The sequence below is a fragment of the Heptranchias perlo genome, chromosome 40, assembly GCF_035084215.1.
Source record: "Heptranchias perlo isolate sHepPer1 chromosome 40, sHepPer1.hap1, whole genome shotgun sequence".
Classification (NCBI taxonomy): domain Eukaryota; kingdom Metazoa; phylum Chordata; class Chondrichthyes; order Hexanchiformes; family Hexanchidae; genus Heptranchias; species Heptranchias perlo.
In genome coordinates, this window is record NC_090364.1 from 12868386 (window position 1) to 13012564 (window position 144179).

Below are 144179 nucleotides of genomic sequence, written 5' to 3' on the forward strand. Positions count from 1 at the left end.
CAAGTGTCGGGGATGCGACCATGTCCACTATTGCGCCAATTCTCTGGCCCCTTGCTCATCGCGAGCAAAACTCCGCAGCGCGTAACATAGGAACAGGAGGAGGCCATTCAGCCCTTCGAGCCTGTTCTGCCATTCAATTAGATCATGGCTGATCTGTATCCGAACTCCATCTACCCGCCTTGGTTCCGTAACCCTTAATACCTTCACCTAACAAAAATCGATCAATCTCAGTTTTGAAAGTTTCAATTGACCCCCAGCCTCAATAACTTTTTGAGGGAGAGAGTTCCAGATTCCCACTCCCCTTTGTGTGAAGAAGTGCTTCCTGACATCACCCCTGAACGGCCTAGCTCTAATTTTAAGGTTATGCCCCCTTGTTCTGGACTCTCCCCCCACCAGAGGAAATAGTTTCTCTCTATCTGCCCTATCAAATCCTTTAATCATCTTAAACACCTTATTATCCCTTAATCTTTGCTACCCAAGGGAATACAAGCCTAGTCTATGCAGCCTGGCCTCATAATTTAATCCTTTTAGCCCCGGTATCATTCTGGTGAATCTTTGCTGCACCCCCTCCAAGGCCAATATATCCTTTCTGAAGTGCAGTGCCCAGAACTGAACACAGTATCTCCACATAGGGTCTAACCAGAGCTAACGATTATAGTTTTAACGTCCAATTGACCCACCAGAGCGGGCAGACGTCCCATTTGAAGGCTTGATCTCCACTCCCTCGTACCACCCTGCAATGTTAGCCTGGATTATCTGCTCGATTCCAAGGGCACGGCTCAAACCCACGACCTTCTGATTCAGACGTGACTCTGCTACCAACTGGACCAAGATGGCATAGAACGTGGGACCTGAGGTGTGATCCTACTCAGACTGATAAGACGAGAGTCTCCTTGGTAAAGGTCTGACACGAAATGAGTTCAGGCCCAATCTGACCCCAGAACACTCCAGATTCTGCCTCCTGTTCATTTAATTCACCATAATGTTTGCCCTTAAAGCATCCCAGCCCTGGAATGACCTACAGTTTCAACAATAAATGTGCGTTAAGTATCAGTTTGGTAGCGGTCCGAAAGTCATGGGTTCAAGCCCCACTCCAGAGACTTGAACATATAATCCAGACCGACACCAGCTCAGTACTGACGGTGTGTTGCATTGTCAGAGGATGAGATGTTAAACCAAGGCCCCGTCTGCCCTCTCAGGTGGACGTAAAAGATCCCATGGCCACTATTCGAAGAAGAGCGGGGAGTTCTCTCATAGACTGAGTAGAATGGCCCTATATTCTCTGGAGTTTAGAAGAATGAGAGGTGATCTTGTTGAAACATATACATTTTTTATAGGGCTTGACAGGGTAGATGCTGAGAGGATGTTTCCCCTGGCTGGAGAGTCTAGAACTAGGGGGCTTAGTCTCAGGATTTAGGACTGAGATGAGGAGGGATTTCTTCACTTAGAGGGTTGTGAATCTTTGGAATTCTCTACCCCAGAGGGCTGTGGATGCTCAGTCGTTGAGTATATTCAAGACTGAGATTGATAGATTTTTGGACACTAAGGGAATCAAGGGATATGGGGATCGGTCGAGAAAGTGGAGTTGAGGGCGAAGATCAGCCATGATCTTATTGAATGGCGGAGCAGGCTCGAGGGGCCGTTTGGCCTACTGCTGTTCCTATTTCTTATGTTCTTCTGTCCCCGGTGCCCTGGCCAACATTCACCCCTCAACCAACATCGCCAGAAGCAGATTATCTAGTCGGTGATCTGCTTTACTATTTGTGGGATCTTGCTGTGTGCAAATTGGCTGTCGGGTTTGCCTATGTAACAACAGTGACTGCACTTCATTGGGACATCCTGAGGATGTGAAAGGTGCTACATAAACACAAGCTCCCTCTTTCTTAGTATTGTGAAGTTTCTGAACCCTCGCTAGACTGGCAGTCGTTCCCAGTGGCAGGTATTCCGCTGCAGCCTCTACAGGTGAATGTCAAAAGGGCTCATCATCAACAACAACATTTATATCATGCCTTTAATGCAGTGAAAATGTCCCAAGTGAACTACACAGGAGTTAGGATCGCACAACGTGGATAGACTGGAGTAGTTATGTGGATAGACTGGAGAAGCTGGGGTTGTTCTCCTGACAGCAGAGAGGAGATTTGAAAGAAGTGTTCAAAATCATGAAGGGTTTAGATAAAGTAAATACAGAGAAACTGTTCCCATTGGTGGAAGGGTCGAGAACCAGAGGACACAGATTTAAGGTGATTGGCAAAAGAACCAAAGGCGACACGAGGAAAAACTTTTTTACGCAGCGAGTGGTTATGATCTGGAATGTGCTGACTGAAAGGGCGGTGAAAGCAGATTCAATCATGGCTTTCAAAAAGGAATTAGATAAATATTCGAAGGGGAAAAATTTGCAGGGCGACGGGGAAAGAGCGGGGGACTAACTGGATTGCTCTTACAAAGAGCCAGCACAGGCACGATGGGCTGAATGGCCTCCGTCTGTGCTGTAACGATGCTACGATTCTACAACGCACAGGCAAAGAGCAACTGCAGATCTGACAAAATATTTCCCCGGTAATTCTCCAGTCTGGCACATTTTATGTCAACTGTAGCGACATTTGCTGCTTCCGATGGGTTATTAAAAGGTAGCTGCATCTTTCTTGCTGTTTTAATCTGAACTGAGGGCAGCCCTTTTGCGAACGGGCTGTAGGTGAAATTTCAGAGCCATCCAACCAAGTGAAGCACGCTCCCTGAGCAATCCTGCAGCCCCTGCTTGTGAAACGATCCTTCCCTCCTTCCCTCCGCTGCCACGGTCTGGCCGCAAAAAATCGCCAGCAGCTCAAGTGCCCAATAATAACATGTCAGCCTGGACAGTAGCCGAACGAGGCCGGGGGGCAGTGCCCGCGAGAAATCGCACCGCGCTCTCATTTGTTTGTTACCGGCAAGCTGCGGGCACCAGTCGCAGCCCCAGGGCAACATAGGAACAGGCCATTCAGCCCCTCGAGCCTGTTCTGCCATTCAATTAGTTCTTAACTCCATCTACCCGTAACCCTTAATACCTTCGCCTGACAAAGCTCGGTTTTGACATTTTCAATTGACCCCCAGCCTCAACAGCTTTTTGGGGGCGAGAGTTCCAGATTTCCACTATCCTTTGCGTGAAGAAGCACTTCCTGACATCGGCCCCTGAGCCGGCACAGGCACGATGGGCCGAATGGCCTGCTTCTGTGCTGTACGATTCTACCCAGGGAACCGGCTGTGAGTACAGGAGCGACAGCTGAATTAACACTGCACAGGGGCACTGTCCTGACTGCTAAAGGCCCCCTGGATTAATGGTTGCATTTCTACTGATGTTAATTCAGCTCCAAGGCACAGTTCATTAACCCCTCCCTCTCTCTGTAACCCCCTCCAGCCCGACAAACCCTCCGAGATCTCTGAGCTCCTCCAATTCTGGCCTCTTGCGCATCCCCGATTTTCTTCGCTCCACCACTGGTGGCCGTGCCTTCAGCTGCCTAGAACAACAGACTTGTTTTAATATAGTGCTTTTACATGACCTCAGGACATCCCAAAGCGCTTTACAGCCAATGAAGTATTTTTGAAGTGTAGTCACTGTTGTAATGTAGGAAATGTGGCAGCCAATTTGCGCACAGCAAGATCCCACAAACAGGAATGTGATAATGACCAGATCATCTGTTTTAGTGATGTTGGTTGAGGGATAAATATTGGCCAGGACACCGGGAGAACTCCCCTGTTCTTCTTCGAAATAGTGCCATGGGATCATTTACGTCCACCTGAGAGGGCCTCGGTTTAACGTCTCATCTAAAAGATGGCACCTTTGACAATGCAGCACTCCCTCAGTACTGCACTGAAGTGTCAGTCTAGATTTTGGTCAAATGGATTTTCTGCTCAAATCTCTAGAGTGGGGCTTAAACCCATGACCTTCTGACTCAGAGGCAAGAGTGCTACCCACTGAGCCACACCTGACACAGGCCCTAGGCCCTAAGCTCTGGAATTCCCTCCTTAAACCTCTCCGCCTCTCTACCTCTCTCTCTCCTCCTTTAAGACGCTCCTTAAAACCTACCTCTTTGACCAAGGTTTGGCTCACTGCCTAATGTCTCGTTCTTTGGCTCAGTGTCAAACTATTGTATGATCATGCTCCTGGGACGTTTAAAGGTGCTAAATAAATTCAATTGGTTGTTGAGAAGATCCAACAAAGTCTCCCAGCTCCTTTGCTGATATTGTGAGTTCTGCCAATTCACATCAAAATATTCGAGAATAAAACCAGTGCCACTGGACAAAACCAATGTGAAAGCTTGTCAAAGATTCTGGTAACGTTTGAAATTTTAAATGGGGTGACAGGCGGGGAGTCCCTGTCAAAGGGAGACCAGCTTCCATCGCAGCTCTCTGTGCAGGGCAGCTGCATCAGCTCCGACTATTGCACTGTTCAGGGCAACTTGTAGTGCAAAAATAATCCATCTGCATGGGGACTTCACCTATTCCACACACAGAGCATTCCTTCCCCTCAAGTCACACTGACAGCAACTGTGGAGAACACAGCAGACCAGAATGACCTCACCCAGCACTGAAAGTAGCGACGCAGGTTAATAAGGCCATTAAAAGAGCAAAGCAAGCACTGGGGTTCACTTCTAGCGGGATAGAGTTAAAAAGCAGAGAAGTTATGTTAAACTAGTATCGAACCTTATTTAGACCGCACTTGGAGTACTGTGAACAGTCCTGGTCTTCATATTATAAAAAGGATATAGAGGCACTGGAGAGGGTGCAAAAAAAAGTTTATTTGGATGAGAACTGAGAGATTATACCTATCAGGAAAGACTGAACAGGCTGGGGCTCTTTTCTCTAGAAAATAGAAGACTGAAGGGTGACCTGATAGAGGTCTTTAAGATTATGAAAGGGTTTGATAGGGGAGAGGTAGAGAAGATGGGGGAAAAATTGGATAGGGCCTGTTTTTGGGCGGGGGTAGCACGATCCGCTATTACCCCGCGCTCAATGGTCCCTGTGCAGGCAGGACGAGACTTTGGTCAGGCCTGAGGACTCACCTGCAATCTGCGTTGGAAATCAGCGTTGAACAAGGATTCCATGCAATTCGCACTTTCCATCAGCAGGGGGAGCTCCAATCTCTTAAAGGCAGGCTGTCTGTTCGATCTCTTAAAGGTAGCTGATACCTGTTATTTGCTGAAAATAACAGTCTGCTGTCTGCACGGAGTCTGAACGGAGATCAGACATCACACATGTAAAACACAGATGCAGGTCCCATCCCTATATTTACAAACTGATGAGTTATGTTAAAACATTGAATAAAGGTTGTGCACTACTAAATCCCACATCCTCCAATCTGAATGCCAGACCTCACCAATCTGTCGATCTGAGTTTGTACCAGGCCTGCGAGAGTGCGTGCACAAAGGTTCTCTGCTGATGCACTAGAGGCCTTGGTGCAAGAGGTGGACAGAAGGAGGGACATCCTAAATCTGCGGGGAGGAGGGGGGCAAGAGGTCCTCCAGACATATACCCAAAGGGCAGTGGGAGGCAGCGGGGGACGAAGTCAATGCCAGGCGCACAGCATCACGAACATGGATGCAGTGCAGGAAGAAGTTTAATGCTTTGACATGAGTGGTCAAGGTGAGTGAGGTCAACTGTCAAGTGGCGTCTCCTACCAACTACACCACTAGCCACATCCACTGCTCCACGCACTACACCCACTGTCACCAAGATACCAACAAACTCTTTCCCTCAGTACTCAACTCTTCCAATCAGATGCTTCCTCTCACCCTTACACATTACCACTGTTGCAAGCCACCCACCCACAACTCACAGGCCACACACACTGGCAGCTATTCAACCATGACTGGCACATCACCCAGACACACGTCCCGCTTTCTTGCAGAAGGTGGCGCATATCAGGAGGCAGCAAGTGGCAGTGGCATTTAGCCCCTCGAGCCTGTTCCGCCATTCAGTGAGATCATGGTGGACCTGTGACCTAACTCCATATACCTGCCTTAACCTCATATCCCTTGGTTCACAGAAACCTATCAATCTCAGATTTAGAATTCACAATTGAGCTAGCATCAACTGTCTTTTGCAGTAGAGCATTCTAAATTTCTCCCACCCTTTGCGTGTAGAAGCATTTCCTAACGTCACTCCTGCACGTCCTGGCTCTAAATGTTAGGCTATGTCCCCGCGCCCTAGTATTCAAGTAAAGGAGACCTCCAAAAACAGTTACAAATGTCTCGGTAGCCAGAAGCAATAATCCACCCACTAAGCTGTAAATCCTGCATGGTCCCTTTAAATAGTGCTAGTGGGATCCTCCAGGCACTCTAAGACACATTCAGATGGTCGGGGTTAAGACTGTGCGTTGAGTTGAGCGTTAAGTCCCAAAATGGTGTCTATCACTTTAAATCAGCATTGCACACTGATTGTATCCATTTTCTCCTTACTTTACATGCTTCCGGCGTTTGTTATCTCCGCCTGCGCTAACCCCTATACCAAGATGGCGTCCGGCGCACGTCATGCTGGAACAACGGGCGCTACACGGCCCAATTTAGCACACTAAGTTTCCAACTTGCAGCGGCCATAAATATAAGATAGTCACTAATAAATCCAATAGGGAACTCAGGAGAAACTTCTTTACCCAGAGAGTGGTGAGAATGTGGAACTCACTACCACAGGGAGTAGTTGAGGCGAATAACATAGATGCATTTAAGGGGAAGCTAGATAAACACATGAGGGAGAAAGGAATAGAAGGATATGCTGATAGGGTTAGATGATGAGGGGAGGGAAGAGGCTTGTGTGGAGCATTAACACCGCCATAGACCAGTTGGGCCGAATGGCCTGCTTCGGTGCTGTACATTCTATGTAACTTGTAGTGCAAAAATAATCCACCTCAAGGAGAAAGGGAGAGGGAGAAGAGGAACCTCGATGGGGACCTCACCCAGTCCACTCACAGAGCATTCCTTCCCCTCAACTTATATAAAGTCACACTGACAGTGACTGTGGAGATCACAGCGGACCAGAATGACCTCACCCAGCGCTCCCTGAAGGGAGCCAGCATGTGGATGAGCTGAGGAGGAGGTGAAAATATCTAATATGCTAATCACATCAAGATAACAATCTGATATATGGTACAATAGGAATAGTTTCTAACTCAATATTGGATCGGGGTTGAACGGTCCAAAGAAAATCCCAATCAAAATGCTCCAGTGATGTTTGCCATGAATAATCCTGAGTTAATCACTTTGTTTATTGACTACGACGGTGAGTTTTTGTGTCTGTCCTGATTCCTACAGGGTGCGGTCAATGATGTGATTTACTGTCTCTCCCTCCAGCTCATCGCAACAGCAGATAGGAGCAGCGCAGGTCGGCATCTGTTCAAGCTTCCTCTGGCACACAAAAGTAAAAGGGCTTCTGGGAGGCTGGCTTGAATGTTGGGCTGTTTCTTGGAGTCACATGTTGCTAACTCTGTCGTCATCTTCGAGCTTGCCCGAGAGTTTTGAGTTCCATCTCCAGAGTGTTGAAGGTTCAGCCTTCAAGAGGAGGGGGCTGTATCGCTGACTGTCCGACATTGCCAACCATTTCATCGAAACAACTTCAGAGGCTTGCTTCGGATGCAAGTCTCAATGGAGTTCTGCTTAATGGTCGGGCTTTGGCGTTACTTCCTGATGGGACAGGTGCTGATCTGGGCCAGTGTGCACAGTGGCAAGGTGGAGCAGTCAGAAGGGGTTTTCATGCAGCCCAACAATGGCACCAAGATCTCCCCGACAGAGGTCGCCCCGAGGTCAACGAGGAGCCCCATTAACTCAGATAGGTGTCGAGGCTACTATGACGTGATGGGGCAGTGGGACCCCCCATTCAACTGCAATGCCGGCTCCTACCTTTACTGCTGTGGGACTTGTGGCTACCGCTTCTGCTGTGAGTTTAAAAATGACCTCTTGGACCAGAGCACCTGCACCAACTACGACACGCCAAACTGGGCAAACACCGGAAAGCCCCCTGTGAAGGTAGATGACACCATCGAAGACCCAACGAAGGATAAAACCAATATGATCGTCTACATCATCTGCGGTGTGGTGGCCATTATGGTGCTGGTGGGGATTTTCACCAAACTCGGCTTAGAGAAAACCCGGGGACCCCAAACAGAGATGAACATGTCCAGGTAAAAGCGCAGCACGGCCTACCTAAATCTGATATGTCGGGTCTTTAAATGTACTAATCGATCTCCCGTGATATTGTATTCGGGGAGCCACCACCCAGTGTCATCTTCAAGTGAAGTAGGATTTGATTGTACGAGGGTTCGCAGGCGTAATTCAGTCCCCATGTCACAGTCAGGGACCCTGTTACTATTTTTATCTTTTTCCATTATTAATATCTATGCCCAGATCAATAATGGAAACTGCCTATGTAAACGTGTCACGCTGTAATTACACTTCTTGCCAGTGGTGGCGCTGCAGTGCCTTCAACAGGTGCGCTCATAGCATGATACGTTCACATAGGTAATTTCAAGTAGAAATAGGAACGTAGGAATTTATAATGGGAAATGTTGACAGGAGGCGTGTGTAGACGTAAGATTTTTGTAATATATTCTAGGTGTAAGAAGATGGATTAAAACTTCTCCCCAATCCTTTGCCTTCGAAATCTGTAGTCTTTGATATTTAAGAAGGGTGATTTGGATTAAATCTGGAGTTATTTTTAGTTGGATTTAAGCAACAGAATTATAGGAGGTGAGTTTCTGCTGGGGGTTCTGCCACTTATCAGCTGTAACTTCAGTGGAAGAGTCGCAGAAACTCCCGGGATATGGGGCCGTCTTCCTAGTGTTTCCACGGCTCTTCCACCGAAGGGCCAAGCCATCAGGGAGAGGACCCCCTGGGGAATTTCACCGCCGTAGTCTCGGCTTCTGCCTTCTCAACAATTTTGGTGTTGAACTGGGTGTTCTGGTGCTTTGCTGCTCAAGTATCACCTGATACTGTACATCAGGACGGGAGCCAACATCTTAGAGCAGGACAAGAGTAAGGATGTAGGTGCCACATTGGAACAGGAGTAGGCCATTCAGCCCCTCGAGCCTGTTTTAGAATCATACAGCACAGAAGGAGGCCATTTGGCCCATTGTGGTTCTATGGTGCCTGTGCTGGCTCTTTGAAAGAGCTGTCCAATTAATCCCATTCCTCCTGCTCTTTCCCCATAGCCCTGCAAATTTTTCATTTTCAAGTATTTATCCAATTCCCTTTGGAAAGTTACTATTGAATCTGCTTCCACCGCCCTTTCAGGCAGCACAGTGCAGTGTTCCGCCATTCAGTTAGATCATGTTTGATCTGTTCCTCAACTCCAGATCCCTTGATACCCTTAGCGAATGAAAATCTATCGAAATCAGTTTTGGAAATTTTAATTGACCTAGGATCCACAGTCTTTTGGGGGAGAGAATTCCTCACTTTCACTACCCTTTGTGTGAAAAGTGTTTTGTGATTTCACTCCTAAATGGCCTAGCTCTAATTTTAAGATTGTGCCCCCTTGTTCTGGATTCGCCCACCAGAGGAAATAGCTTCTCTGTATCTACCTTATTGAATCCTTTAATCGTTTTAAATACCTTGATTAGATCACTCCTCAACATTATAATCTCAAGGGAATACAATCCAAGACTATGCAATATATCCTCTTAATTTAACCCTTTAAGTCATGGTATCACATTGGTACATCTGCACTGCACCCCCTCCAAGACCAATATATCCTTCCTGAGGTTCGGTGGCCAGAACTGAACGCAATACTCCAGACAAGGTCTGACCAAGGTTCCGTGCAACTGAAGCATAACTTCCTCCCCTTTGCAATCCAGTCCCCTTGAGATAAAGGTCAACATCCCATTAACCTTTTTGATTACTTTTTATACCTGTGCGCTAGTGATTTGTGTACCTGGACAACCAAATCCCTTTGCTGCTCCACAGTTTCTAGTCTCTCGCCATTTAGGAAATATTCCGATTTGTCTTTCTTGCGTCCAAAATGGATGACCTCACCCTTTCCCACATTGAGCTCCATCTGCCGCAGTTTTTCCCACTCACTTGATCTGTCTATGCCTAATTTTAGTAGAAAAGCACTCACAACAATCAAAAAACACTGGCACTCTCTGCTTTTCCTTTTACCATTTTACCAACAAACGCACAAAAACATTAATGCATACACCATGCGAAAATGAGTATTTAGTTCACACGCCCACCAATGCTGTCTATTGTTCATTTTTTATTTACTAATCAGAAATGCAATTAGTCATATTTGGACTTTTTTTTTACGCAGCGAGTTGTTATGATCTGGAACGCACTGCCTGAAAAGGCGGTGGAAGCAGATTCAATAGTAACTTTCAAAAGGGAATTGGGCATATATTTATTTGCAGGGCTATGGGGGAAGAACAGGTGAGTGGGACTAATTGGATAGCTCTTTCAAAGAGCTGGCACAGGCACGATGGGCCGAATGGCCTCCTTCTGTGCTGGATGAGTCTACAATTCCCAACTAGCCACATGTGGGATGTGCTGAACCACACTCTCCTTTACAGATGTTACTGGTTTCTTGTACGGATGATGTATAGCTTCTTACTACAAGCTTTTACGCCGTGACCCAGTTACACTAACCTGCTGGTTGCCCTGTTAAGATCCAGGCATCATTGTTCACTCAGTACTAAGACTGTGTGAATGCTGGACACCTACACCCTGCCCTTTAAGCAGTCTGCAACCAGTGTAAATATTACACAGCAATTATCGAAATCAATTCCTTTTCGCCATGTCCATTTATATTTGAATATCTGCTAAGTGCAAAGAACCTGAAACCAAGAACTCCTTCAGTGGGTCCAAGTGTTACCTTATTCTGCCCGTATCCTAACTCGCATCAAGGCCGGTTCTCCCATCACCCCTGTGCACGTTGACCTACGTTGGCTCCCGGACCAGCAACACCTCGATTTTAATTTTAAATCCTTGTTTCCAAATCCCTTTGTGCCCTCACCCCCTCCCTATCTTTGTAACCTCCTCCAGCCCCACAACCCTCCGAGATCTCTGCGCTCCTCTAATTCTGGCCTCTTGCGCATCCCCGATTTTAATTGCTCCACCATTGGCGGCCGTGCCTTCACCTGCCTAGGCCCTAAATTTTGGAATTCCCTCCCTAAATCTCCCTACTTCTCTCTCCTCCTTCGAGAAGCTCCTTAAAACCTATCTCATTGACCGTCACCTGTCCTAATATCCTCTTATGCGGCTCAGTGTCAATTTTTGTTTCTTAACGCTCCTGTGAAGAGCCTTGGGACGTTTTACTACTTTAAAGGCGCTATATAAATGCAAGCTGTTGCTATTGTTGCTTCTCAAAGCCGCACCAGGCCGGGAGATCAACATCATTTAGTACCGAGTAACCTAAACTCACCAGAGCAGGGCTTGGGGTGCTGCAGTTGGACTTAAGTCCCTGGGTAAGATAGGGTGGACATCAGGTGAACTTGCGATTGGACTCCTATGTGATGCTGCCCACAGTTGAATATCCTGATGGCACTTGGACTCTTGGGTAGGGGAGTGGAGAAAAAAATGATGGTCGGTTGGGTGAGGAGGAAGCAGGGTGGGGGGCACTGTAATGTTTTTCCTAACTGGATGAGCTAAGATGGACCCATGCCTGTACCTTAAATGTGTTCTCCAGAGAGTGCCCCTGTGTACGTACAGGTAAGAATAGCCATAGTAAGCTAATGCATAGGATTTACAGCACACAGAATTTACCGCAGGGCTCGGTACTAGGTCCTTTGCTTTTTGTGGTATACATTAACAATTTGGACTTAAACGTAGGGGGCATGATTAAGAAATTTGAGGATGACACAAAGATAGGCCGTGTGGTTGATAGTGAGGAGGAAAGCTGTAGACTGCAGGAAGATATCAATGGGCTGGTCAGATGGGCAGAAAAGTGGCAAATGGAGTTCAATCCAGAGAAGTATGAGGTAATGCATTTGGGGAGGGCAAACAAGGCAAGGGAGTACACAATAAATGGGAGGATACTGAGAGGTGTAGAGGAAGTGAGGGACCTTGGAGTGCATGTCCACAGATCCCGGAAGGTAGCAGGACAGGTAGATAAGGTGGTTAAGAAGGCAATGGGGATACTTTCCTTTATTAGCCGAGGCATAGAATATAAGAGCAGGGAGGTTATGCTGGGACTGTATAAAACATTAGTTAGGCCACAGCTTGAGTACTGTGTACAGTTCTGGTCACCACATTACAGGAAGGATGTGATTGCACTAGAGAGGATGCAGAGGAGATTTACGAGGATGTTGCCAGGACTGGAGAAATTTAGCTATGAGAAAAGACTGGACAGGCTGGGGTTGTTTTCCTTGGAACAGAGGAGGCTGAGGGGAGATTTAATTGAGGTGTACAAAATTATGAGGGGCCGAGATAGAGTGGATAGGAAGGATCTATTTCCCTAAGCGGAGGGGTCAATAACCAGGGGGCATAGATTTAAAGTGATTGGTGGAAGGATTAGAGCGGAAATGAGGAAAAAGTTTTTCACCCAGACGGTAGTGGGGGTCTGGAACTCACTGCCTGAGAGGGTGGGAGAGACAGAAACCCTCAACTCACTTAAAAAATACTTGGATGTGCACCTGAAGAGCCGTGACCTGCAGGGCTACGGACCAAATGCGGGAAAGTGGGATTAGGCTGGGTGGTTCGTTTCTCAGTCGGTGTGGACACGATGGGCCGAATGGCCTCCTTCTGTGCCGTAAATTTTCTATGATTCTATGAGAAACAGGCCATTCGGCCCACAGGTCTATGCCGGTGTTTATGCTACACACAATCTGCATATCCTTCTATTCCTTTCTCCCTCATGTACTTATCTAGCTTCCCCTTAAATGCATCTATGCTATTCAGCTTTTAAAATATATATCCATATATTAAAGATTCATTCTGCATTGACTATACAAGGTCAGACCTGGAGCCTGGGAGACATTACCTCATTAACCATCCATAAGAAGAGATAAGAAATATAGTAGACATATAGCAAATCAGTCAAGGAGACTGTCGGGAAGTAATCTGCTATGAATAAGGGATTGTGTTATGGATGTAATGGGAAGAGATGAGGCTTTGAACGCTACAGAGAACTAATGAGCGCTCGTGTGTGGAATGTCCGGAGTGTATTAAACAACCTAAGACATCAAGGGCCTGCACAACTCTCCAACAGGGTTCAAACAGAGAGTAGTGGTGAACGGTTGTTTTTCAGACTGGAGGGAGATATACAGTGGTGTTCCGCAGGGGTCGGTACTGGGACCACTGCTTTTCTTGATATATATTAATGACTTGGACTTTGGTGTACAGTGCACAATTTCCAAATTTGCAGATGATTCTACAACAAATGGTAACAGCCAACCTCACCTCTAAACCAATTTAAATATCAACAACACGCACAGTCCGAAAAGTCCGAAAAATAATCGTTCACCACCACTCTCTGTTTCCTGTCACTTAGCCAATTCTGTATCCATGTTGCTGCTGCCCCCTTTATTCCATGGGCCGCAATCTTGATGACAAGCCTACCATGCGGTACTTTATCAAACGCCTTTTGAAAGTCCATATACACCACATCAACCCCATTGCCCTCATCTACCCTCTCTGTTACCTCATCAAAAAACTCTATCAAGTTAGTTAGTCAGTTAAAAAGGATGACTTGTGGTACCCACATTTGTCCTACATAATTAAACCGATAAAAATATACAACACACCAGGGCTTCTGCGCAACTTCCATCTAGTCTTGCTCAGGCTAATATAAGCAGTCAAGGCCACTCGCTTGCGACCTCCTGAGGAGTCCTTGGTATGTGAATAGAATTGCAGCCTATCTCTCATATGCACTGCATGTAAGCAGTTGTGTTTTATTATCTCATTGACTTGATTTAATCAAGGGTATTAACCAACCTTTTCAGTGTTTCCTCATCCTCGAACTTATATTAGAGGTAACGGATGTATGATAATATCTTATAATACCTCCACATAAGGGCAATAGGGATATATGATAATATACTATATGAAGCCAACACTCTGCTCATGGAAACAGTCAGCGTCTTTGGGGAGGGCAGGGAGGGGAGAAAACCTAAAACCAATTTCCATTTCTACCCAGTGTACTGGAAACCCCCCCACTCCCCTCCTGATTCCTCATTGTTTAAGCTGCGTGATTTCTGTCAATCTAGGTTTATCCTGCGTCTCCCAAGGTGAAGTGTCTCAGTGCCCGAAATTTGTGTTAGTACCTAGCAGTCTCAGACACTCTCAGGTACAGCACGGGTCAGATATAGCACCACTCTGCTCCATATAAGGTCAGTGACCACCTCGCACCAGTCCAGCTCTCTCCCCTCCTCCACTGACCCCTGCTAACATACCGCACTACAGAGACTGGCCAGCCTGCAGCACGGCTCCCGATTGGCTATTGTGAGGCTCGACGTTGAATGCCTATTCGACCATGAACGGCATCGCAGCTGAGAAGAGTCATCTCCTGACCCCTTTACAGAGGGGTCTCCGGACCCCGATCAGAGGCAGGAATCCTCAATGATTGGGTTACTATCCCTAACTCTAGCCCAGTGACGCTGAGGCTAACTTTAGCTCCCCGCCTCTCCCCGTCCTGGATGAGATCAGCCAGCTCAACGCAGACGAGGGAATCGAGCCAAACTGATCCCTATAATCTGACAAAATACATTAAAAAAATAATATTTTAGGAATTATCACACCACATTATAAATGCACACAGCCCCAAGCATTTATGAACAGATTGCTTTTAGTTCTTGCCCTGTAAATAACACTGAGCAGTGTTATTTTAGCTTAATCAGGCGGTTTAGCCTTGCAGTATAGTATGTGAATGTTTCTGGACACAGATACTGGAATTAAATAGAGCAACATCAGTTATGTGTTGACAAGAGTGACTCTTTACAGCTTTAACTCGACAGCCCAGAAGTGTCTCTGTGTTTCATAGTCACCATCACTAGTAATACAAGTGAATGCCAATCATCAAAAAAAGAAAGATTTGCATTTATATAGCGCCTTTCATGATCTCAGGCCATCCCAAAGCGCTTTACAGGCAATCAAGTACTTTTGAAGTGTAGTCACAGTTGTAATGTAGGAAACGAGGCAGCCAATTTGCGCACAGCAAGATCCCACAAACAGCAATGAGATAATGACCAGATAATCTGTTTTTAGTGATGTTGTTTGAGGGATAAGTATTAGCCAGGACACCGGGGAGAACTCCCCTGTGCTTCTTCAAATAAGAACATAAGAACATAAGAAATAGGAGCAGGAGTAGGCCAATCGGCCCCTCGAGCCTGCTCCGCCATTCAATAAGATCATGGCTGATCTGATCCTAACCTCAAATCTAAATTCATGTCCAATTTCCTGCCCACTCCCCATAACCCCTAATTCCCTTTACTTCTAGGAAACTGTCGATTTCTGTTTTAAATTTATTTAATGATGTAGCTTCCACAGCTTCCTGGGGCAGCAAATTCCACAGACCTACCACCCTCTGAGTGAAGGAGTTTCTCCTCATCTCAGTTTTGAAAGAGCAGCCCCTTATTCTAAGATTATGCCCCCTAGTTCTAGTTTCACCCATCCTTGGGAACATCCTTACCGCATCCACCCGATCAAGACCCTTCATAATCTTATATGTTTCAATAAGATCGCCTCTCATTCTTCTGAACTCCAATGAGTAGAGTCCCAGTCTACTCAACCTCTCCTCATATATCCACCCCCTCATCCCCGGGATTAACCGAGTGAACCTTTTTTGTACTGCCTCGAGAGCAAGTATGTCTTTTCTTAAGTATGGACACCAAAACTGTATGCAGTATTCCAGGTGCGGTCTCACCAATACCTTATATAACTGCAGCAATACCTCCCTGTTTTTATATTCTATCTCCCGAGCAATAAAAGCCAACATTCCATTGGCCTTCTTGATCACCTGCTGCACCTGCATACTAACTTTTTGATCTTCTTGCACTAGGACCCCCAGATCCCTTTGTACTGCAGTACTTTCCAGTTTCTCGCCATTAAGATAATAACTTGCTCTCTGATTTTTCCTGCCAAAGTGCATAACCTCACATTTTCCAATATTATATTGGATCTGCCAAATCTCCGCCCACTCATCCAGCCTGTCTATATCCCCTTGTAGGTTTTTTATGTCCTCCTCACTCTCCACTTTCCCTCCCATCTTTGTATCATCTGCAAACTTTGATATGTTACACTCGGTCCCCTCCTCCAAATCGTTAATATAGATTCTAAAGAGTTGGGGACCCAGCAACGACCCCTGCGGAACACCAATTAGTGGCCATGAGATCTTTTACATCCTTCCGAGAGGGGAGACGGTTTAACATCTCATCCAAAAGACGGCACCTCTGACAGTGCAGCACTCCCTCAGTACTGCACTGGAGTGTCAGCCTAGATTTTGTGCCTCAAAGGTGGGAGTGCTACTGACTGAGTCATGGCTGATACTAACTCGGATAGGATTGTTTGTTCAGGGGGAGAGCGCACAATGTAAAAGGTAGCATCAATGGTCTGTGTGGTACTGGGCCATACAGAGCAGGGGACTCCAGGCTTGAAAACTGGCTGGTTCCGAAATCAACAAAAACCACTTGCATTTAGATAGCGGCTTTAATGTAGAAAACATCCCAAGATGCTTCACAAAGGCGTAATCAAAAAAAAAATTGCCGCCAAGCCAAAGAAGGAGATATTTGGAGGGGTGAAGGTCAAACAGCTGAATTTTAAGGCGAGAAGTAGAGAGGCAGAGAGGTTTAGAGAGGGAATAGACAGGCTTAGAGCCTAGACAGATGAAGACATGGCCGCCAATGGTGAAGTGATGAAAATCAGGGATGCGCAAGAGGCCAGAATTGGAGGAGGGCAGAGATCTCGGAGGGTTGTAGGGCTGGAGGAGGTTACAGAGATCGGGAGGGGATGAGGCCATGGAGGGATTTGAACACAAGGATGGGAGTTTTAAAATCGAGGCATTGCCGGACCAGGAGCCAATGTAGGTCAGCGAGTGGAGGGGTGGATGGGACTTGGTCAGGATACAGGTAGCAAAGTTTTGGATGAGCTGAAGTTAATGGAGGATGGAAGATGGGAGGCCGGCCAGGAGAGCATTGAAATAGTCGTGTCTGGAGGTAACAAAGGCACGGATAAGGGTTTCAGCAGATGAGCTGAGGCAGGGGCGGAGACGGTCGATGTTATGGAGTTGGAAGTCGGAGGCCTCAGCTGGAGCTGGATTAACCGGGCCAGCAATTTACCTCAGTGCCCCTGGGTTAAGGGGAGGAAAATAATTCGGATGAAGCGCCCGCTCGTGATCTTTAGCCAGTGACCCCTTCCTGTGCCAGCATCGGACCAGGGCACAATTGGGCTTGGCGGTGACATTCTCAGTCAGATAGCACGTTGGCATTGCTCGGCAGGACTCTCTGATGAAGGCTGGCCAGGGGCTGCAGGCAGTGCTCAACTGAACCATTTCAGGACTCAAGACATCGCCTCCAGGGGAGGAAGGGAAAAAATTGGAGAAAGTCACCTCAAAACACGTGGAGAAGATGTTTCCATTTGTGGGGGAGTCCAAAACTAGGAGTTATAAATATAAGATAGTCACTAATAAATCCAATAGGGAATTCAGGAGAAACTTCTTCACCCAGAGAGTGGTGAGAATGTGGAATTTGCTACCACAAGGAGTAGTTGAGGTGAATAACATGGATGCATTTAAGGGGAAGCTAGATAAACACATGAGGGAGAAAGGAATAAAAGGATATGATGATAGGATGAGATGAAGTAGGGCGGGAGGAGGCTCGTGTGGAGCATAAACACCAGGATAGACCAGTTGGGCCGAATGGCCTATTTCTGTGCTGTAAATTCTCTGTAAAATAAAGGTAGCGCCAGTGAGGGGAGTTTCTAGAGGAGGCTCGTGCCAGTTACCAGGAGGATATAGCCCATGAGAGGTGCTAAGCAAAGAACATTCCTCCCTCCGTTCGATGACGTGACTTGCTTGGCTCTCTGCATGAGAGTTTCACCGAGCTGACGTACTCAAGTACCTGCCAGAGCCCCGGGTATCGAATGGGAACGAACCGTTACCTTTTAGCCTGTGAACACCGATTTGGCCCATACAGGTGTCAGGTGTTATCGTTCTGTGCTGTTCCGTGTCATTTTATTTATGTGTATCAGGAGTTTGAAGGGAAAGAAAGCTCGGTCTGATGGTTTGCTCCTTTACTTGAGCTGCTGATATAAGATGGAGCCTGGTTCCAGGCACCGACCTGTCCTCTAGTACTTTGCCCAAGGTACCCGGACAATAAGAACATAAGAAATAGGAGCAGGAGTAGGCCATACGGCCCCTCGAGCCTGCTCCGCCATTCAATAAGATCATGGCTGATTTTTTACCTCAACTCCACTTTCCCGCCCGATCCCCATATCCCTTGATTCCCTTAGAGTCCAAAAATCTATCGATCTCATTCTTGAATATATTCAATGACTGAGCATCCACAGCCCTCTGGGGTAGAGAATTCCAAAGATTCACAACCCTCTGAGTGAAGAAATTCCTCCTCATCTCAGTCTCAAATGGCCGACCCTTTTTCCTGAGATTATGCCCCCTAGTTCTAGACTCTTCAGCCAGAGGAAACAGCCTCTCAGCATCTACCCTGTCGAGCCCTCTCAGAATCTTATATGTTTCAAAGAGGTCACCTCTCATTCTTCTAAACTCCAGAGAGTATAGGCCCATTCTACTCAATCACTCCTCAAAGGACAACCCTCTCATCCTAGGAATCAATCTAGTGAACCTTCGTTGTGCCAATGAATGGTACCAGGCTATCCCACTGTGTGTGGCATCACTCCTGAGCCCAATCCCGTCCTCACCTGACACCCACACGTGTGCACTGCCATCGGGGATCACTGAATAGTAACCAGGAGCAACAGATCCTCCCTCGCCAAAGCCCACCTTGCCTGAGTTCAGCTGCTTCAGCACAGGCCAGGAATCAAGCCTGGCGCCCCTCTGGTCTATAAGGCTCAGTTCCACACTGTGTGGTGAATTTTCCGAGACACTAGGGTTGCTGGCACGGTTTGTCTCTCACATCATTCGGTGTTCACCTCTCACACCCCTCTCGCTATTCCGCCATCCAGCGGGCAGACCGATGACCCGCTCCTCGGACTGCGCCCAACGGTACTCCCGAAGGTGTGTGAAAGCCGCCCAGAGTGACTCGCCCCCATGCCCCTTCCCCTCCTTCCATGGGACGGCCCGGCCTCCGCTGGTTGTCTCCCTCTGGGCAGCACGAGTCGGATTAGGAATTCACCACACGTGGGGGATTTAAGGGCCTAAATGCAAAGTCCAACACCATGATACTGGGACCAAAACCACCCAGAGAATCTCACTGGAGGTCAGCGAGGTTTGATACTGTGCTTTGCAGACATTAATGGAGCATTGACGAAGAGTGTATGACTTTGAGGTTTTGCTTGTGGAATTACCTTTTGGACAAAGGTCAATAGCTGATTTGACCCTGTCTTTTTGACTCATTCACATTAAAGAGACACCATCTTCATGAGAAAATGTAGGGCAAACTGCAATTGTTTGGCATCGCCCCGCCCTCACCCCCGTACGGCACTACTTGGCATGGCAACCAAACCGTACAGAGCCAGAGGGTCTCTGGTTTGACCCTTGGTCTGTGCTCAGTTAGTGAGGGCAGCAGAGGGGAGTTGCTACAATTGACTTAGCACAAAAATCAACCGGGAATCTCACTTCTGATCGCTGTCCATTGACGCCTGCGGGAAAATGCGCATGGACATGGAGTGAGGGCAACACCAGGCTTGGTTGTGATGCTCCCCCTGGTCAAAGAGCTTGCCAATGCTCACTGTGTTCACCTGAAAACAAAGGCCGTATTGGTGTCTGTGGAATGATACCTCAACCCTGTTGGGGGGGGGGGGGGGGTGGGGGGGGAAATTGTCCGTTCTTGGTAAAGGAGGGAGAAGAGTTACTTTATATTCTGGTCACCTGACGATAACTTTCAACACGACTTGTGTTTTTGCATCACTCGACTGATTGGCCAAAGTTCGACCTCCTACTCCATTGATTGGATGGTGCAGGATGTTGGCATGGCAATCACCCGTGCTACCAACTGTTTTAAAAAAGATAGATATACTTTTACATCGCACATCGTCAGGCCTCTCAAAAATGTCTCAGAGCCCTTCACTTACCAAGGATTACTTTGAAGTGGCGTCTATTGTTACGTGGCCAAACATGGCAGCCATCTTGTGCGCAGCAAGATCCCGCAAACAGCGAGGAGATGAACAATCAGTTCTTTGGCGGTGTTGGCCGGGGGAGGACCTTTGGCCAGGACACCGGGAGAACTCCCCTGTAATTCTTTGAACAGTGCCGCAGGCCCTTTGCCGTCCGCCTGGACAGACAGACGGGTCTTCAGTTTGACATCCCACCATGTAGCGATCCCGCAGCACCGTGCCAGAGTGCCGGCCCAGGTTATGTGCTCGGGCCCCTGGCAGGGGGAAGTGAGCTCACCCCTGCGGTAACTTCACGGGGCACGTTTCCAGCCTTGACGTTTCCACTGAGGAAGGCGCCAAGTCATAACACGCCAACCATTAGCGCTTCAGGCTGACTCTCGGCGGGGGGGTGGGGTGGGGGGAGCGGGGGGGGCTTTGGCTCAGCTGTCCGCTGGTCAGGGATCGCTGACAAAAAATCAGCACAGGACGTAACCACCCTGCCCTCACCCCAGGTCGCCCAGAATGCTGCAAGGCACAGCTGTCCCGCCGATGGAGTGATTTTTGGCAGATTTGCGGCCTTGTTATCAGGTGGCTCCCTCACTCGGGAGTATATTTGAAACACCCCAGTCTGTAAGCGTGTGTTGAATCTCAACAGCTCAGTGTTACTAAAGTGAGGCATAATGAAGGGTTTTGATAGAGTAAATAGGGAGAAACTGTTCTCACTGGCAGGAGGGTTGTTAACCAGAGGACACAGGTTTAAGGTCATTGGCAAAAGAACCAGAGGGGAGGTGAGGAGAATTTTTATTTTTACGCAGTGAGTTGTTACGATCTGGACCGCGGTGGTAGTAGATTCAATAGTAACTTTCAAAAGTGAATTGGGACTAATTGGGTAGCTCTTTCAAAGAGCCAGCACAGGCATGATGGGCCGAATGGCCTCCTTCTGTGTTGTATCATTCTATGATTCGATGAATAAGTGTTGCCAAGGACTCCGGGAAGCCTCCCTGCTCGTCTTCAGAGGTTGGGGGTTTGTTTTACATACAGCTGAGAGGGCAGACGGGGCCTTTGGCTTAACGTTTAACGTCTCATCCCCATCGGTGCAGCCCTCCCTCGAAACCGCACTGAAGTGTCAGCCTGGCTTGTGCTCCATTGAGGCAAGGAGACTTCCACGGTGCACTTATAAACAAACTGAGAACAGTTTGCGAAGTCACAGAATGTAAGTAGGTGCTGCGGCTCACCCCGCAACTTTATCGGGGACGTCCTGTGGAGGTGTAAGGCGCTATATAAATGCAAGTTCATTCTATCTTTTCTTTCTTAATGTGGAGTGACTGCAGACAGAGTCTGTTCCATCCATCTAAGAGCAGTCAACATCTATGGGGAAATGTGAGGAGCGACTTGAATAATTAGTGGAACTTTAATAGGCTGCAAACACCGGAGCCTGAGACAGTCATTAAGGTCCATTTGAAAGCATTACATTCCACTCAGTGTGCCCGTTCCTGAAAACCATGCATGCCTTTTCTTTCAGTGATTGCGGTGTGAGATGATTCTTATTTTCAATAAAAGAAAATAAACTTTTCTGACAGGTTCAAAAGAGCAAAAGGGGCTAGAAATGACTGTTGGCGTAAATAATGGACGAACACTGACGAGTTCACTTCACATTCCTGTATCCTGCCCCTCCAACTTTTTTAGTTGAACTGTATTCTTATTTTCGTATGTAGAAAATAACCCTTGAAGACCAGAATCAGCCTTTAGTAATTTCTGAGTCCACCACAGCCGCAAACTGTGTATTTTTATACTTTAAGATTTTTCTCAGCCGTAAAATAACGTCACTTGGAAGACGCAATGTCAGGTCCCTCATGTACACTGACTTCACCCACAACCCCCCTCGACCCCTCCACTGCCTCTGATTTGTCACACTGCTTGTCTGACACCCAGTACTGGATGAGCAAAAATTCCCTCCAACTAAATATTGGGAAGACCAAAGCCACTGTCTTTGGTCTCCGCCACAATCTCCGTTCCCGAGCCACCGACTCCATCCCTCTCCCTGGCCATTGTCTGAGGCTGAACCAGACCATTCACAACCTTGGCGTCCTATTTGACCCTGAGATGTGCTTCTGACCCCATGTCCGCTCCATCATCAAGACCGCCTACTTCCACCTCCGTAACATCGTGCACCTTCGCCCCTGCCTCAGCTCATCTGCTGCTGAAGCCCTCATCCGTGCCTTTGTTACCTCTAGACTTGACTATTCCAATGCTCTTCTGGCCGGCCTGCCATCTTCCACCCTCCATAAACCTGAGCTCATCCAAAACACTGCTGCCCGTATCCTAACTCGCACCAAGTCTCGTTCACCCATCATCCCTGTGCCCGTTGACCTACGTTGGTTCCTGGTCTGGGAACGCCTCAATTTTAAAATTCTCATCCTTGTTTTCAAATCCCTCCATGGCCTCACTCCTCCCTATCTCTTCAACCTCCTCCAGCCCTACAACCCTCCGAGATCTCTGCGCTCCTCCAATTCTGGCCTCTTGTGCATCCCCGATTTTAATCGCTCCACCATTGGCGGCCGTGCCTCCAGCTGCCTCAGCCCTAAGCTCTGGAATCCCCTCCGTAAACCTCTCCGCCTCTCTCTCCTCCTTTAAGACGCTCCCTAAAACCTACCTCTTTGACCAAGCTTTGTCCTAATATCTCCATATGTGGCTTGGTGTCAAATTCTGTTTGAAAATCGTTCCTGTGAAGCGCCTTGGGACGTTTTACCACGTTAAAGGCGCTATATAAATGCAAGTTGTTGTTGTTGTAAACCTGCAGTTTAATTTATGACAAGCTTGTGTCCCACTGCACTTTCAGACTAATTCCTTGTCTTCACGTGTCAGAGGCCAATATTCAGGACTATTTTGCACTGTCATCTTTTCTAGAGCTGTGTCAGCTTTTCGTGTCAGCTGTTGATCAGTCTTACCTCGGTTGGCATGGATACCAAGGGGAAGCCAAGCGCTTTCCCAAAAGGTTTTCTTGCATGTTTTCTTGTGGAACATAGGAACAGGAGGAGGCCATTCAGCCCCTCGAGCCTGTTCCGCCATTCAATTAGATCATGACTGATCTGTATCTTAACTCCATCTCCCTGCCTTGGTTTCGTAACCCTTAATACCCGAATTGTGTAATAAAAATCGATCAATCTCAGTTTTGAAATTTTCAATTGACCCCCAGCCTCAACAGCTTTTTGGGGGAGAGAGTTCCAGATTTCCACTCCCCTTTGTGTGAAGAAGTGCTTCCTGACATCACTCCTGGACGGCCTAGCTCTAATTTTAAGGTTATGCCCCCTTGTTCTGGACTCCCCCCACCAGAGGAAATAGTTTCTCTCAATCTAACCTATCAAATCCTTTAATCATTTTAAAACACCTCAATTAGATCACAATTGGACAGCTCAAGAGAAGCCAGAAGAACTTGGGCTTTGCCAGGAGCTCGAAACGGGCTCATCGCAAATCGGCCGCCCGTTTTATACTGCGCCCAATCGAGGGTAATGTATATGAGGCTGTTTTGTGCTACTGAAAAAGACCCATTTCACCCCTCTAATTCCAGAGGCCGAGGAGCAGGTTGCCTGCCAACTGCCCAGGCCAGAACCAGGGTTGAGGGGCCTTGTGTGCTTCCATGCTTTCTGTAGGAGCCAAGCCAATGGCAGCATGGATAGCAGCCTGGAATCTTTAGGCCTGTCCTGTCGCTGCATTGTCACATGGGAAAGGGAGAACTGCCCGGGTGGGAAAATGATAAAAAATATTTTAAATCATTTTTCTCCACTGCTCACTGAACATACACTCTGAATAACTGCATCAGAAATTAGTTAGATCCCTAATTATCGTTGCCATGCTTCCATAATGTAAACATCTGGTTTTAAGAGTATCAGTCCATTTTCCCCACGGTGCCTTGTGATGAAAAGGCTTTATTTATTACGGTCTGAGGTTTTCAGTGAATTTTCTACGGCAGCAAAGCGAAGTCCAGAACTCGAGGTGTGGTGTCACCCTCTGCCCCGTTCTGGTTTTGGACTTGACGTTTCATAGAATTTACAGCACAGAAACAGGCCATTCGGCCCAACTGGTCCATGCCGGTGATTATGCTCCTCACGAGCCTCCTCCCACCCTGCTTCATCTCACCCTATCAGCAAATTTTTTTTTTATATTGGTTCGTGGGATGTGGGCGTCGCTGGCGAGGCCGGCATTTATTGCCCATCCCTAATTGCCCTTGAGAAGGTGGTGGTGAGCCGCCTTCTTGAGCCGCTGCAGTCCTTCTATTCCTTTCTCCTTCATGTGTTTATCTAACTTCCCCTTAAATGCATCTCTGTTGTTCGCCTCAATGACTCCTGCGGTAGCCAGTTCCACATTCTCACCAGTCTCTGAGTAAGGCAGTCTTTAAGTGGCACTCCTACTGTCAAGATGACTGAACTGTAATAAACTCCCAGGCAATAAAGAAACGGTGTTGTTGAGACTAAAAGGGACAACCTTCAAATGACAGTGCTCGATTCCAGTTGGAACTGGTCTTGGCGGGGGTGGGGTGGGGGGAGAGAGATGAGAATAAAGTCACATTTCATCTTGGCTGCGGACATCGCTCGTCACTGTAGGAGACGGAGTTGATTTATTGGTGGAATCCAGCGACCGAGCTTGGAGACAATCTCTGACAATAACAAGCCTGGAAAATTACCACAGCGGTTTCCAACGACCAGCTTCCTGAAACTCCCAGCTGGCAATTCCCACTTCCCAGTAATCACCGGCCGACAGTTGCTAATAGCAGGATTCCCCCATGGGATAGCTTGAAAAATAAAAATGCTTTAGAAGTAAGTGGAAGGCTGTTCTTTGATTCAGTTTTTCTTTAGTGGCTTGTTTTTACGTCCTCCCACGTCGATCGTCCAGGACGAAGCAGACCCAGCCCCCGCGCCTCCCTCCACCATCCACCAGTTTAAACATCCACTCTCTCCACCACCGGCGCACCATGGCTGCAGTGTGGACTGTGCATAGGATGCACTGCAGCAACTCGCCAAAGCTTCTGTGACGGCACCTCCCGAACCCGGGACATCGTAGAAGGACAAGGGGAGTAGGTGCATGGAATCACCATCGCCTCCAAGTTCCCCTCCAAGTCACACACCGCCATTCTGACTTGGACATATAGGAACATAGGAACAGGAGAAGGCCATTCAGCCCCTCATGCCTGCTCCGCCATTTGATAAGATCATGGCTGATCTGTGATCTAACTCCATATACCTGCCTTTGGCCCATATCCCTTAATACCTTTAATTGCCAAAAAGCTATCTATCTCAGATTTAAATTTAGCAATTGAGCTAGTATCATTTGCCGTTTGCGGAAGAGAGTTCCAAACTTCTACCACCCTTTGTGTGTAGAAATGTTTTCTAATCTCGCTCCTGAAAGGTCTGGCTCTAATTTTTAGACTGTGCCCCCTACTCCTAGAATCCCCAACCAGCGGAAATAGTTTCTCTCTATCCACCCTATCCGTTCCCCTTAATATCTTATAAACTTCGATCAGATCACCCCTTAACCTTCGAAACTCTAGAGAATACAACCCCGATTTGTGTAATCTCTCCTCGTAACTTAACCCTTGAAGTCCGGGTATCATTCTAGTTATATATCGGCCGTTCCTTCAACGTCGCTGGGTCGAAGTCCTGGAACTCCCTACTGTGGGAGAACCTTCACCACACGGACTGCAGCGGTTCAAGGAGAGGGCCCACCACCACCATCTCAAGGAACAACTAGGGATGGGCAATAAATGCCAGCCTTGGCAGCGATGCCCATATACCCAGAATTAATTTTTAAAAACTTGCCCCCAAGATGCCAACTCCCCAGGTTTAAATACAGAGACTTGGTATCTTCACTAAGCTCTGGCTATCCAAATCTTCTCATAGCTTCTCCAGCCCTGAAATTCCTTGGTTGGTGGAGGGTAGGTCTGATTTCCATCTGGGAGGGGTCAGTCGGGAGAAGGCACTTTTGCTGATTATACCACACCACCCTGCCCCCCACTCCACTACGTCAAGGGAATGTGGTCAGGGGGAGCTGCCAGGCCTCGGTGTGGGAATTCCTCCCTTTAGACCCTTGAAAGGCCTCAGTGGAAGTCAGGCCATTTGAGACCTGGCCTGGCGTGAGTCCTTTCAAGGGTATTCAGGATCCAGCCCAATTCGGCCTCTGGGGACTACAGGGGGCATTGCTCATCCACCCTTACAGGTGCTGCCGGCCTGGCCCGGGTATACAAGTGACACCATCCCAGGCTCTCTGGCCTGGGGCTAAGGTTGGCAGGAATTCTGCCTCTCCGCGGTTACGCCGACTGGATGAGACCCCAGGAATTTCGGGACCACTGAATTTTGGAAACTCTGAGAAACTTTGGGAAAATTCGTCCGATTTCACTGAAAAACTCGGAGTCCCGTTTTAACCCGCCCACCCCCACCCCCTGGATGGGCGAGAGAGGGTCAGTAGAGCGGCGGGGTGGGTGGGGGGGCTAAAATATCGGGATGAAACAATCCGACCCCAACCAGACCCCATTCCCAGTTGTTTAAATTTTTACAAATCCAAATCAGGCCATCACCCAGCCTCCCGCACAAGGCAGGCATGGCCCTAATTAACATTCAAAAGTGGCTGCCCAGAGTATGTGCCCATGGGTCCTCGGCCTCCTGCCGCTACTCACCGCTCCTGCCCCCTGGCCCGGCACTCAGTCTGGTCGGCTGTCAGACGTGAGTCGGCCCAAATTTGTTCAAACGAGGCCTTGCGGTTAAGATGGGCAGGGCCTCCGGATTCCTGGCCTTGCCGGGTTCTTCACGCACTACTGGGCTACCCCCCCTCCCCACACCCTCCCCGTCTCCCCGTTAAAATCAGGGCCTCAGGGTCTCCGTATGAATCACAGCGAGCTGGTACGTCTGCCAATGTTCTGGTGGGTGATCCAGCCACAAGCCAGAAGGACCAAGATAGTTTGAGGGTCCAGTGCTGATCTGTGCTGAGTCGGCCAATCTCACCAGGGGAAAATAGTTTGTGTGTAATGATTGGCCTTGGTGCCCCAGAGACAAGGAAAGAATTACATAGAATTACATCGCGTCTACAGCACAGAAACAGGCCATTCGGCCCAACTGGTCAATGCCGGTGTTTATGCTCCACACAAGCCTCCTCCCACCCCTCTTCATCCAACCCTATCAAAATATCCTTCTATTCTTTTCTCCCTCATGTGTTTATCCAGCTTCCCCTTAAATGCATCTATTCTATTTGCCTCAACTACTCCATGTGGGAGCGAGTTCCACGTTCTCACCACTCTCTGGGTAAAGAAGTTTCCCCTGAATTGGATTTATTAGTCACTATCTTATATTTATGGCCCCTAGTTTTGGTCTCCCCCACAAGTGGATCTACCAGTACCCTATCGAACCCCTTCATAATTTTAAAGACCTCTATCACCTCTCAGCCTTCTCTTTTCCAGAGAAAAGAGCCCCAGTCTGTTCAGCCTTTCCTGATAGTTACAACCCATCAGTTCTGGTATCATCCTTGTCAATCTTTTTTGCACCTTCTCCAATGCCTCTACGTCCTTTTTAAGGTCAGCCAGGCTGCCTTGCTCCTGATTCCTATCCAAGGCTCCTGCAGGGCCGAGCAAGCGTGTGGTTGTTGGATAAGGTCAGGATTGGATGTGACGCACTCCCTGTCAAGTAGCCTCATGGCACTGGCTGTCTGGTCCCACAAATGACGATTGACCCCCTCGGGAGTGGTGCTGGAAGCCTGTCAGCAGCGGCCTAGGTTTCAAATCCCCCAGCAAGATTTAGCAGCGTCAGGGGAGGAGAAGAGAAAGGGGAAGAGTGGATGGAGGAGAATCTCTGTTTATTTTGAGAGCTGTGCTCCGTGTCGTTGAGCTAATTGCTGCCATTCTGCTTTAGTTCCTCTAAGGAAAGAAAGAACTTTCATTGATATAGCGCCTTTCGTGACCTCAGGTCATCCCAAAGCGCTTTACAGCCAATGAAGGGCAGGCACTGTAGTTATGCAGGGAAATGCAGCAGCCATTTTGTGCACAGCAAGGTCTCACATACAGCAATGAGGTGACGACCACATAATCTGTTTTAGGTATTGGTTGAGAGTTAAATATTGGCCAGGGCACCAGGGAGAACTCCCCTGCTCTTTCTCGAAATAGTGCCATGGGATCTTTTTAGGTCCACCTAAGAGAGGGCAGATGGGGCCTTGCTGTAACATCTCATCAGAAAGATGGCACCCCCAACAATGCTGCACCCCCTCAGAACTGTCAGCCTAGATAATGTGCTCAAGTGAGGCTTTGAACCTTCGACCTTCTGCCTCGGAGGCGAGAGTGCGACCCACTGAGCCTCGGCTCACGCCTTGTACGCTTGCTCAGTGTGGGTCAGTTCCACACTAGGCAATCGTTTACCAACTGAGCAATTGGTGGAGGTGTCAAATTACCTTTACATGTGCCCTAGAACACATTGCCTTGAAACCAAAGCTAAGATTTAACGATAATCAATGGGAGGACTCTCCCACCGAGCGCAGGAGACAGCGATTGACTGATACAGGTGCAAAGTACACAAACAACGCTAAAATCCAGCCTCCAGGATATCGCTGACTGGGCCTGTTCTGAGTCATTGAGCCCAGCTCACTGATCATGTGCACACTTCACATTTTATTTTTCATGGGATGTTGCTGTGCTCTTAAGTATCCAAAAGCAATGTTCATAGGCCTGCGCTGGAGGTCGGAGGGGGGGGGCGGGGGGGAGGCAGGGAGGAAATTGAGGGAGGATGAGTTCGGGTAATGGGTTTCAATGACAGCTGTGACTCAGTGGGTAACGCTCTCGCCTCTGAGTCAGAAGGTCATGGGTTCAAGGCACACTCCAAAGACTTGAGCACATAATCCTGGCTGACACTCCCAGTGCAGTACTGAGGGAGTGCTGCACTGTCGGAGGTGCCGTCTTTTGGATGAGACTTTAAATCAAGGCCTCGTCTGCCCTCTCAGGTGGATGTAAAAGATCCCATGGCACTATTTCACAGTCGAGCAGGGGAGTTCCCCCTGGTGTCCTGGCCAATATTTATCCCTCAACTAACATCACTGATGTAAGGAATCTTACAACACCAGGTTATAGTCCAACAGTGTTGTAAGATTCCTTACATTTGTCCACCCCAGTCCATCACCGGCATCTCCACATCATGGCTAACATCACTGAAACAGATGATCTGGTCATTATCACATTGCTGTTTGTGGGAGCTTGCTGTGTGCAAATTGGCTGCTGCGTTTCCTACATTACAACAGTGACTACACTTCAAAAGTACTTCATTGGCTGTGAAGCGCTTTGGGAGGTCCTAAGGTCGTGAAAGGCGCTATATAAATGCAAGTCTTTCTTTCGTAGGTACTCTGGCCGAGCACGGCTCTACGCTGGTACGTGCGGTGCTGGCTTATTGGCATTCACTCACCATCCAGCTACGGTTAAAGGCACAGTATGGTCCTGCAGGCCATCTTAGACTATAGTGTTAGGAACACCCAAGGCAGTTTCCAATAGCAACGGTGTGTTTCTGATATATGGGCAGCATTGTAGGGACAGCGGATATGCCCCGTGAGTGATGTGACGGCGAAAGAAACACTGACAAGGATAAGCTCAGCTCCAGCTGTGCGTTGCCACGGTGATTGTAAACAGCACACCGCTTTCTACTTTCTCCCTGGTTGCAAGCAGGAAAGTGAGGCGGACGTGTAAACAACCTGAAATGACAGTGTTTCCAGAGAGCGTGGACACCTTCCTGCTGGCTCACTGACAGAAGAAGGTGGGTAGGATTGGCCTACTGTATGCTGATCTCCTCCCCACCTCCGCTGATGTTACACGGGTCGCTCCAAGTGAGTTATGAAAAAGAAAGATCTTGCATTTATATAGCGCCTTTCACGACCTCAGGACGTCCCAAAGCGCTTTACAGCCAATTAATTATTTTTGAAGTGTAGTCACTGTTGTAATGTAGGAAACGCAGCAGCCAATTTGCACACAGCAAGCTCCCACAAACAGCAATGTGATAATGACCAGATCATCTGTTTTAGTGATGTTGGTTTAGGGATAAATATCGGCCAGGACACCGGGGAGAACTTCTCTGCTCGTCTTCGAAATAGTGCCATGGGATATTTCACGTCCACCTGAGGGGCCTCGGTTTAACATCTCATCCGAAAGACGGCACCTCCGACAGTGCAGCACTCCCTCAGTACTGCACTGGGAGTGCTGGCCTAGATTATGTGCTCAAGTCTCCTGAGTTGCATGCGTGGGGGAGGAATATGTACTTTTCAAGATCCCACTAGCTCGACACATTTGGGCAACGATGGTGAGTGTATAATACTGGAATATGATGCAATGGGAGTGAATGGGAATGGGCTTGATCCTTTGGAATTCTATACGATGGGAAGAATCTGGTCGAATTCTGTCTTTGGATCAGGCACCTGGAATCACCAAGGATTTTCTTACTCATACATTCAACTTACCAGCAACGGAGCAACCGTCTCTGGACACTCGGACAATTCGGGATATTCCAATGTCCCAGTGCCCAAGCCTGTTGCCACCTGTAAGATCCATAGTTCTCATACTACATGTTTTCCCAGTGTCAAACACGTCCATTACCAGAATCTTATAAACGATCATTTAAACAGGAACTTCTCACTCACCCATTAATATTGTATTTCAATTAATGTTAACGGTTTATGGCAGTTACGAAACCTATTATTAACGTGTCATTGTCTGGTGCTTAGATCAATCCTGGCTTTAAATACATCTTCCAAGTTTAATGAGGGACGGGTTGGGTGGTCTGGAGGACTCCTAGCAAATACTGACACACTCCAGGGGCCCCCTATAATCATTGACAAATTCTCGGAGAACCCTTATACATATTGATACACTGTCTGGGATCCCCATGTAAATATCAACACACTTCCGTGAACCTCCTATAAATATGGATACAATACCATGTACCCCCTGTAAACATTGACACACTCCTGGGAATCCCATATAAATCTTGACACACTCCCGGGAATCCCCCATAAATATTGACACACTCCCGGGAATCCCCCATAAATATTGACACACTCCCGTGAACCCCTTGTAAATATCGACACTCTTCTGGGGGCCTCCCTTCCTAGTGCCCCAGCGTCAGTGCCCCAAATGAAATCTGGTGCGATCGTTGTATATAATGTACTATTAAGTGCGACTGATGTTGTGTATATGGACTTTCAATAGGCATTTGATGAAGTACCACATAATAGACTTGTAAGCAAAATTAAAGCCCATGGGATTAAAGGGACAGTGGCAGGGTGGATACAAAATTAGCTAAGAAAGCAGAGAATAGTGGTGAACAGTTGTTTTTCAGACCGGAGTGAAGTATACAGTGGTGCTCCCCATTGGTCTGTATTAGGACCAGTGCTCTTTTTGATATATATTAATGACCTGGACGTAGGTATACAGGGTATAATTTCAAAAGTTTGCAGATGACACGAAACTCAGACAGGTAGTGAATAATGTGGAGGACAGTAACAGACTTCAGGAGGACATAGACAGACTGGTGAAACGGGCAGACACACGGCAGATGAAATTTAACGCAGAGAAGTGCGAATTGATACATTTTGGTAGGAAGAATGAGGAGAGGCAATATAAACTAAATGGTACAATTCTAAAGGGGGGTACAGGAACAGAGAGACCTGGGGGTGTATGTACACAAATCTTTGAAGGTGGCAGGACAAGTTGAGAAAGCTGTTAAAAAAGCATATGGGATCCTGGGCTTTATTAATAGAGGCATAGAATACAAAAACAAGGAAGTTATACTAAATCTTTATAAAACACTGGTTAGACCTCAGCTGGAGTATTGTGTTCAATTCTGGGCACCACACTTTAGGAAGGATGTCAAGGCCTTAGAGAGGGTGCAGAAGAGATTTACTAGAATGGTACCAGGGATGAGGGACTTCAATTATGTGGCAAGACTGGAGAAGCTGGGGTTGTTCTCCTTAGAACAGAGAAGGTTAAGAGGAGATTTGATAGAGGTGTTCAAAATCATGAAGGGTTTTGATAGAGTAAATAAGGAGAAACTGTTCCCATTGGCAGAAGGGTCGGTAACCAGAGGACACAGATTTAAGGTAATTGGCAAAAGTACCAGAGGCGACATGAGGAAGCATTTTTTTTACACAGAGTTGTTATGATCTGGAATGCACTGCTTGAAAGGGTGGAGGAAGCAGATTCAATAATAACTTTCTAAAGGGAATTGGATGAATACTTGAAGGGAACAAATTTACAGGGCCATGGGGAAAGAGCAGGGGATTGGGACGAATTGGATAGCTCTTTCAAAGAGCTGGCATGGGCACATTGGGCCGAATGGCCTCCTTCTGTGCTGTAACATACTATGATACTATGAAGTCAACAGAAGCAGACAAAAATCTGATGACCCTATTGACCCCTGGCCTCATCTTGCGGACTCCTCGGGTCTGGCCACCCATGTTTGAAAACCTATGTTTCACTTCCTTTTCTCCTCTGGAATCTGGGTCTGAATCCAGCCCACACTGATGGGATGAAATCTGTTTTCTTTCGGCTGCTCTGAGCTCTGAGACGGCTCGTGAGTAGACTCAACCCCAATCCCAGCGGCCCTGGGCCCCTCAACACAAAACATTGGCTCTAAAGTGAGTGTATTACTCAAGGAGCTTTTACTCCTCGAGTTTGGAGTTAAGGGATGTTGTGGGGCATCAGGCACCTTAATAAGCAAAGACAGTAAAAATGTTATGGCTACTCATACTTCCTGTTTACAGAACCTTACTTATGTTATGCTAAACTTGTATAGCGCCTTGGTTAGACCACACTTGGAGTACTGCGCACAGTTCTGGTCTCCATAGTATGAAATGGACATACAGGCACTGGAGAAGGTGCAAAAAAAGATGAACTAGGGTGATACCCAGAACTGAGAGGTTATACCTATCAGGGAAAGGCTGTACAGGCTGGGCCTCTTTTCTCTAGAAAAGAGAAGGCTGAGGGGTGACCTGATAGAGGTCTTCAAGATTATGAAAGGGTTTGATAGGGTAGATGTAGAGAAGGTGTTTCCACTTGAGGGGGAGACCAAAACTAGAGGTCATAAATATAAGATAGTCACTAATAAATCCAATAGGGAATTCAGGAGAAACTTCTTTACCCAGAGAGTGGTGAGAATGTGGAACTCGCTCCCACAAGGAGTAGTTGAGGCGAACAGCACAGATGCATTTAAGGGGAAGTTAGATAAACACATGAGGGAGAAAGGAATAGAAGGGTGTGTTGATAGGGTTAGATGAAGTAGGGTGGGAGGAGGCTCATGTGGAGCATAAACACCAGCATGGACCAGTTGGGCCGAATGGCCTATTTCTGTGCTGTAAATACAATGTAATTTTATGTAATGTGGTGCTCACAGAATTTTGGAGCCACTGTGATCAACACCATATGTATATATATATAGCAGCTTGGGGGAAAGTTTGTTTAACGATTAACATAATTGACAAGATTAATTTATACATTCTCCCTAATGCTATAGTAATTATCCTCTCCATGGTTTGGAACGATCAGGCTTTCAATGGATGGTTTATTTAAACAATGTAGCTCAGAGCTGCCGCACACACACAAGGCCCTCATTGCCCCTTCAGGGGCCCAATAAATTCTGGGCTGCAGGGGCCGAGTCTGCTGCAGAGACCCCTTCATCCAGGTTCACTCAGTAACTTCCGGAGCCGTGGGCTTTATCCTTCTCCCGCTGGCTGATGCTTCTCGAGCTGGAAAATAAGAGATGGCTCGTCCGGCGTTGCAAGATGGCGCTTCATTGCATCTTTTTGAAAAGGACAGAGTTTCTTTCCCATCCCCGCCCCCTCTCCCCCCTCCCCCGTCACGCAGGAGCCAACCGGCCTCCGGCAACCTCACTCAAGTGGCCGTTGCTCGGTGTGTGCGTGGCTATTCCGCTATGAAGGCATCACGGCTCAGCCAAATCCTGGCCCCGCCTGATGTCCACATGTCCGCGCTTTCCAGCAGGTGTCATTGGATAGGAATCGGGAGCAGGAACCATGGCTGATTTTTTAATCCCCCCTCCCTAGTCTATAACACTAATTTAGCACAGGCTGGCAATCAAACATTAGGCCTCTTAATCCCTATGGCTCAGTGCTATAACCCACTAGGCACTTACAGGACCCAAGGCCGATGTTTAGATTTAAAACATCAGTGCCTTGAAGGTGTGACAGAGATTAAAATTAGTTCACATTTTTTTAAAGCCAGAATGAGTGAGTCTCACTCTGAGTATGTGAAAGAGAACAGTTGTCGTCTGGTGTTTTGCAGGTTGGAGGTAGGTGATTATTTGATTCGTTTAGTGTTGCAGGGATCAAGGATATTATTCATTTGGATGTAAGAATAGCCGTGGTTTAAGGTGTGGATTTAAGATTCAGTGCACTCTCATCTCTGAGTCAGAAGGTTCAAACCCCACTCCAGGGACTCAGGCACATAATCTCGGCTGACACTGCAGTGCTGAGGGAGTGCTGCACTGTCAGAAATGAGATGAGACCTTAAACCAAGGTCCCCTCTGCCTGTTCATGTGCACACAAAAGACCCTATGACTGTATTCAAAGAAGAGCAGAGGAGTTCTCCCCTGGCCAATATTTATTCCTCAACCAACACCTACAAAAACAGATTAACTGGCCATTCGACTTCTGTTTGTGCGTAAATTGGTTGCCATTGACCGCACTTCAAGAAGTATTTCATTGGCTGTGAAGCCTTTGGGGTGACCTGGGGTCGTGAAAGGTGTTATATAAATGCAAGTTCTTTCATTGTACCTTCACAAATCAAATCTAATGTGAACATAAGGCTGATTTCCTGATGTGGAAATATTAGCCAAATCCTGGCCCCTTAGTTCCCCTTTCTTAGTCATCCTTCTATGGTCATCTTGAAAACATCGGAACAGGAGGAGGCCATTCAGCCCCTCGAGCCTGCTCCACCATTTCATTAGATCACGGCTGAACTGTCCCTCAACTCCATTTACCAGCCTTCGATCGGTATCCCTTGATACCCTCACCCAACAAAAATCGATCTCAGTCTTGGAAAATTTCAATTGACCCCCAGCATCCACAGCCTTTTGGGGGAAGAGATGTCCAGATCTCCACTGCCCATTGTGTGAAAAAGTACTTCCTGATTTCACTCCTAAACGGCCTAGCTCTAATTTTAAGATTGTGCCCTCTTGTTCTGGATTCCCCCACCAGAGGAAATAGCTTCTCTGTATCGACCCTATCGATTCCCTGTACCATCGTAAACACCTCGATTAGATCACTCCTCAACCTTCTAAACTCAAGGGAATACAAGTCCTCATAATCTAACCCTTTAACCTCTGGTATAATTCTGGTGAATCTGGTATCCCATCTAAAGCCAATACATCCTTCCTGAGGTGCGGTGCCCAGAACTGAACGCAGTATTCCAGATGGGGGCCTCACCAAGGCTCTGTGCAACAGAAGCGTCACTTCCTGGTGTTTGAATTCCCACCGGGCAGGGTTTCCAGGCAGCAGAGCACGCTTAGCACTTCCTGCCTCGAAATCAGCAGAGTAGAACTCTGAGGGAACCTCGCTGAATCACTTGAGTACTCTGGTCAGACTGTACTGTGTCCGTTTTTTGGTCAATGGGACACAACAGCAACATTCAAACCCTGGAGGGAACACAGAGAAGAACCACGGGACTGATCCCTAGAGACAGAGGAGGTGAAAATCGACACGGGCAGCACTGCAAAACGGGCAATGGCGGATTGGCACTCCGCCAAATCTTATTTCCAACAAAAATCGGGCGGGGTGTAAAACGGGATCCTTGTGCGCGAGTGCCCAAGGCTAATTTCACCCCCGGGGAATTGAGTTATGAGGAAAGATTGCGGAGAGCTGAGCCGTTCAGTTTTGAAAGCAGAAGACAGCGTAGGGTAGATTTTCAACTTGACGCCCAGGGGTTAGACTGGCGATGTGGACCGGCTGCCCGTTATAGAAACTGCCCGGTTTTCATTTCCACTGATTTCATTGAAGTGAAAATTGAGCAGATTCTATAACTGGCGGCCGATCCACAATACCAGTCTAACCCCTGGGCGGCAAGTTGAAAATCTACCCCAGAGTGAGGGCCTTACGCAAGTACCCAAGATAGTAAATGGCACAGAAAAGGTCATTCTGGAACATTACTCCCTCCCTAAACTTGAACTCATCCAAAACTCTGTTGCCCGTATCCTAACTCGCAACAAGTCCCCTTCACCAATCATCCCTGTGCTCGCTGACCTACATTGGTTCCCGGTCTGGCAACACCTCGATTTTAAAATTTTCATCCTTGTTTTCAAATCCCTCCATGGCCTCGCCCCTCCCTATCTCCGTAACCTCCTCCAGCCCCACAACCCTCCGAGATCTCTGCGCTCCTCCAATTCTGGCCTGTTGCACATCCCCGATTTTCATCGTTCCACCATTGGCGGCCGTGCCTTCAGCTGCCTAGGCCCTAAGCTCTGGAATTACCTCCCTAAACCTCTCTGCCTCTCTCTCCTCCTTCAAGACGCTCCTTAAAACCTACCTCTTTGACCAAGCTTTTGGTCACCTGTCCTAATATCTCCTTATGTGGCTCGGTGTTAAATTTTGTCTGATAACACTCCTGCCTTGGGTCATTTTACTAAATTAAAGGTGCTATATAAATGCAACTTATTGTTGTTGTGTGATAAGGGGACGCAGGTTCAAAAGCAAATTTAGGACTGATGCCAGGACATTCCCCCATACCCTTCTGGGTAGGGTAATGGAGACAAAAGCCTCAAAGTCGCATATGGGACTGTTTAATGCTGTGATGAGGGGACTATCTGTTTTTCTAGGTGGATGTGTTAAGATGGGCTGAATGGCCTTCCTTGTTAGTGCTTAGCTTGTAATCTTGAAGGAGGTTAAATTCAAAACTAATTTCAAAACAATATTTCAGTGGGCAAGTGGTCAATCTATGGACTAGGCTCCCTGGAGAGACGAAGGAAGCAGTTATTCATTCAAACGCAAATTAGATAGATTTCTTTCTGAAAATAGTGTTTTGGGCTACAGTGTGAGTCATTTGAGACATGACATGTGCTAAGTGTAACATGCTTGGGAGGAACAGGTGACTTTGGACTGATGGTTCTCAAAGCTTTCCACTACTGGGGGTTTTCCCCCACATCCTGAGGTGGCTCAGTGGGTAGCACTCTCGCCTCTGAGTTAGAAGGTTGTGGGTTGAAGCCTTACTCCAAGAGACTGACACTCCCAGTACTGCACTGAGGGAGTGCTGCACTGTCAGAGGTGCCATTTTTCAGATGAGAGGTTAAACTGAGCCCCATCTGTCCTCTCAGGTGGATGTAAAAGATCCCATGGTACTATTTGAAGAAAGAGCAGGGGAGTGTCCTGCTCAATATTTATCCCTCAAACGCCATCACTAAAAACTGATTATCTGGTCATTGTCTCATTGCCGTTTGTGGACCAAGGGAAGCAGCAGCTCAGATTATCTTTGTGGGACCTGGAGGAAGACTCCGTATCAATCCTGCTCCTCCGGCCCCCACACAAATAATTCCAAACTTACCTCTTCCGCACCATCGCCCGTGGAACTGGTCGGTGTGCACACGGAGCAGGTTCTGATCTAAAATGGCAATTGGGTTCCTGGGTGTTCCCATGCACCTGCTGCCCTTGTCCTTGTAGGAGGTGGGGGTTACAGATTTGGGAGGTGCTGTTGAAGAATCCTTGGCGAGTTGCTGCAGTGCATCCTAAAGGTAGTATACGGTTTGCCAGTGATGGAGGGAGTGGATGTTTAGGGTGGTGTGATGGGATGCCAATCAAGCGGGCTGTTTTGTCTTGGATGGTGTCAAGCTTCTTGAATGTTGTTGCAGTTTCACCCATCCAGGCAAGTGGAGAGTATTCCATCACACTCCTGACTTGAGCCTTGTAGGTGGTGGAGAGGCTTTGGGAAGTCAGGTGAGCCACTCACAGTAGAATACCCAGCCTCTGACCTGCTCTAGTAACCACGGCATTTATGTGGCTGGTCCAGTTGAGTTTCTGGTCAACGGTGACCCCCCAGGATATTGGTGGTAGGGGATTCGGCAATGGTTATGCCGTTGAATATCAAGGGGAAGTGGATAGATTCTCTCTTGTCGAAGACGGTCATTGTGTGGTGCGATTGTTACTTGCCACTTATCAGCCCAAGCCTGAATGTTGTCCAGGTCTTGCTGCATGCGGGCACGGACTGCTTCATTATCTGAGGAACTGCAAATGGAACTGAACACTGCAAACTTCAACGAACATCCCCACGTCTGACCTTATGATGGAGAGAAGGTCATTAATGAAGCATCTGAAGATGGTTAGGCCTAGGACACTGCGCCGAGGAACTCCTGCAACGATGTCCTGGGGCTGAGATGATTGTCCTCCAACAACTACTACCATCTTCCTTTGTTCCTATTTGACCCTGAGTTAAGCTTCCGACTCCATATCCACTCCATCACCAAGAACGCCTACTTCCACCTCTGTATCATCGCCCGTCTCCGCCCCTGCCTCGGGTCATCTGCTGCTGAAACCCTCATCCATGCCTCCCACCTTCCGGAAACTTGATCTTATCCATAACTCTGCTGCCCGTATCCTAACTCGCACCAAGTCCTGTTCACCCGTCACCCCTGTGCTCGTTGACCTACGTTGGCTCCCAGTCATTCTCATCCTTGTTTTCAAATCCCTCCATGGCCTCGCCCCTCCCTATCTCTGTAACCTCCTCCAGCCCTACAACCCTCCGAGATCTCAACGCTCCTCCAATTCTTGCCTCTTGCCTGATTTTAATCGCTCCACCATTGGCGGCCGTGCCTTCAGCTACCTAGGCCCTAAACTCTGGTATTCCCTCCTAAACCTCTCTGCCTCTCTACCTCTCTCTCCTCCTTTAAGACGCTCCTTAAAACCTACCTCTTTGACCAAGCTTTTGGTCACCTGTCCAAATATCTCCTTATGTGGCTTGGTGTCAAATTTTGTTTGATAATCGCTCCTGTGAAGCATCTTGGGACATTTTACTACGTTAAAGTCGCTATATAAATACAAGTTGTTGTTGTTGTTATGGAGTTATGACTCCAGCCACTGGAGAGTATTCCCCCGATCCCCATTGACTTCAGTTTTACTAGGGCTCCTTGGTGCCACACTCGGTCAAATGCTGCCTTGATGTTAAGGGCATTCACTCTCACCTCACCACTGGAATTCAGCTCTTTTGTCCATGTTTGGACCAATGCTGTAATGTGGATCTCTGAAAGTTAAGTACCTTATAGCACACCAGCATTCATTGTCTCTCATGAAGAATGGCTCCTTGAGTGTAGTACTGCAGGTACAGCTTCGAACCATAGCAGTTTACAGCATAGAAGAAATGCCATTCGACCTATCGTGCCTGTACTGGCTCTTTGCTAGAGGAATCACACTGCCCCACTCTCACCCCATAGTTTATATCAATCCAAATCTGATCCCACTGACCTATTCTCTCCCCGTAGCACTGTATCAATCCAAAACTAATGCAACTGCCCTACTCTCTCTCCACAGCCCTGTATCAATCCAAAACTAATCCCAATGCCCCACTCTCTCTCCACAGCCCTGTATCAATCCCAAAACTAATCCCACTGCCCCATTCTCTCCCAATAGCCCTGTAGACATCCAAAACTAATGCAACTGCCCTACACTCTCTCCACAGCCCTGTATCAATCCAAAACTAATCCCAATGCCCCACTCTCCCCATAGCCCTGTATCAACCCAAAACTATTCCTAATGCCCCACTCCCTCCCCATAGCCCTGAATCAACTCAAAACTAATCCCACTGCCCCACTCTCCCCCATTAGCCCTGTATCAACTCAAAACTATTCCTAATGCCCCACTCCCTCCCATTAGCCCTGTATCAACTCAAAACTAATCCCACTGCCCCACTCCCTCCCCATAGCCCTGTATCAACTCAAAACTAATCCCACTGCCCCACTCCCTCCCCATAGCCCTGTATCAACTCAAAACTAATCCCACTGCCCCACCCTCTCCCCATAGCCCTGTATCTTCATCTGCTCCCAGGATTTTACCACTTTTCCATGCTGCAACTAGTCTCTGCTTAAAGGAACTTTCCCTAACTCACTCCTCACTCTCTGAGGTCAGCATTTGAGATTGACGAGGTCTCATCACTAACTCACCAACCAGAGGAAAAAGACTTTCACCTGATCAAAACCCCTCCTAATTCATAAACCGCTATTAAATCTCCTCTTGTCCGTCTCTGCTCTGGTTGAAATAGTGCCAAGGCCCTCACACCTGTTCTTATAACCATAGATTCTCTGCCCTGATATCATTCAGCTGAATCTACACTGCACGCTCTCCATGGCTTTGATGTCCAAATATTAAATATTTGACATTTTGGGGAAGAAAAAGGCTGAAGGTAGCAATCTGCCTGAGGACCTGGACCACTTACCTCAATCAGTAAAGTTTTCCTAATTCATCCTGTGCTAGTTTAGTGAGTGACTTTGCTTTCGGTGAATTCCTTTTGATTGAACTAGCTGTGTAATTTGTCAGGTGTTGGACTGTGGCGGTGACTTTGCGTTCTCTTTGAGTGAGCGAAGCATTGTTTTAGACTGTTATCCTTTGAATCACTGTGACCCGGCTGTCAGCACGGTCTAGACAAATTAGGTGACAGTCTCTTCCCTGTAAAGGTTCTGTACAAATTAAGTCTTTGTGTAGAGATGCAGAGCAGAAAAGTCTGCTATTACCTGGAATGAATGACATTAATTCTTCAGTTTCACCCAACCTAAGCCAAGAAACTCTTATCTAAGGCCTGTCCGTACAGATGCTTTGTTGTAAGGATAAAGTTGACCTCTCTTGGAGTAAATGAGCTCCTCAGGACTGACGAGGACGATAATTAGGAACGCAGGAACAGAAGCAGGCCATTCAGCCCCTCGAGCCTGTTCCGCCGTTCAATGAGATCATGGCTGATCTGTATCCTAACTGCATTCACCCACCTTGGCTCCATATCCCTTAATACCCTTGTCTAGCAAAAATCTATCAATCTCAGATTTTAAATGATTAATTGAGCTAGCATCTACTGCTTTTTGTGGGAGAGAGTTCCAAACTTCTACCACCCTTTGCATGAAGAAGTGTTTCCTAACTTCTCTCCTGGATGGCCTGGCTCTGATTTTAAGGTTAGCATCACCTACCTTTTGAGCGTGCTCCTTGGGACCTCTTACCTGAGACACTCAGTATCATTTCTCATGTAATCTTGTGGTTTGGTTGGGTTCAATAAATGCAGCAAGGCATCTGACGGTTCCAAGGCTAATTGGGAAAAATAAAGAGAGAAGTTGCATTTATGTAGCACCTTTCACAACCTCAGGACGTCCCAAAGCGTTTACAGTCAATGAAATGTAGTCACTGTTGTAATATAGGGAACGCGGCAGCCAATTTGCTCACAGCAAGGTCCCGGAAACAGCAATGCAATAATGATCAGATAATCCTTTTCTTTAGGTGTTGGTTGAGGGATAAATATTGGCCAGGGCACTGGGGAGAACTCCCCTGCTCTGCATGGGATCTTTTACAACCAATTGCTAAGGGCAGACTGGGCCTCAGTTTAACATCTCACCTGAAAGACAGTACCTCTGACAATGCAGCACTCCCTCAGTACTGCACTGTCAGCCAGGATTAATGTGGGACTATGAACCCACAACCTTCTGACTCAGAGGTAAGGGTGCTACCCACTGAGCCACGGCTGACACAAATTGGACCGCAGCCGTCCTGAGCCACACAAACCAGAAAGGTCCCCTGGTTGGAGCAGGTCTCAATTTATTGGAGTGGGAACGTCAGTGCTACACTTCTCAGATGTTCTCTGCCCAAGGAACTCTCTTCTAAAGTTCAGGTCCATCGCCAGAACTCATTAAGCTCGCAAAGCTGTGAACGTATACTTGGCTAGGATTACGTCTCTCCGAGGGGAGGCTGGGGAACCATGAAGAGCCGGTTTACATTAGCATATTTTCTGATTAGCAGAATTTACATATGTAATTTGTATGTAATTAGCCTAAACATTAATGCTATTACTAATAGGATAATGATCATCTTCTGAATTTCATGAGGGTAAGATTCTATTCTAAGTTATTGGGGAAAGTAGAGTTTCCAAGTAAACCACATTTTCATATGTATGTGGACCTAATTTACATAATTAGATAGGTATTTTTAAGTCCTAATAAGACACTGATTATACTCCCTTCATGTCACAAAGCTGAGGCCTTTTGAATTCCTTTCAGATATTAACAAATTTTGGAAAATATTTACATCAACCATACTTATATCAGTACTTTGTCCTCCTTCACTTAGAATCATACAGCACAAAAGGAGGCCATTCAGCCCATCATGCCTGTGCCGGCTCTTTGAAAGAGCTATCCAATTAGTCCCACTCCCCCTGCTCTTTCCCCATTGTCCTGCAATTTTCTCCCCTTCAAGTATTTATCCAATTCCCTTTTGAAAGTTGCTATTGAATCTGCTTCCACCGCCCTTTCAGGCAGCGCGTTCCAGATCATAACAACTCGCTGCGTTAAAAAAAAATTCTCCTCATCTCCCCTCTGGTTCTTTTGCCAATTACCTTAAATCTGTGTCCTCTGGTCACCAACCCTCCTGCCAGTGGAAACAATTTCTCCTTATTTACTCTATTAACTTTGCCCGGTTAATTGAGCGAAGGTAAAATGGTTCCGAGAGTTTAACCAGTGAGTTGCGGCCACACAGACCAGGAAGGCCGCAGCCCTGGTCTGTCCTGAGTTAGCTCACCTCAGAAGGGCTGTAGTCGGGGTGCTGCAATTGGCCTCAAAGACCCAGATTAGGGCGGGGAGAGCCAGCCAGGGTCCCTGATCCTGATCATTCTCCAGTGACCCCCGCCGGAAAGCTGCTGCATTTGGACATCGGGTGAGCAGCACATCTGGCCCCAGCAGTGAGGAATCCCACAGTCAAAGACACTCGCTGTCAGGATTAGCATATGAATAATGCCCAATTTCGTGAGGTGCCACAGGCCCCCTCCCCCTCCTCTATGGCGGTGTCAGCCGTGGCTCAGTGGGCAGCACTTTCGCCTCTGAGTCAGAAGGTTGTGGGTTCAAGTCCCACTCCAGAAACTTGAGCACAAAATCTAGGCTGACACTCCCAGTGCAGTACCGAGGGAGTGCTGCACTGTTGGAGGTGACATGTTAAACTGAGGCCCTGTCTGCCCTCTCAGGTGGACGTAAAAGATCCCATGGTGCTATTCGAAGAAGAGCAGGGGTGTTCTCCCCGGTGTCCTGGCCAATATTTATCCTTCAACCAACGTCACTAAAACAGATTATCTGGTCATTATCACATTGCTGTTTGTGGGAGCTTGCTGTGTGCAAATTGGCTGCTGCGTTTCCTACATTACAACAGTGACTACACTTCAAAACGTACTTCATTGGCTGTAAAGTGCTTTGGTACGTCCTGAGGTGGTGAATGGTGCGATATAATTGCAAGTCTATCTATCTTTCTCTATCCATTCATCATAAAACACACCTCTTTCATCCACTGGTTTATTTCTACATGCTTTGGCCTCTATGATGGGACGGGCCCTCCCTCTCCCTCCCTCCCTCTCTCCAATACCTTCACGGATAAAATAAATGACGAAACGCATCGCAAGCTTGTGAACCTGAATTCTCGGGTTCCGGCGGGCTCTGACAAAACCAATACCACCTTGCTGATCAGGACCACAGGATGTCCACCCAAACCCAACAGTGAGCCGAGCCCTCAGGTGTACCCCCATCGTACAACCTCTTTATCTAGGTGCCTGATGACTCAGGTCACCTTATTCTCAAGGGTCTGAGTGTACGATGCAGGATCACAACAAAAAAAATAAACTGAATTAGTGTTAATTCCACAACCCAGGGGATGTGATAATTAACTGCAGTAAAAAGAAGGGGAGATTGTGCCAGTTAGTAGTGAGGTTGTCGCTGGTGAGCTCATTTATTTTGTCTGTCTCTGCACTGAAAATGTTTTATTAATATCCAGTTCTTTTTCTTTTTCATTTTCATTTTATTTCTTCTCAGCCATTTATTTCTCTCCTTCTTTTCTCCCCTATTCTCACTCGTTCCCTTTCTCCGTCATGGACATCTCATTACTCCCCCCCTCCCGCACCCCCCTCTCTCCAGCTTCGCTATTTCCCTTTTTAGTTGTTGTTTTACTGCTTGTGTTCCTTTAGATTTTACTCTTTCTTGCTTTGTCCTTCTCCCATTCCTACTTCTAACCCTCTTATCTCTTGGCAATGTCCTTCTGTAAGTCTCAGTAATATCTCTGCCATCTCCTAACTCTATCCTCTCGCTCTTAGTTCTATCCCTCTGATCTTTTGGCTTTCTCCTTCTTTGTGTCCCAGCTAAATCCCTTAATCTCCCATTCCTTTTCTATCTGCCAACTATATCCCTTTGATCTCGTGGCTGGCTGTCTACCTCCTAACGTCCCACTGATCTCCTGCCTCAGTCCATCTCTATCTTCTGACAATATCACTCTGATTCCCCAGCACTGTACGTCTCTGCCTCTTAGCTCCGTTCCTTTACTTACAGGCCTGGGTCGGGTTGCCAACTCTGGTTGGACGTATTCCTGGAGGTTGCATCACATGACCTAATGCCTCCAATCATCCCGCCCAGTCAAACTGCCTTTATCTCACCTCCAGTGTTTTTCGTAACAAATAAACAGAAGTCTACAAAGAAAATGGGGACAAAACACAATTTTTAATGCCCGATGATTTTCCTCCTGGTTGTTACCCGCAGCAGTGTGGTGGAGATTAATTTTTAATTCCTGGAGGCTCCAGGGCAATCCTGGACAGTTGGCAACGTTACCTCTATCTTTTATCTGAACTACATTAGAAATGGTGTAAAGCTGAGATGGGGGTTCAGTTCCTTTATGCATTAGAGTCAACGCAGGTGCTAAGTGTGTGTAAAGGTGCAGCCATTTTGTGTGCCAGTGCTAATGGAGCAGGTTCTAACTTTTACCGTCTTTCGGACGAGGCGTTAAACCCCAAACTACCTTAATAGTAAAATCATCCACATGCACCAGAAACCCCTTTGGGCCCTGTCTGCCCTCTGATATGGGGGGAGTGGTGCTGCATTGTAGGAGGCGATGCCTTTCAGAATCAATGGGCATGATCTTAGCCTGGAGAAACAGGTGGGTTGGGGGCCGGGGGCAGGAACGATTGCAAAAATCTAAATCCCGCCCCAACCCGCCCATTTCTGGTTTCCATGGGGGGGCGGGATGAGGAGCAGGCGACCAACCCGCTCTCAGGAGGCGGGTCGGGCATTAAAAGTTTTTAAGGAGGCTGGGAGCCTCCATCGCCAAAGCCTTTTAGATTTTAACCCCAGGGGGGCCGGGATTCCCGGGCCTTCCCCTTCAGGCCACGTGAGTGTAGGCGAGAAGGCCCGAAACTGCAGGTAAGTGCCTTTACAGCATATGTTGTGGGCCCGGAGGAGCAGGAGTGCTTCCCCCAGGCCCAACAAGCCTACATGCCGCCAACCCCTCCCCCCCCACGATCTCCGACCCCCTACGATCTCTGACCCTGCGATGACTCCCGACCCTGACCCCCCCCCCGATGATAGGCCCCCCCCCGATGACTGACCCCCCCAATGACTGACCCCCCACCCGATGACTGACAACACCCTGATGACTGAACCTCCGGTGACCCCCGACACCCCCGTGACCCCCGCCTCTTTCCCCCCCCCCCCCGCCCACTACAATCTAACACTTACCCGATCACGTCCTCTTTCTGGCTCTTCTCCCGTCCGACTGACAGCCAGTTTGTCAATAGGCCGGCCTGTCAGGCGAGAAACAGGCAAAAAAGAAAAAAATGACGTCCTTACGTCAAAATCGTAAGGACATCTGGGAAACTTGTCCTTCCGGATTTCCAGTCAGGAATTCCAACCCCACCCCCGCCCACTCCTGGGCTAAAATCATACCCAACGTTATGAGATGAGAGGGTTGTCCTATGAGGAAAGATTGAGTAGAATGGGCCTATATTCTCCGGCATTTAGAAGAATGAGAGATGATCTCATTGAAACATATAAAATTCTTAGAGGGCTTGACAGGGTAGATGCTGAGAGGCTGCTTCCCCTGGCTGGAGAGTCTAGAACTAGGGGGCATTTAGGACTGAGATGAGGAAAAATTTCTTCACTCGGAGGGTTGTGAATCTTTGGAATTCTCTACCCCAGAGGGCTGTGGATGCTCAGACGTTGAGATCGATAGATTTTTAGACGCTAAGGGAATCGAGGGATACAGGGATCGGGCATGAAAGTGGAGTTGAGGTAAAAGATCAGCCATGATCTTATTGAATGGCGGAGCAGGCTCTAGGGGCCGTATGGCCTACTCCTGCTCCTATTTCTTATGTTCTTATGTTCTTAAAGCCCTCTCAGGTGGACTTAAAAGATCCCACAGCACTATTTAAAGAAGTGCACAGGACGTCTCCTGGTGTCCTGGCCAATATTTATCCTTCAACGAGTACCATGAGAAACAGATTATCTGGTCATTATCTCATTGCTGTTTGTGGGATCTTGCTGTGCGCAAATAGGCTGCTGCGTTTCCTACATTACAACAGTGACTACACTTCTAAAGAACTTCATTGGTTGTAAAGTGCTTTGGGACGTCCTGAGGTCATGAAAGGCGCCATAGAAATACAAGTTGTTAATGGTAATAAAAGCGGAAAATGTATAGCAGGTCCATCAGCATCTATAGAATGATACAGCACAGAAGGAAACCATTCGGCCCATCCTGCCTGTGGCGGCTCTTTGAAAGAGCTATCCAATTAGTCCCACTCCCCCTGCTCTTTCCCCACATCCCTGCATATTTTTCCTTTTCGAGTATTTATCCAATTCTCTTTTGAAAGTTACTATTGAATCTGCTTCCACCGCCCTTTCAGGCAGCGCATTCCAGATCATAACAACTCGCTGCGTAAAAAAAAATTCTCCTCATCTCCCCTCTGGTTCTTTTGCCAATTACCTTCAATCTGTGTCCTCTGGTTACTGACCCTCCTGCCAGTGGAAACAGTTTCTCCTTATTTACTCTATCAAAACTCGTCATAATTTTGAACACCTCCATTAGATCTCCCCTTAACCTTCTCTGCTCTAAGGAGAACAACCCCAGCTTCTCCAGTCTCTCCACATAACCGAAGTCCCTCGTTCCTCAATAATTATAGCTACCTCTCACCTACCTTCTGCAGCTCGTGGTGCCTTTCTTCCTGGCCTGTTCCATCGGTCGATGCTGATGCATTTTACGCTGGTGATGAAGGGGCACTTCCACAGATAATTATTTCAACACGGCCTTTGATTCTGTTACAAGCGAAAAATAGAATGGGGCCTCTATGGGGCATGAGCTAATGCAGGGACTTCTGGGAACCGCAGGTTTCACCTGTGCCAATCAGGACTGATGGAGCAGACGTTCCATGAGGGGATTAACTGTGCTTACAGACACACGCTCATTAAGTGCAGGGTTTGCAGTTGAAGTGACTCCACAACGTTCCTGCAGATTCTGGCTCGTTCCTTAGGCCCGTTAGATTGTATCTGACCTCACAGCGCACGTGGACTGGCCACCATTGGTAAGACAAGGAGTAAACACTAATTCTCATTTAACGCGTAGTCAGTGGGTGGGGGGGTTTCACTACCTCTGTGCAGCACACCAGTTCACACAAGATCACAAGAGAATTACGGACGGGGAAGGCCATTCGGTCCATCTTAGTTCATCCATCCACAACGACCCTCAAACCCCCAACAAGTGCAGCATCCAGTTGTTTCTTAAATAATTCCAGGGTGTTCACCTCACCTCTCTGTCTGAGAATCCACTCTGTGTGTTGATCACTCAATGTAAAGAAGAATCTCCTGGCACCAGTCCTAAATTTGCAATTTACTACTTTGAACCTATGTCCCCTCGTCCTCCTCTTACAACTTGGATTTGTAAAGGGTGAGTCATTTCTAACAAACCTGGTTGAATTTTTTGAAGAGGTCGCTAACGTGGTAGATAATGGAGGGTCTATGGATGTTATTTATATGGACTTCCAGAAGCCGTTCGATAAGGTTCCACACAAGCAATTGTTAGCAAAAAAGCGGATGGAATTGGAGGCAACCTATTGACATGGGTAGGGAATTGGTTAGGAGGTAGGAGACGGAGAATAGGGATAATGGGCATGTACTTCAATTGGCAGGATGTGACTAGTGGTGCCCCCCAGGGATCTATACTGGGGTTTCAGCTTTTTACTACATTTATCAATGACTTAGATGAAGGAATGGATGGCCGTATATCCAAGTTTGCTGATGGCACTAAGTTAGGTGACACAGTAAGTAGTGTAGATGGGAGCAGAAAGTTGCAAAGGGACATTGAGAGATTAATTGAATGGGCAAAACTGTGGTAGATAGAGAGAAACTGTTTCCTCTGGTGGGGGAGTCCAGAACAAGGGGAAATAACCTTAAAATTAGAACTAGGCCGTTCAGGGGTGATGTCAGGAAATAGTTCTTCACACAAAGGGGAGTGGAAATCTGGAACTCTCTTCCCCCAAAAAGCTGTTGAGGCTGGGGGTCAATTGAAAATTTCAAAACTAAGATTGATCGATTTTTGTTAGCTAAGGTTATTAAGGGTTACGGAACCAAGGCGGGTAGATGGAGTTGAGGTACAGATCAGCCATGATCTAATTGAATGGTGGAATAGGCTCGAGAGGCTGAACTGCCTGCACTTGTTGCTATATTCCTGACTTAGAGTAATATTCCAGACTATGGCTGTCCATGTCATACCCTTGTAAGATCACCTTTCAGACACAACCTTTCAAGACTGAAAAGCCCAATCACTCCTCATAGCTCAGGACCCTCACACGAGGGATCGGTGCCATGGCTCCTCTCTGCATGTCTCCAGTAACTGAATGTCCCCCTTGTATCTCAGTTAGCAGAACTGCACACCATTGTCCAGGTGGGGTCTGAGCACAGTACAGTCTGACCAGAACTTTCTCTGGCAGTCTTCTGCTCTGGTCAATATTCCACTGGCTCTGTACGTGCCTCCATTTTTCTAATGCAGTTGCTAACCTAGAAATTAGTGATTACATTGAAAAGCGCAAAGAGGGATGAAAAGTGAATACATTATTCCGTGCGCTAAAAATAGCGCAGACAGAGAATTAAACCCCCCCCGTGCTGAAATAGAATTTAACCCGATAGAATGGGGCAATTCCTACACGGAGATAATTCAAACTGGTTCTCCTTAGTAAGTACAAACGGCACAGATTGTCACGCACACACAGATGGGACGGCAGTGTATTAAAAATGAAACCTATTTGCAGTTAATTATCACTTAAAAGTCACAGCCAAAAAAAAGCATTTGTTCATTAATGGAGCATGTAGATTAGCATGGCACTTCTGAGCTCTGCTGATATTTGAGGGTGGTATAAAAGAGCTTTATTAAAATTCATTCTCGGGATGTTGACAGCGCTGGCAAGGCTGGTATTTACTGTCCATCCCTAGTTGCCCACGAGAAGGTGGTGACGGGACTTTTTCTTGAACCGCTGCAGTCCGTGTGGTGAAGGTTCTCCCACAGTGCTGTTCGGAAGGGAGTTCCAGGACTTCGACCCAGCGACGATGAAGGGACGGCTGATATATTTCCAAGTCGGGACGATGTGTGGCTTGGAGGGGAACTCGGAGGCGGTGGTGTTCCCATGCACCTGCCCCCCTTGTCCTTCTAGGTGGTGGAGGTGGCGGATTTGGGAGGTGCTGTCGAAGAGTTGAGTTGTTGCAATGCATCCTGTAGATGGTATACACTGCGGCCACGGTGCGCCGGTGGTGGAAGGGCTGTCGATCAAGCAAAGTGCTTTGCCCTGGATGGTGTCGAGCTTCTTGAGTGTTGTTGGAGCTTCACCCATCCAGGCAAGTGGAGAGTATTCCATCACACTCCTGACTTGTGCCTTGTAGGTGGTGGAGAGGCTTTGGGGAATAGAAACATAGAAACATAGAAAATAGAAGCAGGAGTAGGCCATTCAGCCCTTCAACCTGCTCCGCCATTCAATATGATCATGGCTGATTCTCTATCTCAATACCATATTCCCGCTCCCACCCCATACTCCTTGATGCCTTTTGTGTCTAGAAATCTATCCAGCTCCTTCTTAAATCAGGAGGTGAGCCACTCGCCACACAATACCCAGCCTCTGACCTGCTCTAGTAGCCGTGGCATTTATGTGGCTGGTCCAGTTGAGTTTATGGTCAATGGTGACCTCCAGGGTGTTGATGGTGGGGGATTTGGCGATGGTAATGCCGTTGAATGTCAAGGGAGGTGGTTAGACTCTCTCTAGTTGGAGATGGACATTGCCTGGCACTTGTGTGGCGTGAATGTTACTTGCCACTTATTAGCCCAAGCTTGGATGTTGTCCATGTCTTGCTGCATGCTGGCATGGACTGCTTCTACAGCACAGAAACAGGCCATTCAGCCCAACAGATCTATGCCAGGTTTTATGCTCCACACCAGCCTCTTCCCTCTGTACTTCATCTAACCCTATCAGCATATCCTTCTATTCCTTTCTCCCTCATGTACTTATCTAGCTTCCCCTTAAATGCATCTATGCTATTCGCCTCAATACACCTTGTGGTAGCGAGTTCCACATTCTCACCTCTCTCCAGGTAAAGAAGTTTCTTCTGAATTCCTTATTGGATTTATTAGTAACTATCTTATATTTATGGCCCCTAGTTTTGGTCTCCCCCATAAGTGAAAACACCTTCTCTACGTCTACCCTATCAAACCCTTTTATAATATTAAAGACCTCTATCAGGTCACCCTTCAGCCTTCTCTTTTCTAGAGAAAAGAGCCCCAGCCTGTTCAATCTCTCCTGATAGTTATAATCTCTCAGTTCTGGTATCATCCTTGAAAATCTTTTCTTGCACTTTTTCCAATGTCTCTATATCCTTTTTTATAATATGGAGACCGGAACTGTGCTCAATACTCCAAGTGTGGTCTAACCAAGGCTCAATACAAGTCAATGCATAACCTCTCTGCTTTTCAATTCTATTCCTGTAGAAATGAGCCCCAGTGCTTGGATTGCAATTTTATGCCTTTGTTAACGTGCATTGCCACTTTATTGATTTGTGAATCTGTACCCCGAGATCCCTCTCTTCCTCTACCCCGTTCAGACTCTTATTTTCCAAGGAGTAAGTGTCCTCCTTATTCCTCCTACCAAAATGCACCACCTCACACTTATGCAATCAACAGCGAACAGCCTCACGTCTGACCTTCGGATGAAGGGTAGGGCCCCGATTTTAACCCTGGCCAACCACCAGGAACAGACAGGTGAGCGGTTAAAACCAGAGGGAGCCACTTACTGTTCCCATCCTGAAGTGGCCGTTCCCGATTTTAATGGAGTTACTGACTGGGTTCCAACACTCACCCGCTGGAAACTGGTGGGTGCCCAATGAATGTATTAAAATCAGTGCCCCAAAAACGAAACTGGGACCATTTTCCCCAGGACAGGACAGAAATCCCACCCAAAGGTCAACTCGCTCAGTAACACTTCACAGGGTTTGGCCTGAGGAACTGACAGACATGATCCAGAGTCTGCACGGCAACCGTCTGAAGCTTCCACCAAAGCTACAAATCATGCAAACACGGACTCTTGGTGTGTGGACCCGACTGCAGCGTCTCTGGAGGCGGGCCACACCCTCCGGGGTAGGCCGCAGGCTGCGAGATGATCCCACTCAGGCCGGAAGCAGACTCCTTCACACTCTTGGCGATGGAAGGACTTCCAAGTAGCTCGTCTCACTGCTTGTGTGAGGCCCTGAAGTCCACATCTCTGTCCTCCTCAGCATAGCCGGGAGACGACCCGCTTTCCTCTCAGCTCTCTCCTGGTACCACTACCTGCTCCTGCGTACTAGGGCTAGGTGCATCGTCACGTGTAGACTCCACTACCGCACTCTCTAACATGCTGGTGCTTGGCAGTGATGAAGTGGGTGACGGTGCCCCCTCAGAAGGATTCCCCTCCTCTGGAGTGTCTTCTTTGTGGGGGGGGGGGGGGCTCTGACAGAAGACATGAATCACAGTAATTTAAAGTCGCACGCAGCTCTGGCAGGCCCACAGATTTCCATGGCTTCATGCTCCGGCCTTCTAAGGATCATGAGGGTAGATGGTCTCCCCCGGTCTTGCTGCTCTCACCATTACTGCGGTCCAGAACCACTCGGCTCCAGACCCCATTACAGCCTTGGTGCAATCAAGGAAAAAGAGCTGAATTCCAGAGGCGAGGTGAGAGTGACTGCCCTTGGCACCAAGGCAGAATGTGGCACCAAGGAGCCCCAGTAAAACTGAAGTCAATTAGGGCGTCAGCTATGGCTCAGGGGGTAGCACTCTTACCTCTGAGTCAAGAAGGTTATCGGTTCAAAATCCCACTCCCCAGACTTGAGTACAAAAATTTATGGCTGACAGTGTAGTACTGAGGGAGCGTTGCACTATCGGAGGTGTCATCTTTTGGAAGAGATGTTAAACCGAGGCTCCATCTGCCCTCTTGGCTGAACGTAAAAGATCACATGGCACTATTTTGAAGAAGAGCAGGGGAGTTCTCCCCGGTGTCCTGGCCAATATTTATCCCTCAACCAACTTCAGTAAAAAGAGACGATCTGGTCATTACCACAATGCTGTTTGTGGGATCTTGCTGTGCGCAAATTGGCTGCCGCGTTTCCTACATTGCAACAGTGACTACACTTCAAAAGTACTTCAATGGCTGTAAAGCGCTTTGGGACGTCCTGAGGTTGTGAAAGGCGCTATGTAAATGCAAGTTCTTTCTTTCTTTCTTTCAATTGAGATCAGGGGGAAAACTCTCCAGTGGCTGGAGTCAAGCCTGGCACAAAGGAAGATGGCGCTGGTGGTTGTTGGAGGCCAATCATTCCAGCCCCAAGACATTGTTGCAGGAGTTCCTTAGGGCAGCGTCCTAGGCCCAACCATCTTCATTCACCTGCTTCATCAATGACCTTGCTACAATTGTACCGCAGTTTCAACACACAGGTGCGACATGGGGTTGGACTGTTGACCCAGGGTGTTTTACTGTAAACAGGGGCACTAAAACCACCTTCTCGTTGACAGAACGGAAACCCTGATGGATAAAGGCTGACTACTACCGATTCCGTAAAATAAACCCAGTGACACTGCGGCCTCTGCAATCGGTGCCTGAGGTGGAGAGTACTTGACATTTTATGAAGCTAAGTAGGCCCTGTGCGCGTTTAGGAGAGGGCTGCATGATGGAAGAACAACACTTAACCCAGAAAGCAGAAAGCCATACTGTATTTAAACTGTTACAGAGACAGGGAAACCCTGACAGGCTGCAATTTTCGGTTTGCTTTGAAGTATTTGGTTGGTGATAGTTGAGATCACGGCTTGTTGGCGGCTGTAAAGTCTGAGGGATGCGGAGAGCTCACTGCCCCGCCCCCCCCCACCAACCCCGGCATGCACCAAACCGCCAATAACCCGTTGGTCACCAGCGCGCTTGGAGTAACTGCGCGGTTAACCCTTCGAATAAGGCACCACTTCGAATCCTGAAGTTTGCTTTTAGTGACATAACGGCAGAGATTTTGAGGATTTTCCTGCCGGGTGGAAAAGGTGACGGTGTCGTCACGGAAATGGCGGGGAACGACTGGGTGCACCGGTCCCGGCTCCACCGCGATCTTCCCGCGGGACTATCGCTGGCCGGCCGGAGACAGGCGCTACACCCTTTCAATATGAAAATCAAGCTCCGAATGCAAGTGAGACGTGACGCCCAAAATGGTCTGGGCCTCTCACCTGACCGACCGGCCGTCCGAGGTCTGCAGCAGGATAAACTACCCCGATATCGGGTCCATTTTATTCTCCCAATTGGTGCCCAGAATTCCAGTATATGGGTCTGGGTGAATGTGTTTAAATAGGGCGGGATGGATACCCGGGAATGAGTTACAGGCTAGAATCTTATCGAGGGGTTCGGGGGGTTTATATATAGAATAACAGATACCCGGGAATGAGTTACAGACTGGAATCTAGTTGAGAGGTTTGGGTGTTTATATATATAATAACGGATACCCGGGAATGAGTTACAGGCTGGAATCTAATCGAGAGGTTTGGGTGTTTATATATAGAATAATGGATACCAGGGAGTGAGTTACAGGCTGGAATCTAATCGAGGGGTTTGGGGTGTTTATATATATAATAACAGATACCCAGGGGGTGAGTTACAGGCTGGAATCTAATCGAGGGGTTTGGGTGTTTATATATATAATAACGGATACCCGGGGGGTGAGTTACAGGCTGGAATCTAATCGAGGGGTTTGGGGTGTTTATATATATAATAACAGATACCCAGGGGGTGAGTTACAGGCTGGAATCTAATCGAGGGGTTTGGGGTGTTTATATATATAATAACAGATACCCAGGGGGTGAGTTACAGGCTGGAATCTAATCGAGGGGTTTGGGGTGTTTATATATATAATAACAGATACCCAGGGAGTGAGTTACAGACTGGAATCTAATCGAGGGGTTTGGGGTGTTTATATATAGAATAACGGATACCCGGGAGTGAGTTACAGACTGGAATCTAATCGAGGGGTTTGGGGTGTTTATATATATAATAACAGATACCCAGGGGGTGAGTTACAGGGTGGAATCTAATCGAGGGGTTTGGGGTGTTTATATATAGAATAACGGATACCCGGGAGTGAGTTACAGACTGGAATCTAATCGAGGGGTTCGGATGGTTTATATATAGAATAACGGATACCCGGGAGTGAGTTATAGACTGGAATCTAATCGAGGGGTTCGGGGGGTTCCCCAAAACCAGCAGGAGTGAAGTTCGGGCCGGCAGGCTGGTGTGGAAATTGGGAGAGGAGCTCGAGGACGTCGGGGACCCAAAGGAACAGCCCTGGCATGAAGTTAATGCTGGGCGGGGGGAGGGGTTTGACAGCAGATGCCAGAACTGAGATGGAGAGGCAAGACCGGGACTAGGGAAGCTCACGGACTTATTGGGGGACCTGGGGAGAGCACTCCTGATCCTCCTGACCAATAAGGAATCCTCAGGACAGTTAAATTTATGTACTAACCTTGGCCTCTTCTGGTTTGTATATAGAATAATGGATTCGCAGGGTTGAGTATACAGGCTAGAATCTAATCGAGGGGTGAGGGTCGATTATATATAGAATAACAGATACCCAGAGCCATTGTATACATAGGGCAATAGTATATGTAGGGCCATAGTACGTGCAGGACTATAGTGTATATAAGGCTATAGTATATATAGGGCAATAGTATATATAGGGCTATAGTATGTGCAGGACTATAGTGTATACAAGGCTATTGTTTACACAGGGCTGTAGTATTCAAAGTGCTATGGTATATACTAAGCTGTAATATATACAGGACAGTGGTATACATAGAATTATAATATATACAAGGTCATGGTATATGCAAGGCCTTTGTATACTTTGTGCTGTCCGTCCATACCAGTTGGGAATTGGTTTGAGACTGCACCAAATCCTATTACTGCTCACCGACCATTGTGACTGCTGAGTTTTGAACAGATCTGTTAACATGGGACAAATCCATATCCATGCGATTCTCAGTCACGAGCTGCGTACCTGAATATTCATCTTGTGCCAAACAATAAACACAATTGAAGATGGGGCATCGCTCCTCTCTCACCCTCTTTCCCTCGTCTTTCTCTTCCCTTTCTTCTCTTCTCATTCCCGTTCTCCTCCTTTCGTTTTTCTCGTCTTATATTTCTCTTTCTCTCTTCATAATCCCGACTGGCTGCAGGGAACACTCCCACGTTCCTCAAAATTTAGCATTAACGTGGGGTAGCCGCACCTCCACAATGGCCTCTCAATTTTCCCAATCTCCTGTGAAAGAAAGCAAGAGGAATGGCTGGATTTACTGGACAGTTATCACCACCGGGAGATGGCGATTCTGAGGCTGGGGCAGGGGATTGCCCATCTGAGCTTCTGAAACGATGGGGAATCGTTTTGACCCGGATGACATTGACTCAGACCCCGTTATACATCCCTCCGTCAGCTTCAGTGGAAATGAGAATGGGGAGAGACGCATAACGGGTGCCTGATCCGAGATCACCTGGTTTACACTATCGCCCAAAGTCAAAATTACCCCCAATGTGGGAGAGTCGGCAGGGCCTAATTTAAACCCAGGTTCCCCTCTACTGTCCCTATCTGATACTTTAGGGTGGTTCAGTGGGTAGCACTCTTGCCTCTGAATCCAAAGGTCCTGGGTTCAAGCCCCACTCTAGAGGCTTGAGTACATAATCCAGGCTAACACTTCAGTGCAGCACTGAGGGAGAGCTGCCCTGTCGGTAGGTGCTGAGTTTCAGATGAGACATTAAACCGAGGCCCTCTCAGGCTATTAATGATCCCATGGCACTCTTTTGAAGAAGAGCAGGGGAGTTCTCCCCAGTGTCCTGGCCAATATTTATCTCTTAATGAGCATCACTTAAACAGATTACCTGGTCATTATCTCATTGCTGTTTGTGGGATCTTGCTGTGCGCAAATTGGCTGCCGCGTTTCCTACATTACAACAGTGACTACACTTCAAAAGTACTTCATTAGCTGTAAAGCGCTTTGGGGCGTCCTGAGGTTGTGAAAGGCCCTATATAAATGCAAGTCTTTATTATCAACTGCTGGGTTTATAACATTTCCATCAGTCAGGGAGGCCCTTGTCTCAGTGGCTGGTCCTGCACTTTCAGCAGTATTGAGGTGGGGGGTGTGCGGTAGGGATGGAGTCGGGGAGGACAGCTTTCAGGAATCTTCCCCCAGATATGTTATTTAGTGCTTGTGGATGGATGTGTTTTGCCTGCTGTTAATCCTGCCTGTCATTTGAGCAAGAAAAGGTGCAACATTGACTGATGAATCCTTGACAATGGCACTAAATTGAAGATGCTACTTCAATTACAGGAATGAGAATTTTTATTCAGCTTTCTTTCCTGCAAAGCGGAGATATTGTGACAGAACTCATTTACATTTTTTGCGACTGAGCCATTTCGAGATGGCCTGCCAAGGGAGCTCGACTAATTTATCGAACAATTCACTGACCCTCATGCACATATGTGAGAGATGTACCAGACACTCAAACACACGGATAGGCAGTTAAATCTCACTCAATTGGAAGGAGGCGCATTCAATTTTGATTTAAAAATGTGATCTATTTTGATGGCTCTCACACTTCAAAATGCAATTGGATGATTGACCAGTTAATCTGTTTGGTGGTGATGGTTGAGGGGTAAATATTGGCCAGGACTCTCTGCTCTTCTTTGAATAGTGCCATGGGATCTTTTACGCCTGCCTTGGTTTAATATCTAACTAAACTGCAGGACCTCCGACAATGCAGCAGTCTCGCACTGGAGTGGTAGCTCAGGGTTGTGTGAGGGCGTTATTCGACAGACATCATTTCATAGTCGTTTCTTATAGCCTCCAGCAGTTTGAATGACAGGTAGAAAGAAAGATTTGCATTCATACGAGGCTTTATCAGCTCTCGTAAAAGTGTCAAAGCACTTCACAGACGATGAAATAAAAGCAGAAAATGCTGGAATGCACTCAGCAGGTCAGGCAACATTTGTGGAAAGAGAAACAGAGTTAACGCCGACCTCTCGTCAGTATTTTGCTTTTGTTTCGGATACGATGAGTTATTTTAGAGTACAGTGACTTTTATTAAGGAAAACGCAGCAGCCATTTTGAGAGCAGCAATATCCCACAAACAGCAATGATATGAATCTCCAGTTAATCGACTTTTGGTGGTGTTGGTTCAACAACAACTACAACAATTTGCATTTATATAGCGCCTTTAATGTAGTAAAATGTCCCAAGGTGTGTTACAGGAGCGATTATCATCCAAAATTTGACATTCAGGGACGAATATTGGCTCAGGACCCCAGGAAAATTGCATACTCCCCTACAAGTAGTGCCATGGGATTTTAAATGACATCAACACTAATTTCATGTTATTAACAGCGATATACCAATTGCATAATATAATAGAGTGATTATAAACCCATATTTTAATCTAGGACTGCAGGTAATGTCCGTGACTAACTTGAGTTTTGCTCTTTGTACTTAATAAACACCTAAACCTCCCTCCCCCCCAGTTAACTCCTAACCTCGCAGGCTCCCTAAATGACATTTTGGGACGTGCATTACCCACTGTGATAATGAACCACACTTGCCTGGAAAGTCCCAGGTTTGATCTCCAGTCTGTGCAGAGCTGAAAGACCTCAGCCCCGGCAGCAACTGAGGTGTTGCATTTAGTCCCAGTGTCTCTGTGACGGGGAGAAAAATCAACCAGGGTTCCCGCTTCTGATTATTGGGTGATCCATGTTGGAAAGAGCAGGTGTATGGAAGTTAGCTGAGGACAGGATAGTGCTCGGCTGGGATGCCCTCCATAGTCACTGTCTAGGCTGATTCCTGAAATATGGCTACTTGGGTGAGGAACCAGAGGTACCATGGACTCATTCCATGGAGCTGTACCATGGAGCCCTACCATGGAGTTGTACCATGGATCATTCCATGGAGCCCTACCATGGAGCTGTACCATGGAACCCTACCATGGAGTTGTACAATGGACTCATTCCATGGAGCCCTACCATGGAGCTGTACCATGGATCATTTCATGGAGCTGTACCATGGAGCCCTACCATGGAGATGTACCATGGACTCATTCCATGGAGCCCTACCATGGAACTGTACCACGGAGCCGTATCACGGAGCCGTATCACGGAGCCGTATCATGGAGCCTTACATAGAAACATAGAAACATAGAAAATAGGAGCAGGAGTAGGCCATTCAGCCCTTCGAGCCTGCTCCGCCATTCAATATGATCAAGGCCGATCCTCGATCTCAATACCATATTCCCGCCTTGGTGCCTTCTGTGTCTAGAAACCGATCTATCTCCTTCTTAAATATATTTAGTGACTTGACCTCCACAGCCTTCTGTGGTAGAGAATTCCACAGGTTCACCACCCTCTGACTGAAGAAATTTCTCCTCATCTCAGTCCTAAATGTCCTACCCCGTATCCTGAGACTGTGACCCCTCGTTCTGGACCCCCCAGCCAGAGGAAACATCCTCCCTGCATCCAGATTGTCTAGCCCTGTCAGAATTTTATATTTTTCAATGAGATCCCCTCTCATTCTTCTAAACTCTAGTGAGTACAGGCCTAGTCGACCCAATCTCTCCTCATACGACAGCCTGCCATCCCAGGGATCAGTCTGGTGAACCTTCGCTGCACTTCCTCTATGGCAAATATATCCTTTCTTAGGTAAGGAGTTGTACCATGGAGCTGTACCATGGAGCCTTACCATGGAGCCCTACCATGGAACTGTACCATGGAGCCTTACCATGGAGCCCTACCATGGAGCCCTACCATGGAGCTGTACCTTGGAGCTGTACCATGGAGCCTTACCATGGAGGCCTACAATGGAGCTGTACCATGGAGCCTTACTATGGAGGCCTACCATGGAGCCCTACCATGGAGCTGTATCATGGAGCTCTACCATGGAGCTGCACATGGACCCTTACCATGGAGCTGTACCATGAAGCTGCCCAATGGACTTGTTCCATGGTGCCATACCATGGAGCTGCATTTTGGGTGCAAGTCACATTTCTCGGCCATAGAGACAGCAGCTTCAGGAGAGATGGAGAGTAAACTGGAGAAAAACGATCTAAAATCCTTTGAGTTGTAGCTGAAATGTGTTTTTTGTGATGTGTTGGGACGATCACACAGCTGGCAGATTCACACAAACACAGCAAACAGCTAAATGACAGAGAGCTGAGTGCTGCAGGCATATGACTGCAATCTAAATATATGTTTATGCTGCAATGATTCACCGCGTCGAACGCAGAAAAGATATTAAAACAAAACTCAATTCTCTTATTTACTGTGAACTGGATAATTCTTTCCACAGATATTTCCCAATCCACAGCTTTACTTTGTTTTTACTAAAAGAATTACAGAGTCGGGAATAAGATTTTTAGAAGACATTTTCCTTGTTTTCACTCCTCATCTCTGAAAGCCAGTGACTCCTGTAGGGAGACAGCTGAAAATGAATTTCAATATAGATAAGTGTGAGGTATTACATTTTGGTAGGAAGAATAAGGAGGCCACATAATGCTTGGATAATAAGAGTCTATATGGGGTAGAGGAGCAGAGGGATCTGGGAGTACAGATACACAAATCACTAAAAGTAGCGACGCAGGTTAATAAGGCCATAAAAAAAGCAAACCAAGCACTGGGGTTCATTTCTGGAGGGATAGAATTGAAAAGCAGAGAAGTTATGTTAAACTTGTATAGAACCTTGGTGAGACCACACTTGGAGGACTGTGAACAGTTCTGGTCTCCACATTATAAAAAGGATATAGAGGCACTGGAGAAGGTGCAAATAAGATTTACTAGGATGATGCCAGAACTGAGAGGTTATAGCTATCAGAAAAGGGCTGGGGCTCTTTTCTCTCGAAAAGAGAAGATTGAGGGGTGACCTGATAGAGGTCTTTAAGATTATGAAAGGGTTTGATAGGATAGATGTAGAGAAAATGTTTCCACTTACGGGGGAGACCAGAACTAGGGGCAATTAATATAAGATAATCACTAATAAATCCAATAGGGATTTCAAGAGAAACTTCTTTACCCAGAGAGTGGTGAGAATGTGGAACTCACTACCACAAGGAGTAGTTGAGGCGAATAACAGGATTGCATTTAAGGGGAAGCTAGATAAACTCATGAGGGAGAAAGGAATAGAAGGTTATGCTTCGATGCCACTGACGAGGGACGGGTGCCCCAGTGCAAAAACACCGACAGAGTTATGGCAGATGATCAGGAGTATCCCTGCATCAATACATTGTCTCTGAGTATTATACTGGTTAACAATGACAAGATGAGCCTCTGCCCCACTGGCCTGGTGGGTAAAGGCACAGCCCAGTACTGAACCTTGCAGACAAAAATATCCCAGGTTCTCCTCTCAGTCTACGTTGGGTTAGCTAATTGTGTTAGGGGAGGTACATCAGAGGCCTTGGCCGAGAGAGGGAAAAAAATCAGGGTTCCCGCTCCCAATGGCTTTCCAGTGACCTAATGTTAAGTGTGTGGGGGAAATTTGAGTGGAGAATGGACCGGGCCCTGCTGTGATATGCCCCACGGTCGTATACTCTGCTGACACTCTCGTTGTCTCGGCTCACACATGAAGAACTGGCCACTCAGGTGCAGTATTGAGGAGCACCTGGGGAACCATTCCCCAGGAGTCCAAGACTTCAGGAGAGGAGGAGACTAATAAATGATACTGAGGTTGAAGACTAAATTGGAGCACGCTGGTGAGTTTTCTGTCTTGTCTTTCCAGAGCTCTCACTGATCTCCTGAAGCAGCAGGGACACCCCACCATGGATTACATCGAACGTGATGGGAATATCGGGACAGTTCAGGTGCCCATCACTGACGGCCTGACACCAAGATCTTCGAGGAACAGTACCGGTAGGTAACCCCTTGCTGAGGGGCAGCTTTGGCCGAGTGGTGCCTGTAATTAAGGTTCAGAGGTTGGCGGTATGGTGACCCCTGTTTCGAGGTGAGCTGTCGGGGTCGGGGGGGGTCACAAGTTCTAGAATACACTCTGGCCCAGTGTAGGGAGGATCTCAGGCTGTGATGTCCTCACTCTGCTATTTTTAAGTCCCTACACCATTGACGTGAGTTTGTCCTTCAACCGACCGGCTAGTTAAACCCTCGAGATAACGGGGATGGGTTTTCCGATCTTGAGTTACCGGTGAGCAGCCTCGGCAATCGATCACAGGTATGGGGAAATCAGGGGGCCTGACATCGACCAGTTTCCGTCCATTCCTTTCAGTAAATGTAAAGTAGGACAGGGCCAAATGAAGGTGACAGCTAACCGGGCCAGTGGGGGTGATTTTATTCATTATCCCATTTACGATGAGGGACGGAAGTTGCATTAAGTGAGAACTGTGACTTTGTATGTTCGTGGACTGACTATAAGATAACTTCACAGTTCACATATGGCCTCCGCGTGTGCTACAATCTTAGTTAATCACCGCTTGGCAGATCTTGGACAAGGTGAAGGAAAGGAGGAGAATCTTGGAATCCTCCAAATATAAGAGTTCAAAAGTAGTTATTTACTGTTGTAGAAATTAAGCATGCAGTGATAACTATTATTGACAACAATTACACATACACTTAACAGCACACTTACTGCGATACCTTGCATCTTCACTGGAGAATTCAAAACACCAGCGCAAAGTTCTTGGTGGCCAGACCTTAAACGAATTCCAAAATATCTGTTCTAACGCCCACTATTAAACCTCTTTTACCCACTCTGCTACTTGAGAATCCATATGTTTCTTCATGACCTAATCCATATTTATCATTTGACACAGATGTGATTGCAACGGACAGACCAGACCCCCTTAACTTGACTCACACGATCCCTGATTTTCAGATCTCAGGTGTTTCTCAGGCAGGTGCCTATTCAAGACAGCCTCTTTGTAATTTCTTATCAGCTAAAGACTGTCCCCGCCTGATATTTCTTTTAATTCCCACTGACTAAACTGAACATTGAAACTCACTTAACAGGCAAAAGCTACAAGTGAACACAAGGAGACTTCAGGACAATTTAATTAACCCTTTCCTTACACCGCCATGATGTGGGCACGTAACTGAATTAAACTTCATGTTTGTACCCTGTAAACATGCAGGACACACGGCAATTCCCACCTCTGGGACTTTTACCTGAATATCCTGGAAGAGACTTTGTTTTAATTCGTGCTATGATATTGCTATAAAGGTTAGGTTCCGCTTAACTCCAAGATATACATTTCTTTTTACTTAAAATTTAAAGCCGTTTAGAATGTAGATTAGGCTCTTTCTCGGTGGGGACACCAGATAGGCCTGACAACAGATTGTTTACTTCTGCCATGATACGTTGGATTTGAAACAATGAAGCTCGTCGAGCCACCATTGGCGGCCGTGCCTTCAGCTGCCTAGGCCCGAAGCTCTGGAATTCCTTCCCTAAACCTCTCCACCTCTCCCTCTTCCATTAAGATGCTCCTTAAAACCTACCTCTTTGACCAAGCTTTGACCTGTTCTAATATCTCCTTATGTGGCTCGGTGTCAAATTTTGTTTGATTACGCTTCTGTGAAGCGCCTTAGGATGTTTTATAACATTAAAGGCGCTATATAAATGCACGTTGTTGTTGTTGTTGTTGTTGTTGTTGTTTGGCCGTAAGTATTTCTTGCTCTTGTGATAGAACAGTTTTCATTCAATATGCCCAACAGGGGACTTGGCTCACACGTTCCTGTCTCAAGGGGATGTAGTTTCAGTCAAGGTGGAAACTTTGACTGTCAGCTCAGTGAGGTCAGAGGAATGTCATTATTTCTCTTTATCCCTCTCTCGCTCTTTCTCTCTCCCTCCCTCTCTCTTCCTCTCCCTCTCTGGAGAGTCAGGGTGAGGCCAACAGAGAGGGACTTCAGGCTGAGGTATGACACTCACAGCCTTTGGCAGAGGAAGACAGGACCTTTTAGCAGAGTGACAGCTAGCTTGTGATATTGGGCCTCTGATACTGAGATACTGGGTCAGGTACTGAGATACTGGGTCTCAGGTACTGAGATACTGGGTCTCAGGTACTGAGATACTAGGCCTCAGGTACTGTGATACTGGGTCAGGTACTGAGATACTGGGTCAGGTACTGAGATACTGGGTCAGGTACTGAGATACTGGGTCAGGTACTGAGATACTGGGTCTCAGGTACTGAGATACTGGGTCTCAGGTACTGAGATACTAGGCCTCAGGTACTGAGATACTGGGTCAGGTACTGAGATACTGGGTCAGGTACTGAGATACTGGGTCTCAGGTACTGAGATACTGGGTCAGGTACTGAGATACTGGGCCTCAGGTACAGAGATACTGGGTCAGGTACTGAGATACTGGGTCTCAGGTACTGAGATACTGGGTCTCAGGTACTGAGATACTGGGTCAGGTACTGAGATACTGGGTCTCAGGTACTGAAATACTGGGTCAGGTACTTTGCCGAGAGTTGTGGCAGAGTCAGGTATCAGCCCCAGAGGCCCAATATGTGAGAACTAAGGCCCAGTATCTGAGGACCTGAGGCCCAGTATCTCGGTACCAGAGGCCCAGTATCTCAGTACCTGACCCAGTATCTCAGTACCAGAGGCCCAGTATCTCAGTACCTGACCCAGTATCTCAGTACCTGAGACCCAGTATCTCAGTACCCGAGGCTCTCTTCTCCTCAAGGTGCCGACTCCTGCTCAGGTATAATTGGACTGGCATTAGTAGGCCTCCTTCATGTGTAAATCTAGATGACGAATGTCAGCAACTATTTGACCATGCATGGCATCACAGCCCAATCTCGTGCTGATCGGACATCCACATACATTTTCTAACAGGAATCATTGGCTAATGATCAGGAGCAAGAGCTCAGCTAAATACTCCCCTTCCTGGCCCAGAAGAGCTGGGACCAATTGAAAAGGCCCAATATAGGCACGTCTAAGCCCGAAGCTCTGGAATTCCATTCCCAAACCTCTCCGCCTCTTCACCTCTCTCTCCTCCTTTAAGATGCTGTTTATCACCCAGGAGTGTGTCAGTAATTACAGGGAGTGCCCGGGAGTGTGTCAGTAATTATAGGGAGTGCCCGGGAGTGTGTCAGTAATTGCAGGGAGTGCCCGGGAGTGTGTCAGTAATTGCAGGGAGTGCCCGGGAGTGTGTCAGTAATTATAGGGAGTGCCCGGGAGTGTGTCAGTAATTGCAGGGAGTGCCCGGGAGTGTGTCAGTAATTGCAGGGAGTGCCCGGGAGTGTGTCAGTAATTACAGGGAGTGCCCGGGAGTGTGTCAGTAATTGCAGGGAGTGCCCGGGAGTGTGTCAGTAATTACAGGGAGTGCCCGGGAGTGTGTCAGTAATTACAGGGAGTGCCCGGGAGTGTGTCAGTAATTGCAGGGAGTGCCCGGGAGTGTGTCAGTAATTGCAGGGAGTGCCCGGGAGTGTGTCAGTAATTACAGGGAGTGCCCGGGAGTGTGTCAGTAATTGCAGGGAGTGCCCGGGAGTGTGTCAGTAATTGCAGGGAGTGCCCGGGAGTGTGTCAGTAATTGCAGGGAGTGCCCGGGAGTGTGTCAGTAATTGCAGGGAGTGCCCGGGAGTGTGTCAGTAATTACAGGGAGTGCCCGGGAGTGTGTCAGTAATTGCAGGGAGTGCCCGGGAGTGTGTCAGTAATTACAGGGAGTGCCCGGGAGTGTGTCAGTAATTACAGGGAGTGCCCGGGAGTGTGTCAGTAATTGCAGGGAGTGCCCGGGAGTGTGTCAGTAATTGCAGGGAGTGCCCGGGAGTGTGTCAGTATTTACAGGAAGTCCCCAGGAGTGTGTCAGTATTTACAGGAAGTCCCCGGGAGTGTGTCAGTATTTACAGGAAGTCCCCAGGAGTGTGTCAGTATTTACAGGAAGTCCCCGGGAGTGTGTCAATATTTACAGGGGGTCCCCAGGAGTGTGTCAGTATTTACAGGAAGTCCCCAGGAGTGTGTCAGTATTTACAGGGGGTCCCCAGGAGTGTGTCAGTATTTACAGGAAGTCCCCGGGAGTGTGTCAGTATTTACAGGAAGTCCCCAGGAGTGTGTCAGTATTTACAGGAAGTCCCCGGGAGTGTGTCAGTATTTACAGGAAGTCCCCAGGAGTGTGTCAGTATTTACAGGAAGTCCCCGGGAGTGTGTCAATATTTACAGGGGGTCCCCAGGAGTGTGTCAGTATTTACAGGAAGTCCCCGGGAGTGTGTCAGTATTTACAGGGGGTCCCCAGGAGTGTGTCAGTATTTACAGGAAGTCCCCAGGAGTGTGTCAGTATTTACAGGAAGTCCCCGGGAGTGTGTCAATATTTACAGGGATTTACAGGGAGTTCCGGGGAGTGTGTCAGTATTTACAGGAAGTCCCCAGGAGTGTGTCAGTATTTACAGGAAGTCCCCGGGAGTGTGTCAGTATTTACAGGGGGTCCCCGGGAGTGTGTCAGTATTTACAGGGGGTCCCCGGGAGTGTGTCAGTAATTACAGGGAGTCCCCGGGAGTGTGTCAGTATTTACAGGGGGTCCCCGGGAGTGTGTCAGTATTTACAGGGGGTCCCCGGGAGTGTGTTAGTATTTACAGGGAGTGCCCGGGAGTGTGTCAGTATTTACAGGGGGTCCCCAGGAGTGTGTCAGTATTTACAGGGAGTCACCGGGAGTGTGTCAGTAATTGCAGGGAGTGCCCGGGAGTGTGTCAGTATTTACAGGGGGTCCCCGGGAATGTGTCAGTATTTACAGGGAGTCCCCGGGAGTGTGTCAGTTTTTACAGGTGGTCCCCGGGAGTGTGTCAGTATTTACAGGTGGTCCCCGGGAGTGTGTCACTATTTACACGGGGTCCCCGGGAGTGTGTCAGTATTTACAGGGGTTCCCCGGGAGTGTGTCAGTATTTACACGGGGTCCCCGGGAGTGTGTCAGTATTTACAGGGGGTCCCCGGCAGTCTGTCAGTATTTACAGGGGGTCCCCGGGAGTGTGTCAGTATTTACAGGGGGTCCCCGGGAGTGTGTCAGTATTTACAGGGGGTCCCCGGGAGTGTGTCAGTATTTACAGGGGGCCCCGGGAGTGTGTCAGTATTTACTGGGGGTCCCCGGGAGTGTGTCAGTATTTACAGGGGGTCCCCGGGAGTGTGTCAGTATTTACAGGGGGTCCCCGGGAGTGTGTCAGTATTTACTGGGGGTCCCCGGGAGTGTGTCAGTATTTATAGAGGGTCCCCGGGAGTGTGTCAGTATTTACAGAGGGTCCCCAGGAGTGTGTCAGTATTTACAGGGGGTCCCCAGGAGTGTGTCAGTATTTACAGGGGGTCCCCGGGAGTGTGTCAGTATTTACAGGGGGTCCCCGGCAGTCTGTCAGTATTTACAGGGGGTCCCCGGGAGTGTGTCAGTATTTACAGGGGGTCCCCGGGAGTGTGTCAGTATTTACAGGGGGTCCCCGGGAGTGTGTCAGTATTTACTGGGGGTCCCCGGGAGTGTGTCAGTATTTACAGGGGGTCCCCGGGAGTGTGTCAGTATTTACTGGGGGTCCCCGGGAGTGTGTCAGTATTTACAGGGGGTCCCCGGGAGTGTGTCAGTATTTACAGGGGGTCCCCGGGAGTGTGTCAGCATTTACAGGGGGTCCCCGGGAGTGTGTCAGTATTTACAGGGGGTCCCCGGGAGTGTGTCAGTATATACAGGGGGTCCCCGGGAGTGTGTCAGTATTTACAGGGGGTCCCCGGGAGTGTGTCAGTATTTACAGGGGGTCCCCGGGAGTGTGTCAGTATTTATAAAGATTCCTGGGGTGGTGTCATTATTTACAGGACTCCAGTACACAGAATGGTTTAATAACCTCTGTACTGAAGGACTGCAATTCAAAGGGGCGAATGGCCATCTCTTGCTCCCTGACTGTTCTTGGGTGTAAATGGGACTGTGCTCACATCGTGCTGTGACTCAAAGACCTAGCAACATGTAGCATCCTTGTAAACCTCAGCGCTGGTGTGGTACGAAGTCAGATGTCTTTGATGTATGATTGAGTCTCCTGTGGGTGGTTGTCGGTGTGACGATTGTTTTTTGGTTAGACCCAATCACTGGATGAATTATTCATATTTCTGTGGGCCAACTGCAAACTGGAGAGTTTGATCCACATTTTGAAGAGATCTCATCCAAGTGGGTTTCTTTTAGATGGAGTGGACTGTGTGTGTTGGTCAGAAATGAACCGTAAACAACAAAGTATTCTGACTTCAAACCATCATCGCATTCCCCACCTTAAGAAGAAAGAACTTGCATTTATATAGCGCCTTTTCATGACCTCAGGACGTCCCAAAGCGCTTTACAGCCAATGAAGTACTTTTGAAGTGTAGTCACTGTTGTCATGTAGGAAACGTGGCAGCCAATTTGCGCACAGCAAGATCCCACAAACAGCAATGTGATAATGACCAGATAATCTGTTGTTGGTTGAGGGATAAATATCGCCCAGGACACTGGGGAGAGCTCCCCCTGCTTATCTTCGAATAGTGGCCGTGGGGTCTTTTACGTCCACCTGAGAGGGCAGACAGGACCTCGGTTTAACGTTTCATGTGAAAGACGGCACCTCCGACAGTGCAGCACTCCCTCAGTACTGCACTGGACCGTCAGCCTAGATTATGGACTCAAGTCTCTGGAGTGGGATTTGAACCCACAACCTTCTGACCCAGAGGCAAGAGAGCTAGCCACCGAGCCACGGCTGACAATCAAATTGCATTGATTGCATTAAAAAAGCATGAAAAGCAAAACACTGCTCACTTCGCCCCTTTTTTTTAACGAATTGGCGGAGGGTCCATAAATTATGAATTTATTGTTTGATGATGACGCCTGCACCACAGCACAGATTACAGAACGCTGTATCTAGAAAGAAATGGGTTTGCAGAGCACAGATCTACCCTGCGCCAGCCCCACTTGGAGTGCTCATTAAAGGTTGTGTTTTTCAAACAATTTGATCTGAATGTGGGGGGATCGAGGTTTTACGAATTATATGGGGTTTTGATGGAGTAAATAGAGAGAAACTGTTTCCACTGGCAGGAGGGTCGATAACCAGAGGATACAGATTTAAGATCATTCGCGAAAAAGCCACGGGGGGAGATGAGGAGAAATGTTTTTTCGCAGCGAGCTGTTTACGGTCTGGAATGCGCTGCCTGAAAGGGTGGGGGAAGCAGATTCAATAATAACTTTCAAAAGGGAATTGGATAAATACTTAAAAAGGAAAAAATTGCAGGACTATGGGGAACGAGCAGGGGGAGTGGGATTAATTAGTAGCTCCTTCGGAGGGCCGGCGCAGGCACGATGGGCCGAATGGCCTCCTTCTGTGCTTGTATCATTCTATGATTCTATGCATGGACATGGGGTGAGGTCCGGCTGTGATGCCCCTCATGATTAAATAGCCTGCTGATACTCAGCAGATATATGTAGATTGGCCAGTTGGGCTAGAAACCAGAGGGTGAGTAGCACTTTGAGAGCTATAGCCCAGCACCCTCAGATTCCCCCCGACACCTGGGGACCATTCCCAGTGCCTTCAGAGTCTCCCCGACACCTGGGGACAATTCCCAGTGCCTTCAGAGTCTCCCCAACACCTGGGGACCATTCCCAGCACCCTCAGATCCCCCTGACACCCGGGGACATTCCCAGCACCCTCAGATCCCCCTGACACCTGGGGACCATTCCCAGTGCCTTCAGAGTCTCCCTGACATCTGGGGACCATTCCCAGCACCCTCAGAGTCTCCCCAAGACCTGGGGACCATTCCCAGCACCCTCAGATCCCCCTGACACCCGGGAACATTCCCAGCACCCTCAGATCCCCCCCACACCTGGGGACGATTCCCAGCACCCTCAGATCCCCCCCACACCTGGGGACGATTCCCAGCACCCTCAGATCCCCCCCACACCTGGGGACGATTCCCAGCACCCTCAGATCCCCCCCACACCTGGGGACAATTCCCAGCACCCTCAGATCCCCCCGACACCCGGGGACATTCCCAGCACCCTCAGATACCCCCGACACCTGGGGACCATTCCCAGAACCCTGGTGCCCTGGATGCCCTCCCAACATCCAGGGACCCTGGGAGCCGTAACCCAGAAAGACTCAACGTCTTTCTGAAGAGAGGAGAGGGATCTGAGAACCAAATAAATTGTGGGCCCCACAGATTCAGAAATTAATTCATGTGTTTTCTGAAAAAGGTTCGAAAGCTTAAACACTGAACGACAACAACTGATGTACCTTGACCATAGGAAAACCTCCCAAGTACTTCAATGAGGCAGAAAAAACAAATGATCTGAAGGGGGATTGCGTAAGAGGCCAGAGTCAGCGGAATGGAGAGTTTGGGAGGGAAGAGAGATTATAAGGCATGGAAGAGGTTCCAGAGATAGGAAGGGTCGAGAGGTTTATCCCAGCACTTTGCTTGCTGCCTATTTATAGGAGAAATGAGCCAGCCCGCTCAGCTTGTTCCCCCATCAGCTCATTATTTACAGTCCGATCTAACCATTTTGTATCTTTTTCCTATCAGAAACTCACAACCCATCATGTTTACCATCTCATGGCAAGTCCTTCAGCTCCTGTCCCTCTCCCTCTCACAACTTTTCTTCTGCCTCACCAGTGCTCGTCTCAGCTTTCCTCTCTTGTGCCTTGCACAGGGGCAAGCTTGGCTCAGTCAGTAGCACTCTTGCCTTAGAGTCAGGCGGTCGTTGGTTCGCAGTCCCACTCCAGGACCTAAGTAGGTAATCCAGGCTGATCCTTCAGTGCAGTACTGAGGGAGTGCCACGCTGTCAGAGGTGCAGCCTTGCAAGGGACGGAATAAATTGAGACCATGTACAGCCGTTCAGTTGGATAGAAAGATCCCATGGCATAATTCAAAGCTGAACAGGGAGTTGTCCTGGCTAACATGCCTTCCCAAACCAACACCACCATAAACACATTAATTGCTGTTTGTGGGACCCTGCCGTATGCAAATTGTCATCACTGGTTTATATTATATAATTGACAATAACTACACTTCAAAAGTAATTAATTGGCTGCAAAACATTTTGGGACATCCTGAGAAAAGAAAAGAAAGAACTTGCATTTATATAGCGCCTTTCACAACCTCAGGACGTCCCAAAGCGCTTTACAGCCAATGAAGTACTTTTGAAGTGTAGTCACTGTTGTAATGTAGGAAATGTAACAGCCAATTTGCACACAGCAAGCTCCCACAAACAGCAACGAGATAATGACCAGATAGTCTGTCTTAGTGATAAATATTGGCCAGAACACTAGGGAGAACTCCCCTGCTCTTCTATCAAATAGTGCCTTGGGATCTTTTACATCCACCTGAGAGGACAGACAGAGCCTCAATTTAACATCTCATCTGAAAGATAGCACCTCTGACAATACAGCACTCCCTCAACACTGTACTAGAGTGTCAGTCTGGATTATGTGCTTAAGTCTCTGGAGTAGGACCTGAACCCACAACCTTCTGACTCAGAGACAAGAGTGTGAGCCACATGAACCATGTGAACCTATTTTAATTGAACCAGTAGGGGTGGAAATGGGAATCCCAGTGTTCCGGGTCAGAAATGAGCACCATAAATGACTCCTTTAGCACCACTAATAAAATAATCTAATGCAAGGTCTAAACAAAGATACAACGGGAGACAACCAATGGCCTTCTGACTCTGAGGGGAGATACTTCCTAATTGAGCCATGGCTGCCTCAGTTTAAAGGGATTTAGAGCCAGGATCTCCTGCCACTAAAGCCACGCCCTGTGAAAGCTTCTATACAAATGCAAGTTCTTTCTTCGTTTCAAGCTCCAGAAATACCAAGCCTTCCTCCTCCCTGCGTCCTGTCTCTGAGCCCCATTCAGCCCGCTCGTGACAACCCCCCCACCTCAAAAGAATCGAGAGCCTTGCTCAGCCACTGTTGGCAACCCTGGCACAAACAGCCAGGGCGGCACACACGCAGGGGCCTCCCTGGAGGTGCACAACCGCCTGAGCTTGGAGCAAAGAATCCTCTTACCCTGCCCTTCAGTTGAATGGGTGCTAACTATATTGCGTTAATAGCTGTCTCCTTGAACAAGACGGGACCTCCTCTGATGAGGCCCGTGCACACTGGAGGCTGACAGCTCATGGCAAAGACTTGGCAAAATGCCAGCTTCCTCTCTGGCCTGCCCCTGTGTATAATTAGCCAATCTTCATCTATCCCAGCATGTGGTCCCACTTCCTGAGCTCTGGCAGATGTTCCCCTGTAACCGAGCGGGCTGAGAGCGGGGGCTTTCTTCCTTGTTGTTTGACTTGAGATACCTTCACACCACGAGCACCTGACAGGCACATCTTCCGAATACTTCCCTTTGTAGGAATTTACCTAAAATCCTCCGCAAATATTTCCCTGCTGACTGTCTCGGCTGTCTCTCTCTCGCCCTCCCCCTGAATTTCTCCTCTTGATTTTCCTTCGCTGGAGCCCGCGATACAGTTCTACAAACGGTTGGCGTCCCGCCAGCATCTTTCCATGCCTGGGCCTACGCAGTGAGTGTGTTCAAGCTTTTTTGACCGTGGTGGGGTGGGGTAGGTGGGGGTGGGGTAGGTGGGGTGGCATCCAGAGGACGGTCCAATCCTGTCCTCACTCAACGCGTGCATCTTTCGGAAAGGGTCATCGGAGAGCGACGAGGAGCGGAAATAAACCATGGAGAGTGCCGATAAAACCCACCAGGTCAGCCGGTGACTGATGATGTTCCAGTTGGAACATAGGAAAAGGAGGAGGCCATTCAGCCCCTCGAGCCTGTTCCGCCATTCAAGTAGATCATGGCTGATCTGTATCTTATCTCCTTCTTTCCGTAACCCTTAATGCCCTTGCCTGACAAAAATCTATTAATCTCAGTTTTGAAATTTTCAATTGACCCCCAAGCCTCAACGAGCTATTGGGGGAGAGAGTTCCAGATTTCCACTATCCATGGTAGAGACCGTCAGCTCTGATGAAGAGACTACACCCAAAACACTAACCAGCCCTTTCCCTATCAGACACCGACTGACCTGCCGTGTTTTCCCCAGTCTACATTTCAGATTTTCAGCCTCTACATAAGGAGCAGGAACCTATAAATATAAGATAGTCACTTATAAATCCAATAAAGAATTCAGGAGAAAGTTCTTTATCCAGGGAGTGGTTAGAATGTGGAACTCGCTACCACAAGGAGTAGTTGAGGCGAATAGCATAGATACATTAAGGGGAAGCTAGATAAACAGATGAGGGAGAAAGGAATAGAAGGATATGCTGATAAGGTTAGATGGAGATAGGTGGGAGGAGGCTCATGTGGAGCATAAACACCAGCATAGACCAGTTGGGCCGAATGGCCTGTTTCTGTGCTGTAAATTCAATGCAATTCTATGTTAAAAATCATGGCTGATTTCTGCTCTATTGCCCCATCTCCAACCTCCCTTTCCTCTGCAAAGTTCTTGAACGTGTTGTCGCCTCCTAAATCCACGCCTTTCTTTCCTGCAACTCCATGTTTAAATCCCACCAATCAGGATTCCATCCCTGCCACAGTACTGAAACAGCCCTTATCAAAGTCACAAATGACATCCTATGTGACTGTGACCGTGATAAACTATCCCTCCTCATCCTTCTCGACCGGTCTGCAGCCTTTGACATGATTGACCGCACCATCTTCCTCCAATGCCTCTCCTCCATCGTCCAGCTGGGTGGGACTGCCCTCGCCTGGTTCCATTCTTATCTATCCAGTCGTAGCCAGAGAATCATCTGCAATGGTTTCTCTTCCTGCTCCAGCACCGTTACCTCTGGAGTCCCCCAAGGATCTATCCTTGGCTCCCTCCAATTTCTCATCTACATGCTGCCTCCTGGCGACATCATCCATAAACACAACATCAGGTTCCACATGTGCACTGACGACACCCAGCTCTACCTCACCACCACCTCCCTCGACCCCTCCACTGTCTCTCATTTGTCACACTGCTTGTCCAACATAGCAAAAATTTCTTCCAACTAAACATTGGGAAAACCGAAGCTGTTGTCTTCGGACCCCACCGCAAACTCCGTTCCCCAGGCACCAACTCCATCCCTCTCCCTGGCCACTGTCTGAGACTGAACCAGACCGTTTGCAACCTTGGCGTCCTATTCGACCCTGAGATGAGCTTCCGATCACATATCTGCTCCATCACCAAGACCGTCTACATCCGCCTCCGTAACATCTCCCGTCTTCGCCCCTGCCTCAGCTCATCTGCTGCCGAAACCCTTATCCATGCCTTTTTTACCTATAGACTCAACTATTCCAATGCTCTCCTGGCCGGCCTCCCATCTTCTACCCTCCATAAACTTCAGCTGATCCAAAGCTCTGCTGCCCGTATCCTAACTCGTCCCATTCTTCCATCACTCCTGTGCTTGCTGACCTAGATTGGCTCCCGTTCTGGGAACGCCTCGATTTTAAAATTCTCATCCTTGTTTTCCAAATCCCTCCATGGCCTCGCCCCTCCCTCAGGTGAGAACAGGATTAGGCCCAGCCGTGATATCCTGCTCCGCCAAACAGTCGCCAACACTCACCGTCTAGGCCTACACGTGAAGAATGGATTCCTGTCCAAAGCGCAGGTAGGGTTGCCAACCCTCCAGGATTGGCCTGGAGCCTCCAGGAATCTCCAGGACACTGCTGCGAGCAACACCCAGGAGAAAAATCATAGTGCCATTAAATAAAATTGTTGGGTTCACTTGCATTTTCTTTGAATATTTCTGTTTATTAGTTATAACAATATTGGAGATGGGGAGAAAAGGCTGTTTGACTGGCAGTCGAGAATCATATAATTGGGTAATGAGGAGTCTTTTCGCCTTCCGATTGGCCGTGGGAAGGCGGGGCACCGCGAGGATGGACATGTCGGGCAACCAATGACGGGGGCGGGGCAGCTGGAGGCAGAAGGTTATGTGAGGAAACCTCCAGGAAGACGTTCATATAGAGTTGGAAACCCTTGGTGCGGGGGGAGACGGCCAGTGTTGGTGGAACTGCGCCTCTGCATGAGTCAGCGCCTCCAGGAGAGGAGGGGAGGAAAGGGAATGAAACTGGGGGAGGTGGGCAGAAGGTCAAAGGCGTCAAAATAAAGCTGCTAAAACCTGTTATTAAGCTTGTGGTGAAGAAGATTTATCTCCGTTAAAAATGACCCAATTTGCAGTGTTCACTCCCACGCTATCAAAGTCCTTTCCTTACTATTAACCTTCATCATTGGAGAAACCATAATTAAATTAATTACCTGGTGGCACTAACCCCGAGACTTGGTTGCACTGCGTTGCTATGGCGATAGCAGCCATTTCAAGTAATTTGTCAGAACGCTGTGCACTGTCTCCTGTTGGAACAAAAAAATAGGAGGTTATGTGAGGAAAGGGCCGGGCCTACTGGAGAGTGTCAAGGTGTGGTTATGGGATGGGGCCTGCTTGTGACATCTGTAACACCCGCCCCTGCCTCATCTCATGAAACCCTCATCCGTGCCTTTGTTACCTCCAGACTTGACTATTCCAATGCTCTCCTGGCCGGCCTCCCATCTTCCATCCTCCATAAACTTGAGCTCATCCAAAACTCTGCTGCCCATATCCTAACTCGCACCAAGTCCCGTTCACCCATCACCCCCTGTGCTCGTTGCCCTACGTTGGCTGCCGGTTCAGCAATGAGTCGGTTTTAAAATTCTCACCCTTGTTTTCAAATCCCTTCATGGCCTCTCCCCTCCCTATCTCTGTAACCTCCTCCAGCCCTACAACCCTCCGAGATCTCTGGCCTATTGCACATCCCCGATTTTCATTGTTCCACCATTGGCAGCTGTGTCTTCAGCCTGCCTAGGCCCTAAGCTCTGGAATTCCTTCCCTAGATCTCTGCCTCTCTTTACCTCTCCCTCCTCCTTTAAGACGCTCCTTAAAACCTACCTCTTTGACCAACCTGTCCTAATATCTCCTTATGTGGCTCGGTGTCAAATTTTGTTTGATAACACTCCTGTGAAGCGTCTTGGGATGTTTCACTATGTTAAAGGCGCTATATAAATGCAAGTTGTTGTTGATGCCCTATATGGTCGAATAGCTGTCGACAATCACTATCTAGACTCACATGTGGGGGATGGCCACTTGGCCAGGATACAGGAGAACATCAGTTGCCTGTAGAACTGTGTGCCAGCAACAGTCAACGCCTTCAGGAGAAATGGGGAGAGAATTGGGTCATGCTTAGACGTGGAACTAAAGCTCGCTGGCTTGAAAATTTAGCTCCTGTAAAAATTAGCCAATTTACAGTCTATCCCTTGCAGTACAAAATGGTGATATTGGTTCCTTATTTTAGTTTAAATTATGATTAAATATACTATTTGGCCGTACCATTAATGAAATTACACAATTAGTCAGCCATCTTCAAATGGGTTTTCAATAATCCCGTCATCTTAAACAGGTGTGCACCTTTAAGGGGAAGCTAGAGAAACACATGAGAGAGAAAGGAGTAGAAGGATATGCTGATAGGGTTTGATGAAGAGGAATGGGAGGAGGCTCATGCGGAGCAGGGACAAGTTGGGCCGAATGGCCTGTTTCTGTGCTGCAGACTGGATGTAAATCTAGACATGTCTTCATCTTACAAAGAAAACTCGCTCTTCCCCAAGATTGCTCCCATCAGGAATTCATCATCCACTTTCCATACAGACCCCAGCAAATGGAATTAAACTCTTCTTGCTAGAAAATTTAATTTATTAAACGACAGAAAGACTTGCATTTATATAGCGCCTTTCACCACCCCAGGACGCCCCAAAGCGCTTTACAGCCAATGAAATGCTTTTTTAAGTGTAGTCACTGTTGTAATGTAGGAAACGCAGCAGCCAATTTGCGCTCAGCAAGCTCCCACAAACAGCAATGTGATAATGACCAGATAATCTGTTTTGATGATGTTGGTTGAGGGATAAATATTGGCCAGGACACTGGGGAGGACTCCCCTGCTCTTCTTTCAATAGTGCCCTGGGATCTTCTTCTTCAGACGAGGCTTCAGTTTAACGTCTCATCCGAAAGACAGCACCTCTGACAGTGCAGCACTCCCTCAGTAGTGCCCTGGAGTGTGAGCCTAGAATTTATACTCAAGTCTTTGGAGCGGGACTTGAGCCCACAAACTTCTGATTCAGAGGCGAGAGTGCTCCCACTAAACGTGTCAACGATGCTCACCATTTTTGCTGCCTTTTATTAAAAACTTATAAGAATTTTCAGGAACAAGAAATTATCATAAGGCCCAGCAAAGCCAATTCTTTTTTCTAGATCTCAGTCCCATCTACCCATCATCTCAATACCTCCTTCTCCTCCTTTAAGATGCTCCTTAAAACCTATCTTTTTGACCAAGTTTTTGATCACCTGTTCCACTCACAACTTATGTGACTTGATGTCAAATCTCCCCCCTTGGCTATTTTGCCAATTACCTTAAATCTGTGTCCTCTGGTTACCAACCATCCTGGCATTGGAAAGAGTTTATCCCCATCAAAACCCCTCAGAATTTTGAACACCTCTATCAAATCTCCCCTTAACCTTCTCTGCTCCAAGGAGAACAATCCCAATTTCTCCAGTCTCTCCACATAACTGAATTCCTTCATCCCTGGTACCGTTCTGGTAAATCTCCTCTGAACCCTCTCCAAAGCCTTGACATCCTTCCTAAAGTGTGGGACCCAAAACACTCCAGCTGAGGCCTAACCAGTGATAGCGGGTCTCTAAGTAACGATGTTCAGTAATGCTGTACTCGATGGCACCGTGCTACACAACACAAAATAATCATTGCGAAGCCCCTCCTCAGGTGCTGGTGGCTTTTATTCGGTTAATAATCAGGAGTTGGACGAGGCACCAGATCAACAGCTGGGAGGTTTTGGTCTTGACTTGGAAGTTTTCCACGAGATTTGGAATCAAACGGTTTATTCGTACAAAACACATGGCACTCTGCAGGCAATAGTCGCAGGAGGTTCACCCTGCACACAGTACAACACCTGGCCTGGCAACGTACAGTCCTACATCTTCAGTACTGAGCCTGCCAACTGACAGGCTACCCACTGCGTCTTGGCCCGGGCTCCTCTTGGATCTTGCTGTCACATCGCTGTGCAAGTACTCATCCGCAGAGAGGGTGAACTTGCAAAGTCACAGCATTTTATACCCTTCTGTCTCCCAGCAGGCCATTGCAGGAAGACAGAGCTCACACTTTTTCTGAAGCATTTGCAAGTGACCCCCCCCGCATTCTACGATCAAGCTCTGATCTGAACAGCGGCCACTGGGTCATGTTCTGACATGACAGCACAGACCTTTTGGGGACAAAGCAATGCTGGAGCAATTAACACCATTCAAGAGACACTTCACTGCTAATTATAAACCTACTACCAATGGCTGCCTGCAAACCCACCTTAGTTAATTCCTCGATTTGGGTTGCCAACCCTCCAGGATTGGCCTGGAGTCTCCAGAATTGGAAGGTTAATCCCCAGGACACTGCTGCGAGCAATCTTGGAGAGAAATCATTAAACAAAATTGTTTGTTTTCTTCATTCTCTTTGAACACTTTAGTTTATTCGCGATAAAAACATTGGAGATGGGGGGGGAAAAGGCTGTTTGATTGATAGTCAAGAATCATCCAATCGCGTAACAGAAAGTCTGTTCACCTTCCAATCGGCGCGAGTAGGCGGGGCTCCGCGAGGATGGACGTGTTGGGCGACCAATGGCGGGCTGGTTGGAGATCATATGACGAAATCTCCCAGAATACATCCAACCAGAGATGGCGACCCAATCCTCAACAGAAACAGGCAGGAAGGGCCGGATCATGAGGTGAGGGCCTTTATTGCACTGCTTGTGGGCCCGGACGAGCAGGAGTGCTTCATCCAGGTCCAAGCTCACCTGGCGCGACATGACCCCGCGATTGGCCGGCCCCTCCCCCGCCCAATACTGGGCACCCCGATCTCCAAGGCCCACCCAATGTCGTCCACCTCCCCCACCGCCCCACCGCCCCCCCCACCCCCGATTTGTTCCACGGCCCACGATCTCTCCCTCCCACCACCCTCCCTGATCCGCTGCTCGTTTCCCTCCCGACGGGCAGCGAGCCTGTCAATCTGGCTGCATGGCACGAGGGAAACCCAGAAGCTCAAATATTCACCTTCAATTGAGATGGGATCGCAGATTGCGAAGCAGACATCGAGCTTCCGGGTTCCCCACGCGAATATCTGCTGATGTGCTGGGTTCCAGCCTCCCAGCTAAAATCATGCCAATGAGTCTGTACAAGGCACTGGTAAGGCCACACCTCAAGTACTGGGTACAGTTCTGGTCACCGTACTACAGCAAGGATATCCAGGCATTGGAGGGAGTGCAGAACATGGAAACCAAACTGAACCCTAGCTTTAGGACATCTGAATTATGAGGAGAGGTTGAAGACCCTGGAATTGTTTACTGTGGAGAAGAGAAGGCTCAGGGGAGATACTGTTCAAGGACTGAAGCTCCTTAAGGGAATAGATCAGTTCATTCCAGATAATATGTTCGGGATTGTAACAGATTCTAGAATTAAGGGACCATACCCAAGATTACAAGTGGCCAGGTGCCCGGACAGTTTACATTGAACTACGCAAAAGCTGGTGAATGTGTGGAACAAATTCTGTGTTCCTCCAACTCTGGCTTTTTATGCATATCCCCCACTCCCTTTACCCCACCATTGGCAGTGGTGCCTTCAGCTGTCCAGACCCTGTACCACTAAAGCAGATGATCCAGTCTTTATCACATTGCTGTTTGTGGGAGCTTGCTGTGCGCAAATTGGCTGCCACGATTCCTACATTACAACAGTGACTACACTTCAAAAAGTACTACATTGGCTTGTAAAGCACTTTGGGACGTCCTGAGGTCGTGAAAGGCGCTATATAAATGCAAGTCTTTCTTTAAGCTCTGGTATTCCCTCCCTAAACCTCTCCACCTCTCTCTCTCCTCCTTTAAGACTCTCCTTAAAAGCCACCTCTTTGACCGAGCCTTTGGTCACCCTTCCTGATAGCTCCTTTTTTGGCTGGGTGACGATTTTTTCTGTGGTAAAGGCACAATATTGTTGTGATTGTTGATATTTGAGGGAGCGGGTATTAATTTTTTTTGGGGACTAGTCGGAAGGACTGCAGAGTACTTTCAGGTCCTGTGTATCATATATTTGTCTGAGTACACAAGCAATGTGGACAGGCTACAAGCCATCCATAGAGAACCCAATAGTGTTGTGAAGCAGAAATATAAGATACACAGAGTAAAAGGAAAAGCTTCAGGGTCTTTAATCTTGATGATTACCCACCAGCATTTTGTCTAGGAGGGCACGGAAATCGCAAAAAATAGTAAAATGTCTTACTTCAAGAGCTATAGAAAGAGGAAGTGCCTGCTGCACTGATCATATCAGGCACTTTGCAGTGGGAGAGACAGATAATCGGTGCCATCGCAGATCTTTCTACCACTTTATTCAATTTTCTTTTACTTTATTTTCAGCACCTGAAATAAAAGAGGACGATGGTTATCTTATAGCATGATGCATTTAAGGGGAAGTACATGAGGGAGAAAGGAATAGAAGGATATACTGATTGGTTGAGATGAAATAAGGTGGGAGGAGGCTCGTGTGGAGCATAAAAGCACCAGCATTGACCTGTTGGGCCGAATGGCCTGTTTCTGTGCTGTGAGGCCCACATCGACCTCCCCACAGAACCACGTCCCCCACCCAACCAACAGTAATCATTCTCTAACCATTGTCCGAAGCTCCTTCTGGATTAGCCAACAAGTAGTTTGGGGCTTCTCAATAGGGGGTGAGCTGAACCCGTTGAGACTTTACTTGCTCCTTCTACAAGATGCTGCGTCTCCCCCATTCTTGGTGCAGCCGGGAGCTCATCCAAGCTTTGCTCCGAGCTGGCGGCCCGCAGATCCGTGGAGCAGTCAGGCAGCCCTGGGGCATTAAGCAGGTAGCCATTTAGTTGCGAGCTTGTGCTAACTCCCAACGTCTCCCGTATAAATAGAACAGCCGACATCCGCAGCAGTTTAAATGTCTGTGAGGCTCTTTGGTTTGTCAATATGGCTGAGTGCCACGCAGATAGAATGTCCTAATCAGAAGTTCCCTACGGAGTCATTCTACCCTCACGATAAAAAAAAACGGACCCAATGTGACAATGGAACACAAAAAAAACAAAGCTTAGCTTAGTGCTTCGGAGACATTCCAGCTCGCAGACTGTGTGATCACTTATTGGGAGAGTGCTGCTTTTAAAGGCTACTGCACATAATGAGACAGAAGTCACACAAAGCAGAGCCAGTGAGAGGTTGACCTTAAAACCCCTGGAATAAGGCAGAAATGGAATTCCTTGCGCTTTTCGCACACAACACGGAGACAATAGCCTGGATTTTCCGATTGGCTTTATTTTAATACCGATCGGCAGATCTAGGGGCTCATGTTACAACAAGCCAGGATTGGCTCCATCCCACCTTCAGGGTATAAGCAACAATGTCCAGGGAAGAAAATACAAATTGGGAGGGAGGTGGGATCTGGTGGCATGGTGGCCAGCTCACTCTTCTTTCACCTTTGTGACCTGGAATTAACTACATCCCAGACTGGTGGCAGGGAGTCTCCATTCTCTCTGCCTGCCTTTACAGGCCCTATGTTGATTCCGGGTATGGAGGGTTGTCTTATGAGGAAAGATTGAACAGGTTGGGTCTATACTCATTGGAGTTTAGAAGAATGAGAGGAGATCTTATTGAAGATTCTGAGGGGACTCGATAGGGTAGATGCTGAGAGGATGTTGCCCCTCCTGGGGGAATCTAAAACTAGGGGGCATAGTCTCAGAATAAAGGGTTCGCCCGTTTAAGACGGAAATGAGGAGGAATTTCTTCTCCCAGAGGGTCGTGAGTCTTTGGAATTCTTTATCCCAAAAAGCTGTGGAGGCTGAGTCATTGAATACATTCAAGGCTGAGTTAGACAAATTTTTGATCAGCAAGGGAGTCAAAGGATATGGGGAAAGGGCAGGAAAGTGGAGTTGAGGTAAAAATCAGATCAGCCATGATCTCATTAAATGGCGGAGCAGGCTCGAAGGGCTGAATGGCCTACTCCTGCTCCTATCTCTTATGGTCTTATGGTCACTAGTCCGTTCAGGGGTGAAATCAGGAAGCACTTCCTTAAGCAAAGGGGAGTGGAAATCTGGAACTCTCTTCCCCCAAATGCTGTTGAGGCTGGGGGTCAATTGAAAATTTCAAAACTGAGATTGGTAAGATTTTTGTTAGGTGAGGATATAGAATCATACAGCACAGAAGGAGGCCTTTTGGCCCATCATGCCTGTGCCAGCTCTTTGAAAGAGCTCTCCAATCAGTCCCATTCCCCTGCAAATTTCTCCTTTTCAAGTATTTATCCAATTCCCTTTTGAAAGTTATTATTGAATTTGCTTCCACCGCCCTTTCAGGCAGTGAATTCCAGATCATAACAACTTGCTGCGTGAAAAAATTCTCATTTCCCCCCTGGGTTTTTCATCAATTATCTTAAATCTGTGTCGTCTGGTTACCGACCCTCCTGCCAGTAGAAACAGTTTCTCCTTATTCACTCTATCAAAAACCCTCATAATTTTGAACACCTCTATTAAATCTCTCCTTAACCTTCTCTGCTCGAAGGAGAACAATCCCAGCATCTCCAGTCTCTCCACATAACTGAAGTCCCTCATCCCTGGTACCATTCTGGTAAATCTTCTCTGCACCCTCTCCAAGGCCTTGACGTCCTTCCTAAAATGTGGTGCCCAGAATTGGATACAATACTCCAGCTGAGGCCTAACCAGTAATTTATATAGGTTTGCCATAACTTCCTTGCTTTTGTACTCTGTGCCTTTATTTATAAAGCCAAGGATCCCATAGGCTTTTTTAACAGCCTTCTCAACTTGTCCTGCCACCTCCAAAGATGTGTGTATGTGAACCCCCGCAGATCTCTCTGTTCCTGCACCCCCTTTAAAATGGTACCATTTAATATGGAACCAAGGCAGGTAAATGGAGTTGAGATACAGATCAGCCATGATCTAATTGAATGGCGGAACAGGCTCGAGGGGCTGAATGGCCTCCTCCTGTTCCTGTGTTAACATAGAAACATAGAAAATAGGAGCAGGAGTAGGCCATTCGGCCCTCCGAGCCTGCTCCGCCTTCAAAATGATCATGGCTGATCCTCTACCTCAATATCTTATTCCCACTCTCTCCCCATACCCCTTGATGCCTTCTGTGTCTAGAAATCTATCTAGCTCGTTCATAAATATATTCAGTGACTTGGCCTCCACAGTCTTCTGTGGTAGAGAATTCCACAGGTTCACCGCCCTCTGAGTGAAGAAATTTCTCCTCATCTCAGTCCTAAATGTCCCACCCCGTATCCTGAGACCGTGACCCCTCGTTCTGGACCCCCCAGCCAGGGGAAACATCCTCCCTGCATGCAGTCTGTCTAGTCCTGTTCCTATGTGGAATGAATCGAGAAAGCTTCAGAACAGGCTCCTGCCGGATGTGAGTTGTGAGCACAAAACCACTCATAATTCAGCGGCAGGTTGGTTTTAAAAAGACAGCGGTAGAATTTCCGTTTACACCGTTTCTCCATGGTTTCTGCTCACCGCCCACCGAAGTTATGGCTGGAAGATCGGGAGAACTCCCACCGAAATTCCAGGCAGCAATCTCCCTCAGAGAGGCCATCGGGGAAACAGAAATGACACACTGATGCTGTAGGGGGCACCGTCTTCTGAGTGGGGGGGGGTAAAGACACTTCATTGTGGCCAAGACTGGAGGTTTACTCTACATCGGACGCATACTGCACCTGTCCTAGGAGTGAGCAACACCAGAGGTCAAAGGTTGAAACGAGTTTCATTCCACAGCACGACTACCAGCCCCCCCCGCCTTAATCAACAAGAACTTTCGGCCAAAAGCATAAAAGTGATAAAAAACAGAGCTTCACCAATGGTCTAGTGAGTTTCTCCAGAGTTTGGTGAGCCATAGAGATCAGGAAGAACCAAGGTCCTGTTAGAGTTGGTTGATCTTATCCTAGCGATAGTGGGGATGCTGCAGTTAGCTACGATGTCCCTGGGTTAGAAGCAGAAAATCACTAACAGTTCCTGCTCCTGAATCCCTCTGGCACCCCTACAGGAAGTGTGTGTGTGTGTGAGAGAGAGTGTGTGTGAGTGTGTACGTGTGAGAGTGCATGTGTGAGAGTGAGTGTGAGAGTGTGTGTGTGAGAATGTGAGTGTGTGAGAGAGTGAGTGAGAGTGTGAGAGTGTGTGTGTGAATGTGTGTGTAAGAGTATGTGTGAGTGTGTGCATGTGTGAGAGAGTGTGTGTGAGTGAGAATGTGAGTGTGTATGTGTGTGTGAATGTGGGTGTGTGTCTGTATGGGTGAGTGTGAATTTGTGTGTGTGTATGAGTGTGAGTGTGTGTGAGAGTGTGCGTGTGTTTGTTTATGTGAGTGTGTGTGTGTGACTGTGAGATTGTGTGTGTGAGAGTGTGTGAGTGTGACAGTGTGTTTGTGAGAGTGTGTGTGAGTGTGTGTGTGTGTGTGTGCATGTGTTTGTGTGAGTACGAGTGTGTGAATGTATGGGTGCGAGAGTGTGTGTGTGTGAGAGTATGTGTGTGTGAGAGCGTGTGAGAGAGTGTGTGTGAGTGTGAGAGTGCGTGTGAATGTGTGTGCGTGTGTTTGTGTGAGTGTGTGAGAGTGTGTGTGAGAGTGTGTGTCTGAGTGTGAGAGTGTGTGTGTGTGAGTGTGTGAGAATGTGAGAGAGTGTGTGTGTGTGTGAATGTGAGTGTGTGTGTGAGAGTGTGTGTCTGAGTGTGAGAGTGTGTGTGTGAGTGTGTGAGAATGTGAGAGAGTGTGTGTGTGTGTGTGTGTGTGTGAATGTGAGTGTGTGTGTGAGAGTGTGTGTCTGAGTGTGAGAGTGTGTGTGTGAGTGTGTGTGAGAATGTGAGAGAGTGTGTGTGAATGTGAGTGTGTGAGTGTGTGAACTTGTGTGTGAGAGTGTGTGTGTCTGTGTGAGAGTGTGAGTGTGTGTGAGTGTGTGTGTGTGTGTGAGTGAGTGTGTGTGTGTGCGTGTGCGTGTGCGTGTGTGTGTGTGTGTGTGAGAATGTGAGAGAGTGTGTGTGAATGTGAGTGTGTGTGAGTGTGTGTGAGTGTGTGTGTGCGTGTGTGTGTGTGAGTGAGTGTGAGAGTGTGTGAGTGTGTGTGAGAGTGTGTGAGTGAGTGTGAGAATGTGTGTGAATGTGAGAGTGTGTGTGTGTGAGTGTGTGTGAGTGAGTGTGAGAGTGTGTGTGTGTGTGAGTGTGTGTGAGAGTGTGTGAGTGAGTGTGAGAGTGTGTGAGAGTGTGTTTGTGTGTTGTGGGAGAACTTGAATAATACCCTTCACATCAGGCAAATGTGGCAGCTATTTTGTCCACAGCAGCATCCCAACAAACAGCGGTGGATCGGGTTGAGGGAGGAGTGTAGGGGCGAGGACACCAGGAGGATTCCTCGCTGCTCTTCGAACGCGACTGCAGAATCTTTGGCGTCCCCTTGAAACAGGCAGGCAAGACCTCGGTTTAGTGTCTAAATCAAAGGAGAGTGGGACAACACCTCTAGCCATGCAGCGCTCCCTCAGTCCTGCATTCAGATATCAGCCAACACAAGTACCATGGTGGAAACCACTTAGTTTTGCTGTTATTCTTTGGAGGTGCGCAATGATAGGAGGGTTTAGTGCCTCCAGTGGCCTGGGTCCTTTAGGCTACAGGGCTGCCTCAATCAGTGCCCTCACCATTGGAGGTATCACTGCAGTGTAAAGGCGGCATGAGTCTGCCAGGTCCATACAAAAACGTAACATTATACTCAACAGGGAAGTGACCAATTGGTAAGTGAAGCAGAAAACTGGAGCAACCTAATTATCGTGTTAGAGGGGAGATCAATATGTTGCAGAGCATTTCAAACTGAAGCAAGGTCAGTGAAGTTTGTGACCAGACTTGCCAGGAAGAAGAGGAACACAGTTTGCTCCAGTAGATGGAGATGGAGAAAGCACAGAGCGTTGAGGGAAGGGTGGAACTGATCTCTGGGAGAGGGGGTGTTGTATCTCCCGGGGAGGGGAAGAAAGGAGTCCCCGTGATAAGGTGCAAAACTCTGACTAGAGTTTTCTGATGCAAAGAAGAACTCAGCAGAGTGCCTGAGAGCTCAGAATAAGAGGACAGACAATGTTATGAAGAAATATGGAGGATATGCGAAACTAGGAAGGCGATATTAATGGAGAATTTCAACCAACCTAACATAAGTTGGGAATGCCCAAGTGTTATTAGATGCCTTCATGCCATGGAATGCTGGCGCTCGAGCTGGTAATGGTAAGCAACCCGGACAACATAAAGGAGATAGAAGTTGAGGTACCTCTAGACGTTGCAGCTATAACACGAGCAAGTTCGATGTGATTTGGGATTCAACATTGCCCTGAGCCAACACCCCGATATACAATTTTGGTATACAATATGAGGGATGACAGAAGACAGATTCACGGAGGGGAGGGTATCGAGAATTATTTACTAATAGTTCAGTTGATCAGAATAGGAACCCTTTCAAGGACTTCCTGAGGGACAAACACAGCCCTACAATTAGCAAGCGCAGACTCCAAAAAAATACAACACTAACGGGACCAACTCAACAATCTTAAGGAAGAAAACCGAGCTTGACGCAGTTCGCAAGGAGAGAGAAGGGGAGGAAGAATCCAGATCAGTTCAAAAGTTCATCGGAGTGCGATCAGACGGAGCTGGAAAATGAGTACAGCTGTGGACACCAAACACAACAAAGATAAGCAGAGAGTAATCGGTACGCTCAGTGAGTATATGAAGTATTCTCTAGAAAAGATGACAGGAACATGTCCCGAGGTAACGGAGAGTAATCCATGCAGATTTACACATTCAACATCAACAAGGCAGTATCTAGACGGGTTCAGCGTGCTCAAAACAAACAAATCCCCGAGGGCGGATGGTATCTATCCCAGTGCACAATGAGGGAAGTGAGGACAGTTAGGAGGGAGCCGCTGAATGCCGGAGAGGTCCTGCAGGTTGGCAACATGTTAACTGGTGGAAATGAATGGATAAATTCCCCCGTCAACCACTGCTGTAAGTGGCATGGATTGATTTCATGCATGTAATTTATATTACGTAACTATCCTCCACTCATTGCATTTTGCAGGAGAAATAATCCTGCTTTTATCGGGAGACTTTGCAGTAGTTCCAGTCATGAGTTCTGTTTGCTGTAGTTCATAGGGACTCTGTTTAAACAGATTCTGTTTGCTGTAAAATAGGTTCTGTTTGCTGTAAAATAGACTGTTTGCTGTAAAAAAGATTCTGTTTGCTGTAAAATAGACTCTGTTTGCTGTAAAATAGATTCTGTTTGCTGTAAAATAGACTCTGTTTGCTGTAAAATCGACGGTTTTCTGTGAGTCCTGCCCCGCCTCCAACTCATTGGCTGACACAATGCAACTCATTGGCACTATTTTGAAGAAGTTCTCCCCGATGTCCTGGCCAATATTTATCCCATAACCAACATCACTAAAACAGATTATCTGGTCATTATCACATTGCTGTTTGTGGGAGCTTGCTGTGCGCAAATTGGCTGCTGCGTTTCCTACATCACAACAGTGTATACACTTCAAAAGTACTTCATTGGCTGTAAAGCGCTTTGGGACATCCTGAGGTCTTATGTCCGAATTTCCATCTTGACTATTTTGAGAAAGTGAGACACCAACTGGAGTGCGGACATGGATGTCCCCAGGAAAGTAGGAGCCATAATATTCTACAGACAGGGTAGAAATAACTAAAAGTGAAGTATGAAGAGATGTGGAATTATGGCACTAGGTATGTCAAATTATTGTGCAGTAGCAATAGACAGCGCGGACACAATTATATTTCTAGATCAGTAGAGGGTAAATCAAACTATGTCGTTCTTAAATCAACAGAAAATGCTGGAATACGCTTGACAGGTCAGGCAGTATCTGTGGAGGCTTGATGGGGGGGTGGGAGTGGGGGTGGGGGTACACAGAAGGGCAACTAAGTTGGTAACAGGGTCAACTGTGGCTCAGTCAGCAACGCCCTCGCCTCTGAGTCAGGTCGTGACCTTTCATCAGACCTATCGTCACTCTTAACCTGCACAGTTCTTCAATCGGATCGCCCCACGTGTCCAGTTTCGGTCGCAGAGACAGAAGGGAAGAGACATTCAGGCCATTGGGGCCATGGCTGATCCCTGATGTCAAAGGATTGAGTTCCGAGGAAAGACTGGAGAAACAAGGCCTTCGACCTTGGGAGGTGCGTCCTGAGAGGAGACTACATTTTGGGGCGGATTTTGCTGTGAGCAATGCCCGTAGACTTCCTATGAACTTTTGCATGGCAAGTTCCTCTAAATTGGAGATCCATAAAGCTCGGCGCTCTCTACAGGGCATCTGGGGCCTGTGTGAACAGGGAAAACACTGCTGTGTATCTCCTTAATCAATCAGATTGAAGCATCGTTACTGAGCAGCACAGACTGAACCAGGACGTGCAAGTTAGAATAGAGAATTCAACGTCAAATCAGGTACATTAAATATCCAATAATTAAAAGCTAAAAGAATGAGACTCCACACTTGTAAAAATTAATTTTCAGTGCCAGAGAGGTTGTTTGGCAGTAATTAAGACTTACTACACCGTTAAAATGCTACTTAGCCTTGAAATGACTTTTTTTTTGGCGAGTTTAGTTCGTATCTCTCAGAACATCAACATCACACGTAAGGTGAGTCGGACTGCACGATGCCATTGTCGCACAGATTTTGGAGAAGCATCACATTTCGTACTGCAACTTCTGGATTTCCTCACCGTCATTTTTACAGCGAAATCCGGCCCATTGAATTTTTTTTTTACGCAGCGAGTTGTTATGATCTGGAACGCGCTGCCTGAGAGGGCGGTGGAAGCAGATTCAATAGTGACTTTCAAAAGGGGAATTGGATAAATACTCGAAAAGGAGAAAATGTGCGGGGCTGTGGGGAAAGAGCAGGGGGAGCGGGACGAATTGACTCTTTCAACGAGCCGGCACAGCCACGATGGACCGAATGGCCTCCTTCTGTGTGCTGTATGGTTCTATGAGAGTACAGAAAACATTAAACAGTGCAGATCGGGTAAATCGACAGTATTACTTCAAGAGCCAAGAAAACGAGAACAATGGGGCACAGGATAAATTAGTCAAAGGTCAATTTAAGACAGATGTCGGGATGAATTGGTTCACACAAGTTAGAACTGGAGGCAAAATCCTTAGACTGATCCAGTTAGACGAGGTGATGAGGAGAGTGTGTTTTTGTTACTCTGGATGGCTGAGCTAGGAGGGCTAAATATATTTGTGATTGAACGATGGCGCCGGAGGTGGCAGTGTCCCATTGAGCCCCTCTCCCCCTGAGCACGATCCTTCGCCATCTCCATCCCCACCTCACCCACTCTCAGTTCCCCGTCCTAATCTCTCCCTCTGCAGCTCCGTCCCTCTTTCTGTTTCCGTTTGTGAAGCACCTTGGGATGTCTTTCACATTCAATTCACTAACGTAAATGCAGGTAGATGTGCTGATTTTAGCCGGTAAAAGGGGGCTATGAAAGGCCCATCGGCTAGAGGGAGGGGTAAAATAAAGACGGGTTAGCTTGCTGATTGCTATTCAGTGACCCCCCCTTGCATGGAAACCTGGACAAGGTTAGGACCAGGCTCGGGTGTGATGCCAACCACAGTCAATTAGCCTGCTGGCACTGTCTAGACACGAGAAGTATAGCCTCTTGGGTGAGCTAGTGGAAGGCTGCCAATGCCTGTGAAACCTTACCTTAGCTTTAGTCAATACCTTCAGGAGAGGAGAAGAGAACAAGGAAGAAAATGGGGGAGCAGAGAAAGGACGTCTTGTAATTTGAAAACTTCTCAGTCCCTCAGCATGGCAAGGAAACCATGGCCTAGAAACGGGTTGATGCCGTGCCCGTTTTACAGGCAACAAAGCGTCCAACACGGCGGGCGGCGTGCCCGCCCACATTCCGCACCGGAAGCACGCCGCCCGCCATATTGGCAGAGGCTGAGAAAAGAGGCATCCATGCCCATGCCTGAAACAGGCATCATGCCCTCTGCATATGCGAATAAGCCTGTTTGAGGCCCCCTTTGCAAAATTGGTCTGCCCTAAAACGCAGCCGTCCCGCACCATCTGCGTCCAGGATAACATGGTCGACATTCAGCCGAACCGGAGGTCCTTAAAGTGACCGCTGGAGGTCGCCAGCAAAAAATTATAGTCTTTCAAATATACTTACCTCAACCTGGAGCCTGTAGTCCCAGCACCACTACAGCGCCAAAAACTGTTAGCAGATCCCGCTCAGCCCCCTCCAGGTCACCCCTCCCCCCACTCTCCTGCTCGGCCCCCTTCTTGTCAGCCCCCCCGCCAAACCCCCTTCCGCTCGGACCCCTCCTGGTCAACCCCCCACTCTCCCGCTCGGCCCCCTCCTGGACACCCCTCCCTCCCCCACTCTCCCGCTCAGCCCCCTTCCTGGTCACCCCGTCCCCCTCACACTCTCCAGCTCGACGCCCCCCCCCCCAACCCCCCAGTCACCCATACCCCCCGCTCTCCTGCTTGCCCCCCCACCCCTGTCCATCCCTCCACCCCCACACACCCAGTCGTGCCCTCCTTCTCAATCACTCCTCCCACTCCCAATTGCCCCTCCCTATCACTTCCGCCCTCTCCCGATCACCCCCTCCCCCCCAATTGCTTCCCACCCTCTCTCAGGAATTAAGACACAAATCAGCCACGATCTGATTGAATGGCGGAACAGGCTCGAGGGGCTGAATGGCCTACTCCTGTCCTTACATTCTTACATTCCTATGTTCCTACATTCCACGTTTTATATTCTTACGCTCCTCTTCCCTGGCGAGCTGCCTGGGGGACGGCCAGTAAGCGTCTGCGACTCTCCGCTCTCATGCAAATGAGGCCCAATATTGGGTGGGCCTCGGGCCCACCCGTTCCGGAGCATGGTTCGTTCCTGGCCAATTTCTAGGCCGTAGTCCCTATATCAAGATGACTTTGCCCGGGGCGACTGTCAGGCACCTCATTACTCGCCAGACAGATTGACATATTCAGAGGACTCGTTACCCTCCCCCAAACCGCCCCCCCAGACACGGTGCGATACGCTGAGGGAACGAAATGGAGAATCGAGCCCAGATAAAACCACTCTTCGGAATGCGGCCTACTAGCTGAGCTGTGCTCGCAGCCTACCTGCGAAGTGGGTTACAATTAGATTTGGCCCGAGGAGCTATGTGGATGTCACAATCGCCCAGGTTCGTCAGCTTAATGGGAGACTCGGCAGAATGGCCTAATTACTGCTGCTGGCCTGTGAAGCTTAATTGATTAGTTTCCCAGTGAAAGAAGGTGCACGTGTAATTAGATCTAAGCTGACAGTGGATGTGGACTTGGAAGTAGATGTGCACTCCTCTCTGCTGCTCATTACAGACCCGCCTGAAGCTATCTGCCTTTATTCTACCCCTGCCGCTTTCTCTCTATAGATAAATGTACTGAAATAACTTTGTTTTAACCCTGCACGTTTCAAAAGTTATTTTTTCATAGTTTGCAGTTGATTTATTATTGGGACCGTTCCATGTGTTACATTGAATTGCATACAATTTACAGCACAGAAACAGGCCATTCGGCCCAACTGGTCCATGCTGGTGTTTATGCTCCACACGAGCCTCCTCCCTCCCTACTTCATCTCACCCTATCAGCATATCCTTCCATTCCTTTCTCCCTCATGTGTTTATCCAGCTTCCCCTTAAATGCATCTTTGTTATTCGCCTCAACTACCCCTTGTGGCAGTGAGTTCCACATTCTCACCACTCTCTGGGTAAAGAAGTTTCTCCTGAATTTCCTATTGGATTTATTAGTGACTATCTTATATTTATGGCCCCCTAGTTCTGGTCTCCCCCTCAAGTGGAAACATCTTCCCTACGTCTACCTTATCGAACCCCTTCATAATTTTGAAGACCTCTATCAGGTCGCCCCTCAGCCTCCTCTTTTCTAGAGAAAAGAGCCCCAGCCTGTTCAGTCTTCTCCTGATAGTTATAACCTCTCGGTTCTGGTATAGCCTTTGCAAATCTTTCTTGCACCTTCTCCAGTGCCTCTATGTATTTCAGCACTGATTCTGCTGCTGTGGGCAACGGGCAAAACCCTTGTCACACATTTCAGGATCAGGGGCTGCTATTTTCCTTATGAGGGGCCTACGCTGCCCTAAGTACGGTGGGACAGGACCTCCGGCTGCCCAAAGAACGCACTGCTGCTCCCCCCAGCCTATGATGGCGTGTTCCCAGCACCCGACACTGGCCTTGGAGGTTCCACCTCAGGGCTGGAGTACGGTCGCCAACTCTGGTTGGACGTGCTCCTGGAGGTTTCATCACATGACCTCTCACCTCCAACCGCCCCACTCCCACGCCATTGGTCGCCCCATACATCCATCCTCACAGGGCACCGCCTTCCCACGGCCAATTGGAAAACGTATAGATTTCACTACTTGCTTGGATGATTCTTGACTGTTAGTCAAAGAGCCTTTTATTTTACCCATCCCTAATATTTTAATAAAGCTTTCAAAGGAAATTTTTTTTAAAACACGTTTTTTTTTTAACGCCTCATTGATTTTTCTCCTGGGTTTTGCTCGGAGCAGTGTCCTGGAGATTAATCTTTAATTCCTGGAGTCTCCAGAACAATCCTGGAGGGTTGGTAACCCTACGCTGGAGGGGTTGGGGCGGGGGAGGGGGAGAATAGCTGCTGTCGGCCCGAGCCGCCTGTAGCAGTGGGGCAGGATCGGCATGAAAAAGCATCCAAAATCTTTGGGCCCCAAAGTGAAACCTCCCGCAACCCTTAGCAACCCAGCAGCGTTCTGGTATGACTTGCACTGCTATGGCAGTATTGGCGTCATCCCCGAATTACCATCTACATTGAATATGCCCGTCCATATTCTAGTCAACATCGGACCGTAATTTCTGGCGGGAAATCACAGAGGTGTTGGCGGTTGGTGGGCAACTGATGAACGGCTGCCTGTCCATTTATCTGCCCCCGCCTGAGTTATACCAGAAAGCCACTGTAACTGAAGAGGAACCTCCTCCCCAAGATGTTTTGGTAGCCACTAGGAAGAGGGAGGGCCAGGCAAAGGTGCATTAGGCGCCCTCTTGCTTTATCTCAGGGCGTTGATGGGTTGGGTCACTCTTCTTGTGGTGCTGAGAATGGATGCGCTCACAGCAAATGGGAGAAATCTTTATCCAAATTCTTCCTCTTATCATCTATTCTCTCCATTTGTTATTGCTCCAGGCTCCTTCAATCGCTGTTGGCCCATGTAAACTGCAAATCCTCCATCCAACACACTCCTCCTCCTCTGTGCACCCTCACAGTGTTGAAATCAAGACTCGTCGTACTGTCTCCCACTCTAACTTATACATTCCCTGGACCTCCAAACTCTTACCTATCTCAATCCTTCTCCAATCTACAGGCGTCTAATCCCCCAAGCTTGCCATCACCCAATCGCTACACCCTCATCTTTTTTTTTAAGGATGTGGGCAAGGCCATATTTAGTGCCCATCTCTAGTTGCCATAGTGATTGTTTCTGTAGCTTGCTAGATCCACTTCAAGAGGACAATGAGTCAACCACACGGAGTGGGACTGGAGTCACATGTAGGACAGACCAGATAAGGTTGGCAGGTTCCCTTCACTGGACGACATTAGGTGAACCAGTTGGGTTTTCATGGTCATTTTCTTTTCTTGGTGTCAACCCACAAATGACCAGAATTTATTGAATTCAATCTCACGACTTTGACCATTCATTGGGGGAGTGGGGTGAGTAGGGCTGAAGCCAAATCTGGTTCTACTCTCACTTGACGTCTGCACACAACTTCCAGCAGATAACAATCTGGAGGAGGAACCCTGGCTGATTTTTGGTCCTTACTAATCCAGGGGTGCTGAGGCCCACTCTCAAGTCCCTACTCTCCAGGCTAAGATCAGCATGTTTCAGTAATTGAACCTGGGACCTCTGACCTGTGTGGCCTAGTGTCTCTATGGGGGGAGCTCAGGATACTGCTCCAGCTCATTGCCCCACCACTTCTCCGCCAATAGATTATTGACTCATTTAATATCATAGAAGCACCATAGTATCATAGTATGGTACAGCACAGAAGGAGGCCATTCAGCCCATCGTGCCTGTACCAGCTCTTTGAAAGAGCTATCGAATTAGTCCCACTCCCCTGCTCTTCCCCCATAGCCCTGTAATTGTTTTCCCTTCAAGTAATTATCCAATCCCCTCTTGAAAGTTACTTTCAAATTGACTCTGCTTCCATCAGCCTTTCAGGAAGCGCATTTCAGATCATGACAACTCGCTGCGTAAAAAAATTCTCCTCATGTCGCCTCTGGCTCTTTTGCCCATCACCTTAAATCTGTGTCCTCTGGTTACCGACCCTTCTGCCACTGGAAACAGTTTCTCCTTATTGACTCTATCAAAACCGTTCATGATTTTGAACACCTCTGTTAAATCTCCTCTTAACCTTCTCTGTTTTAAGGAGAACAATCCCAGCTTCTCCAGTCTCTCCTAAAGTCCCTCATCCCTGGTACCATTCTAGTAAATCTCTGCTGCACCCTCTCTAAGGCCTTGACGTCCTTCCTAAAGTGTGGTGCCCAGAATTGAACACAATACTCCAGCTGAGGCCTAACCAGTGTTTTATAAAGGTTTAGCATTTCGCAGCCTCCATGGAGAAACCTGAACAGGTTAGAATCCCACCATTCCTTCACTCAAACCTTGCTCTGTGTTTTATTTTCTTCCACAGACCAGCCTCACCTGAATAACGCGGCCATTACATCACCAATTGTCTCCCAGATGGGCCTACCTCATCCCCACAACAATATCCTACAGCGGATGGCCTCTGCTCCCCTACAAGGGCAGGAGTACAATAAATATGCTACACTGAAGGCAGTGGGTAAGTAGAGATCGAACCGCATCATCTGCCAACCCATAATTACCAACATCCAACTTAAAATTCCCAGAATAATGGATCCCTTGTTGTGTCCACTGGTCTGTGTTTGTGAATAGGAACATAGGAACAGGAGTAGGCCATTCAGCCCCTCGAGTTTGTTCTACCATTTAATTCGATCATGGCTGATCTGTACCTCAACTCCATTGACCTGCCTTTGCTCCAAATCCCTTGATGCCCTTAATAAAAATCAGTCTTGAAATCTCCAATTGTCCTCCAGCATCCACAGCCTTTTGGGGGAGATAGTTCCAGATTCCCATTACCCTTTATGTGAAAAAGTGCTTCCTGATTTCACCCCGATCTCCATTCCCTTGAATCCCTTGGAGTCCAAAAATCTATTGATCTGTCTTGAATATACTCAACGACTGAGCATCCACTGCCCTCTGGGGCAGAGAATTCCAAAGATTCACAATCCTCTGAGTGGAGAAACTTCTCCTCGTCTCAGTCCTAAATGTCCGACCCCATATCCTGAGACTATGCCCCCCAGTTCGAGATGCTCCAGCCAGGGGAAACAGCCTCTCAGCATCTACTCTGTCAAGCCCTCTCAGAATCTTATATGTTTCAATGAGATCACCTCATTCTTCTAAACTCCAGAGAGTATAGGCCCATTCTACTCAATCTCTCCTCACAGGACAACCCTCTCATCCCAGGAATCAATCTAGTGAACCTTTGTTGCACCGCCTCTAAGGCAAGTATATCCTTCCTTAGGTAAGGAGACCAAAGCTGTACACAGTACTCCAGGTGAGGTCTCACCAAAGCCCTGTACAATTGCAACAAGACTTCATTACTCTTGTACTCCAATTCCCTTTGCAATAAAGGCCAACATACCATTTGCCTTCCTAATTGCTTGCTGTACCTGCATGTCAACTTTCTGTGCTTTGTGTACAAGGACACCCAAATCCCTCTGAATACCAACGTTTCTCACCATTAAAAAATATTCTGTTTTTCTATTCTTCCTACCAAAGTGAATAACCTCACATTATCAACGGTTTCTTTTCCTCTTTTTTCCCTCTCCTGAAGGTGCTGATTTTTACTGAATTCAACAGGTTGCCTTTCTCGCTCTATGAGCCTAGACAGTGCGTTTCGACGGGCTATTTGACTGTAGTGAGCATCCCAGCTGAGCCTGGTCCTGTTCTCCTCTGACTCCAGCGCGTACGCACACTGTCCAGCAGGGTCACTGAATAGCATTCAGGATCAGGAACCCGAGCTGATTTTAGGAGTAATCCAACTACTTAACTCAGCACGGACTGGAGATCAAACCTGGGGCCTCCCAGTGTCCGTGGCTCCATATCACACTGACTGAGGCTTTCGTCCATTGGAGGAGTTTATCAATGGATAGTGGTTGGGTATGACAGTGTTGTGGTTATGCTACTGGACTAGTAATCCAGAGGCCAAGAATAACGATCCAGAAGAGTCAGAGTTCAAATCAAACCTAGGCATTTTGAGAATTTTAATTCAGTTTATAAAATCTAGGAATACAAAACTGGTGTCGGTAAAGGTGGCAAGGAAGGGCTGGCACAGCCATGATGGGCCGAATGGCCTCCTTCTGTGCTGTATGATTCCACAAAGCTGTCGGATTGTCGTAACTGGTTCACTCATGCCCTTTAGGGAAGGAAACCTGCCGTCCTTCCCCGGTTTGGCCTCTCTATGTGACTCCAGTCCCACACCAACGTAGTTGACTCTCAGCTGACCTCTGAAAGGGCCTAGTAAGCTACTCAGTTGGATCAAAAACTGTTACAAAGGATTCGGACAGCAGTGGTTCAAGCAGGCGGTCCCCCCCTCCCCCATCACTTTCTCGGGGCTAGTAGGGATGGACACTAAATGCCAGCCTTGCCAGCGACGCCCACATCCTGCGAATGAATTTTTTTTTTAAGTTGAATTGCCGCAGCACATTATTTATTCCTGCTCAGGATCTATTCAGAAACCAGACTTTTCATTTCCTTGGTGACTTTTAATCCATGAATTACGGCCTTCAGACATCAAACTGTCACTGTAGAAATCCTGCCAGTGATTTGATGGGCCGGACTTCAAACAGGCTTCTTGCATTACTTGATTAAGCCATGACATCACCCCAAGTGGAACAGTTCTCAAGAAAAGACAGGCCCGTCACAAAATTAACAATTCATTTTAAGGTGTTGATTTGGAATTTTGAACGTTAAGAGGCTCACAGGGATCCAAACTTCAAAATTGGACCAACGGGCCAGCGGTGAACTTTAAAATGGTGCTACGGTCAAGGGAATGGACAGTGCAGTTGGTCAGGACATTGTTCTTTTAAATTGTGGGCCCTGGGTTTGATTCCAGCCCAGGCTGACAAGAGCGGATGACTCCTCCCTCGGCCTGTAATAGTTCGAAGTGTGTGGGAAAACACGGAGATAGAAAGATGGGCGACAAGAGGAAGGAGGCATTGCTGGATCTGGTTCTGGGAAATGAGGTCGATCAAGTGGAGCAAGTGTCAGTGGGTGAACATTTAGGGAACAGTTATCATAGCATCATAAGGTTTAGATTAGCTATGGAAAAAGACAAGGAGCAACCTAGAGTAAAAATACTTAATTGGAGGAGGGCCAATTTCAGTGGGTTGAGAACGGATCTGGCCCGGGTAAACTGGAATCAAAGATTGGCAGGCAAAACTGTAATCAAACAATGGGCGGCCTTTAAAGAGGAGATGGTTCGGGTACAGTCCAGATAAATTCCCACGCGGGAGAAAGGTAGGGCAACTAAAGCCAGAGCTCCCTGGATGACAAAAGAGATAGAGAGTAAGATGAAGCAGAAAAAGGGGGTGTATGACAGATGTCAGGTTGATAATACAAGTGAGAACCAGGCTGAATATAGAAAGTTCAGAGGGGAAGTGAAAAAGGAAATAAGAGGGGCAAAGAGAGAGTATGAGAATAGACTGGCGGCCAACATAAAAGGGAATCCAAAGGTCTTCTATAGGCATATAAACAGTAAACGGGGTGGGGCTGATTAGGGACCTAACAGGAGATCTACTCATGGAGGCAGAGGGCATGGCTGAGGTACTAAATGAAAACTTTGCATCTGTCTTTACCAAGGAAAAAGATGCTGCCAAAGTCACAGTAAAAGAGGAGATAGTTGAGATAATGGATGGGCTAAAAATTGATAAAGGGGAGGTACTAGAAAGGCTGGCTGTACTTAAAGTAGATAAGTCACCCAGTCCAGATGGGATGCATCCTAGGTTGCTGAGGGAAGTAAGGGTGGAAATTGCAGAGGTGCTGGCCATAATCTTCCACACATCCATAGATATGGGGGTGGTGCCAGAGGACTGGAGAATTGCAAATGTTACACTCTTGTTCAAAAAAGAGTGTAAGGATAAACCCAGCAACTATAGGCCAGTCAGTTTAACCTCAGTAGTGGGGAAGTTTTTAGAAACGATAATCCGGGACAGAATTAGCAGTCACTTGGATAAGTGTGGATTAATTAAGGAAAGCCAGCATGGATTTGTTAAAGGCAAATCATGTTTAACTAACTTGATTGAGTTTTTTGATGAGGTAACAGAGAGGGTTGATGAGGGCAATGCGGCTGATGTGGTGTACATGGACTTCCAAAAGGCATTTGATAAAGTGCCACATAATAGGCTTGTCAGCAAAGTTGAAGCCCATGGAATAAAAGGGGCAGTGGCAGCATGGATACAAAATTGGCTAATTGACAGGAAACAGAGAGTAGTGGTGAACAGTTGTTTTTCGGACTGGAGGGAGGTGTACAGTGGTGTTCCCCAGGGGTCGGTGCTGGGACCACTGCTTTTCTTGATAAATACTAATGATTTGGACTTGGGTGTACAGGGCACAATTTCCAAATTTGCAGATGACACAAACTTGGAAATGTAGTGAACAGTGAAGAGGATAGTGATAGACTTCACGAGGACAGACAGGCTGGTGGAATGGACGGACACGTGGCAGATGAAATTTAACGCAGAGAGGTACGAAGTGATACATTTCGGTAGGAAGAACGAGGAGAGGCAATATAAACTAAAGGGTACAATTCTAAATGGGGTGCAGGAACAGAGAGACCTGGGGGTATATGTGCACAGGTCATTGAAGCTGGCAGGACAGGTTGAGAAAGCAGTTAAAAAAGCAAAGGGGGTCCTGGAATTTAAAAATAGAGTCATAGAGTACAAAAGCAAGGAGGTTATGATGAACCTTTATAAAACACCAGTTCGTCCACAACTGGAATATTGTGTCCAATTCTGGGCACCGCACTTTAGGAAGGATGTGAAGGCCTTAGAGAGGCTGCAGAAAAGATTTACTAGAATGGTTCCAAGGATGAGGGACTTCAGTGACATGGATACATTGGAGAAGCTGGGGTGGTTGTCCTTAGAGCAGAGAAGATTGAGAGGAGATTTGGTAGAGGTGCTCAAAATCATGAGGGGTCTAGACAGAGTAGATAGAGGGAAACTGTTCCCATTGGTGGAAAGGTCAAGAACCAGGGGACATCGATTTAAGGTGATTGGCAAAAGAACCAAAGGCAACATGAGGAAAAACTTTTTTACACAGGGAGTGGTTAGGATCTGGAATGCACTGCCTGAGGGGGTGGTGGAAGCAGATTCAATAGTGGCTTTCAAAAGGGAATTGGATAAATACTTGAAGTGAAAAAATTTGCAAGGCCATGGGGAAAGGGCGGGGGTTTGCTCTTGCAGAGAGCTGGCACTGGCTCGACGGGCTGAATGGCCTCTGTCTGTGCTGTAAGCATTCTATAATCCTATGATCCTAAGTAAGGCTGCTCGACAGCCCATGAATTCCTCCCCTCACTGCAGGTTGTACGGTTTTCAGTCAAAGTCCTACAATATTGAGTAAAATGTTTCTATGGAATTATCAGATTCCGTGCCGATCTGAATGATAACAGATCACTTAGTCTCAATTCTGAGATTACAAGTGTTGGAAAGCCGTTGGTGTTTCTTTGTTGGGATGGTTGATATCTCGCACTTGCTGACGTGGCAGTGAATTGTAACTCTGACCCGACAAATGAGAGCAGAGTCACTGTTGAGTAGACTAAAGTGATCCACAACTGATGAAACTTTTGAACAGAACTAAGGGACGTGTCCTTGTGCTGTATTATTTAAAAGGAACGCAGATTGAGTGTAAGGCTGTCACGCTGACCTCTTGTGGGCCATTCGGATTAGGGTTGGACGTATTCCTGGAGGTTTCATCACATGACCTCCTGCCTCCAACCGCCCCGCCCCCACGCTCCCGCCATTGGTCACCCAACACGCCCATCCTCGCGGTGCCCCGCCTTCCCACGGCCAATTGGAAGTTAAATAGACTCTTCATTATCCGATCGGATAATTCTTCACTCTCAGCCAAACAGACCTTCTCTCCCCCATCGTCAATATTTTTATAACTAATAAACACCGGTGTTCAAAGAAAATGAGAAAAACACCATTTTTTTAATGGCCCTTTGATTTTTCTCCCGGGTTTTGCTCGCAGTGTCCTGGAGATTAATCTTCAATTCCTGGAGACTCCAGGCCAATCCTGGAGGGTTGGCAACCCTAATTCGGTGTTCGCTCAAAACGATAACCTTTGAACCCCGGCTTGAATGCCTTGTTTCTGGTTTTATCTGTGGCTGGCGGGGGGGGGGGGGCTATTTTGTAAACGTATTTAGCTATTGTGATGTGTTCTGATATCTGGCTTCAAATACGAGTCAGGGCACGGGGTAAGTGCCTGCCCTTTCTGATACTGATTCTGTGTAATAATAGGTTGGAACGCTAGGTAACTTTCTGGGTTAACAATCCTGGCACAGAGCGTAGCTCGGTCAGAGGGCAGATCAGACCCTCGAGTACAGAGGCCAATGCCCTCGACCCTCCACTCATTCATTTTGACGACTGAAAAATCAGGAGGGCCACAGATCAGGGACTTTGATTCTAACTCCTGATTGTTCAATCTGCTCTCCCATTGAACCAGGGTCTGCTCTGGGTGCGTTAACTCGTAAAATTTAGCCCACTGTCCCTTCACTTGTAGGACCTGGCTTAGATCTATGATTGACAGATTGTGTTAGAACAGCCATTTAGCCTCTGCAATCCAGGTACATATACATATACAGTCAGGTACACTCATACATATACACATACAGACAGACACACTCAACCGGGTACAAAGGATGAACGTCCCAATTAAGGATTCTAGATGGCCAAGTAGACAAAGCACCTCCCAGTGAAGCGCTGATTGGTAAGACCCAAATGTCCAAGGTTGTGTTCCCAGGTCTGCGTTGAGCTTGTTCACCTGAGACCCTGAGCCTGGGAGAGAGCAAAACATCAGACGGGTGAAGAAAGGATCAGGCTGAGCTGTGATCACCCTCTCGGCCAGCACTCACTGTCTGTGAGGAATGGCGTAAAGATTGGCCACTTGGGCAAGGAATCTGAGAGGGGGCGAGGCCTGAGCAAGAGCCAGCGTCACCAGGAGGACGGGGGAATATTATCAGGAAAACACTTCCTGGTGTAAATGATAGGAGCAAGCTTCGTCACGAGTGATAAATGTACACTCATACAGACACACTCATACATATACACATAAGAACATAAGAACATAAGAAATTGGAGCAGGAGTAGGCCAATCGGCCCCTCGAGCCTGCTCCGCCATTCAATAAGATCATGGCTGATCTGATCCCAACCACAAATCTAAAGAACACAAGAAGTCGGAGCAGGACCCGGCCACATAGCCCCTGGGCCCTCTCCGCCACCCACAGGGCATTGACCGATCCGAACTCAGCTTCATGTCCAATTTCCTGCCCGCTCCCCATAACCCCTAATTCCCTTTACTTCTAGGAAACTGTCTATTTCTGTTTTAAATTTATCTAATGATGTAGCTTCCACAGCTTCCTGGGGCAGCAAATTCCACAGACCTACCACCCTCTGAGTGAAGAAGTTTCTCCTCATCTCAGTTTTGAAAGAGCAGCCCCTTATTCTAAGATTATGCCCCCTAGTTCTAGTTTCACCCATCTTTGGGAACATCCTTACTGCATCCACCCGATCAAGACCCTTCACAATCTTATATGTTTCAATAAGATCGCCTCTCATTCTTCTGAACTCCAATGAGTAGAGTCCCAATCTACTCAACCTCTCCTCATATGTCCGCCCCCTCATCCCCGGGATTAACCGAGTGAACCTTCTTTGTACTGCCTCGAGAGCAAGTATGTCTTTTCTTAAGTATGGAGACCAAAACTGTATGCAGTATTCCAGGTGCGGTCTCACCAATACCTTATATAACTGCAGCAATACCTCCTTGTTTTTATATTCTATCCCCCTAGCAATAAAAGCCAACATTCCGTTGGCTTTCTTGATCACCTGCTGCACCTGCATACCAACTTTTTGATTTTCTTGCACTAGGACCCCCAGATCCCTTTGTACTGCAGTACTTTCCAGTCTCTCGCCATTAAGAAAATAACTTGCTCTCTGATTTTTCCTGCCAAAGTGCATAACCTCACATTTTCCAATATTATATTGCATCTGCCAAATCTCCGCCCACTCACCCAGCCTGTCTATATCCCCTTGCAGGTTTTTTATGTCCTCCTCACTCTCTACTTTCCCTCCCATCTTTGTATCATCTGCAAATTTTAATATGTTGCACTCGGTCCCCTCCTCCAAATCGTTAATATAGATTGTAAAGAGTTGGGGACCCAGCACCGACCCCTGTGGAACACCACTGGTTACTGGTTGCCAGTCCGAAAATGAACCATTTATCCCAACTCTCTGCTTCCTGTTCGATAACCAATCCTCCACCCATGCCAGAATATTACCCCCAATCCCGTGATTTTTTATCTTAAGTAATAATCTTTTATGTGGCACCTTGTCGAATGCCTTCTGGAAGTCTAAATACACTATGTCCACTGGTTCCCCTTTATCCACCCTATACGTTATATCCTCGAAGAACTCAAGCAAATTTGTCAGACATGACTTCCCCTTCATAAAGCCATGCTGACTTTGTCCTATTAAATTATGCTTATCTAAATGTTCCGTTACTGTCTCCTTAATAATAGACTCCAAAATTTTACCCACCACAGATGTTAAGCTAACTGGCCTATAATTTCCAGCCTTCTGCCTACTACCCTTTTTAAATAACGGTGTTACATTAGCAGTTTTCCAATCTGCCGGGACCTCTCCTGAGTCCAGGGAATTTTGGAAAACTATCACCAAAGCATCCACAATCCCTACTGCCACTTCCCTCAAGACCCTAGGATGGAAGCCATCAGGTCCAGGGGATTTATCCGCCTTGAGTCCCATTATTTTACTGAGTACCATCTCCTGAGTGATTTTAATCGTATTTAGCTCCTCCCCCCCGAGAGTCCCCTGTTTGTCCAGTGTTGGGATATTCTTAGTGTCCTCTACTGTAAAGACTGAAACAAAATATTTGTTCAGCATTTTTGCCATCTCCATGTTTCCCACCATTAATTTCCCGGTCTCATCCTCTAAGGGACCTATGTTTGCCTTAGCCACCCTTTTTCTTTTTATATAACTATAGAAACTCTTGCTATCTGTTTTTATATGTTTTGCTAATTTCTTTTCATAATCTAACTTCCCTTTCTTAATCAATCCTTTAGTTACTTTTTGCTGTCTTTTGAAGAATTCCCAATCTTCTATCCTCCCACTAAGTTTGGCTACCTTATATGTCCTTGTTTTTAGTCGGATACTATCCTTGATTTCTTTACTTAGCCACGGATGGCTGTCATTTCTTTTACACCCTTTTTTCCTCAGTGGAATATATTTATTTTGAAAGTTGTAAAATAACTCCCTAAATGAACACCACTGCTCATGTACCGTCTTACCCTTTAATCTATTTTCCCAGTCCACTTTAATCAATTCCGCTCTCATACCATCATAGTCTCCTTTATTCAAGCTCAGTACGCTTGTTTGAGAATCAACCTTCTCACCCTCTAATTGGATATGGAATTCAACCATGTTGTGGTCGCTCGTTCCAAGGGGATCCTTAACTAGGACATTATTAATTAATCCTGACTCATTACACAGGACCAGGTCCAAGGTTGCCTGCCCCCTTGTAGGATCAGTTACATACTGCTCAAGAAATCCATCCCTGATGCACTCAATGAACTCGTCCTCAAGGCTGCTCTGCCCAATTTGATTTGTCCAGTTAATATGATAATTAAAATCCCCCATAATTATGGCTATTCCCTTATTACATGCCCCGACTATCTCCTGATTAATACTTCTTCCAGCAGAGTTGCAACTATTAGGAGGCCTATATACTACGCCCACTAATGTTTTTTTTCCCTTATTATTCCTTATCTCCACCCAAACTGTTTCATTATCTTGATGCTTTGTCCCAATATCATTTCTCTGTATTACTGTGATTCCTTCCTTTATTAACATAGCCACCCCACCTCCCCTTCCTTCCTGCCTGTCCTTCCTGATTGTTAAATAGCCTGGCATATTTAATTCCCAGTCGTTGTCACCCTGCAGCCATGTTTCTGTAATGGCCACAAGATCATACCCATACGTAGTTATTTGTGCCGTTAACTCGTCCATTTTATTACGAATGCTACGTGCATTCAGATAAAGAACTTTCAAATCTGTTTTGTGACGCTTAGTTCCTGCTTTTTCCTTTTTTAACACTTTACCTATTACTCCATACCTTCTGTCCCTTCCTGTTACGCTTTCCTCTCTCTCCCTGCTCAGGTTCCCAACCCCCTGCCACTTTAGTTTAAACCCTCCCCAACAGCACTAGCAAACACTCCTCCTAGGACAGCAGTCCCGGCCCTGCCCAGGTGCAGACCATCCGGTTTGTACTGGTCCCACCTCCCCCAGAACCGTTTCCAGTGTCCCAGGAATTTGAATGCCTCCCCCTTGCACCATTCCTCTAGCCACGTATTCATTTGAAATATCCTCCTATTTCTACTCTGACTAGCACGTGGCACTGGCAGCAATCCTGAGATTACTACCTTTGAGGTCCTATTTTTTAATTTACCTCCTAACTCCCTATATTCTGCTTTTAGGACCTCATCCCCTTTTTTACCTATATCGTTGGTGCCTATGTGCACCACGACAGCTGGCTGTTCGCCCTCCCCCTCCAAAATGTTCTGTAGCCGCTCCGAGACATCCTTGATCCTTGCACCAGGGAGGCAACACACCATCCTGGAGTCTCGGTTGCGGCCGCAGAAACGCCTTTCTATTCCCCTTACAATTGAGTCCCCTATCACTATAGCTCTGCCACTCTTTTTCCTCCCAGCCTGTGCAGCAGAGCTACCCGTGGTGCCAGGAAGTTGGCTGCTGCTGCCTTCCCCTGATAAGTCATCCCCCCCAACAGCATCCAAAGTGGCATATCTGTTTGAGAGAGGGATGGCCACAGGGGACCCCTGCACTACCTGCCTGCATCTCTTACTCTTCCTGGTGGTCACCCATTCACTTCCTGCCTGTATACCCTTTACCTGCGGTGTGACCAACTCGCTAAACGTGCTATCCACGAGTTTCTCTGCATCGCGAATGCTCCACAGTGAGTCCACCCGCAGCTCCAGCTCCGAGATACGATCGGTCAGTAGCTACAGGTGGACACACTTCCCGCACACATGGTCGGCAGGGACACTGGTAGTGTCCATGACTTCCCACATCTTGCAGGAGGAGCATATCACATACAGACAGACACACTCATACATATACACGTACAGACAGACACACTCATACATATACACGTACAGACAGACACACTCATACATATACACGTACAGACAGACACACACACATATACACATACAGACAGACACACTCATACGTATACACGTACAGACAGACACACTCATACATATACACGTACAGACAGACACACTCATACATATACATGTACAGACAGACACACTCACACATATACACGTACAGACAGACACACTCACACATATACACATACAGACAGACACACTCATACATATACACGTACAGACAGACACACTCATACATATACACGTACAGACAGACACACACACATATACACATACAGACAGACACACTCATACGTATACACGTACAGACAGACACACTCATACATATACACGTACAGACAGACACACTCATACATATACATGTACAGACAGACACACTCACACATATACACGTACAGACAGACACACTCACACATATACACATACAGACAGATGCACTCATACATATACACATACAGACAGATGCACTCACACATATACACATACAGACAGACACACTCACACATATACACGTACAGACAGACACACTCACACATATACACATACAGACAGATGCACTCATACATATACACATACAGACAGATGCACTCACACATATACACATACAGACAGACACACTCATACATATACACGTACAGACAGATGCACTCATACATATACACGTACAGACAGGTACACTCCATATATATACACATACAGACAGATGCACTCATATACACATACATATATGTACACGTATACACACATAGATGCACACACACATACACAAACTATTTCTGAATCTTCCTTTATTTTACAGCGGAAACAGCTACAGATGACTTTTACTCAAAGAGATACCCAGTGATGGACCTGCCTCCTTCAGGAACTGTGTTCGCGGCAGTCGGTCACCATCAGAAGGACAGGCAGCCGGGGGACGGCTGCGGTTTCATGACGGCCACGCCGGGCCAGAAAACAAAAGTCACCAAAATGAACACGCACCCTCTGCTTAACTCCGCCTACAAGGGATGGGACCACAGGCAACCTGTCGGGCGGAGGCACATGTACGCCAACAAGAGGCAGTACAGCATCGAGCACTTGCCAGAGATCTTCAGTCCGCCCCTGCACTACAAGCAACCCCAGCGGCACTTATCGACAAACAGCAAGACAGAAGTTACCGTGTAACAGGTCCAATTGAGAAATATTTGTTGTACTAAAGGCCACAACAAAAAGAAAAGTGGTGGGAGCGGTATAGCTGGGGCCAAAACTCATTGCATGCCATCAGGCCTAAGCTACTACATTGCCAGACAGCCTACCCCATGGCAGGTGTTGGAAGCCTGGTTGGCAGTTTGTTTTTAACACTAAAGGGGGGGGAGGGGCGTTCTCTCCCTGTGAGACACGAGGTTACAATCTTCACTTTGGTGAAAACGGGCTGAATTGGGGCCTTTGCGAAGGTCTTCCCCAGATCCCACGGGTCAGCGCGTCAAGCTGAAGAGGGCTTGGGACCCGCAGTTGTAGTCCTGTGACAGCAGGTTTTATTTTGGTCAGGCTATGATAATTAGGCCTGTGGTCAGCCTGACCGCTTGCCCGAAGTAAATTGCATCACTTTGCTTGTCTGAGGAGCATGTTGCTGTTCAGCTGCCAACGTCACCATCCAATATCCCTGGGTGCCTTGCATTCAAAATCTGCCACCCACGTGTGTGATTCATTTCAGCACCCTTTCCCTTTGGATTAAGTTTTATTTTTCTTAGTTCCGAGACAATACAAGTTTGCCAAAGAGCGAATACAAATACTGGTTAGAATGTGGAACTCGCTACCACAAGGAGTAGTTGAGGCGAATAGCAGAGATACGTTTAAGGGGAAGCTAGATAAACACATGAGGGAGAAAGGAATAGAAGGTTATGCTGATAGGGTGAGATGACGTAGGGTTGGAGGAGGCTCGTGTGGAGCATAAACACCAGTATAGACCAGTTGGGCCGAGTGGCCTGTTTCTGTGCTGTAAATTCTATGTAATTCTATGTACCTCACATCCAGACCATTGCCAAAGCCTCATTCCTCACCTCTGGACCGTTGCCCACCTACATCCCTGCTTGTTATCCACCGCTGCTGAAACCCTAATCCAGCAGTTTCTGCCCCACTGGCTCTGGATTACTGCTTTCTCCCTGATCCCACCACTCCAGCAACTTTCCGTCACTCCAACATTGGCCTCTAGAATTCACTTCCAAAACTATTTCAGTGTGCTGCCTCCCCTCCTGTATGAAGTACAGAGCTCAGACGCTCCTCTCCCGCCTTGTACAGAGCCCAGAGACTCCCCACTTTGTACAGAGCTCAGAGACTCCCTCATTGTACAGAGCCCAGCCTCCCCCTCCCCCCCATACAGTGCCCAGAGACTCCCCTTCCCCCCCTGTACAGAGCCCAGAGACTCCCCCTCCTCCCCCCGTACAGAGCCCAGAGACTCCCTCATTGTACAGAGCCCAGACTCCTCCTCCCCCCTTTACAGTGCCCAGAGACTCCCCCCTCCCACCCATGTACAGAGCACAGAGACTCCCCCCGTACAGTGCCCAGAGACTCCCCCTCCCCCTGTACAGTGCCCAAAGACTCCACCTCCCCCCTGTACAGAGCCCAGAAACTCCCCCCTTGTACAGTGCCCAGAGACCCCCCTCCCCCCACTAGTACAGTGCCCAGAGACTCCCCCCTCCCCCCCCCTTGTACAGAGCCCAGAGACTCCCCCCTTGTACAGAGCCCAGAGACCCCCCTCCCCCACCTTATACAGAGTGTGTGAGTGCCACCTACGTACCTGAGGTGATTTGTTCTTTCCAGTCTTCATTTCCACCCTCTGACAAAGACCTCGCTATTTCTTTGCCCTCCCCCTGACGACATACTGCACAACCTATTCGAACCTCACCAGGTCTCCAATCGTGATATCAGCCCGTGAGAGCAATTGGACACTCTGTGATTCCAAAACAAGTCCGTGCCACCAATAGTAAGCTTCCTACTAGAGCTTTGACGTCCAATCCAAACACGATATAAGAAGTGGAATCATTGGGGAGACACCTTCGTATCAAAAGGCGATTCTAACGAGTCTTTTTTGTGGTGGCCTTTGACAACACGCAGCAAAAAAAGATTAACAAATGTGTAATGTATATTTTTATTGGACTAAAAATCTGTACTCTCGTCAACAGACTGTTGGGTAATGGTTTGTGGAACTCTAGATTGTAGAAATCACCAAACTGTTTGTACAGAAGTGCAAAGGATCAAAATGTACTTAAAATGATGGGGGGAATGGGGATTAGCGTAATGTCATTTCTTGTTTGCCAGTGTCCTAATATCACAGTAACTGAGGAACTGGTGGCCTTTTCCTCATTGAACAACCTTCACCGCTGGGAGCCTGGGGCCTTGTCCATGGCTCTGATTAACGCCATTCTTTCGCTGCTGATGGGAGCAGTGGGCAGTTTCCTAATTGGATGGGTGGCGATTGGTCCTTGTAGTTCTCCTTCCTTCTCCATACCTCTCCAACCCGAGGCGAAACTAGCACTAAGCACTCTAGGTGCCAACGCAGTAGATTAAAGCTCTCCTCACGACGGGAGTTGGTCGTCTCGACTTGTCAGTCTGTGCCATCAAGATTGTGGTGTCACGGATGTGATCAGTGGTGATTGAATCCGATTTTGGCATCTTAACCGGGCAATTGTTTCCTTTCTATTAGTGCGGGAGGTGCCAATGTGAGGGATCACATGACAGCTATTGGGGTGGGGGATGCGGGGGGGAGGAATTTTCAACATTATGGTCTGGGCAGTAACCTGGCAGAGCGGGTTGCCCTCCCGATTCTCAATCCATAAAGGGCGGGCGAGGGCAGGCTCTGAGAGAGGGCAGAGGTGACCACATGGATAATCTGGCTTTCAATCCATACCTCCCCGACCCACTCCTTCCTACTCAAAGCTCCCACGGCTCCATAGAGGGGGTTTGACGGACCTTGGATAGACTTTGACATCCTTCATTCCTTCCATCTACACGTTCCACTGACACAGTCCAAAGGAACGGGAAACACAGCCAATGCTCACAAAGATATATTTTGACTATTATACTAATCATTACATCGTGTGCAACGACGTCATTAACAGATGCTGCAGTGGTGTTGTTTTCAGGTGAAACAATTGAGGCCCTCTGTTGACTTTCTTTCGCTTAATGGGGTCCACCAAACGGCAACTGTGTCTCCCTGATGTTAGGTATGAGTTAACACCTGCTCCCCCATCGCCCTCCCCTCCCACACCCACTCCCCCACCCCATTTCTGACTTTTCAGTGAGATTGACAGAGGGATTAAAGGTCCTATGCCTGGCTGCTCCCCTACCGCACGTTTCCCAATTTGATAACGTGCAACTGGACTCTCACTATCCAGACGCCATGTCTGGTGTTGGTCGGTTTGTTACAAGAAAAGCTAACTTGCAGCTGTTCAGGTGGAGAAAGAGACAGAGCATGTCTAAACCCAGGTGAAGTACATGCCCAATCTCTGATCACCAGATAAACAACAACAACTTGCATTTATATCGCGCCTTTAACGTAGTAAAACGTCCCAAGGCGCTTCACAGGAGCGATTATCAGACAAAATCTGACACCGAGCCACATAAGGAGATATTAGGACAGGTGACCAAAAGCTTGGTCAAAGAGGCAGATTTCAAGGAGCATCTGAAAGGAGGAGAGAGAGGCAGCGAGGTTTAGGGAGGGAATTCCAGAATTTAGGGCCTAGGCGGCTGAAGGCATGGCCGCCAATGGTGGGACGAAGGAAATCAGAGATGCACAAGAGGCCAGAATTGGAGGGATGCAGAGATCTCAGAGGGTTGTATGGTCGGAGGAGGTCACAGAGATAGGGGAGGGGCGAGGCCACGGAGGCATTTAAAAACAAGGATAAGAATTTTTAAATGGAGGCATTGCCGGACCAGGGGTCAATGTAGGTCAGCGAGCGCAGGGGTGATGGGTGAACGGGACTCGGTGCAAGTTAGGATACGGGCAGCAGAGTTTTGGATGAGGTCAAGTTTACGGAGGGTGGGAGGACGGGAGGACGGCCAGGAGATGGCACAGATGATAAAGGCCATTCAGCCCGTTTTAGCCCACCCGTCCAGAAAAACAGTGATAGTGAATCGACAGCCCATCTCACACTCCACTGGATTGTCTTTACCATTGACTTTAATGGAAGACAACTCAAAATGGCGGCAGGTTTGAATTCTGCCGGAGGAAGCCCTGAGTTTTGGAACTTTGAAACCAAACTCAAACTCCAAAAAGCCCGGTGACACTCAGGGGGTGATTTTAAACCCCAAGAACGGGTGGGAGTTGAAAATAATGATTTTTTTTTGGGTCGGGACCGCAACCCGGCTTAATTTCCGGGTTTAAGACCGATGCGGAAAAGTGCAGGCTTCCCACTGGGAACGCAAAGTCCAAACATTTTGCGGGTCGCGACCCAAAAAAACAACAAATTTCAACTCCCACCCGCTCCCAACCCACCCCGCTCTCGGGGTTTAAAATCACCCCCTCAGTGTCAGGGCTCACACATCAAGTACAGTCGTTTATATGAGGCACCAGAGGGGACCTGGCCCCTGTCAGATTGTGCCCGAGGTCAGAGACAGCGACATCACGGGAAGGAATTCTGAAACATATTCTCTAAAGAGAGAAGCAAAAGTTAACTCGAGCGTCTTCGAGAAAAGCTGGTACGCCCTTACCTGCACTGGTGCTTCCAGACAAACATGGCCACTGGAAGTAAAGAACTGCCGACCAGCTGATACCTCCCTTCACTTTCTGGAGAAAATTATTTGCGAAATTATTTCATGAATTAGATCAAGAACCCCGCAGGTGATATTTTCGTAGAATCATAGAACGGTTACCGCACAGAAGGAGGCCATTCGGCCCGTCGAGCCCGTGCCGGCTCTTTGTAAGAGCAATCCGGTTAGTCCCTTTCCCCCCGATTTCCCCCCCCCCCCCCCGGCTCTTTCCCCATTTCGCAACTGCTTAACCAGATGAAAGGGAACGTCCTTTTAGAATCCAAGTATCCAATCGAGCAGTTGGATCTTTGTTTCCGCCTGTTTCGATCGGCAATTCAAATTTAAAGAGACCTATCAGATGGCTGTATTTTTCGTGCCGTTACAGGATGCAGTGACATCCATTTTTTGATGGATTCACCGGAATTTAAATTGTTGGCGTTTTAAACAGGAGCCAAGGTCTCTTTATCGATGGAGTTTGTCAGCTATTTGAGTACAGGCCCGTTACATTTAAAGGGACATTCTTGGTGTAACTGGGAGAGGTTTTTTTTGGCCAGAACGGTTGAAGTGTTGCTGTGTTGGTCACAGGGGTAATCTTACTCTGCGGCATTGTTAATGTAAATCACAGCACTTGCTGAAGAAAATCCATCCCTCACTCACCCACCACACCTTGGCAAACTTCTCACAGAACCTTTAACTGGGCAACAGTGCCCCTTTAAGTAGGTTTTTTTTCTCTCTAATTAAATAGATAACGTTGCATCTCATACAATTCTGCAAAGCTTATTCCCGTGAAGGAGGAGGTAGGTGAAGAGAAGGAGCTTTCTCAATATAAAGTACAGTGTGCGCTCCCCTTAAAGCAGGTGCAGTGCGTCAAATAGGAACATCGGAACAGGAGGAGGCCATTCTGCCCCTCAAGCCTGTTCCACCATTCAACTAGATTATGGCTGATCGGTAAACTGGACAGAACGAGTTGTTCCTGAACTTGTATTGAGATCGATGCACATTTGCTGGACTATTGTGAACTGGAAGGAGTGTTTCTTCACTTAAACTGACAAGTGTAGTTGCAAGAAACCAAGCCACAATTTGACTGTATCTGGTGTCGATGTGCTCTCCGGTCAGTTAGTGCGGAATACTCTCTACGCCTGAATCTTTAGTCAGTAATTTGGAACAAAGGAGGCTGAGGGGAGATTTAATTGAGGTGTATAAAATTATGATGGAATCAGATAGAGTGGATAGGGAGGACCTATTTCCCTTCGCAGAGGGGGTCAGTAACCAGGGGGCATAGATTCAAAGTAATTGGTAGAAGGATTAGACGGGAGCTGAGGAGAAATTTTTTCACCCAGGGGGTGATGGGGGTCTGGAACTTACTGCCTGAAAGGGTGGTAGAGGCAGAAACCCTCAACTCATTTAAAAAGTACTTGGATGTGCATTTGAAGTGCCATAACCTACAGGGCTACAGACCAAGTGCTGGAAAGCGGGATTAAGCTGGATAGCTCTTTTTCGGCCGGCATGGACACGATGGGCTGAATGGCCTCCTTCTGTGCCGCAACTTTCTATGATTCTATAATCTGCTGTTTGTCGCTCACGTTCGATGCTGAAGTATTTGACAACAGAGGTCATTCAGTTTACTGTTCAAAAAGGAAAACTGAGGAGTATCTGAGGGGGTCGTTATTAAAGACTCCGTTCTCAGGCAGTCATCGACAGCCCCTTTCCTGGTTACGTTGGTTAAACCAGTGAGTTCAGGCCAGCTCTGCTATTGCAGACTTCCCTGTACCTGCCACGGACTGGCCATGACCAAATATCCAATGTCTCATGCTTCAGAAGAACCTTTGGGAACGTTATTTTCTCTGCCCCTCGTTGAGCTGTCACTTTGGTGCCTCACTCACCAGCGAGCCGCCCGACTGACATCAGCAACAAGGCCGAGCGACGGACAGGCCCCATTGGGAATCCCAGAGACCAACTTCCTTTCCCGTCCCAAATGCTGATCAGCCGCAATCTGACCTGGAAAAATTCGGTGCCAGCCAGGTTCTGATACATGTCCCAGCTTACACAGAACTACATTGAATGTCCAGCATGGAAACAGGCCGTTCGGCCCAACTGGTCTATGCCGCCCCTCTTCATCTAAACCTATCAGCACAACCTTCTAGCTTGGAGGCTTTCCGATTGGCATCTGAGGTTAATCTGTGGGTTCCCAGCGAAGCTGCCCGCTGATGACTTTGTATCTTTCGCCTCTCGCCTCCTACCTCCCTCAGTTACCAGAGTGTCTCTATTTTCTCAATAGTATGGTCACTGCTCTTCTGAACTTTCCTCTTTTTGCTCCGTTCCTCCTCCCTACATCTTCACCGCGCTGAGATCAAAAAACCCGGTGCGATGTCTTCTCCGCTAACTCGTTCTCTCCCAGGGCCTCAAAACTGTACAATTCCCCTTCATCTTCCCTCCCTCCTACAACTTTCCGGCTTTTCAAGGCCCAAGCTTGGCATCGCCTGACCACCAATTCCTGAGTTACCTCGTCTTCTCTCCTCCTTTTGACCTCGGTGGTGTCCCACACTCTGGGCCTTGGCCTTTCACCAAGGTTTCTTCACCTGTCGCGGGGGCCCCTAAAATGTCCGTTCCCCATTGGGAGAGAAACAACCATTGAAACCACAAGCTTTGTGATAAGAGAATATTTTAATGAGCGTTTTACATAAATTAAATAGAGCAAGTAAATCCTGCTTCATTTGTATTCTCCTACAAGTGTGTAGAATTGCAATTTTCTTTAAGTGTACACTTCTGCTGCCTGTATATTTATTGCACATTTATGCTAAATAATTGGTCAAAATGGCTCCATTTTCACATGGGTAAATGTTACCTTCAATGTTATCTGAGGAAGTTCTATTGATTCTACTTTATCTACTAGCGACTAGAGTCCAGCCAGTGTAAATTCTGTGCTTTGAACCTCTTCAAACCGTCCTGAGGTGCAATTATAAAACAGGATTTTATAAATAAATTTGTTTTTTGTACTATAGCGTACTTTATATGTACCCCTCTTAAGTGTGTACCCAGAGAGTGGGAAGATTAGTTGTGCACTTCATGGGAGCACACCATGTGCGGATATTGGGGTACCCATAGATGGTCTGATTGTGATCTGGGGCCGGTTTTGATGGGTCAAAGTGGATCACTGTCAGTTCACCCGAGGGCCGATGTCTCGCACTGGGTGTCTACCGTGCCTCTCATCCTGCACTGTGTTGAAAGAAAGGTCTTCGGGTCCGTGCTTGAGGGCTCCTTGTGCAGCCGGTGAATGAGCTGATCTTGCTGGCCGCCCAACACTGCTTCTACTTTCCTCAGTCGTGCTGTTTAATGTTGGAATTAAATGTCCCAATTACAATGGGATAGCTAAGTGATACAGGTAGTATGGTGATGGAGAACTATCACTGTGACATCTTTCACCCCACCGACTTAGCCCACAAAATTTTGGTCGCCCCAAAATAAAAATTGATAACAGCGACAGCAATAACCACAGGAAGGGATAAAATCTACCCCAACAGGCAGCCATGTTTACAATTTCTTTTAAAATCCAGCCGATCTTGGAATTCAAAGCCGATCTCTAAAATGGCTGCCTGCTCCCATGGAAACCAGCATGGCTGCCGTCTCATCTGGGCGCGATGGTGGACTTTGCAGGCCTGCTTCTTTCCTGGGGCTTTTGCTGGTGTGATGGGGGGAGCCCAGAGAAAACCTCACTCACCATACGGGGAGGGGGGGGTTGGTGGGAGAGATCTCGCTGGTTGCCGCGTGTAGCGACATAACGCCACGTTTCCAATTGGCCCGGAAGTAGCAAACAGAGGAAATCTTAGGGACGTGCAAAATCTCATGGCTGGGAAAGACCTCGGGTCGGGATTTTCCTCGGAGCTGCTCCCGGCCCCACCACCGGACGCGCGGCTCTTAAGCGGGATTTCCGACCGCAATTCCGGCAAAGTTACGGCACAGCTGCGGGGAGAAATTCCCGGCCGCATTGGCCCATCGAGATCCCCTTGCTGGTCTCCCAGCCAATGATGTGTTTCCTTCCAGATGCATATCCAATTTGACCGTGAGAAGATCCAAAAGATCCTCTCAGCAAAGTATTGCCAAATCCGCTTAATTACGGGACTAAATTCGTTTAACTTCGGGACCCCTCATTCCGCGTACTAATCTTCCAAAATGTATTTGCGGTTTAGCTACACATGAAACCTGAGGAATTCTCCCTTCCCCCTGCACAGATTATTAATGGCAGAAGCAAATAGAAAGTGTAGGTTGCTGAGATTATGGAATAAATGTGGGATGTTCAATAAAAGTGTCACCTCTCTGTACTGACGCCTCTCTGTGCTTTTTTGATTCTTATTGCTAAGGGGCTGAATTTCCACATTAATGGTGGTGGGTAGTCAGACCCACCGGCAGAGCTAAGGGTTGTGTCGAGTTACTGGGTGCCTGCAATGTCGGAGCAGGAATGGTGCGCTTTCAGCTGCGAGTCCGTATGGCCGACCGGCTCGATCTGCCCGAGGCGGCTCTGATCTCGTGTGGACAACGGGCACCTGCCTTGGATCGGCTCGTCAGCTCTTAAAGGGCTGCCGCCGACATTTAAAGGGATGTGGCCACCTAAAAGTAAGCGGGTGTACGCAAGGGGCGAGAAACTGGATATCTGGCTGCGACAAGGCTGTGTTGCTCTCAAAAATCTTGTTTCCAGCGGGCCAAAGGATGCGGGGGCAAGAGAAATGGTTGGCAAAGAAACAGCAGATGCCAAAGGGGACGGGGAAACAGAGTCCGTGGGTAGGCGATGGAGGAGCTGAGGTGCATGAGGTGGGTGTGAGGAAGGTTGCCCGCTTTGGCACTCCAGGGTACCCGCCGCAAAGCAGGACAGGGCAGTGCGCCTGGGAGCAGGTGGCACTCAGGCTCACTGCTGCGTACAGATCCATGCAATACTGGGCCTTATCGTAGAATGGTACGGCACAGAAGGAGACCGTTCGGCCCATCGTGCCTGTGCCGGCTCTTTGAAAGAGCCATCCAATCAGTCCCACTCCCCCTGCTCTTTGCCCACAGCCCTCCCTGCACATCTTTCCAAGTAGACAGCTCGTTCGAACCGAATAGAATAGGGAGGACCTGTGGTCACAATCTCAAGTTATGTAAAGGCAGATCCAGGTTAGATGTCAGGAGATGGTTCTTTTCCCAGAGAATAGTCGACCTCAGGAACAGGCTGCCGGCTCGATTCACTGAATTCCTTCAAGCGAGAGCTGGACCTGTTTCTGCCTGGGGCGGAGGTCAGCTCGTACAAAAGGTCGGGAACTTAATGCATAGAATTATCAGGGCCAGAGTGATCTCCTGGACCAGTTACAATCGCCAATGGCGGTCAGACAGGAAATTTCCAGATTTCTTTCCCATAATTGGCCTGGGGTTTTAACTATTTTTTTGCCTCTCCCAGGAGATCACATGTGTGGGGTGGGGAGTAGATATATTTTATATATTGTGATGCTCAAGGGATGGCAGTTGTGTGGGACAGGCTGGATGGACCAAAGGCAAATCAGTGCAACACAACCTACCTGTATGATCAGTTACTGACACACAAAATAGGCCACAGATTGGTCTCACATCTGTCCCTGTGTTTGGGCTCCTTTAACTTACAACCTCTAGACTACCCTGCTTGACGGACAAGATGACACTTAATAAAAGAAAGAACTTGCATTTCTATGGCGCCTTTCATGACCTCAGGACGTCCCAAAGCTCTTCACAGCCAAAGAAGTACTTTTGAAGTGTCTTCACCGTTATAATGTAGGGAAATTTGTGCACAGCAAGATCCAGCAATGAGCTAATCTGTTTCATTGCCGCTTGTTCAGGGATAAATATTGACTGGGACACCAGGTGAACTCCCCTGCTCTCCTTCAAATAGGAATCTTTTATGCCCACCTGACAAGGCAGGAAGGGCCTCGGTTTAACATCTCATCTGAAAGACGGCACCTCTGACAGTGCAGCACACCCTCAGTGCTGCACTGGAGTGTCCGCCTAGATTAATTGCTCAAGACTCCGGGACTTGAATCTCAGAGGTGAGAGTGCTAGCTGACACCTAATACAAGGGAACTGACCTAAACTGAGGAGGGACCAGGAATCAAAAGTTCTTGACTTCCTTTGAGGAAGCCACGTTGGACATCATTGCCTATCACAGCATTCCTCCCTTTGTTATCGTAGAGCTGGGAGATCAGCCTGCCAGAACAACCAGGGGCCCAGAGCAAGACGGGGCTTCACAGCCCCCCTGTGTCTCTCTCAGCACAGCTGTACATATTGCAGAGGATGTGGTTAAACACTTGAGAAAGTCACAGCTGGTGTGTCACAGAGCATGGGTGAGAAGGACTAGGCGGCAGTGTGAGAGGAGCCGGAAGCTGATGCCTGATTGGCCAACTGGCTACCTTGAATGACCCCTGAACTTTGGGAAATGTAGCAGAGCATTGACATTGGACAACTCTGTCAGGCCTCTGTTACTAATCAATGGGGAAGGAGATGATGTTGAGGGCAATGCTGCTCGATGCATCAGTCGCCTGTTCATGTGTGGAAGGCACGTTGATTGATACTGCAGTTGATCCCCCAACTAGTCTGTTCATTGGCGGTGCTGTCCCCATCCTGAGGGAGCTGAGTTTCAGAGAGTGAGAGGGAGCTGAGTTTCTGAGAATGAGAGAGCGGAGTTACTGAGAGTGAGAGAGCGGAGTTACTGAGTGAGAGAGAGCTGAGTTACTGAGAATGAGCGGGAGCTGAGTTACTGAGAGTGAGAGAGCGGAGTTACTGAGTGAGAGGGAGCTGAGTTACTGAGAATGAGCGGGAGCTGAGTTACTGAGAGTGAGAGAGCGGAGTTACTGAGAGTGAGAGAGCGGAGATACTGAGTGAGAGGGAGCTGAGTTACTGAGAATGAGCGGGAGCTGAGTTACTGAGAGTGAGAGAGCGGAGTTACTGAGTGAGAGGGAGCTGAGTTACTGAGAGTGAGATCATGTAACAAGGGTAATGCAACAATCGTGGGGGACTTTAATCTTCATGTAGACTGGGCAAACCAAATTGGCAAAAGTAGTTTGGAGGACGCATTCGAGACAGTTTTCTATGTCGAGGAAACAACTCGATTTAGATCTGGGATTGTGTAATGAGACAGGGTTAATTAGCAATCTTATACTAAAGGATCCTGTGGGGATGAGTGATCATAATATTCATATTGAGTTTGAGAGTGATGTAGTTAAGTCCGAAACTAACAAAGCCAATTACGTAGGGTATGAGGGGCGAGTTGGCTACAGTAGATTGGGAAATTAGATTAAAAGATATAACAGTAGATAAGCAATGGCAAACATTAAAATAAATAATTCATAATTCTCAACGAATATACATTCCCTTGAGGAATAAAAACTCCACGGGAAAAGTGGTCCAACCGTAGCTAACTAGAGAAGATAAGGATAGTATTAGATTAAAAGAAGAGGCTTACAGTGTTGCCAAAGAGAGTAGTTAGCCTGAGGATTGGGAGGGTTTTAGAAATTAGCAAAGGTCGTCCAAGAAATTGATGAAGAGGGAGAAAATAGAATGAGAGTGAACTAGTGAGAAATATAAAAACAGATTGTAAGAGCTTCTACAAGTATGTAAAAAGGAAGAGATTAGCGAAAGTAAACATGGGTCTCTTAGAGGCAGAGACTGGAGAAATTATAATGGGGGATAAGGAAATGGCAGAGACATTAAACAAATATTTTGTATCTGTCTTCACAGTAGAAGACACAAAAAACATACCGGAAATCGTGCTGAACCAAGGGTCTAATGAGAGTGAGGAACTTAAAGTAATTAATATTAGTAAAGAAAAAGTACTGGAAAAATTAATGGGACTAAAAGCCGACAAATCCCCTGGACCTGATGCCCTACATACTAGGGTTTTAAAAGAGGTGGCTGCAGAGATAGTGGATGCATTGATTTTGATCATCCAGAATTCCCTAGATTCTACAACCGTCCCCGTGGATTGGAAGGTAGCAAATATCACCCCGCTATTAAAGAAAGGAGGGAGAGAGAAAACAGGAAACTACAGGCCTGTTAGTCTGACATCAGGCCTCAGGAAAATGCTAGAATCTATTATTAAGGACGTAGTAACCGGGCACTTAGAAAATCATAATATGATTTGGTGAAGTAAACACAGTTTTCTGAAAGGGAAATCGTGTTTGACAAATCTAGTAGAGTTTTTTGAGGGTGTAACTAGCAGTGTAGATAAAGGGGAACCAGTGGATGTAGTATATTTGGATTTCCAAAAGGCATTCGATAAGGTGCCACACAAGAGGTTGTTACATAAGATTAGGGCTGATGGGATTGGGCTACAAAGGGATATAGACAGGCTAAGCGAGTGGGCAAGAAAGTGACAGATGGAGTGTAATGTGGGGAAATGTGAAATTATCCACTTTGGTAGGAAAAGTGGAAAAGGAGAATTTTTTTTGTAGAATGGGCCTGTATTCTCTGGAGTTTACAAGTATGAGAAGTGATCTCATTGAAACGTATAAAATTCTTAGAGGGCTTGACAGGGTAGATTCTGAGAGGCTGTTTTCTCCTGGCTGGAGAGTCTAGAACTAGGGGTCATAGTCTCAGAATAAGAGGTCGGCCATTTAGGACTGAGATGAGGAAACATTTCTTCACTCAGAGGGTTGTGAATCTTTGGAATTCTCTACCCCAGAGGGCTGTGGATGGTCAATCATTGAGTATATTCAAAACTGAGATCGATAGATTTTTGGACACTAAGGGAATCAAGGGATATGGGGATCGGGCGAGAAAGTGGAGTTGAGGTAGAAGATCAGCCATGGCCTTATTGAATAGTGGAGCAGGCTCGAGGGGCCGTTTGGCCTACTCCTGCTCCTATTTCTTATGTTCTTATGTTCCTATGAGAGGGAACTGAGTTACTGAGAGTGAGGGAACTGAGTTACTGAGAGTGAGGGAACTGAGTTACTGAGAATTAAGGGACTATGTTATTGAGAATGAGGGAACTGTGATACTGAGAGTGAGGGAGTGGAATTACTGAGGGTGAGGGAACTGAATTACTGAGAATGAAGGAACTGAGTTACTGAGAATTAAGGGACTATGTTATTGAGAATGAGGGAACTGAGTTACTGAGAGTGAGGAAGTGGAATTACTGAGAGTGAGGGAACTGAGTTACTGAGAACTAAGGGACTATGTTATTGAGAATGAGGGAACTGTGATACTGAGAGTGAGGGAGTGGAATTACTGAGGGTGAGGGAACTGAATTACTGAGAATGAAGGAACTGAGTTACTGAGAGTGAGGGAACTGAGTTACTGAGGATGAGGGAACTGAGTTACTGAGAGTGAGGGGACTGAGTTACTGAGAGTGAGGGGACTGAGTTACTGAGAGTGAGGGGACTGAGTTACTGAGAATGAGGGAACTGAGTTACTGAGAATGAGGGAACTGAGTTAGAGAGTGAGGGGACTGAGTTCCTGAGAGTGAGGGAACTGAGTTACTGAGAGTGAGGGGACTGAGTTACTGAGAATGAGGGGACTGAGTTACTGAGAGTGAGGGGACTGAGTTACTGAGAATGAGGGGACTGAGTTACTGAGAGTGAGGGGACTGAGTTACTGAGAGTGAGGGGACTGAGTTACTGAGAGTGAGGGGACTGAGTTACTGAGAATGAGGGAACTGAGTTACTGAGAGTGAGGGGACTGAGTTACTGAGAGTGAGGGAACTGAGTTACTGAGAATGAGGGAACTGAGTTAGAGAGTGAGGGGACTGAGTTACTGAGAGTGAGGGGACTGAGTTACTGAGAATGAGGGGACTGAGTTACTGAGAGTGAGGGGACTGAGTTACTGAGAGTGAGGGGACTGAGTTACTGAGAATGAGGGGACTGAGTTACTGAGAATGAGGGGACTGAGTTACTGAGAGTGAGGGGACTGAGTTACTGAGAGTGAGGGAACTGAGTTACTGAGAGTGAGGGGACTGAGTTACTGAGAGTGAGGGGACTGAGGTACTGAGTGAGACGGAGCTGAGTTACTGAGTGAGACGGAGCTGAGTTACTGAGTGAAACGGTACGGAGTTACTGAGTGAGACGGAGCTGAGTTACTGAGTGAGACGGAGCCGAGTTACTGAGTGAGACGGAGCCGAGTTACTGAGTGAGACGGAGCCGAGTTACTGAGTGAGACGGAGCCGAGTTACTGAGTGAGACGGAGCCGAGTTACTGAGTGAGACGGAGCTGAGTTACCGAGTGAGACGGAGCTGAGTTACTGAGTGAGACGGTACGGAGTTACTGAGTGAGACGGAGCCGAGTTACTGAGTGAGACGGAGCTGAGTTACTGAGTGAGACGGTACGGAGTTACTGAGTGAAACGGAGCTGAGTTACTGAGTGAGACGGAGCGGAGTTACTGAGTGAGACGGAGCTGAGTTACTGAGTGAGACGGAGCTGAGTTACTGAGTGAGACGGTACGGAGTTACTGAGTGAGACGGAGCTGAGTTACTGAGTGAGACGGAGCTGAGTTACTGAGTGAGACGGAGCTGAGTTACTGAGTGAGACGGAGCTGAGTTACTGAGTGAGACGGTACGGAGTTACCGAGTGAGACGGAGCTGAGTTGCCGAGTGAGACGGAGCTGAGTTACTGAGTGAGACGGAGCTGAGTTACTGAGTGAGACGGAGCTGAGTTACTGAGTGAGACGGAGCTGAGTTACTGAGTGAGATGGAGCTGAGTTACTGAGTGAGACGGTACGGAGTTACTGAGTGAGACGGAGCCGAGTTACTGAGTGAGACGGTACAGAGTTATTGAGTGAGACGGAGCCGAGTTACTGAGTGAGACGGAGCTGAGTTACTGAGTGAGACGGAGCTGAGTTACTGAGTGAGACGGAGCCGAGTTACTGAGTGAGACGGTACGGAGTTACTGAGTGAGACGGAGCCGAGTTACACAAAGCAACTGATGAACCTTAATGAGATGTGGAGCTTTCTAAAGCCACCGAGCCCAGTGATGATCAATGGGCTTATCGTGCTGTCAGAATCAGGGGCCATTACCAATCTTGTCAGCTCACACACAGTAACCTAACAACACAAGAGGGAGAGAAAAAAATGAGCTTAATGTCTGTCAGAACTCTGTAAGTGTTTAATATTTGAAAGATATCCTGACAGTGAGATTCTCTGTTTGTGTTTTTAGCACAGTGTGATATTAATAACAAATGATTATTGTTCTAACACAAATGTCAAAAGTTTCAGATTCTCTGAAATAGTGGCAGAAAAATTTCATACAAACGTGTTAAGGTGTTCGAGCTGAGGAGCCTCGAGCAAGTTGACATATGGTAAATAAGATTAGAGAGTTAAATTCGTGGCTCAAAGATCGGTGTGGGAGAAGTGGGATTCGATTCATGGGGCATTGGCACCAGTACTGGGGAAAGTGGGAGCTGTACCATTGGGACGGTCTTCATCTGAACTGTGCTGGGGCCAGTGTTCTGGCTAATCAGTGGTAGAGAGGGCTTTAAACGAAATAATGGGGGTGAGGGATCAAGTAAGGGAAGATGTGATAAATTAAAGAAAGAAAACAAGGCAAGAAAGCAAGGTAGCAATAAGGGAAATGGTAATCAGAGAGTGGCAGGAAGGTGACGGAGCCTGCGAACTTAAGAGGGTGTAAAAAGACAGCACTAAAGGCTTTGTATCTGAATGCGCGTAGCATTCGTCACAAAATAAATGAATTGACAGCTCAAATAGAAATAAATATGTACTATCTGATAGCCATTACAGGGACGTAGCTGCAAGATGACAAAGGCTGAAACCTGAATATTCAAGGGTACTTGACATTTCGGAAGGACAGAAGCTGGGAAAAGATGGAGGGGTAGCTCTGTTAATTAAGGATTTCATGAGTATAATAGAGAGAAATGACCTTAGTTCTAAAGAGCAAGATGTAGAATCAGTTTGGGTAGAGATAAGAAATGGTAAAGGCAAGAAGGCAATAGGCCCCCTAAAAGTAACCACACTGTAGGACAGGGTATACAGGAAGAAATAATGGGGCTTGTGAGAAAGGAATAGCGATAATCATGGGTGATTTTAATCTACATATAGATTGGGAGAATCTGATTGGCAAAGGTGGCCTGGAAGATGAGTTCATTGAGTGCTTTCAGGACAGTTTCTTAAAGCAGCACGATCTAGAGCCAACCAGAGAGCAGGCTATTCTATATCTGGTAATGTGTAATGAGACAGGATTAATTAATGACCTCATTGTAAAGGAGCCTCTAGATAGCAGTGATCACAGTATGATTGAATTTCACATTCAGTTTGAGGGAGAGAAGAGTAAGTCTAAGACTAGTGTTTTAAACTTAAATAAGGGCAATTATGAGGAGCTAGCTAGAAATATAAAAACAGATAGTAAGAGTTTCTACAGGTATTTAAAAAGGAAAAGAGTAAGTAAAGTGAGTGTTGGTCCTCTAGAGAGTGAGTCTGGAGAATTAATAATGGAGAATAAGGAAATGGCGGATGAATTGAACAGATATTTTGTGCCCGTTTTCACTGCAGAGGATACAAATAACATGCCAGAAATAATTGTGAATCAAGAGGTGAAAGGGAGGGAGGAACTTAAAACATTTACAATCTCCAGAGAAAGGGTTCTGAAAAAATTACTAGAACTAAAAGCTGACAAGTCCCCAGGTCCTGACGGACTTCATCCTAGGGTTTTAAAAGACGTGGCTGCAGAGATAGGAGATGCATTGATATTAATTTTCCAAAATTCTCTAGATTCTGGAAGGGTCCCATCAGATTGGAAAATAGCGAATGTAACTCCTCTATTCAAGAAAGGAGGGAGACAGAAAGCAGGAAACTACAGGCCAGTTAGCTTAACATCTGTCATAGGGAAAATGCTACAATCTATTATTGAGGTTATAGCAGGGCACTTAGAAAATCTCAATGCAATCAGGCAGCGTCAACACGGCTTTGTGAAAGGGAAATCGTGTTTGACTAATTTATTCGAGTTCTTTGAGGAAGTAACAAGCAATGTGGATAAAGGGGATCCTGTGGATGTGGTGTACTTGGATTTCCAGAAGGCTTTTGACAAGGTGCCACATCAAAGGCTACTACACAAAATAAGAGCTCATGGTCTAGGGAGTAACATATTAGCATGGATAAAGGATTGATTAGCTAACAGGAAACAGAGAGTAGGCATAAATGGGTCATTTTCAGGTTGGCAAGGTGTAACAAGTGGAGTGCGACAGGGATCAGTGCTTGGGCCTCAACTATTTACAATTTATATCAATGATTTGGATGAAGGGACCGAATGTATGGTTGCTAAATTTGCTGATAGTACAAAGGTAGGTAGGAAAGTAAGTTGTGAAGAGGACATAAGGAGTCTGCAAAGGGATATAGATAGGTTAAGTGAGTGGGCAAAAATTTGGCAGATGGAGTATAATGTGGGAAAATGTGAACTTGTCCACTTTGGCAGGAGGAATAGAAAAGCAATATATTATTTAAATGGAGAGAGATTGTAGAACTCTGAGGTACAGAGGGATCTGGGTGTCCTAGTACATGAATCACAAAAAGTTAGTATGCAGGTACAGCAAGTGATTAGGAAGGCAAATGGAATGTTGTCATTTATTGCAAGGGGAATGGAATATAAAAGTAGAGATGTTTTGCTACAGTTGTACAGGGCACTGGTGAGACCACATCTAGAATACTGTGTGCAGTTTTGGTCTCCTTATTTAAGAAAGGACATAATTGCTTTGAGGGCGGTTTAGAGAAGGTTCACTCGACTGATTCCTGGGATGAGGGGGTTATCTTACGAGGAAAGATTGGACAAGTTGGGCCTGTATACACTGGAGTTTAGAAGAATGAGATGTGATCTTATTGAAACATATAAGATCCTAAGGGGACTAGAAGAGGTGGATGCTGAGAGGATATTTCCCCTTGTGGGAGAAACTAGAACTAGGGGCCACAGTTTAAAAATAAGGGGTCTCCCATTTAAGACGGAGATGAGGAGAAATTTTTTCCCTCAGAAGGTTGTGAGTCTGTGGAACTCCCTTCCCCAGAGAGCGGTGGAGGCAGGGTCATTGAATATTTTTAAGGCTGAGTTAGATAGATTCCTGATTAACAAGGGAGTCAAAGGTTATAGTAGGTAGACGGGAAAGTAGGGTTGAGGTCACAATCAGATTGGCCATGATCTTATCAAATGGCAGAGCAGGCTCGAGGGGCCGAATGGCCTACTCCTGCTCTTAATTCATATGCTCGTATGTAAATCAGGGACAATGCGAGAAACAAGAGCTTAATGTCAGTCAGTCCTGTTGTTATATCGGACTGGTCCGTTTCAACCCCTATAAGTAAAATTTTCAGGTGCTGTCGAAGAAGCCTTGGCGAGTTGCTGCAGTGCATCCTATATAAACTGCAGCCACAGTGCGCCAATGGTGGAGAGAGTGGATGTTTAAGATGGTGGATGGGCTGCCGATCAAAAGAATTGCTTTGTCCTGGATGGTGTCGAGCTTCTTGTGTTGTTGCAGCTTCACCCATCCAGGCAAGTGGAGAGTATTCCATCACACTCCTGATTTGTGCCTTGTAAATGGTCAAGAGGCTTTGGGGAGTCAGGAGGTGAGTCACTCGCCGCAGAATACCCAGCCTCTGACCTGCTCTTGTAGCCACGGCATTTATATGGCTGGTCCAGTTGAGTTTCTGGTCAATGGTGACCCCCAAGGTGTTGATGGTGGGGGATTCGGCGATGGTAATGCCATTGAATGTCAAGGGGAGGTGGTTAGACTCTCTCTTGTTGGAGATGGCCATTGCCTGGCACTTGTGTGGAGCGATTGTTACTTGCCTCTGAGGCAGAAGGTTGTGGGTTCAAGTCCCACTCTAGAAACACAAAATCTAGGCTGACAGTGTAGTGCGGCACTGAGGGAGTGCAGCACTGTCAGAGGTGACGTCTATCAGAGGAGACATTAAACTGAGGCCCTTTCTGCTCTCTCAGGTAGAGGTAAAAGATCCCATGGCACTGTTTCAAAGAACAGCAGTGGAGTTCTCCCCAGTGTCCTGGACAATATTTATCACTGAACCAACATCACAAATGATCTGGTCGTTTATCTCATTGCTGTTTGTGGGATAGGAACATAGGAACAGGAGTAGGCCATTCAGCCCCTCGTGCCTGCTCTGCCATTTGATAAGATCATGGCTGATCTGTGATCTAACTCCATATACCTGCCTTTGGCCCATATCCCTTAATACCTTTGGTTGCCAAAAAGCTATCTATCCCAGATTTAAATTTAGCAATTGAGCTAGTATCAATTGCCATTTGCGGAAGAGAGTTCCAAACTTCTACAACCCTTTGTGTGTAGAAATGTTTTCTAATCTCACTCCTGAAAGGTCTGGCTCTAATTTTTAGACTGTGCCCCCTACTCCTAGAATCCCCAACCAGCGGAAATAGTTTCTCTCTATCCACCCTATCTGTTCCCCTTAATATCTTATAAACTTCGATCAGATCACCCCTTAACCTTCTAAACTCTAGAGAATACAACCCCAATTTGTGTAATCTCTCCTTGTAACTTAACCCTTGATGTCCGAATCTTGCTGTGCGCAAATTGGCTGCCACGTTTCCTACATTACAACAGTGACTACACTTCAAAAAGTACTTCATTGGCTGTGATGCGCTTTGGGACATCCTGAGGTCATGAAAGGCGCTATATAAATGCAAGTCTTTTTTTTCTTTCTTTACGATTCCAATGTTTGTCCCCCTCCTCTCCTGATGGTGTCGTCTACGCCTGGGCTACAGTTGAACCGGTCGTGGCACTTTCGCCAGCACCTCGCCCAAGTGGGACGGCCATTCCACTGTGGGGAGCATCGCAGTCGAGCAGGATCCTCACTCTAACCCGTAGAGCCCAGCTGTCCAGCAAGGATCACTGGTTAGTTATCAGGAATGGGAACCCTAGCTGATTTGTCCCTACTGCAGGGATACTGAGGTCAATTTTAACCCCCCAACTGCAGCCCGGGTGAGATCAGCGTGGGCCAGGGATTAAACTGGGACCTCTTGGCCTGTATGGCTCAGTGCCACCTTTACACAAGCACATGTTGGTCAGAGGAATAAGAAGGCCACGCACTCTTAGGTAAATAAGAGTCTAAATGGAGTAGAGGAGCAAAGTGAACTAAGGGGACAGATACACAAATCATTAAAAGTAGCGACGCAGGTTAATAAGGCCATAAAAAAAAGCAAACCAAGCACTTCATTTCTAGAGGGATAGAATTGAAAAGCAGAGAAGTTATGTTAAACTTGTACTGAACCTTGGTTAGACCCACACTTGGAGTACTGTGAACAGTCCTGGTCTCCATACCATTAAAAGGATATAGAGGCACTGGAGAAAGTGCAAAAAAAGATTTACAAGGATGATACCAGAACTGAGATGTTATAACTATCAGGAAAGGCTGAACAGGCTGGGGCTCTTTTCTCTAAAAGAAAGAAGATTGAGGGGTGACCTGATAGAGGTCTTTAAGATTATGAAAGGGTTTGATAGGGTAGATGTGGAGACGATGTTTCCACTTGTGGGGGAGACCAGAACTAGGCATAGTCACTAATAAATCCAATAGGGAATTCAGGAGAAACTTCTTTACCCAGAGAGTGGTGAGAATGTGGAACTCACTGCCACAAGGAGTAGTTGATGCATTTAAGGGGAAGCTAGATAAACACATGAGGGAGAAAGGAATAGAAGGATATGCTGATAGGGTGAGATGAAGTAGGGAGGGAGGTGGCTCGTGTGAAGCATAAACACTGGTATAGACCACTTGGGCCGAATGGCCTATTTCCGTGCTGTAAATTCTATGTAATTTTACCTTACATTTTGAGCTAGTCTTAGCCTGTGGTCTGTTAGTACAATGGGGGCCTCACCGAGGCAGATTGTTTCAGCATCAGTGGAAACACGGCCAATTCTCTCTTGTTAAACACCCTATCCCAGGGATACCGTGACCAGGAGTGGCTCTCCTACGAGCAGACTGATGGGATCGAACCTGGGACCCTCGAGTCTATCTGGGTCAGCGACACGCGAAACATGGAGCATTCAAAGATCGGGGGTTTCTGTACCCACACGGTGAATAGCCGCTCGGGTGAGGTGCCAGCTGCTGCCTGGGGGGGGATAGACTGCACTCTGAGACAGAGGTTCAAGGAGACGAGGCGGAGAGGGCGATGTATCACGGCAACATACAGTCGGGGAACGAGGCTTGCTACTTTGTCTCACTGAAGCAGTTAATAGCGTCAAACGGCTCCATGAATTATCATTAATCAACTGGAGTTACACTGCATTATCTTTTATGGTTTATTAATCACTGCTGATATTACACTAAAGGGTTTGGACTCTTTTATTCCTCTCTGCTTCGGCATCTGAATATTTTACAATCGCTTCATCAAAGGCTGCGATGTGTTTCAGGACTTTCAAAGACTCCGAGTGATCTCAGTGATTCATTCCCTGTGACTCTCGGACTTTGTCTTTGAGTTACGGCCCTGCTGGATTTTGCTCCCCTCCTCCACTGACAGTAATGGAGGAGGGGAAGGCACCACCTGTCCAGCACCTGAGTTACCATTCTCCATAGGCAAGCCGAACCAGTCGGCTATTTAACCATGAGGTGCATCACTTCCCAGCCCAATTCCCTTCTTACCTCAAATCCGCACGGCAGGGATTACAGGATAGCGATGCAGAGAGGCTGACCCTGGCTGATTTTCCTTCTCCAGGGGTACTGAGATCAGCTAGAACACCTCAACCTCAGCACTTGTTGCAATCGGCTGTCTCGGCACAGACCAGGGATCAAACCTGGAATCTCCTGGTCTGTGCCAGCCATGGCTCAGTGGTAGCACTCTCACCTCTTAGTCACAAGGTCATGGGTTCATAGCCCCACTCTAGGGACTTCAGCACATAATCCAGTCTGACACACCCAGTGACGGAGTGCTGCATTGTCAGAGGTGCCGTCTGCCCTCTCAGGTGGACATAAAAGATCCCATGGCACTATTTCGAAGAAAATCAGGGGAGTTCTCCCCGGTGTCCAGGCCAATATTTATCCATCAACCAAAATCACTAAAACAGATTATCTGGTCATTATCACATGGCTGTTTGTGGGATCTTGCTGTGCGCAAATTGGTTGCCACGTTTCCTACATTACAACAGTAACTACACTTCAAAAGTACTTCATTGGCTGTAAAGCACGTTGGGACGTCCTAAGGTCGAGAAAGGCGCTATATAAATGCAAGTTAGTTCTTTCTTTCTCAGTGCTTGTACTCGCTAGTCCATTGGAAACTTTGCTTCAAATATCTTTTTTCTCCCCTTTCTTTTCCTCCTTTTCTTGTGCTATCTGTACCACAAATTGTCTCCAGCTGATAGGGCGGGCAGACCACCTGATCCCAGCTACCAGCCAATACAAGGGTTGTGGAGCAGCCTATGGCGAGTGTCCCTCCAGCCGCCCTCCCCTCCCCTTGGCATTTCCCCATTGATGTGCATCTGAGAGCAGAAACACGGCGCCAGGGCATCGCAGGAGGATAAACAGAACCCCCCCTAATGGCAACGCATCTGAGAGGTAACGAGAGAGGAGCATTCACAGGCGCTCGCTAAAATAGAGAAAGGGAAGAAGGGTCGTGATCGGGTCGGAGGTCGCAGGTTGCAAGTAACATGTTTAACTAACTTGATTGAGTTTCTTGATGAAGTAAACGAGAGGGTCGATGAGGGCAATGCGGTTGATGTGATGTATATGGACTTTCAAAAGGTGTTTGATAAAGTGCCGCATAATAGGCTTGTCAGCAAAGTTGAAGCCCATGGAATAAAAGGGGCAGCGGCAGCATGGATACAAAATTGGCTAAGTGACTGGAAACAGAGAGTAGTGGTGAACGATTGTTTTTTGGACTGGAGGAAGGTGTACAGTGGTGTTCCCCAGGGGTCAGTACTAGGACCGCTGCATTTTTTGATATATTAATGACTTGGATTTGGGTGTACAGGGCACAATTTCAAAATTTGCAGATGACACAAAACTTGGAAGTGTAGTAAACAGTGAGGAGGATAGTGATAGACTTCAAGAGGCTGGTGGAATGGGCGGATACATGACAGATGAAATTTAATGCAGAGAAGTGTGAAGTGATACATTTTGGTAGGAAGAATGAGGAGAGGCAATATAAACTAAATGGTACAATTCTAAAGGGGATCCAGGAGCAGAGAGATCTGGGGATATATGTGCACAATTCTTTGAAGGTGGCAGGACAGATTGAGAAAGCGGTTAAAAAAGCATATGGGATCCTGGGCTTTATAAATAGAGGCATAGAGTACAAAAGTAAGGAAGTATTGTTGAACCTTTATAAAATAATTGTGTCTAATTCTGGACCCCTCCCTTTAGGAAGGATGTGAAGGCCTTAGAGAGGGTGCAAAAAAGATTTACTGGAATGGTTCCAGGGATGAGGGACTTCAGTTTCGTGGATAGACTGGAGAAGCTGGGGTTGTTCTCCTTGGAACAGAGACGGTTATGAGGCGATTTGATAAAAGTGTTCAAAATCATGACTGGTTTAGATATAGTAAATAAAGAGAAACTGTTCCCATTGTTGGAAGGGTCGAGAACCAGAGGACACAGATTTAAGGTGATTGGCAAAAGAACCAAAGGCGACATGAGGAAAAACTTTTTTACGCAGCGGGTTGTTATGATCTGGAATGCGCTGCCTGAGAGGGTGATGGAGGCAGATTCAATCGTGGCTTTCAAAAAGGAATTGAAGAGAAAAAATTTGCAGGGCTACGGGGAAAGAACGGGGAAGTGGGACTAACTGGATGCTCTTCCAAAGAGCTGGCACAGGCTCAATGGGCCGAATGGCCTCCTTCTGTGTTGTAACGATTCTATGATTCGAAGTAAGAGAGGGACCAGGTGAGAATCTCAGCCAGCCAGCAATTGTTTTCTGTACCCTCTCCCATATCCCCCCCAAAAAAAGTATTGGAGCTGAGGAGGAACAGGCCAGGAAAGCCCTGGGTAAGAATGGCTCGGAGAGAGAGACAGGTGATCATGGTGGGACGCTACAGCTTTAAGAGAGCGGGTTTACAGCAAGTGTACACACGGCATTCCTGAGCAGGAGAATGGGTCACATTTCACCTTTGGAAATGTTAAACCATTAATCATTCATCTGATCAAGGAAATTTCACAGTCCATTAAAGAGCAAGTGTCACCAACAGTGACCTTTAAAAAGAAATCACAGTTACAAGGAGCTTCTATTGACTGAAGTATCCTTTAGCTTATTTTATTTTTTTCTAAAGAAGTATTGGAACAAAGTTTACCAATGACACCAGCACCAGAGACACTGGATGGGGGGAGTTACCATGCCAATGATATCAGAGAAGTGAATTATCACCAACCCAGGAGTCCATTGGTACACATGGCTCTTCATTAATTCAACTCCATTGCTCAGACATGTCAGACATGCACAGTTAGTCTTGCTTCCATCATCAGGCCTGAGTTTATTTCTCAGGTGGAACTTTCCAGCGTTCTGCCCTGAGCGATGATCCCACCGATCTCTGGACGTGAGTGCCAGCACATCACTCAACTGTGAAAGGCATCACAAACTGAGCGTTCGAGAACAATAGGTTGCAAGAACAGTTACCCGGGGGACTGTGGCGATGAGTTTAAGGCAGAACACAAAACTTCCCTGCTTAACGTTAAGGACCCTTCTGAGCACAAGTCCATGCTTTAAGGGAGCTGGTTGATGCAGTGGTTTAGATGCTGACCTTTCACCCCTGAGGCCTGAGTTCAGGTCCAGCCCAGGTGAGATGAAAGTATCCTTCGTCTGTTGGTTGTAAGGGTCCTACACGATACATTAGGGCAGTCTCAATTCAATCAACCCACAGCACAAGCTTCAGAACGTAGATACGTTTGCTAGATGAAAAAAGACCAAGGTCCATCTAGTTCACCTTCTACCATCCTGGTAGTTGCGTGATACAATGATAATGGAGTTGTTGACTAATCGTAGAATGGTTACAGCACAGAAGGAGGCCATTCGGCCCATCGAGCCCATGCCGGACTATCAATTAGTCTACAACAGACCCAGACACGAGGTGAGGAAAACCCCCATTGGTGGAGTGGTTTAGGAACCATTGGTCCAAAGTCACCTGTTCCTCCCGAGCATGTTACACTCACCACATGTCATGTCTTAAAATAAGAACATAAGAAATAGGAGCAGGAGTAGGCCATTCGGCCCCTCGAGCCTGCTCCGCCATTCCATAAGATCATGGCTGATCTTCGACCTCAACCCCACTTTCCCGCCATATCCCTTAGTGTCCAAATATCCATCGATCTCAGTCTTGAATATATTCAAAGACTGAGCATCCACAGCCCTCTGGGGTAGAGAATTCCAAAGATTCACAACCCTCTGAGTGAAGAAATTCCTCCTCATCTCGGTCCTAAATGGCCGACCCCTTATCTTGAGACTGTGACCTTTAGTTCTAGACTCTCCAGCCAGAGGAAACAGCCTCTCAGCATCTACCCTGTCAAGCCCTCTAAGAATTTTATACGTTTCAATGAGATCACCTCTCATTCGTCTAAACTCCAGAGAATACAGGCCCATTCTACTCAATCTCTCCTCACACGACAATTCACTCGTCTAAGGAATCAATCTCACAAAATACTCACATACTGTTATTTTTTGAAACTTGCCTAATTTCGTTTAAATGAAAATTAACCATCTCACTAGGGAGTCTGTTCCATAGATTGACCGCTTGCTTATTGAAATATTGTTTCCCTAGATTTGTTTTTGCATTGATTCTCCTTCAAGCACAGGCCGTGTCCTCTAGTTCTACTGTTCTGCCCTGTTCCTGAGTGTAATGAGATGAGGCACACCAGCCTCTTCATGGGTGGATGTAAAGAAAGAACTTGCATTTATATAGCACCTTTCACGACCCCAGGATGTCCCAAAGCACTTTACAACCAATGAAGTACTGTTTTGAAATGTAGTCATGGTTGTAATGTAGGAAACGCGGCAGCCAATTTGCGCACAGCAAGATCCCACAAACAACAATGTGATAATCTATTTTAGTGATGCTGGTTGAGGGATATATATTGGCCAGGACACCGGGGAGAACTCCCCAGCTCTCCTTCGAAATAGTGCCATGGGATTGTTTACGTCCACCTGAGATTGCAGACGGGGCCTCGGTTTAACGTCTCATCTGAAAGACGGCACCTCTGACAGTGCAGCACTCCCTCTGTATGGCACTGGGAGTGTCAGCCTATATTTTGTGCTCAAGTCTCTGGGGTGGGACTTGATCCCGTGACCTTCTGACTCAGAGGCGAGAGTGCCACCCACTGAGCCATGGCCGACACCCGTAGGCGACACCAGTGGGGTCCCGGCCGGGGGATTCCCGGAGAAACCTCAGGTGATTATTTCATTACTTTTTTCAAGATCGGCCCTTCTTGCTCAAGGGAACGTGGATGCATAACGCCCTCACCCCCTCCAGGGCAAACGCGGCATGAGCTTTCTGGCGGGCCATGGGCAGGTATCTGGCGGCGTTGCGCCCGCAGTGGCAGTGGTGCCCATCTGTCCCCATGGTAACAACGTACCCGCCCTCTGACCTTGCGGGGGTCAGTGCCGGGTGGGGGGGGGCGACCTTCCAGCACGATGTCATTGTCACCGCGATCCCAGGAATTTGACCGTCACCGTGTTTGTAAGTATTATGGGCTGGCAGCAAGCGGTCCATGCATTTTTAGGGAGTCAGAGCCAATTAGCATGCTCTGCATCTCATGGACAACTTTCCCACGAGCGCAGACAAGGAGATCAGGAGGAAATCTTTTAATTGCCCAGATGGCCCATGTGTAGGAGTTCATTTCTTGAAGCACAGTTAACATTTACAAGCAGCTCAAAACCCAATCCTACAATTCGTCATGTCAGACAGACTCCTCCATGTCGCTTGTAACAAACCCCCAGACGTCCGTTATCTCACATAATGAGACACCTCGGCTCAGTTATTGAGGGCATTTCTGGCAATCTTCAGTCGAAGATCCGACTCCCTTGCCTGGTCCGAAGAATTGTTACGCTACAGTCCGAAGAAACTCTTGTCAAGTCTTGTGATCTTCAGGGCGCTGCAGGCTCCAGTAGGACGTTGGCAGAGCTGCCTGAGGTGGTTAATGACAGCAATTATTCAGGTGACGACACATTGGATGATGAACAGCATGCACTGGTTGTATCAACGTGAGTGCAATGGACACGCATCTTAGTCTTGCTTCGAATCCTATCTAATCTTGCACTGAGGGAAACGTCAGCCCTTTCTCGGGCTGGGGTGGGCAATGTCTGGGAGAGTGACGTCTGCCTGGAGGAGTGGGTGGGAGAAAGGACCCAACTCCAGGCTGAGTCAGGTGATGTGGAACACGTTCCCCATGGGATGCTTGCTGATTAGCGGGCAGGAAATCAGGCGCCGCTGCGGGTTCTTAAAGGTTTGCAGCAGCTTAAAGGGGAGGTGCATTGTTTTTGTGACCAAACCAGGGAAGCAACACCATGGAGTTATTGGAAGAGGTCTGAGGACAAGACGAGGTCCAGAAAGGCCCCCCTCCCCTCCACCTCCGCCCCTGAGGTTTACAGCCGTGGAGAAGCTGGTAGGTGACATGAAGCAAGGAATGAGGTCCCTTTTCTGGGCAGCTTCACCGCACACCTCTGTGAAGATTTCCTCTGTTTAGGAAGATGTCCCGAGAAAATTCACAGATACATCCGCCACGCCAGCAGCCACAGGATGGGGAGGAATTCCAACCGCTCGACCCATGACCTCGTCCTCGGAATCGGTTCCCCGAAATTTCTCGGGAGCGCGATCCTGGCAGTCACGTTGGGGTGGAGCCCGCTGCTGCCCTCCAGCACCGATCCCACTGGAGTATGCTAGGCCTGGGTGGGGGAGAGGGCACCTAACTGGCAGGGTGCCACCTGTGCCACTAAGGGGTCATCGCGGGGCATCTGCCAGCCCACGCAACCCAGAACCCCCATCGTCTGCAGCCGTCGTCAGGAGGGAGCCTGGTCCCACTCCCCCCTCCCATCCTCCCCCACTCCCCCTCCTACCCCCACTCCACCTCCCCCTCCTACTCTCCCTCCCCCTCCATTCCACCACCCCTCCCCCTCCTATTCCCCCTTCTCCCCTTCCCACCCCCCTCCCCCCACTCCCCATTCCCGCCCCTCCCCCCACTCTCCCTCTCACTTCCCCTCCCCATCCACCCACCCCCCCCACTTTCATTCACCCTCCCCTCCCGCCCCACTCCCCCTTCCCTCCCCCTCCACTCCCCCTCCTCCTCTCCCCTCCCCCTCCCACTCCCCCTCCCCCCTCCCCCACCCCCACCCCCTCCCCCTCCCGACCCCTCAGAGAAATATATTTTTGGGCCCTTTGGCTTCCTTTCAAAAAGGGCCAATAACAAACATTGTCTACGGGATTGCAGGCCACTTCCCTGACCTGCAGCCTCACCCCTGGGGGCCCCCCACTCGCACCTTTCAGGAGGCCGACATGCTTCACCTCACTGGGTGTAGCCCCCTCTCAAGGTCCACTCAAGTTAGGAGTGTGGTCACTTTCAGCCTAGGATCTCCCCACCCACTCTGCCGCAGGGGACCATGTTTGGGGGCAAGGTCCCTCACACGCTCCCCCCCCCCCCCTCTCGCCCCGGAAACTACCAGGGTCAGTCGGGGGACAGCGCATTCCTGTGGCTTTCCGCTGCACCCCCACTTTACAGTCCGCACCCCCAGGCCCACTGTGTGTACGTGGGGAACTGCGGTCTCCGCCTTAAAGTTATTCCGCCTCTGGCTTTCTGAGTCTCCATTTCGTGCCGCACACCAACATTCCACCACTTTGTCAAAGGGAATCCACAAATAGAAACCACAAATGGGGAGGCCCTGAGGCAAAGAGCATCATCCTGTGTAGCACCAGGCACAATAATCGGGTCCAACAAGAGGAAGTAACTCGGCAAAACCTGGAACTTTCTATTATCACTGAGAAAAGCCAGGATATGAACCGAGGACCATGGTGAAGGACCGAGGACCATGGTGAAGGACCGAGGACCATGGTGAAGGACCGAGGACCATGGTGAAGGACTGAGGACCACAGTGAAGGACCGAGGACCGTAGTGAAGGACCGAGGACCACAGTGAAGGACCGAGGACCACAGTGAAGGACCGTAGTGAAGGACCGAGGACCGTAGTGAAGGACTGAGGACCACGGTGAAGGACTGAGGACCATGGTGAAGGACCGAGGACCGTAGTGAAGGACCGAGGACCGTAGTGAAGGACCGAGGACCACGGTGAAGGACTGAGGACCGTGGTGAAGGACCGAGGACCGTGGTGAAGGACCGAGGACCGTGGTGAAGGACCGAGGACCACAGTGAAGGACCGAGGACCACAGTGAAGGACCGAGGACCATGGTGAAGGACTGAGGACCATGGTGAAGGACTGAGGACCGTGGTGAAGGACCGAGGACCACAGTGAAGGACTGTAGTAGAGAGACAGACAGACAGATAGAAGCACACAGAGAAAGGTGAAGAGACAGACAGAGAAAGACAGACAGAGAGAAACAGACAGACAGGGAAAGACAGAGAGAGACAGACAGTGAGAGGTAGAGAGAGACAGACAGTGAGAGGCAGAGAGAGACAGACAGTGAGAGACAGAGAGAGACAGACAGTAAAAGGCAGAGAGAGACAGTCAGAAAGAAACAGACAGAGAGAAACAGGCAGAAAGAGACAGACAGTGAGAGGCAGACAGAGACAGACAGTGAGAGACTGAGAGAGACGGAGAGAGATGCAATGTGAGAGATGGAGAGAGTCAGACAGTGAGAGATGGAGGAAGTTATGACAAGACATCGGGAAAACGCCAGCGAAATCTTTTCCGAGTGTCTTCAGTCGCCAGCCTTTTCCTGCTTCCTGCCTGGCCTGGGATGCAGATCCATGAAGAGCCCCTGTATTCAAAGATTGGCCAGTGAGCGTTGAGAGGTGGTGGGAGGAAAAGACCTTCAGAGCAAACTGAGGTCTTTACTTAGTCAAGGAGCACGACATCTCCACTCTCAGGCTAAGTATGTTGAACAAAGGAATGAGGCTGACAGATTTCTGGCACATCAGTTGAAGAAGTGGGAAGATATCCCTGTCACAAAGTAAACCAATTCAAGCCAGCTGTGCTCAGCAGCAGCTCTACAAAGAGAGATCCTGAGTTCAAAAGGAGCCAGGGGAGAGAGTTGCTCAAAGTTGCTCAAAGCTTCAACCTTGCAAAGCTCCCCTCATAAAACAGAGAGGACCTTTAGACAGGCTTTGGCACTGCAGAGGAAAGACCACTTACTGTCTGCCAATGTCGGAGGGCATCACAAGGTGTGTGCCTTGTGGCTGGTCTTCATATATTCTCTTGAAAAACTTAAGGACTTCCCAGCTGCTCAGCTTTTTAACAATGCATTGAGCAAAGGGCCCTTGAACACCTCCAGATAAGAGGGTCACTCCGCAAGACATTGCTGGAGACTGAGGGAATAAAATACAACCAGCCCACAGTAAAGAGTTCGGCCAAGACGTTCCGCCCCTTTGAAAAGGGGCAGCACTGCCCACCGCACAGGTGTACACCTGACCCTGGCCAAAGTTACACGATCACAGTCCATATCAGGAAATTACACGCCCAAAGCCCATATCACAAAATTGTCCCTTCCCATTACTCAGGTCGACCATTTTTGCTACAATCAGTGAACACAGGAATTCTGGGCCCTTAAATCCTATCTGGATAGGAATTCCTTCATGTGATAATCCCCAGGCTTGATGAGACATTGCTTTGCTGCTGGGACCATTGTAACACTTGTAGAGAAACCTTTAGATTGAGGGGCTCTGTGGAAATTCCTGGCATGGGATAAATATGTCAATGGGGATAATCATGGGCCTATTGTAACTTTTCAAGCTTTAATTATGCGCAATTTGAGAATTACACAGAATTACATAGAATGTACGACTCAGAAACAGGCCATTCGACTCAACTGGTCTATTTTTTTTATTCGTTCATGGGATGTGGGCTTCGCTGGCAAGGCCGGCATTTATTGCCCATCCCTAATTTCCCTTGAGAAGGTGGCGGTGAGCCGCCTTCTTGAGCTGCTGCAGTCCATGTGGTGAAGGTTCTCCCACAGTGCTGTTAGGAAGGGAGTTCCAGGATTTTGACCCAGCGACAATGAAGGAACGGCGATATATTTCCAAGTCGGGATGGTGTGTGACTTGGAGGGGAACGTGCAGGTGGTGTTGTTCCCATGTGCCTGCTGCCCTTGTCCTTCTAGGTGGTAGAAGTCACGGGTTTGGGAGGTGCTGTCGAAGAAGCCTTGGCGAGTTGCTGCAGCGCATCCTGTGGATGGTACACACTGCAGCCACGGTGCACCGGTGGTGAAGGGAGTGAATGTTTAGGGTGATGGATGGGGTGCCAATCAAGCGGGCTGCTTTGTCCTGGATGGTGTCGAGCTTCTTGAGTGTTGTTGGAGCTGCACTCATCCAAGCAAGTGGAGAGTATTCCATCACACTCCTGACTTGTGCCTTGTAAATGGTGGAAAGGCTTTGGGGAGTCAGGAGGTGAGTCACTCGCCACAGAATACCCAGCCTCTGACCTGCTCTTGTAGCCACAGTATTTATGTGGCTCGTCCAGTTAAGTTTCTGGTCAATGGTGACCCCCAGGATGTTGATGGTGGGGATTCGGCAATGGTAATGCCGTTGAATGTCAAGGGGAGGTGGTTAAACTCTCTCTTGTCGGAGATGGTCATTGGCTGCCACTTATCTGGCGCAAATGTTACTTGCCACTTATCAGCCCAAGCCTGGATGTTGTCCAGGTCTTGCTGCATGCGGGCACGGACTGCTTCATTATCTGAGGGGTTGCAGGGTTGCGAATGGAACTGAACACTGTGCAATCATCAGCGAACATCCCCATTTCTGACCTTATGATGGAGGGAAGGTCATTGATGAAGCAGCTGAAGATGGTTGGGCCTAGGACAATGCCCTGAGGAACTCCTGCTGCAATGTCCTGGGGTTGAGGTGATTGGCCTCCAACAACCACTACCATCTTCCTTTGTGCTAGGTATAACTCCAGCTACTGCAGAGATTTTCCCCGATTCCCATTGACTTCAATTTTACTCGGGCTCCTTGGTGCCACACTCGGTCAAATGCTGCCTCGATGTCAAGGGCAGTCACTCTCACCTCACCTCTGGAATTCAGCTCTTTTGTCCATATTTGGACCATGGCTGTAATGAGGTCTGGAGCCGAGTGGATCTGGCGGAACCCAAACTGAGCATCGGTGAGCAGGTTATTGGTGAGTAAGTGCCGCTTGATAGCACTGTCGACGACAACTTCCATCACTTTGCTGATGATTGAGAGTAGACTGATGGGGCGGTAATTGGCCGGATTGGATTTGTTCTGCTTTTTGTGGACAGGACATACCTGGGCAATTTTCCACATTGTCGGGTAGATGCCAGTGTTGTAGCTGTACTGGAACAGTTTGGCTAGAGGCGCGGCTAGTTCTGGAGCACAAGTCTTCAGCACTACTGGGATGTTGTCGGGGCCCATAGCCTTTGCTGTATCCAGTGCACTCAGCCGTTTCTTGATATCACGTGAAGTGAATCAAATTGGCTGAAGACTGGCTTCTGTGATGGTGGGGATATCGGGAGGAGGCCGAGATGGATCATCCACTCGGCACTTCTGGCTGATGATAGTTGCAAACGCTTCAACCTTGTCTTTTGCACTCAAGTGCTGGACTCTGCCATCATTGAGGATGGGGATGTTTACAGAGCCTCCTCCTCCCGTTAGTTGTTTAATTGTCCATCACCATTCACGACTGGATGTGGCAGGACTGCAGAGCTTTGATCTGATCCGTTGGTTGTGGAATCGCTTAGCTCTGTCTATAGCATGTTGCTTCCGCTGTTTAGCATGCATGTAGTCCTGAGTTGTAGCTTCACCAGGTTGGCACCTCATTTTTCGGTACGCCTGGTGCTGCTCCTGGCATGCTCTTCTACACTCCTCATTGAACCAGGGTTGATCCCCTGGCTTTTTGGTAATGGTAGAGTGAGGAATATGCCAGGCTATGAGGTTACAGATTGTGCTGGAATACAATTCTGCTGCTGCTGATGGCCCACAGCGCCTCATGGATGCCCAGTTTTGAGCTGCTAGATCTGTTCTGAATCTATCCCATTTAGCACGGTGATAGTGTCACACAACACTTTGGATGGTGTCCTCAGTGCGAAGACGGGACTTCGTCTCCACGAGGGCATTGCGGTCGTCACTCCTACCAATACTGTCTTGGACAAATGCATCTGCAACAGGTAGATTGGTGAGGACGAGGTCAAGTAGGTTTTTCCCTCATGTTGGTTCGCTCACCACCTGCCACAGGCTCAGTCTAGCAGCTATGTCCTTCAGGACTCGGCCAGCTCGGTCAGTAGTGGTGCTACCGAGCCACTCTTGGTGATGGACGTTGAAGTCCCCCACCCAGAGTACATTCTGTGCCCTTGCTACCCTCAGTGCTTCCTCCAAATGGTGCTCAACATGGAGGAGGACTGATTCATCAGCTGAGGGAGGACGGTAGGTGGTAATCAGCAGGAGGCTTCCTTGCCCACGTTTGACCTGATGCCATGAGATTTCATGGGGTCCAGAGTCAATGTTGAGGACTCCCAGGGCCACTCCCTCCTGACTGTATATCACTGTACCGCCACCTCTGGTGGGTCTGTCCTGCCGGTGGGACAGGTCATACCCATATGCCTGTGTTTGTGCTCCACAAGAGCCTCCTCCCTCCCTACTTCATCTAACCCTATCAGCATATCCTTCTATTCCTTTCTCCCTCATGTGTTTATCTAGCTTCCCCTTAAATGCATCTATGCTATTCGCCTCAACTACTCCTTGTGGTAGCGAGTTCCACATTCTCACCATTCTCTGGGTAAAGAAGTTTCTCCTGAATTCCTTATTGGATTTATTAGTGTCTATCTTATATTTATGGCCCCAGTTCTGGTCTCCCCCACAAGTGGAAACATCTTCTCCACGTCTACCCTATCAAACCCTTTCATAATCTTAAAGGCCTCCACCAGGTCACCCCTCAGTCTTGTCTTTTCTAGAGAAAAGAGCCCCAGCCTGTTCAATCTTTCCTGATAGGTATAACCTCTCAGTTCTGGTATCCTCCCAGTAAATCTTTTTTTGCACCTTCTCCAGTGCCTCTATATCCTTTTTATAATATGGAGACCAGAACTGTTCACAGTACTCCAAATGTGGTCTAACCAAAGTTCGATACAAATTTAACATAACTTCTCTGTGTAAACACATGTAATACCTAAAAATAATCTAATGGGACAATTAAGACTGTGGACGAGGCGAATGGAGCTTCTCAGTGAGAAGACTAAAACAATCTGCTGTCGCCTTTTTAAAGGGGATTAGATTTGTTTTGAAGGATGCCGTAACAACTGAGACTGATCAGAGTTAAAGGGGAATTGCACTGTTTTGGGTCTTTTTACAGACATACAGACTAGGGTTGCCAACTCTGGTTGGACATACTCCTGGAGCTTTCATCACATGACCTCCCACCTCCCACTGCCCCGGCCTCCATCGTTGGTCCACCAATACGTCCGTCCTCTCAGTGCACTGCCTTTCCGCGGCCAATTGAGAAGCGAACAGACTCTTCATTACCTGTGTGGATGAATTCTCAACTTCAGTCAAACTGCCCCTTTATCCCCATCTCCAATGTTTGTTTGTAACAAATAAACGAAAGTGTTCCGAGAATCTTTTTTTGGAAGCACGCCGTTTTATTAATGTCCCGATGATTGTTCTCCTAATACAGACTGATGTTTTTATTTAGAGGCCTAGTTTAAGGCCTAAGGCACATAACGTCGGAAACCACCAAGGTTGAAAAGAGTGGAAGAAACGATGAGATAAATCAAGATGGTTCCCCCCTCGACTGCCTGCATTCTCACCCACTGTTGCCCTAGGACTCATTCTCAGTTCCTCCTCGTCATCATTCACATACTCCCCCTTGGCAACATCATCCACAAACACAGAGACATCTCCCACATGTACACCAGCGACACCCAACTCTACCTCTCCAGCCCACCCATCGACTCAAAGGTTGTGGCTCTACGTTCCAGCTGCCTGATCTGGATAAGTTAACACTTCCTGCAGCTCAGTGTAGGGTCGGAACAAACCCACCCAGGAAAAATGTCAAAATACTGAGGATAGTTTTTGTGGGGTAGAAGGGATGAGGGGGTTAAGGGCCATGAACCCAACACCCATGCTCGTGATCTGAAAAAAGGAATACAGAATTCAGAGCTAACAAGCCTGTCAAATTGGAACAAACGTTTCTCTTTCATTTGAACATAAGAAATAGGAGCAGGAGTAGGCCATCCGGCCCCTCGAGCCTGCTCCGCCATTCAATAAGATCATGGCTGATCTTCTACCTCAACGCCATTTTCCTGCATCATCCCCATATCTCCTGATTAACTTTAATATCTAGAAATCTATCGATCTCTGTTTTGAATGTACTTTCCTTGTCACTCACTCATACAACCTGTTATCTTCAACAATAAGTAGAAACAATAAAATCTCATTCAGTAGCTCTCAAAACATTCTCTAACTGACTCAACCAAAATCTCTCAGCCTCTCACACTAAGGATACCGATAAACCAGAAAAAATAGTCTCTCCTCTCTTTTTCCTTCACTTCAGTTTTTCTCTCTCTCTGCTTCCCTATTGCCTCTCTTTCTCCTTTTCTTGTCCCTTTCCTTTCAATCTCTCTCTCTCCCTACTTCTGACTCTCTCCTTCTTCCCTTTGTCTCTGCCACTCCTTCCCTTCTGTGTCTCCCCTTCCCTTATCTCTCGTCCTCTCCCTTGCCTTTTATCTCTCTCCCTCCTCCCTCCTCCTGCCTCCTTCTGGTTAGCAAGCTATTAACCCATGGATGTTCTTTGTTGGCAGGAAGCCTTTCCCAGAGTACAAAGTGGTACATTTTAGAGATATATGGCATTTCCTGAGCCACCTTGCATTGCTGTATTTTCGCACTTCCCGTCTTGCCACTTTCTGGAGTGATGCCACATCTCAAATTAGAAGCTCTGTTTCACAACGCAAACTCAGAGAAAACCCTGAGTCTCCGTAGTAACCACATCTCTGCTCTGGCCTCTTGCCAAGGCCTCGACTCTGGCTGCCCCCCTGAGGGTTAAATCTGCTGATTGGCAACCAATGTGATGCTGAGCTGAGCTTTTTATCCATCTCCAGTCCATCTCCATGACCACATTCTTCCACTTCCAGAACATGGCCCACTTGCATCCTTTACTTCTGCTGCAACCCTAATCCATGCTTTCATTTCATAGAATGATACAGCACAGAAGGAGGCCATTCGGCCCATCGTGCCTATGCCGGCTCTTTGAAAGAGTTAGTCCCACTGCCCTCCTCTTTCCCCATAGCCCTGCAATACTTTTCCCCTTCAAGTGTAAATCTAATTCTCTATTGAATCTGCTTCCACCGCCCTTTCAGGCAGCGCATTCCAGATCACAACTCGCTACGTAAAAAAAATTCTCCTCATCACCCCTCTGCTTGTTTCCCCAATTACCTTAAATCTGTGTCCTCTGGTTACCGAACCTCCTGCCAGTGGAAACAGTTTCTCTCTTTTTACTCTATCAAAATCCCGTAATAGATCCCATGGTACTATTCCGAAGAAGTGCTGGGGAATTCTCCCCTTGTGTCCTGGCCAATATTTATCCCTCAACCAAAACCACTAAATAATCTGGTCATTATCACATTGCTGTTTCTGGGATCTTGCTGTGCGCCAATTGGCTGCCGCGTTTCCTACATTGCAACAGTGGCTCTACTGGGTCAAAATCCTGGAACTCCCTTCCTAACAGCACTGTGGGAGAACCTTCACCACATGGACTGCAGCGGTTCAAGAAGGCGGCTCACCACCACCTTCTCGAGGGCAATTAGGGATGGGCAATAAATGCTGGGCCTCGCCAGCGACGCCCACATCCCGTGAACGAATAAAAAAAAAACACTTCAAAAAGTACTTCACTGGCTGTAAAGCGCTTTGGGACGTCCTGAGGTTGTGAAAGGCGCTATATAAATGCAAGTCTTTCTTTTTATAGCAGTTGGACAGACGGAAATGATTTGGGAATTTTCCGTTCTGCACTGCCTCATCAGATATTCTCTTTAACTGCATTATAAATAATTGTTCAATCACCACCACTGCTTCATCCAC

The 144179-nt window shown here is 47.7% G+C and overlaps 1 protein-coding gene across 1 annotated transcript; it reads left to right on the forward strand.

Annotated features, from left to right (window-relative positions):
- Positions 1–7598: 7598 nt before the first annotated feature.
- LOC137305426 (protein shisa-9-like) lies at positions 7599–106514 on the forward strand. The gene is made up of 4 exons (XM_067974252.1): positions 7599–8146; positions 61485–61615; positions 94482–94631; positions 106153–106514. Exons 1-4 carry the CDS (start codon positions 7599–7601, stop codon positions 106512–106514), a joined length of 1191 nt encoding a protein of 396 aa, XP_067830353.1.
- The last annotated feature ends 37665 nt before the right edge of the window (positions 106515–144179 follow it).

Excerpts from the sequence above, each read along its gene's own strand:
- LOC137305426 (XM_067974252.1), top strand. The coding sequence starts at position 7,599 with ATGCAAGTCTCAATGGAGTTCTGCTTAATGGTCGGGCTTTGGCGTTAC. Across the intron at positions 61,616-94,481 it reads ATCTTCGAGGAACAGTACCG|ACCAGCCTCACCTGAATAAC; the intron begins GTAGGTAACCCC and ends TTTCTTCCACAG. Across the intron at positions 94,632-106,152 it reads TGCTACACTGAAGGCAGTGG|CGGAAACAGCTACAGATGAC; the intron begins GTAAGTAGAGAT and ends TTTATTTTACAG.